Genomic DNA, 132,310 nt, shown 5'->3' with positions numbered 1-132,310 from the left:
CAATTTCAAATTAGGTTTTTGGACATAAAGATTAACCTTATCGAACAAAACACACATTTATTGTGTAACATGAAGTCCTGTGAGTGCCATCTGATGAAGATCAAAGGTTAGGGATTAATTTAATTGCTATTTCTGACCTAACATAATCGTTTGGTGTGCTTTCGCTGTAAAGCCTATTTGAAATCGGACACTGTGGCTGGATTTACAAGAAGTTTATTTTTTAAATGGTGTAAAATACTTGTATGTTTGAGGAATTTTAATTATGGGATTTCTGTTGTTTTGAATTTGGCGCCCTGCAATTTCACTGGCTGTTGTCGAGGTGGGACGCTACCGTCCCACATATCCCAGAGAGGTTAAACCACTCGAGTGTTGCTTTAGCAATATGCTTAGGGTCATTGTCCTGCTAGAAGGTGAACCTCTGTCCCAGTCTCAAATCTCTGGAAGACTGAAACAGGTTTCCCTCAAGAATTTCCCAGTATTTAGCGCCATCATTCCTTCAATTCTGACCAGTTTCCCAGTCCCTGCCAATGGAAAAACATCCCCACAGCGTGATGATGCCACCACCATGCTTCACTGTGGGGATGATGTTCTCGGGGTGATGAGAGGTGTAGGGTTTGCGCCAGACATAGCGTTTTCCTTGTTGGCCAAAAAGCTACATTTTAGTCTCATCTGACCAGAGTACCTCCCACACGCCTTTTGGCGAATGCCAAATGTGTTTCCTTATTTTTTTTCTTTAAGCAATGGCTTTTTTTCTGGCCTCTCTTCCGTAAAGCCCAGCTCTGTGTAGTGTACGGCTTAAAGTGGTCCTATGAACAGATACTCCAATCTCTGCTGTGGAGCTTTGCAGCTCCTTCAGGGTTATCTTTGGTCTCTTTGTTGCGTCTCTGATTAATGCCCTCCTTGCCTGGTCTGTGAGTTTTGGTGGGCGGCCCTCTCTTGGCAGTTTTGTTGTGGTGCGATTTTCTTTCCATTTTTTAATAATGGATTTAATGGTGCGCCGTGGAATGTTCAAAGTTTCKGATATTTTTTTAGAACCCAACCCTGATCTGTACTTCTCCACAACTTTGTCCCTGACCTGTTTGGAGAGCTCCTTTGTGTTCATGGTGCCACTTGCTTGGTTGTGCCGCTTGCTTGGTGGTGTTGCAGAGTCTGGGGCCTTTCAGAACAGGTGTGTGTGTGTATGTATATATGTATATATACAGTGGGGAGAACAAGTATTTGATACACTGCCGATTTTGCAGGTTTTCCTACTTACAAAGCATGTAGAGGTCGTAATTTTTATCATAGGTACACTTCAACTGTGAGAGACGAATCTAAAACAAAAATCCAGAAAATCACATTGTATGATTTTAAGTAATTAATTTGCATTTTATTGCATGACATAAGTATTTGATACATCAGAAAAGCAGAACTTAATATTTGGTACAGAAACCTTTGTTTGCAATTACAGAGATCATACGTTTCCTGTAGTCTTGACCAGGTTTGCACACACTGCAGCAGGGATTTTGGCCCACTCCTCCATACAGACCTTCTCCAGATCCTTCAGGTTTCGGGGCTGTCGCTGGGGCAATATGGACTTTCAGCTCCCTCCAAAGATTTTCTATTGGGTTCAGTGTCTGGAGACTGGCTAGGCCACTCCAGGACCTTGAGATGCTTCTTACGGAGCCACTCCTTAGTTGCCCTGGCTGTGTGTTTCGGGTCGTTGTCATGCTGGAAGACCCAGCCACGACCCATCTTCAATGCTCTTACTGAGGGAAGGAGGTTGTTGGCCAAGATCTCGCGATACATGGCCCCATCCATCTTCCCCTCAATACGGTGCAGTCGTCCTGTCCCCTTTGCAGAAAAGCATCCCAAAAGAATGATGTTTCCACCTCCATGCTTCACGGTTGGATGGTGATCTTGGAGTTGTACTCATCCTTCTTCTTCCTCCAAACACGGCGAGTGAAGTTTAGACCAAAAAGCTCTATTTTTGTCTCAACAGACCACATGACCTCTCCCATTCCCCTCTGGATCATCCAGATGTCATTGGCAAACTTCAGACGGGCCTGGACATGCGCTGGCTTGAGCAGGGGGACCTTGCGTGCGCTGCAGGATTTTAATCCATGACGGCGTAGTGTGTTACTAATGGTTTTCTTTGAGACTGTGTCCCAGCTCTCTTCAGGTCATTGACCAGGTCCTGCCGTGTAGTTCTGGCTGATCCCTCACCTTCCTCATGATCATTGATGCCCCACGAGGTGAGAATCTTGCATGAGCCCCAGACCGAGGTGATTGACCATCATCTTGAACTTCTTCCATTTTCTAATAATTGCGCCAACAGTTGTTGCCTTCTCACCAAGCTGCTTGCCTATTGTCCTGTAGCCCATCCCAGCCTTGTGCAGGTTACAATTTTATCCCTGATGTCCTTACACAGCTCTCTGGTCTTGGCATTGTGAGAGGTTGGAGTCTGTTTGATTGAGGTTGTGGACAGGTGTCTTTTATACAGGTAACAAGTTCAAACAGGTGCAGTTAATACAGGTAATGAGTGGAGAACAGGAGGGCTTCTTAAAGAAAAACTAACAGGTCTGTAGAGCCGGAATTCTTACTGGTGGTAGGTGATCAAATACTTATGTCATGCCAATAAAATGCAAATTAATTACTTAAAAATCATACAATGTGATTTTCTGGATTTTGTTTTAGATTCCGTCTCTCACAGTTGAAGTGTACCTATTGATAAAAATTACAGACCTCTACATGCTTTGTAAGTAGGAAAACCTGCAAAATCGGCAGTGTATCAAATACTTGTTCTCCCCACTGTATATACTGAAATCATGTGACAGATCATGTGACACTTAGATTGCACACAGGTGGACTTAATTTAACTAATTGTGTGACTTCTGAAGGTAATTGGTTGCACCAGACCTTATTTAGGGGCTACATAGCAAAGGGGTGAATACATATGCACGCACCACTTTTCCATTTAATTTTGTAGAATTTCTTTAAACAAGTTATTTTTTTCATTTCACTTCACCAACTTGGAATATTAAAATGTATGTCCATGACATGAAATCCAAATAAAAATCCATTTAAATTACAGGTTGTAATGCAACAAAATAGGAAAACCGTGAAGGGGGATGAATACTTTTGCAAGGCACTGTATATGTTTTGATTAGGTTTGTATCACAACTAAAGTGGCCAAATAACTTCTTACAAATAAGCACATTAATCTACTTTATAACTGGTGTAGAGCCTTACTGGCATACAGTTTCAAGTTTGGGGAAGAACATGTTCACCATAAAAATGCTCAATGATAATAAAGCATTGCATGCATAATGGCATTTGCGGTCATTTTTGAGAACAGTGTTTTCCTGCTAATTGATTGCATTTTTCACACATTCTTGCTTATAATGTGAAGAAATAGCCTAATAGTTTAACCTTTTAAGCTAAATGTTCTGATCTGTTGCATCAGCCTCATTGCTTTWWWAAAAAAAAWTTATGGGAGTGGTTGTATTAATTTSGGATCTATCGCATCCCACAACTGTCCCAGAGTATGTTTGGAATATTTTTTTTTGCACAGAAGGACAAGTTGACCAATAGAATAGGTCAACTTTCGTACTATGGGGGATAGTAGCTTGACATGGCTAGTGCTTTTGCTGTTCGTTAGGCCTACTCATCTTGTTGGCTGACAAAGTAAATGTGKAAGTCTTCAATATGCACCTCAGAATTCGATACAAGGGACGCACACAGTTGCGTCCCTGATGTGTCTTTCTTCACGTGTAGCCTACTTAGCTGAGATACCTTTGAAAAGGACCCCATCACATGATGGGCGTTAGCTAATAAGAATTGAGATATCTGAGAGAGCAAGAGGTGCTTCGGAGCACGGCAGTTGGGAGAAGGGAATTCTAATTATTAAATTCAGCCCAAGGGCACAACGGCCAAAGGTTAGTTCCACTAGTAGCCTATCGACTTACTTGTTGGCAAGTGTCTTCTACATTTTSAACCTCCCTGTCTGAGTCTGTAATACCGTCATGTTTCAAGCAGACCACCATAGTCCCTGTGCCCAGGAACACTAAGGTAACCTGCCTAAATGACTACCGACCCGTAGCACTCACGTCTGTAGCCATGAAGTGCTTTGAAAGGCTAGTCATGGCTCACATCAACACCATTATCCCAGAAACCCTAGACCCACTCGGATTTGCATACCGCCCAAACAGATCGACAGATGATGCAATCTCTATTGCACTCCACACTGCCCTTTCCCACCTGGACAAAAGGAACACCTATGTGAGAATGCTATTCATTGACTACAGCTTAGAGTTCAACACCATAGTGCCCTCAAAGCTCATCAATAAGCTAAGGACCGTGGGACTAAATGCCTCCCTCTGCATTTGGATCCTGGACTTCCTGACGGGCCGCCCACAGGTGGTAAGGGTATTTAACAACACATCCGCCAAGCTGATCCTCAACACAGGGGCCCTTCAGGGGTGCGTGCTCAGTCCCCTCCTGTACTTCCTGTTCASTCATGACTGCACGGCCAGGCACGACTCCAACACCATCACTTTTGCTGATGACACAACAGCGACACCGACAACGATGAGACAGCCTATAGGGATGCAAGGAGGTGTGGTATAAGGACAACAACCTCTCCCTCATTGTGATCAAGACAAAGAAGATGATTGTGGACTACAGGAAAAGGAGGACCGAGCACGCCCCCATTCTCATCGACGGGCCTGTAGTGGAGCAGGTTGAGAGCTTCAAGTTCCTTGGTGTCCACATCACCAACAAACTAACATGGTCCAAGCACACCAAGACCGTGGTGAAGAGGGCACGACAAAACCTATTCCCCCTCAGGAGACTGAAAAGATTTGCCATGGGTCCTCAGATCCTCAAAAGGTTTTGCAGCTTACATCACTGCCTGGTATGGCAACTGCTTGGCCTCCGACCGCAAGGCACTACAGATGGTAGTGCGTACGGCCCAGTACATCACTGGGGCCAAGCTTCCTGCCATCCAGGACCTCTATACCAGGCAGTGTCAGAGGAAGGCCCTAAAAATTGTCAAAGATTGCAGCCACCCTAGTCATAGACTGTTCTCACTGCTACCGCACGGCAAGCGATACCGGAGCGCCAAGTCTAGGTCCAAGAGGCTCCCAAATAGCTTCTACCCCCCAAGCCATAAGACTCCTGAACAGCTAATCAAATGACTACCTAGACTATTTGCATTKCCCCCCATGTACCTACATGTACATATTACCTCGACACCGGTGCCCCTGCACATTGACTCTGTACCGGTACTTCCTTGTATATAGCCCCGCTATTGTTATTGAATGCTGCTCTTTAATTATTTGTTATTCTTATCTCTTACTTTTTTTGGTGGTATTATCTTAAAACTGAATTGTTGGTTAAGGGCTTGTAAGTAAGCATTTCACTGTAAGGTCTACAAAAATGTATTTGAGTTTACCATAGAGACAAGATAATCAAACTGACTTTATATTGCATTCAAAGACTTCCGTAACTGGCTTTATCGCTGGATGAGATAACCCTGTTGCCATGCTCGCCAGAGTGGTAGAATGCAATGGCAATGGGCTACGTTAGTGTACCTGGATAAATTGTGGTATATGTCAGCTAGTGTGCTTCCTGGGTTAATCAGAGTTGCCCTCTGTACCAAGCAGGGGAGAACTCAGTACATTTGCAGATTATCTACTGTATTCCAATATTATACTCATTATCCTTAACTACAGTATCTCTCTATAAGATTCATTAATTATATTTGTTGCTTTCCTAACTGTATGTAATGACATCAATATAATATATACACTTGTGTAGCCGCTTACCCAATCAAATATATTTTTGCCCTCCAGGTTCTCCATCCCACAGTGGAAGCAGAACGAGTGAAGCGGTTCTGTTAACAAAMTCACACAATTGCTGAATGGTTCCTTAATAGCTCCCCTTTATCTTAATTTGATTTATGTTTCATAGTGTAATTCATTATCAGGGACTGCCAGTCCTTGCATCTAGAGCTCTGTTTAAGAGTTTGGTTACATTTCCCCATCATTCAACTTTAGACCTTTGTCTCATGAAGGTTGTGAGACCGACACGTTTGTATACTGTAGCAAGTTACGCACCTCTTCTCTTTGTTGTTTGACCACAAAACCCCTCCCACATCACCAGAAATAATTAGTGGCCACCTATTCAATAGAGGCTCGTGACTATTCTTTTTACTGTCTTTTCACAAATGTAATTTTCATGATCAATTTACAATCTCAAACATATTATAGAAATATACTTGTCTGCAATTTTATTTTATTTTATTGACATTACAATTGGTAAAAAAATATAGGGGGAAAAGCTGTGGATTTTTGTCCATCCTTCCCCGTTTCAGAATATATAATTTTCATAGTCATGCCATGCTTTGTGTAAGAGCTATGGAAGATTGAAAGCAACAACAAAAAGTACAATGAAATGTCTCTAAAAAAAAGTTGTGGATTGTTGTCCATCCTCCCTTTATTCAGAATATCTTTATTGTCATGGCATGCTTGGTTCAATAGCTATTGTTGAGAGAACCGAATATCCACTACTTTTAACTTTGACTTTGTGGCTGTGTTAACTAGTGACGACCGGCTAACTAGCTGCACTGCGGTGTGCTACTAGCTGTTACTGCACCCGGATGTATTTTCGATATCATAGCTAGCTATGTCGCATAGTTTGGAGACCGCGTCTATCCTGCACTTCCCAATGAAATCTGATCTTTGTTTTTTCTGAAGATTTTTTCAGAGGAAAATAACAATAAGGTAGCTATTCAACTAACGTTAGCTAGCTAAAGTAGCCATCTGCCAAATCTGATCAGGCAGTGGAATTTCCAAATTTTCACGGGCCTGTGTGCATGCTAGCTAACGTTAGCTACTGATGTTACATACTAACTAGCTACACAACACATGGCTTCTTTAATCTAAATGTTTTTATCATTTGTATTTTTAAATTACTTTTGCGTTTGTCCTTTGGATGGTGTGTGTACCCGGTTTGTGGATGTGTCTTAATAGACGTAGCTACCCGGCTAGCTAATAACGTTAGCTACTTCCCTTCTCCCCAATCCCCAGCTAGACTATTGGTGTATAGCTAGTACAGTATGTCCAAGCTAACTAGCTATGTCACGAACAAAGACACACAGCTTTATCCAATGTGGAACTTATATAGCTTCAAGTATACAGTAACTTTAGCTAGATATGAACGCTTCTTATTCATAGACAATCACCGTTTTGTTGGTGATTGAAATCATTGAAAACGTTAGCTTGTGAACCAACAAATGATTTCAACAATCTAGCTACCACAGTTCTTTAATTTTGATTTCTGAATATAAATTTTGTYTCCATCCAGGACCGATGCTTTCATGGGACTACAGATGCCGATGCCTTTGATGGGATTGTATTGCATGAAGCATAATGAGGGTGTATTGAAAAACAGGACAGAACCTTAATGTTAACATTTGGAGGTGCTGAATCTGCATACTTTTGGGGGGAAGAAGATCTGCATAAAATGAAGATGGAGGAAACATGCGTTGTTAGAAAGAATATAGTCMATTTTTAACCTCAGGCCAAATCTTATTGGTCTTAAATTGTGTATTGGGAAACAGATATCATATATCAAGATGACTTCAGAAGGATACCAGTACAGAGCACTGTATGACTATAAAAAGGAGAGGGAGGAGGACATTGATTTGCATGTAGGCGATATACTTGTGGTGAGCAAGGGTGCTCTGCTGGCCCTAGGCTGCCCTAATTGGGCTGAAGAAAAACCAGATGAGATTGGGTGGCTGCCAGGATTCAATGAGACAACTCATGAAAAAGGTGACTTCCCCGGGACTTACGTTGAGTTTGTGGGAAGAAAAACAATTTCACCACCAACACCAAAACCAAGGCCACCTAGGCCTCTTCCTTCCACATCAGATCTAGCCAGGACAGATTCAGAATCAGAGGGTGAGTAGTTGTACATCAGGTTACATTGCTGATGTTTTTATCTTGTCGATTTTAAAGTACTGTACTACCAATTTTGATTTTAAATTACTGTGACCAATCTTTTTGCACTGTTTATTATGAATGTTATTGTGCATAGACATGAATTTCAGGCTGTAGTTTGTGTTTCAGCTCTTCCTTGGCTTACTGTTTCATCAGTTTGAGTTGGTTCCAACTAGTATTAAGCACTGAGCTGCAGATGTGCAGCAAGCCAAGGAAGAGCAGCTGTGCTGATTACGGATCTATGAAAACGCTGATGTGGAGGATTAGTGCATCATAAGCTTTTGCAAAGGAAGCTTAAGAGGCAAAACAGGAAATGCTTGTGTGTAACTGTGATCTGATACTAATAATTTAGGCAGGCCTATACCTACAATAGTGCCGTGACTCCGCAAGGAGAAATGAATATCTGTGCAGGCTTGTTAGTAGATGCGACACAACCATTGCTGTGTGTTAAAAATAAAATATCTTCATTTTAATTGAATGCCTATAAAGGAAAGGTGAGCAAGATGGGTGTTTGTTATCAGGTAACAATCAACTGTCCGGTAGCAGTTTAGAAAGTTTCAGGTACGTCATCTTTCTGTTGTGCAGGCTTCATGTTGCCAGATCTGCCAGAGCAGTTTGCTCCTCCAGAGACTGCATCACCCATCCTGGTCAAGCTTCTGGAGGCAATAGAAGGCAAAGGTAAGAAGAGACTGTGGCCTGGTGCATGGGAGTAGTTAACGATGGTGAATGTTTTGCTATTACATTGAAATGGTTAATCAAATCCACCTCCTAATCCTGTTTTCTGTCCTGCAGGTTTGGAATGTCCAACCCTTTATAGAACTTTCACAGCAGCTTGTGGGCTGGATATGAGACAGTTCACTGACTGTGGTGAGTGAGTGGCAGATTGTGCCTAATGTGGTTAATTTCTTTACTATCAAATGAGGAGAGACAAACTTATCAGAGTTAGAGTTATACTTAAACAAAGTCTTTAATCACTTATTAATAAGGGAGCAGGTCAATACAACGCACACATATACATTGAATTGATTGAGGTCTCTACGATAATGATGGCTGGTCATGGCTGGTTGACAATTTACGCTCAGATGATTCGTTGAGAGCCCCGAGACAAAAGTACAAAGGTATTTTATAGCCAAGATTCACCCCTTCCAACCTACATGACGAACAACAGATGTATAGAATGGGTCACAAGGTCAAGATTTGTATAAAAGATACCTATAATACATAGCAGACAGTATCTGCTGTGTCAACAGTTTTCATTGTATAGAGACCAGTGTCTGGCCCCGTATAGAACAGAAGCATTAACTCATGCTCTGGAATGCTCTTTAGGTTTTATCACCCAAAAGACATTGTAAATCTCCTGTCAGTGTTATCTCCCAGAGGCCCATCCTCAGTAGAACACACACACAATAGTTAACAGAATACTCTATTCTGTTGCATAAAACAGCCATTTGATGCAATAAAAGTATTATAACATAATCTTGCAATTTTTCCACCATACTACTTCTCACATTTTTAATAGTTCTTGAGAAATATGATTTTTTCTTAACCAAGTGATTGTTGTAACTGTCATATTTGTTGCGTTCATCTCTACCATCTACTAAGTTTATTGATGCATTTACAGATTTGGAGCCTTTGGACCTACAGTCGCTATGTGATGGCCTTTGGAGATACCTGCAGGATTTGCCTAATCCAGTTGTTCCCACCTCTCTCCAAAGTGAGATGATTCATGCAGCACAGGGTAAGACCTGATGGCTATAAAACTAATAGAATCCCTCAAACCAAACGTATACTCAAGAAGCGGCCCACGGACCAAATCCGGCCCGCAGGCCGGTTTTATGTGGCTCACCATACAAATAAAGTTATAGTATTTTTGTGGCAAGTTTTCCAGGGCAATGTTGTGCAGTACATTTTAACAGTGGTTGTCATTGATTTAATCTTTACCTTGTGTGACTGTTTCCTMTTTTCATGCTCACAGAGGTAAAGGATCCAAAGGACTGTGCCCAGTTGTTGCGCAGAATAGCCAGCTCACCTACCCATCCGCCCCAATACTGCCTCACGTTCTACTGCCTCATCAAACATTTCTGCCGAATTTCTCAGAACACCAGCAAAAACCAACTCTGTGTCAGAGACTTGGCGGAAATCTTTAGCCCTGTGCTTTTCAGGCTTCAACCAGCAAGGTCAGTATACAATTACAATTGAAATACTTTATTTATCCCACAAGGTGCAATTATGCTGACAGGAATGCTTTATGCTAACACTCACAGTAACTGTAGAATGTGAACAGATAATTTTCTGTGTTTAAATACACATACCACATTTATTTAACCTTTATTTGATCAAGGAGTCATACTGATTCCAAGGTCTCTTTTACAGATGAGCCCTGAATTACATAAATTACATAAAATAGACATCAAAATGCAAGCAGAAAGAAAAAACACGGTCATAAACAACAAACATATTCATCCGTAATAAGATCCTCAATCATCTTTCTGAATTGCCCTAGAGGCACGAGAACATCATATTTAAGAACATTTTGAAGAWTGTTCCACAAATAAGGTGCAAGAAAACCAAAGGAATTTCCAGAGTGTGGTTACTTGTATGTCTGAAGTTTAGTAATGATGTTAGGTACAGTGGGACTTTTTGTAAATGGGCTTTATAAATGAAAACAAAGTAATGTATCAACTTACGTGACATCAAAGAGGGCCAACCAACTTTCTGGTAGAGAATGCAGTGATGAGTACAACAATTGTTGCCCGTAATAAAGCGCATGATAAACTGCATCTAACGGCTTTAATGAAGTGGCAGCTGCATTCATTTAGATGTCTCCATAGTCTAGAACTGATTGGAACGTCGACTGAATAATCTGCTTTCTACAATTTAGTGAGAGGCAGGACCTATTTCTATAGATGAAGCCCATTTTTAAACTAACTCATCAAGATGCTTTTTAAGACAGATTTTCATCTATCCAGATGCCCAGATATCTGTAAACGGGCACGATCAATATGGACACCATCTAAAGTACACATGCTTTAATCATCAAACGTATTTTTATGCGCTCTRGAAAACAACATATACTTAGTTTTACCTGCTTTCAGAACTAATTTCAGGTCAATAAAGTTTTTCTGTAATACARTGAAGGAAGACTGTAGTTCAGATAGTGCCTGGTCAACCGTGGGGGCAATGGCATATACAACACTATAATCGGTATACAAGTACAGGTTACAACTTTTTACAGACAAGTCAATATTGTTAATGTAAACTGTAAAAACTACAGAACCCAGAATCGACCCCTGCGGCACACCTTTCGTAATATCCAGGAAGCCGGATTTAACACCATCAGTAGATATACATTGAGTTCTATCTGTCAAGTAATTTTTTTACTATTTACATGCATCCTGGYCTAGACCAATTGAGGAAAGCCTCTGAATTAGCAGTGAGTGATCAACAGTATCGAAAGCGTTTGACAGGTCAATGAACTAAGGAKGCAGCAGATAATAAATGTAACCATTTCCTATCTCTCAGCTGTGAGGCCAGCCTGGATTCCCTTATCAAGATTATAGAGATCTTGGTCAACAGTGAATTGAGTGAAACCCAGGCTGCTCCAGGTAATACAAGTCATATTTTTTTATGTTTCAAATTTGGAGTTGAATGTGATTTTCATGTCTGCTGAACTAATTGCTGACTATAGATCTCGAAGATGGACACCTCTTACATGGGCCATAGCTGGTTACTTTTTCATTTAGTAATTACTAAATAGTATCAGTATATGTTCTAGTGCTGGATTAAACTATCAAGTACACAAACTGTTTTCTGAGATGCTCATGTGTATTAGTGTAATGTATGGATCTTTTTTTTGTGAGAATTTAAGGTTGAATGATTGTTCCGTGTTTGCGAGAGAGGGAGAGCGAATACTGTAACCATACAGTATTGTAGGTATTTGGTAAAGATGTAGTCTATTTTAAGCTCAATATAATAGTCTGTCACCCCAGGCTACAAGAGCATGGCTCACTGATGATAGTGACTGATGACTGTTTATTGTTATATAGAAGCATCTTGGTACTGAGAASGATTCAGTTACCGGAGTTCACTTTGTAAACTGGAGTGAGCCGACAACTGAAGTGTTGCTGGTATCAGAATCTCTGATGCAATCTACTGCCTTTGTGCCCTTGAGCTAGGCACTTAACCTGCTCAAGTGGAGCTTCTCTGCGGCTGACCCTGTGCTACTTCCAGCCTCTCAGGTGTGCATTTAATGTCCGGGGGTTGTGGATTTGGAAGAACATGCAGAAAAAGACACATTTACGTTTCGATGCACAATTTAAGTTCATGGACTGCTATTCCCGAGGTGTATAACATACCAACCAGAGGTGGGACCAAGGCACTATTATTCAAGTAACAAGCAAATCTCAATTCACAAGGTCTGAGTCTCAAGTTGAGTGCTTCAAGTCCAAGTTGTGCATTCTAAGAGCAAGTCGAGTCACAAGTTTTTCAAAAAATAGAAAATATGTAAATACACTACCGGTCAAAAGTTTTAGAACATATACTCATTCAAGGGTTTTTCTTTATTTTTACTATTTTCTATTGTGATTGTGGAGGCCAGGTTATCTGATGCAGCACTCCATCACTCTCCTTCTTGATCAAATAGCCCTTACACAGCCTGGAGGTATGTTGGGTCATTGTCCTGTTGAAAAATCAATGATAGACAGACTAAGCCCAAACCAGATGGGATGGCGTATCTGGTTTGCACCCCAACACCATAACCATAACACCACCACCTCCATGCTTTAYGGTGGGAAATACACATGCGGAGATCTTCTGTTCACCCATACCGCGTCTCATAAATACACGGTGGTTGGGGAACCAAAAATCTAAAATTTGGACTCCAAACCAAAGGACTTATTTCCACTTGTCTAATGTCCATTGCTCGTGTTTCTTGGCCCAAGCAAGTCTCTTCTTATTGGTGTYCTTTAGTAGTAATTCAACCGTGAAGGCCTGATTCATGCAGTCTCCTCTGAACAGTTGATGTTGAGATGTCTGTTACTTGAACTCTGTGAACCTTTAATTTGGCTGCAATTTGAGGCTGGTAACTCCAATGAACTTATCCTCTGCAGCAGAGGATAAGTTCATTTGAATCTTCCATTCCTGTGGCGGTCCTCATGAGAGCCAGTTTCATCATAGCGCTTGATGGTTTTTGCAACTTGACTTGAAGAAACTTTCAAAGTTCTTGAAATGTTCTGTGTTGACTGACCTTCATGTCTTAAAATAATGATGGACTGTCGTCTCTCTTTGCTTATTTTTGCTGTTCTTACCATAATAAGGCTATTTTCTGTATACCACCCCTACCATGTCACAACACAACTGATTGGCTCAAACGCATTAAGGAAAGAAATTCCACAAATTTACTTTTAGCAAGGCACACCTGTTAATTTACATTTATTCCAGGTGACTACCACATGAAGCTGGTTGAGATAATGCCAAGAGTGTGCAAAGCTGTCATCAAGGCAAAGGGTGGCTATTTGAAGAATCTCACATATAAAATATATTTTGATTTGTTTAACACTTTTTTGGTTACTACATGATTCCACGTGTGTTATTTCATAGTTTTGATGTCTTCACTATTATTCTACACTGTAGAAAATAGTAAAAATAAAGAAACCCTTGAATGAGTAGGTGTTCCAAAACTTTTTTACGGTAATGTATGTGTATATAATATATATATATCTCATGTAGTAACCCCAAATAAAAAAATAATCAAATAGCTACCAGCTTCATGAGGTAGTCACCTGGAATGCATTTCAATTAACAGGTGTGCCTTGTTTAAAATTTAATTTTGGGAATTTCTTTCCTTAATGCGTTTGAGCCAATCAGTTGTGTTGTGACAAGGTAGGGGTGGTATGCAGAAAATAGCCTTATTATGGCAAGAACAGCAAAAATAAGCAAAGAGAAACGACAGTCCATCATTATTTTAAGACATGAAGGTCAGGATCTTGAATACAARACATGCGTCGGTGTATTGCACAAGATTTTCCCAACTCAGGAGCTCATGCTTTCTGAGGATGTAACAGTGATGATGGCTATTGGGCTTCCTATCAAGCACTTTGAGAGCCTGTTTGTAGACAGACTGAATGGGTTTTAATGTTGTGCAGCAAGCTTGGGCCCAACTAGTCAAGCAGTATGTTAAGTGGTGGAGTATCATAGATTTGAAGTACAGTTTTGCTACCTCTGTAGTCAAACATTTTCATGTAAATCGGAAATTAGCTAGGTTGAATTTGGTTATTTGAATTACCTTTTTCACCTGCTTTTTAAAAGAGAGGTTGGAATCAAGTATGATGCCAAGGTACTTAAAATCAGATACCACCTGGAGCTTCTCCCCTGACACATAGACATCTGGCTCAGTAGCATCTGTTGCCCTCTTTGTGAAGAACATGCAGACAGTTTTTTTCACATTGAAATGYAAACACGAGTCACTGAGCCACTTGGTAACCTGGACCATTACAGTAGTGCAGCTTGTTGTTTGCTCTTTGCATGCACATATATCACTATCATCGGCATACATTTGAATTTCAGACCCAGTACAGACAGAAGGCAGATCATTAATGTACAGGCTGAACAGGAGGGGCCCCAGTATTGACCCTTGGGGCACGCCCACATCATAGCTAAGAGTGGGCGACAGCTCAATGCTCACTCTGACACACTGAGTTCTGCCTTCACGGTATGATTTCATCCATCTCAAGGCATCGGGGGAAAAATTGAACTTGGACAATTTTGTGATGAGAATCTCATGGTTAACAGTATCAAACGCCTTCCTTAGGTCCAGAAACACAGCCCCAACAACGCCCCCTTTGTCCAGCTTGGACTTCACATTTTCCAGAAGAAAGCAGTTGGCTGTTTCTGTGCAGTGTTTCGCTCTGAAGCCAAACTGCATGGAGTGTAATGTGAAGGGGCTGTTGTTGAGGTGGGCAATCAGTTGTTCTGCTACACACTTAAAAAATATATGTTTTTATTCTAATGGGCCTGTAGTTACTCACGTCAGCAGGGTCACCCGATTTAAAGATGGCCRTTATTATGGCTGACTTCCATACCCTTGGAAACACCCCCAGACCAATAGATGTGTTGGTGACCTTAGTAATGGGGCCAATGAGTGACTCTTTGTAGTTAAGAAAGGTAGAGTCCAGCCCAAACACATCTTTGGCTTTTGAGTTCTTTAGTGAGCTAATCACCTTGTTCACCTTTGACTCAGAAACCTCCCTTATGATGAAGACAGGTTGAGCGTCATTTACTAGCACTGAGCCCAAGAAACCAGTGGAGGGTTCTGTCAGTACCCTGACAGAGTCAATAAAGTAGGAATTGAAGGCTATTGCTATTTCGATTGCATCCTGTGTTAGATTGTTATTCACCATGATTTCTAGTCTTTTTGCAGTGTTACTATTGTCTTTCCCTGTTAACGTTTTTAGATTCTCCCAGATCAATTTAGAATTTCCCTTTGCTTCGCCAATTATGTTAATAAAAAAGTTTGCCTTGGCCTGTGATTTCTTTCATCACCTTATTTCTCAACATGGTAAACCTACGTCTGTCATGCTCTAATTTGGATTTTAGGGCTGTTTTTAGAGCATAATCTCATTCTTCCATCTATTTCCAGATTTCTCCATTTAGCCAAGGAAGAGTGCTCTTTTGGCCAGGTTTGGATTTGATTTTTTTAGGAAACCATTTATTGTAGTCAGTCTGGATTGTGTATAGGTTTTTCTATCAGCTTCCACATCTGTATAGGACAGATCATTCCAGTTAATTCCCTTAATTGCGTTTTCAAAGTAATTTAATTCACTCTTAGGTATTCTTAGTTGATCCGGCTTTCTAACAATAGAGAAGTTAAACCTGTTCTTAGAAAGCTTTCTGGCTGTAAGTGTCAGATTATGATCAGATAGCCCAAATCAATCTGTGTTTTAGAGCAACAAGTCAGCCTGGTTGGCCCTTTAACTAGCTGTGTAAGGTCAAAGGTATTAGTGATCCGTTTGAGGGTTTTCCWACAAGACTTGTCTTGATAATTMATGTTAAAATCTCCCATTAAGATGACCTCTTTCCCAAAATCACATTCCCTAAGCATGTTATTAAACTTATCGAAAAAACACACTTTTGGTGGAAGGGGGTCTATACATTCCAATAAGGGTAAAAGACATTTGGGGTGACAGTGTAACGTTCAGGCCAATACATTCTAGTTCATTATCACATGACCACTCAATTTGTTTACATCAGATATGTTCTTTAATGTAAATCATCAGACCCCCTCTTCCTTCAATCCTGTCTCCTGAAAACATTGYAGCCAGGCACAATCAAAGCAGCATATGGAGAGTTTTTATGGAGCCATGTCTCTGAAAGGCAGAGGAAGTCAAGGTCGGAGTCTGTGAGAAGATGTTGAATTTGATCACTTTTTGGAATGACACTACGAATGTTTAAGTGCCCCCCTAGTAGTCCCTTGGGCTTAGCTCGTGGGTCCCAGATGACTCGAGAGTGACACATTGAAAAAGTAACATTTTCTGTGTTTTCTGACGGCTGGGTTTAGGCCGTTTTTGTTTAGTTTTCATTAGGGGAAGTTCGGCAGCGCAATTAACTATCCCTCCCGCTTGCACTGGATGCGGGGAACTAATTAAAACAGCTTGCGTACCAGAAGCAGAGTCAGGGATTGCATATAGCGACTTGGGTATGTTTGAAGAGTTAAATTCCATCCTGGAGCYGGGTGAGTCGAGTGAAACCATGGGACCATAGCACTCACCCAATTCCTTAGCGGCATCGATCAGTGGACAAGGCCATCCACTGCTATCCACTCCGTTGAGTATCGCTGGCTCGGTGATGTTAGGCCCAGGATTGAGGTGCACATCCCCGGAGAGCAGGAGGGTAGTTTCTGATAAATGTTGGACTTGTGTTTGTTATGCCTAAGCGGTTCAGTGGAATAGGGAGTGCGGTAGACTTGGCCATTATTCAGAACATAATGGTATGCTGTGTACTGTGCTCCCATGGAACATTGAACCAATGTGTTTGGTGTTGATATTCTCTGCCAGTAGATTGATTGTGTCATCCYAGCAAGGACGCACTSAGATTATCAGTAGAGCAGCTACATAACTGACACTCATGGCAATGTACTGGAGATAAAACACATAATTGTGCTTTAAATCTTTGCATGAGTTACTTAGCTGGGGTCGGCGTACACCTGATGTTTTAGATAAAATAACAGCATTCGTAGGAGAAGCGGCACCACCCTCCCTTCCGTCTGCCATTTTAGAACACCAGTAATCCACGAAGACTGTGCCACAATGAGTGACAACTTTACAAAACCTGACCAGATCATTTCAAGTCATCAGTCGAGTCCCGAGTTGAGGCTCCAAGTCAACCACTGTTSTGTCATCGGCAAACTTAATGGTGGTGTTGGAGTCGTGCCTTGCCAGGCAGTCATGAGTGAACAGGGAGTACAGGAGGGGACTGAGCACGCACTCCTGAGGGGCCCTCGTGTTGAGGATCAGTGTGGCGGAGGTGTTACCTACCCTTACCACCTGGGGGCGGCCCGTCAGGAAGTCCAGGATCCAGTTGCAAAGGAAGGTGTTTAGTCCCAGGGTCCTTAGCTTAATGCCCTCAAAGCTCATCAGTATGGTGTTGAACTCTGAGCTGTAGTCAATGAACAGCATTCTCACATAGGTGTTCCTTTTGTCCAGGTGTGAAAGGGCAGTGTGGAGTGCAATAGAGATTGCATCATCTGTGGATCTGTTGGGGCGGTATGCAAATTGGAGTGGGTCTAGGGTTTCTGGGATAATGGTGTTGATGTGAGCCATGACCAGCCTTCAAAGCACTTCATGGCTACAGACATGGGTGCTACGAGTCGGTGGTCATTTAGTCAGGTTACCTTAGTGTTCTTGGGTACAGGCAATATGGTGGTCTGCTTGAAACATGTTGGTATTACAGACTCAGACAGGGAGGTTGAAAATGTCAGTGAAGACACTTGCCAGTTGGTCAGCGCATGCTCGGAGTACACATCCTGGTTATCCGTCTGGCCCTGCGGCCTTGTGAATGTTGACCTGTCCCTTCCACGGGACGGTTGAGCTAACGTAGGCTAATGCGATTAGCATGCGGTTGTAAGTAGCAAGAATATCTGATATTGGCACAAAGCTTAAATTCTTGTTAATCTAACTGCACTGTCCAATTTACAGTAGCTGTTACAGTGAAATAATACCATGCTATTGTTTGAGGAGAGTGCACAGTTTGATCATAAAGTTATTAATAAACAAATTAGGCACATTTGGGCAGTCTTGAAACAACATTTTGAACCGAAATGCAATGGTTCATTGGATCAGTCTAAAACTTTGCACATACACTGCTGCCATCTAGTGGCCAACATCTAAATTGCAGCTCGGCTGGAATAATACATTATGGCATTTCAAAGGTGATGGTACAAAAAAATACAAAAGAACGGTTTGTTTTTTCTTTGTATTATCTTTTACCAGATCTATTGTGTTATATTCTCCTACATTCCTTTCACATTTCCACAAACTTCAGTGTTTGCTTTGAAATGGTACCAAGAATATGCATATCCTTGCTTCAGGTCCTGAGCTACAGGCAGTTCGATTTGGGTATGTCATTTTAGGCGAAAATTGAAAAACAATGGGGCGGATCCTTAAGAGTTTTGAAGGTCTTACTCACATTTGCTACGGAGAGCGTAATCCCACAGCCGTCCGGAACAGCTGATGCTCTCATGCATGTTTCAGTGTTACTTGCTTCGAAGTGAGCATAGAAGTAATTTAGCTTGTCTGGTAGGCTCGTGTCACTGGGCAGTTTGCAGCTGTGCTTCATTTTGTAGTCTGTAATAGTTTGCCAGCCCTGCCACATCCGACGAGCATCGAAGCTAGTGTTGTACAATTCGATCTTAGTCTTGTATTGATGCTTTGCTTGTTTGATGGTTCGACAGAGGGCATAGCGGGATTTCTTATAAGCTTACGGGTTAGAGTCCCGCTCATTGAAAGCGGCAGCTCTACCCTTTAGCTCAGTGTGGATGTTACCTGTAATCCATGGCTTCTGGTTGGGGTATGTACGTACGGTCACTGTGGGGACAACGTCATTGATGCACTTATTGATGAAGCCGGTGACTGATCTGGTGTTTTCCTCAATGCCATCGGAAGAATCCCGGAACATATTCCAGTCTGTGCTTGCAAAACAGTCCTGTAGCTTAGCATCTGCTTCATCTGACCACTTTTTTTATTGACCGAGTCATTGGTGCTTCCTGCTTTCATTTTTGCTTGTAAGCAGGAATCAGGAGGATGGAATTATGGTCAGTTTTGCCAAATGGAGGGCGAGGGAGAGCTTTGTACGCATTTGTGTGTGGAGTAAAGGTCTTCTAGAGTTAGTTTCTTCCCCCCTCTGGTTGCACGTTGGTAGAAATGAGGTAAAACGGATTTAAGTTTCCCTGCATTAAAATCCCCGGCCACTAGGAGCGCCGCCTCTGGAAGAGCGTTTTCCTGTTTGCTTATGGCCATATACAGCTCATTGAGTGCGGTCTTAGTGCCAGCATCGGTTTGGGGTGGTAAATAGACAGCTGCGAAGAATATAGATAACTCTCTAGGTAGGTATTGTGGTCTACAGCTTATCATGAGGTACTCTACCTCAGGCAGGCAAAACCTTGAGACTTCCTTAAATATCGTGCACCAGCTGTTGTTTACAAATATACAAAGACCGCCACCCCTTGTCTTACCAGAGGCTGCTGTTCTATCCTGCAAATACAGTATATAACCCGCCAGCTGTATGTTATTCATGTCGTCGTTCAGCCACGACTTGGTGAAGCCTAAGATATTATTGTTTTTAATGTCCCGGATATGGGTGCTTGTAGTTCGTCCACTTTATTATCCAACGATTGTACGTTGGCCAATAGTACCGATGGTAAAGGCAGATTAGCCGCTCGCCGCCGTATCCTCACAAGGCACCCCGGCCTCCTTCCGCGATATGTCTCTTTCTCCTGCGAATGACGGTGATGAGGGCCTTGTCTGGAGTAAATCCCTCTCATCCAACTCGTTAAAGAAACATTCTTTGTCCAGTTCAAGGTGAGTAATCACAGTTCTGATGTCCAGAAGCTCTTTTCGGTCATAAGAGATGGTATCAGCAACATTATGTACAAAATAATTTACAAACAATGCGAAAAATAAATAACGAATAGCACGGTTGGTTAAGAGCCCATAAAACGGGAGCCATCCCCTCCAGCGCAACATCTGTTCGCCATCTGTGGTTTGCGTGTGTTTCTTTGGCATCCTCCTACATCATTTTTTTGTGAGATGTTACCATTAGGCTGTATAACGTAATTTCATTGTGGGTATTTCTACATGGATGTGCATTGTGTTGATTAGGCTATGTTACATTGACAGCTTGGCAGAGCAGATGAACTGCAGCGAAGTACTACTATTACACACAGGAGTAGTTATGGTGTACAGAGGCGTATTTCTTTTTGGATTTAATGTCTTTGCATTCAGGCCTCATTTTCTCCTTTTTTTTATTTATTTAGTCTGTCATCATAATATTTTGATATTGTTACATTAAAACGTGGCCAAATAACACATTTCCTCTTTTTTTTCCTGGTCATTATGTTAATGCAGAAAAGTGTAGCTACTTAACTGGTAATGCAGTAGTTGACACAAATAAACCAAACAATAGCCTACATGTAGGTATTAGTTTTGAGCCATTACACTCATATTGTTATGAACCGTTGCACTTTTTTGAGGAATTTTAAGCCTGTTTCTGGTAGCTGATAACTATCCTCCTCACTCACCTAATCAAGTCAACTTCAATTTCACAAGTTCAGAAAAGGTAAGTTATGCACTGTGAGACTGCAAATTGACAGCTTCATTCTCTCTTCTTGCCGCAGCTTTGCCCCCGAAACCACCAAAGGCCACTACTCCAGTTCCAAACAACGGGTTCAACAACAACATGGCCTTGCAAGACGGGGAGTGGTACTGGGGAGACATCTCAAGGCAAGCCCTTATGATCTTAATGATAATTCAATTAATAATGAATTAATGGTCAGTGTCTTGTGATGAAAATCTCTTGGTTTCCAGTTTGATAATGAGTCCTATTGGATTTGTGAAGAAACTGTAGCATAACCCTTCATTTTTTTTGTAGGGAGGAGGTGAATGAGAAGCTGAGAGACACAGCTGATGGTACGTTTCTGGTCCGAGATGCATCCACCAAAATGCATGGAGACTACACACTGACTCTGAGGTACGTTGTGAATCGCATGGCTGCTAAATTAATATGGAACTCTTAATATCCTGCTCTGTCTAATGCAGGGTTTCTGTTAGTCGGTAATAGCCGATTTTTGAATAAAATAATTGAAAATAAAATAAAAAATCCCTTAGCAAAATKATGCTTTTTAGCCTATTAATTGATGGAAATACCAGTCGATGGAAATACATTTTACCAGTCATGCTTATCGGTCATGCAAGTCATCGTGTCACACCACTTTGCAATGAGCTTGGAGCAGTATGCATTTTAAAAACAAACTTAATTGATTTAAACATGATTGTTTTGCTTCATATTATGAGGCATGTCTTACCTTTCTTTGAAGTAGCCTAGCCAAAATCTGGCCATAGAAACAATAATTTTATAAAGACTTCCATATGCCATTGAAACCAATGGCCTATTTTTTTTGTCATGTTCAAATGGTTTTCAAATAAACTTTTTCATTGTCCAGTAGCCAAAGGCACAATCCTAGTCATATTAGAAGCCTAGTTGTTGCATCATTAGATCTTCCCTCTTTCTTCATTTCTAACGGATATTTTGATCTCTGCCGCTCTTATATGCGGTGCGCTTTTGGCTAATTTTGGCTAATCCGGCTAATTGAATTATGGAACGAGCATTCATGAGCTTATAATGCGAAGAAATAGTAGTTTATCAACATTTTAAGCTAAATGTTCACATCTGTTGCATCAGCCTGATTTGCTTTCTAACGTTTTTTTTATGTAGCTAAACTGGTTGTATAAATTAGGGATCCCACAACTGTCTTAGTYTGTTTGGAATAGGCTAGAACTGCAAACTGACCAAGAGAATAGGTCAACTTTTCTACTATGGAGAATAGTAGATTGACATAGGCTAGTGATTTTGCTGTTCGTCTTGTTGGCTGAGGAAAAGTGGCAGTTATTCTAACGTCTTCAAAGTGCGCATCAGAATTCGGTTAGGAGGACACACCGTTGCATCCTAGAGTTGCATGTTCTGTTAAGATGAATTACCCTAATCTAAATGTGATTTCTGTCATTCTGTGCACCGTTGGTGGACGCCCTAATCACACAATGCATATGGGCCCCGTATATTTCTCAAATGTCCGGTATATTTAAAATTAAACCCTGGTCTAAAGACACATGGACATTTTCAAAGTTGCCTTTTTGATCTCGCTCATAGGAAAGGAGGAAATAACAAACTGATCAAAATATTCCATCGGGATGGGAAATACGGCTTCTCAGACCCACTGACATTCAACTCGGTGGTTGAGCTCATCAATCACTACAGACACGAGTCCTTAGCCCAGTACAACCCAAAGCTGGACGTGAGACTGCTGTACCCAGTGTCAAGGCTCCAGCAGGTAAGAGTGCCTCCACAATTCAAACACAAATGGAAGCTACACATATTCAAAGATAAGAGATCCCTTGGTCAGATTATTCTATGAGCACAGTCAGTGCTTCATTTTCATATCCGGCATTTGAGTGTCACCCAGAACTTTTTTTGCCAGATGACTGAGTGAGATTTGTTCCTCTAACTGCTTTGTTGTCTCCTGCAGGACCAGGTTGTTAAAGAGGACAACATTGAAGCTGTCGGTAAAAGGCTGCAGGAGTACCACCTGCAGTTCCAGGAGAAGAACCGAGAGTACGATCGTCTGTACGAGGAGTATACAAGAACATCACAGGTGAATTGCTATTGTCATTCAATTGTGATTGAATCGTTTCTGATTGTACTGTATCCAACCTCCGGTTCTTTGTTTTCCTCAGGAAATTCAAATGAAGAGAACGGCCATTGAGGCATTCAATGAAACCATTAAGATCTTTGAGGAGCAGTGCCAAACCCAAGAGCGCTATAGCAAGGAGTACATTGAAAAGTTCAGGAGAGAGGGTAACGATAAAGAAATCCAGAGGTAATAATGAACATTATAAATCTATCTTTTCAACCAAAGATGTAGCTAACACTAATCTCAGTTCTATGATAGTGGTTAATATCTGTTATGCTCACCGATACATCGTGCATCCTATCAGAATCGGCCTACGTTAGCTAAAAATGCCAGCATCGGCCCGATGTCTAGTTTAACGCCGATGTGCAAAACCGATGTCAAAGCTGACGTGCATACCTATATATAACGTAAGTAGATGATGTAATGACGCCACGAAAAATACAGCGCTACACAGAACAAAAGCAGAAAAATACTAAGCGCACACTTCCAACAAGTTCAATTTGAGCAGTCATTTGAAAGAGTAAGAACATTTCAGCGAGACAACTCAAAGGCGAAATGCATTAGATGATGGAATTCATTGCCCTTGACAATCAACTGTTCTCTGTCGTGGGTGATGTTGGCTTTCGCGACTGGTCGAGCACCGGCACACACTACCAAGTGCGCTATTTTTCAGATGTTGCCCTACCGGAGTTACACAGTAATAACGTCATTGCTATTAGCTTCACAACATACTATGGAACGCCWTTTGGGTCTTTTGCGTGTCAAATAACACTATTTGACAATAACACTATTTGATGCGTTAAATAAGCTTTTAATTTTACATGTCAAATAACAGTTATATTATAGAATGTTGTGTGTTCTGAATTTGCACGTGCAAGCCAAGCGCCACCACTACTATCAGTAGCACTGTCAAAGCTGTACAAACACTGCGTTGGTAATAAAGCATTATTTGTTCGACCGCAACTTCTGGGGTAGTTTGCTAGCTTTAGCTTGGTACCTAGCTAGCACCAATACAACCAGCCTGAAAACAGTGACCAGTCGAAACTTCAGTAATTTTCATTATTCTTAGCAATGATTTAGGAATCCTGGTAAGTATTAGCTAGGTAGCCACTTGTTGTTCGCCTATTGAAATTGAACCTCAGTTCATGAAAATAAATAGCCAGCCAGCTACTTAACCCTGTTGCCCAAAGTTAACGTTATAAGCAGCCAGATAGCTTCATCTGGCTAGTCTCGACGGGACCGGGTTATGTGTTGTTAAGCTAGGCACAATAGTGGAATTTGCAGTTTGCCTTCAAAATAAAAGTACCTCCTTTGAAAGTGATGCAGAAGGTTACAATTGGTGTAATCATTCCACATTTAGACTAGATAATGTTAAACAAGGTTGGAATGTGAAGCAATGAAATGGGGTATCAGTCTACTCGGTGACACACACAGAACACAACTGAAGAGTTTACGCAAATATTTGCGTTGTAGCTCTTATCGCAGGACTGTGACTGTGTGAAATCACCTCCCCAGTCAGCCTATTGTGTGTATTGACATTCATATTGTACAGCGTTATGTAAGGATTGGGGATCAATGAAATGGGGTATTACTCAATACCCAAGCTATTTTTTCCCAACATCCTCAGAGTTATCGGACTCCAAAATATCCACACAGTATGGTTTTTCCTTGGGAATAGTGTTCAATACACATAGGTTGACAATACATGTGGCTCAATTCACAGTTGTTTCAGAGTCCCGCAATAAGAGCTACGACACTAATGTTCTCTGGGTGTCACGGAGTAGACTGATACCCCATGTCATTGATCCACAATCCATAGGTAATACTGTACAGTGAAATAAGTATGCCCCTCCCCCCAATGCAATTCTAAAGTAAAATACATTGTGTGATTTCAACAGATTTTTGTCAAATTAACAAATTGTCTTTTGTTGGTTTTATATAACATTCCATCCTTGTTTAGCATGATTTATTCAATTATGGAATAATTCTACTATTTGTATTMATTTGCATCACTGTCAATGACATACTTTTATTTTGAAGGCTAACTGCAAAGTCCACTATTGTGGCTAATCCTTATTGTGGCTAGATGGGTCCGACCACCATTAATCAAATAAGAACTGTCTTATAAATTAGGGTTATTTTAAATGGTGACACCTAGCTATATAGTTAGCCAGCCAACTATAGCTACTGAAACCGATTGTCTTTTTTGCTATGTTTTGGGGGAAGAACATTGTGTGCATCCATGAGCTAGCTAGCTTTTTTTTTTATGACCAGCAATGTAGGTGCGCGAGACAACTTTACAAGCATCGTAGCATATATATCGATGAATCGTTGTGACATATTAAATACGAGTGATAGTATAATCACTACGTAAAAAAATGAAACGTGTTAAATTATTATGTGACGTGCAGTCATATTCAGGTCCTGATTGGTCAACAAGCTTATTTGACACGCAAAGGCCCTAATGGTGTTCCATAGAAATCCTGGTTGAGAATGAAACGGTTGAACAAATGAACAACGAAACAGCGCAGCAAGTAAGTGAAAGAATTAGCTTTTTATTATGTTTTACTGGTAATGGGGACATACGTAAATGCCAACAAAATAACTTGTTGGTCAGTGTGGTGTGTGTAACCTTTATTTAACTAGGCAAGTCAGTTAATAATAAATTCTTATTTACAATGATGGCCTACCCCGGCCAAACCCGGACGACGCTGGGCCAATTGTGCGCAGCCCTATGGGACTCCAATCACGGCCGGATGTGATACAGCCTGGATTCAAACCAGGGACTGTAGTGACTCCTCTTGCCCTGAGATGCAGTGCCTTAGACCACTGTGTGTGTGTGTGTTAACTATTTAACTGTACTAGAATGCTTAAAAGGCCGCAAAATTTTTAAATATCGGTATTGTTTTTTTGGCAAGGAATATATCGGTATCGGCCAAAAATGTCATATCGGTGCATCACTAATGGTAGAAGTTTGTATACCCACAGAATCACTGGGGTTTTGTTGATGCCACAACTACTCAGATTGCTTCACTGTTGGAGAAGCCAAATGTGCCATTCTTATAGAAGTACAACAGCTGTCTCATATATTGACAATGGGTGATATATTTTTGACAACAAGAATTGTTTCTCCTAGAATCATGGGAAACTACGACAAACTGAAATCGAGAATAAGTGAGATTGTGGACAGCAAACGGCACCTGGAGGACGATCTGAAAAAGCAAGCAGCGGATTACAGGGAGATCGATAAGAAGATGAACAGCATCAAACCTGATCTGATTCAGCTCCGCAAGACCAGAGACCAATACCTAATGTAAGTATAGCACCAGTCTTTGCTGTTATCAAATATCTTGTCTATTATGTCCCGTTACTAAATGACTGACATTAAACCTTTTTTATTTTCTCATGGTAGGTGGCTGACACAAAAGGGAGTGAGGCAGAAGAAGCTGAATGAATGGTTGGGTATCAAGAATGAAAACCCAGAGGAGTAAGTATCCATTTCCCACGCTTTTACTTTGGATTGTTTTTTAAAGATTCACTTCAAAGTTTTGACTCCTTTTGAATGTTTCTTTTTAAAGGAGTAATTCAAACACAAGTTAGTGTTGTATAAAACTAATGTGATTATTGTATTGCAGTGAGTACTCAATGGTTGAAGACGACGAGGACCTCCCACATCATGATGAACGTTCGTGGAGGCTAGGCAACATCAACCGGCTGCAGGCAGAAGCTCTGCTCCGGGGGAAGAAGGACGGAACATTCCTGGTCCGGGACAGTAGCAAAGCTGGCTGCTACGCCTGCAGTGTTGTGTATGTATCTAATAATACAAGTTTGCGGGGTGCTTATATTTGTCCTGTTAATGGAAATGTGTTTTTTTGCATATCCCAACTCCCCCCTGAGACACCCGCAAGGAGTGGGGCCAGGGTCACTATTGTATAGCACCGCTGTTGCAATTAGGGTTAAGTGCCTTGCYCAAGGRCATAGCGACAGATTTTTAGGCTACCTAATCACCCTGAAAAAAATTCCACATGAAGACGCATGATTTGAGTTTAGCGTCATGATAATTTAAGACCTAAACACTCACGTTTCATAGAGTTAATTCATCTTATTTAATGAGATCTGATTATTCAGTCTTAACGTGTTGACAGATTTTATKATGTTAATTTGCAGCATTAGTATTGAGTGTATATTGGCAACTTGATTAGCATATTGATTAGAATTGTCATGCTAGATCATATTCATAATAAACAAACTGATTAWCCTCATGCTACATATTGAGAGAGACTGAAGGAAAAGTTGACCATGGTGTGTTTCTAAATGATCAAATTGACAACATGTAACAAAACCAGGCCATTCTTTATTTTCGGAACCATGTAAAATAGTCCATACATGGAATTTGGATGTATTCTGAACTTGATGTATTCTCATTTAAAATGTCTTTCTTTGCAGTGTGGAGGGTGAGGTGAAGCATTGTGTTATCAACAAGAGTCATACGGGCTATGGATTTGCAGAGCCGTATAACCTGTATGGCTCCCTAAAAGAACTAGTCCTGCACTACCACCACACGTCCCTCGTACAGCACAATGATTCTTTAAATGTCACGCTTGCCTACCCAGTTTACACACAGAAGAGGCGGTGATGAAGTCATGGTGAGGACTTGGACTTCATGATGGACAATCAAGATGACTTCTTTGGAAATGCAAATGCCTAGGATGGTATCAATTMAATTAGGGAACCATTGGTACAGGTATTTGACATTTTGGAAATTTCAAAAATCAGGAGATGGTCCTCGTTTAAACTTTTTTTTTTTTAATATATAGCTTTTTCCTTTGGATAGCCATGATTACGTATGTGTGAGTGAACATGGTATGTGCAGTCAAGCCTACTAATTGAAAAAAGGAGGAGAGACTTGAAGCAGCAGGTTTTTCAGACACAGATTAAGCCTGGTCCTGGGCTAAAATGCATGGTCAATGGAAAGTCTCCATTGAAATGGCTTTTTAGTCCCGGACTAGGCTTAATCTGTGTCTGGGAAACTGCATTTTCAGTGTTTGCATTTAACTGAAATGTTTGGCTTTCAATACCAAAATCTTCATTCAACATCCTGACACTGTCAAGTGTAAGTTTTTGTTGTGCTATGCAATGCTGTCTGCGTCCTCAGAATTAATATGTACCCTAAATATATTTGTATTTTTTTTTTGTCATGATTATTGGCCATCAATGTAGGCTACCTATTAGCTAGACATGGTGTGGGACATTTTTCATTCTCTACTTCTACACACAAGACTTATTTGGTTTAGACTTTGTCTGTAAAATGTTAAAAGCATTCACATTAGAGTAATTTTAAATGTATTAGAAATATATATATATATATAGACACACACACAGTACCAGTCAAAAATCTGGACACCTACTCATTCTTTATTTTTTTACTATTTTCTGTAGAATAATAGGGAAGACATCAAAATTATGAAATAACACATGGAATCTTGTAATAACCAAAAAAGTGTTTGAAGAATCTAAAATATATTTTAGATTCTTCAAAGTAGCCACCCTTTGCMTTGATGACAGCTTTGCACACTCTTGGCATTCTCTCAGCCAGCTTCACTTGGAATGCCTTCCAACATTCTTGAAGGAGTTCCCACATATGCTGAGCACTTGGCTGCTTTTCCTTCATTCTGCGGTCCAACTCATCCCAAACCATCTCAATTGGGTTGAGGTTGGGTGATTGTGGAGGCCRGGTCATCTAATGCAGCACTCCATCACCCTCCTTTTTAGGGGTGGCAGGTAGCCTAGTGGTTAGAGTGTTGGGCCCGTAACCGGAAGGTTGCTGGATCGAATCCCTGAGCTGACATGGTAAAAATCTGTCGTTCTGCCCCTGAGCGAGACGTGGATGTCGATTTAAGGCAGCCCCCTGCGCCWCTCTGATTCAGAGGGGGTGGGTTAAATGTGGAAGACACATTTCAGTTGAATACATTCAGTTGGACAACTGACTAGGTATCTCCCTTTCCTTCTTGATCACATAGCCCTTACACAGCCACGCGGTGTGTTGGGTCGTTGTCCTGTTGAAAAACAAATGATAGTCCCACTTAGCACAAACCAGATGGGATGGCGTATCGCTGCAGAATGCTGTGGTGTGCCTTGAATTCTAAATAAATCACTGACAGTGTCAMCAGCAAAGCACCATCACACCTCCTCCCCCATGCTTCATGATGGGAACCACACATGCAGAGATCCGTTCACCTACTCTGTGTCAAACAAAGACACGGCGGTTGGAACCAAAAATCTCAAATTCGGACTCATCAGACCAAAGAACAGATTTCCACCGGTCTAATGTAATTGCTTGTATTTCTTGGCCCAAGCAAGTCTCATCTTCTTATTGATGTCCTTTGGTAGTGGTTTCTTTGCAGCAATTTGACCATGAAGGCCTGATTCACACAGTTTCCTCTGAACAGTTGATGTTGAGATGTGTCTGTTACTTGAACTCTTTCAAGCATTAATTTGGGCTGCAATCTGACTAMTGAATTTACCCTCTGCAGCAGAGGTAACTGTGGGTCTTCCTTTCCTGTGGTGGTCCTCATGAGAAACAGTTTCATCATAGCACTTGATGGTTTTTGCGACTGCACTTGAAGAAATGTTCCGCATTGACTGACCATGTCTTAAAATAATGATGGACTGTCGTTTCTCTTTGTTTATTTGAGCTGTTCTTGCCAAAGTATGGACTTGGGTCTTTTACCAAATAGGGCTGTCTTCTGTATACGACCCCTACCTTGTCACAACACAACTGATTGGCTCAAACGCGTTAAGATGGAAAGAAATTCCACAAATTAACTTAACAAGGCACAGCTGTTCATTGTAATGCATTCCAGGTGACTACCTCATGAAGCTCGTTAAGAGAATGCCAAGAGTGTGCAAAGCTGTCATCGAGGCAAAGGGTGGCTACTTTGAAGAATCCCAAATATAAAATATTTGGAGGTGTTTAACACTTTTTCTGCTTACTACATGATTCCATGTGTTATTTCATAGTTTGTCTAAGCTATTGTTCTACAATGCAGAAAATAGTTCAAATAAAAACCCTTGAATGAGTAGCTTTGTCCAAACTTTTGACTGGTATGCATATATATATATATTTGGTTTTATTTATTTCCTTTTGACTCAGAAACCTTGTGCAAAGATGATTTGTTTCTCTAATTTTATGTCGTGTTATTGTGTTACTAATATTCCCTATTGTGAATGCATATAAACCACCCGATTTCCTCATAGAAAGGCCAGTGAAGTATTGTGTCCCTGAGAGAAAATGTCATTCCTTGATTCTGTATTTTCTGTATCAGAAAATCTTTACTTTGAATTCTTTAGTTGCAACTGTTAAATCTTTTTTCTTCTTGTGTAATTCATGCCATGCCTGACTTGATATGACATAGTGAACATTAAAGCACCAAATTCATGAAATATCATTTAAATKAGTTATGTTTTTACTTTGTATGTATTTGCCAATTGGGACAATTTTATGCTTCAACAGTGCAAATACGACCTACGCAGATTRATCAATATGGCAGACACAAGTATAGGGACAAAGTGGAGGAGCGGGTTGGACACGAGGGCTTCTAACAATCTCGGATTTTCAAAAATAAAGCTGCCCTACCCGATGAGCTAAACACCTTTTTGTCACACTTCGAGCATAGCTAGTCTGAGAAACCGAGGAGAGCCTCTGAGGACGAGGGCTACATGCTTACGGTCTCCATGGAGGACGTATGTATGTACATCGCATTCGGAAAGTATTCAGACCCCTTGACTTTTTCCACATTTTGTTACGTTACAGCCTTATTCTAAAATATATTATTTTTTTAAATCCTCAATCTACACACTCTATCCCATAATGCAAAGTGAAAACAGGTTTTAAGAAAATGTTGGTAATTTATAAAAAATAAAAAAAACATCACGTTTACGTAAGTATTCAGACACTACTCAGTACTTTGTTTTAGCACCTTTGGCAGCGATTAAAGCCTCAAGTCTTCTTGGGTAGGAGGCTACAAGCTTGGCACACCTGTATTTGGGGAGTGTCTCCCATTCTTCTCTGCAGATCCTCTCAAGCTCTGTCAGATTGGATGGGGAGTGTCGCTGCACAGCTATTTTCAGGTCTCTTCATAGATGTTTGATCGGGTTCAAGTCTGGGCTCTGTCTGAGCCACTCAAGGACATTCAAAGACTTGTCCCGAAGCCACTCTTGCATTGTCTTGGCTGTGTGCTTAGGGTCGTCGTCCTGTTATACTCGGGTGAAGGTTCACCTTCCGAAGTCCTGAGCGCTCTGGAGCAGGTTTTCATCAAAGATCTTTCTGTACTTTGCGCTGTTCATCTTTCCCTCRAACCTGACTAGTCTAGCAGTCCCTGCCGCTGAAAAACATCCACAAATCACGATGCTCCCACCACCATGCTTCAGGGATGGTGCCAGGTTTCCTCCAGAGTGACCATCGGGTTCTTGGTTAGGGAGGTGACTAATGCCCTTCTCCCCCGATTGATCAGTTTGGTCGGGTGGCCAGCTCTAGGAAGAGTCTTGGTGGTTCCAAACTTCTTCCATTTAAGAATGATTGAGGCTCCTGTGTTCTTGGGGACCTTCAATGCTGCTGACATTTTYCGATACCCTTCCACAGATATGTGCCTTGACACAATCCTGTCTCAGAGCTCTACGGACAATTCCGTCGACCTCATGGCTTGGTTTTGCTCTGACATGCACTGTCAACTGTGGGACCTTATATATTTTGCCTTGTCATTATTATTATTTAGAATAAGGCTGTAACAAAATGTGGAAAAATTCAAGGGGTCTGAATACTTTCCGAAGGCATTGTAAATTGTGAATCTTTATTTGTGTTGTTGTGTGGCCGGGAATGTGCATGGTGCTGAATTTCGCATGGTTCTTGTTATACGCTTCATCTTTATGAATGAACATTTGCGTGCCTGAGGTCACTTGGGTTCACTGACTTTTTTTTATGCCCGAGGTATGGGACATTTACTGAGGAACCTAAGTTATTATTATTTTGTGACTAATATTGATTGTATGATAATTTATGTTGGTAATTGTAACGGAGTAGTGGAGTAGGTGGAAAGTTTTAAGTTCCTCGGTGTACACATCACGGACAAACTGAATTGGTCCACCCACACAGACAGCGTTGTGAAGAAGGCGCAGCAGCGCCTCTTCAACCTCAGAGGCTGAAGAAATTCGGCTTGTCACAAAAGCACTCACAAACTTCTACAGATGCACAATCGAGAGCATCCTGTCGGGCTGTATCACCGCCTGGTACGGCAACTGCTCCGCCCACAACCGTAAGGCTCTCCAGAGGGTAGTGAGGTCTGCACAACGTATCACCGGGGGCAAACTACCTGCCCTCCAGGACACCTACACCACCCGATGTCACAGGAAGGCCATAAAGATCATCAAGGACAACAACCACCCAAGCCACTGCCCTGTCACCCCGCTATCATCCACAAGGCGAGGTCAGTACAGGTGCATCAAAGCAGGGACCGAGAGACTGAAAAACAGCTTCTATCTCAAGGCCATCAGACTGTTAAACAGCCACCACTAACATTTAGCGCCGCTGCCAACATACTGACTCAACTCCAGCCACTTTAATAATGGGAATTGATGGAATATGTAAAAATGTACCACTAGCCACTTTAAACAATGCCACTTAATATAATGTTTACATACCCTACATTACTCATCTCATATGTATATGTATATACTGTACTCTATATCATCTACTGCATTCTGCCATCTTTATGTAATACATGTATCACTAGCCACTTTAAACTATGCCACTTTATGTTTACATACCCTACATTACTCATCTCATATGTATATACTTACTCTATACCATCTACTGCATCTTGCCTATGCCGTTCTGTACCATCACTCATTCATATATCTTTATGTACATATTCTTTATCCCTTTATCCCTTTACACTTGTGTGTATAAGGTAGTTACTTGTGGGAATTGTTAGGTTAGATTACTTGTTGGTTATTACTGCATTGTCGGAACTAGAAGCACAAGCATTTCGCTACACTCGCATTAACATCTGCTAACCATGTGTATGTGACAAATAAAATTGGATTTGATTTGATACTGAGTTGAGTTTGGTAAAGAACTGGGCCCTGCGGAGGTGTTCAATGGCACCAATGGGAGATTGTACCGAATATTTGTGGTGATTTCGTTGAGTCCTCTGTAGACAGTGCAGGGATAACCCTCCATCATTCGAAGAAGAAAAAAACAGCCGGCGCAGGGGAAGTGGACATGCGGATGAAACCTTGGAGTGCCTCTGGGATGTAATCCTCCGTGGCCTGGGTCTCAGCCACCGACAGAGGGTAGATGCGTCTGCGCGGAGGTGCTGAACCTGCAAGCAGGTCGATGGCACAGTCCCAGCGCCGATGAGGAAGAAGACAGGTGGCACGAGTCTTGAAGAATACATCCCGTAGGAGAGGAGAGCGGATATGAGATGATGCTAAGGGAGGCAAGGGTCTGGTCAAATGTTCCCCGCGGCAACGGAATCCACTAAAGCTGTAGACAAAGTACATGAGGGACAGTCAGCTGGTGTGATGGACACTTTAAAAGAGCCTAGCAAACAGTGATGAAGATGGATTACTCACTCCTGACCCAGAGGGTGGAAGATCATGTGACCGTCCCTCTGCTCTTGTGGATCCCAGATTCAGACATGCCGGACACCTCTGGAGCTTGTGCCCTCTTTGTCCACAGTACAGACAGAGCCCCAGCTGTATCCATCTGCGGCACTCCACTGCGGGGAGGTGTGTGACCCCTACCTCCATGGGTTCAGGCTCTGATCCCGAGTATTCACTGAGGAAAGGAGAGAAGCAATGAGAGTACCGGCTCTCCCGAAGTAGGTTATCCGGACGGCCATCGCAATGAGTGTGTCCAGGGTGAGGTTGTCGTCTCGACAGGCCAGTTCCATCTGGACTTCTTTGAGCAAACCTCTTCTGAATAGCGTACGAAGCGCCAGCTCATTCCATCCACTGGATGCTGCTACTGTCCGGAAGGTGAACGCGTACTCAGAAGCTGTCATGTCCCCCTGTCGTAATTGCAGTAGAGCATCACCCTCTGGGGGATGGTCAAAAATACATTTGAAACAGAGCCATGAACGCCTCACAGGAATCCTGTCTCCCAGATATCCTCCGCTGGTTGAAGGCAACGCCTCCTGGGTGTGTTCGAGACGTTTCAAACTGCAAAGAACCTCCTCCATAGCCGTACCCAGTTGTCCCAGCTGGTCATGGTGTTAACGTACAAGGTAACCCTGTTCGTCGACCGTCAGAGATATTCAATGTTCCTGCTGATTCCATAGTTGGAGTCGGTATTCTGTAAAGTAGACGCTGTGAGTCGAGAAGCAGGTTCAACATTTAATAAAACARCAAACATGAACCGAGACACCACAACAGTGGCGATAATGCATGTACACAGGAACAATACCGACTGAGGAAGGAACCCAAGGGAGTGACAGATAAAGGGGAGGTAATCAGAAAGGAAATGGAGTCCAGGTGAGTATCATAGTGATCTGCAGGTGTGCATAATGATGGATGCCAGGAGTGCGTAATGATGGATCCCAGGACTGGTGGTTAGTATACCAGCGACGTCGAACGCCGGAGGAGTGGGAGTATTCAAAATATATATATTTAACTAGGCAAGTCAGTTAAGAACAAATTCTTATTTGCAATGACGGCCTACACCGGCCAAACCTGGACAAATTGTACACCGCCCTATAGGACTTCCAATCACGGMCGGTTGTGTTACAGCCTGGAATTGAAYYAGGGTGTTTGTAGTGACGCCTCAAGCACTGAGATGCAGGGCCTTAGACCGCTGCACCACTCGGGAGTAGACGTTACAGTAATACAACCAAATGCAAAAAAAACATTGTTTTGAAGTTATTTCCTTCTATGTTTTAAGGGTTTACAGTTCAAGTCGGAAGTCATTAAAACTCATTTTTCAACCACTCCACAAATTTCTTGTTAACAAACTATAGTTTTGGCAAGTCAGTTAGGACATCTACTTTGTGCATGACAAGTACATTTCCAACAATTGTTTACAGACAGATTATTCCATTTATAATTCACTGCATCATAATTCCAGTGGGTCAGAAGTTTACATACACTAAGTTGACTGTGCCTTTAAACAGCTTGGAAAATCCAAGAAAATTATGTCATGGCTTTAGAAGCTTCTGATTAGCAAATTGATGTCATTTGAGCAATTGGAGGTGTACCTGTGGATGTATTTCAAGGCCTAACTTCAATCTCAGTGCCTCTTTGCTTGACATCATGGGAAAATCAAAAGAAATCAGCCAAGACCTCCAAAAAAATGGTGGACCTCCACAAGTCTGGTTCATCCTTGGGAGCAATTTCCAAACGCTTGAAGGTACCACGTTCGTCTGTTTACAAACAATAGTACGCAAGTATAAACACCATGGGACCACGCAGCCATCATACCGCTCAGGAAGGAGACGCATTTTTGTCTCCTAGAGATGAATGTACTTTGGTGCGAAAAGTGCAAATCAATCCCAGAACAATAGCAAAGGACCTTGGAGATGCTGGAGGAAACAGGTACAAAAGTATCTATACCCACAGTAAAACGAGTCCTATATCGACATAACCTGAAAGGCCACTCAGCAAGGAAGAAGCCACTGCTCCAAAACCACCATAAAAAAGCCAGACTACGGTTTTGTCACGAGAATTTSTAGTTCCAATGATATTAACTCAACTCACAATAAGCTTTGACCAATTCCCCAGAGGTTGTAARGCCCTGGTTAATAGAAGAATTAGACAAAGTCCCAGAATACTGCAAAAGGTTAGTTCTTTATTCACGAGAGCTCAGAAAATTATACACTGCACATAGCCTTTTATACCTCACATTTGGTCATATAAATGCCCCTCCTCCTCTCTAACACTGTCAATGTTGTTTACAAGTTTTCTACAACACATACATTGCTTATCATATCCTACAACATCTTATATAATCTACTGCAAGCCTAATGGTTTCTCCCCTCCCTGGGTGGGGAGACCTCCTTCCTGTTATCAGTTTCACAGTGGTCACAAGTTGTCTGTCATAAGCTGTCTGTTAACAGTTCCTCTTTTCCTTAAATGTCTCACTTACATTGCTAAATAGTAAAGTCTTAACTTGTCCTATGCACACATATTATAGAATTACAGTCTTATAATTCKAATTCTTTACACAGTTATGCGTTTCAGGTCGGAATCATTTAGTCATTACCTTAAASATATACATTCTTTTATCAGGTTTGCAACTGCACATGGGGACAAAGATTTTACTTTTTGGAGAAATGTCCTCTGGTCTGATGAAACAAAAATATAACTATTTGGCCATAATGACCATCGTCATGTTTGGAGTAAAAAGGGGATGCTTGCAAGCCGATGAACACCATCCCAACCATGAAGCACGGCATGGCAGCATCATGTTGTGGCAGTCCTTTGCTGCAGGAGGGACTGRTGCACTTCACAAAATAGATGGTATCATGAGGCAGGAAAATTATGTAGATATATTGAAGCAACAGCTCAAGACATCAGTCAGGAAGTTACAGTTTTTYTCAATTGCTAAAACACTAAAACCCATTGGCTGAACAAAGTTCGCAGTTGCCTGGACTCATTTAGCTAATTATGCAGTCTGTTGTCAATACCTTAAACCATTTCACATGGTAAAACACAATTTGCAGATCTCACTTAGACTTTTCAGCAAAACTCTAAACACATTCTCATTCTCAAAACACATTCTGCACTCTAATGCACATGTCATCCATACTGGTAAACGCAAGTGGCAACAATCAAATACAAATAGAGAACACATGTCATTGATTGAACACAACCACTCAAAATTGATTTAACCTGTTTCAAATGAAGCGACACAACCAATATAAGCCAGTTCAGAGAGCAAACAGGTTGTTGAAGGTGGGAAGGAGAAAGTCTGAGAATGGATAGAAGAAACAATGTGAGAGGACGAGTGCGTATGCGAGGTGGGTGACGAGGAGGAGGGCAAGAAAGAGGAAGAGGAGGACGAAGAGGAAGAGGAAGACTAAGAGTGGAAATATCTGATGAAATTCGAGCAACAGTTATAGACCATGTTCTTGTCCATGGACTGACAATGAGGGAAGCAGGACTTAGAGTGCAACCCAATTTGAGCTGATGTTCTGTGTCCACCATAGTAAGGACATTCAGAGAAGAGAATAGGTACAGTATACTACTGTATTTTTGTAATTGCAAATTTACTGTACTACACTATATGCAGCTGTTTCAATAGACATTTGTAAAGTTAATCACTGTATGTATTGTACTGCATGAATATGTTTTGTAACTGCACAACTACTTTTTGTAGAATTGCAAGGCTGCCACATGCAGGTGGAAGGACAGCTATATTCACTCGGGAGCAAGAGGCCGTTATAGTTGGCATGGTCCTTCAAGATAATGCAATACGACTCAGAGAAATCCAGGAACGAGTGATACAAGACAACACACACTTCCAGGGAATYGACAGTGTGAGCATTTCCACAATTGACCGTGTYCTCCWTCGTWACAGGATGCGAATGAAACAAGTATACAGAGTACCTTTTGAGCGCAACTCACCAAGGGTGAAAGAACTGCGAGCTCAGTATGTGCAAGTAAGTGTACATTCATAAACATTTACTGTAATCCAGATTGTCTACAGTACTAACACATACTATGTGAATGACATTACTCTTCAGTACATACAATGTATGTGAATCAGAAGCCTAATTGTACTCTACAGTATAGCACTGTCTCTGTACGACTTACAAWATCCTAYATACAGTATATTGTATTTCTACACAGACAATATTTGACTTGGAATCCTTGGACAGACCCCATGAGTTCATCTTTGTCGATGAAGCAGGCTTCAATCTAACAAAGAGGAGAAGGAGAGGCCGAAACATGATTGGACAGYGGGCCATTGTTGAAGTCCCTGGTCAACGAGGTGGCAATGTCACAATCTGTGCTGCTATCAGCAACCATGGTGTTCTACATCACCATGTTACACTCGGGCCATATAACACCCAGCACCTTCTAAGATTTATTGCCAATTTAAGAGATATTTTATTTGAGCAGCAGGTTCAAGAGCAGCAGGGTCAAGAGCTAAATGAGAATCCCATTCCCAYCTATGTGATAGTGTGGGACAATGTCAGTTTCCACCGAGCTGCTCAGGTAAGGGAATGGTTTATAATTTGAGAGCAGTGTTTGATTTTGAACACAGGTAAAACTGTTTTGAGGCGAATGTTTCATTTTGCGAGAGGAGTCAGAGGTTATGTAAATAGTGCTTGAAGATGAGGTTTTGTGTTTAATGTTTTCAGGAAATGGAGCAAGGTTTCAGAAATTGTGTTTTAGCAATTGATAAAAACTGTAAAGCTTGGTCGCAAGTAATTGAACAACAATTAGTCTGAGCCTTTGCACTACAAATAGACCTCAGGTAAGCGCACCTCTTTTGTGATGAGAGAGAGAGAGAGAATTATTGTCCATTTGGGACCAAGCTTTAACAATCTATATTGTGACATGCACCCCCACAATATGATGCTACCAGCTCTGTGCTTCATGGTTGGGATTCATTTAAATTGACAGATTTTATCATATGAACTGTAACTCAGTAAGATCTTTGAAATTGTTGCATTTATATTTTTATTCAGTATATATCCTTTTCCCACCCCCCAACCTACTTCTTGCTATGAATTCTATCTGATGGCATATGCATGTTTAGGCCAGTGCTTGACTTGGACTGAAATAGGTGCCGGTACTCATTTTGGGTGCCGGTAGAGTTTTTATTTAGGTGCAGGAACTCCTCAATAYTTTTGAGCTAATATTCTATAGGAGGTGGAGGAAGTCAAGCAGAAGACAATTTGAGGTGCCGGTACTCAATTCCAGTGAGCTCCTGCCCAAGTCAAGTACTGTGTTTTGGTAAAAAGATAAATAATGTCCGATTTGGAACACTGATTGAGTGGGCCTGGGTCCTGGTTGTATATTGATGTACACTATCAGTCAAAAGTTTCARAAAACCTACTCATTCAAGGGTTTTTCTTTATTTTTACTATTTTCTACATTGAAGAATAATAGTGAAGACATCAAAACTATGAAATAACACAAATGGAATCATGTAGTAAACAAAAAAGTGTTAAACAAATCTAAATATGTTTTATATTTAAGATTCATCAAATAGCCACCCTTTACCTTGATGACAGCTTTGCAAACTCTTGGCATTCTCTCAACCAGCTTCATGAGGTAGTCAGCTGGAATACATTTCAATTAACAGGTGTGCTTTGTTTAAAGTTAATTTGTGTAATTTCTTTCCTTCTTAATGCATTTGAGCCAATCAGTTGTGCTGTGACAAGGTGGGGGTGGTATACAGAAGATAGCCCTATTTGGTAAAAGACCAAGTCCATATTATGGCAAGAACAGCTCAAATAAGCAAAGAGAAACGACAGTCCATCATATCTTTAAGACATGAAGGTCAGTCAATACGGAACATTTCAAGAACTTTAAAAGTTTCTTCAAGTGCAGTCGCATAAACCATCAAGCACTATAATGAAACTGGCTCTCATGAGGATTACCACAGGAATGAAAGACCCAGAGTTACCTCTGCTGCAAAGGATGAGTTCATTAGAGTTACCAACCTCAGAAATTGCAGCCCAAATAAATGCTTCACAGAGTTCAAATTACAGACACATCTCAACATCAACTGTTCAGAGGAGACTGTGAATCAAGCCTTCATGGTCGAATTGCTGCAAAGAAACCACTACTAAAGGACACCAGTAAGAAGATGAGACTTGCTTGGGCCAAGAAACACGAGCAATGGACATTAGACCGGTGGAAATTAGTCCTTTGGTCTGGAGTCTAAATTGGAGATTTTTGATTCCACCCGCCGTGTCTTTGAGAGACGTGGTGTGAGTGAAAGGGATGATCTCCGCRTGTGTATTTCCCACCGTAAAGCATGGAGGAGGAGGTGTTATGGTGTGGGGGTGCTTTGCTGGGGACACTGTCTGTGATTTATTTGGAATTCAAGGCACACTTAACCAGCATGGCCAACACAGCATTCTGCAGCTATACGCCATCCCATCTGGTTTGGGCTTAGTGGGACTATAATTTGTTTTTCAACAGGACAATGAGGACAATGACCCAACACACCTCCAAGGATGTGTAAGAAGGAGAGTGATGGAGTGCTGCATCAGATGACCTAGCCTCCACAATCCCCCGACCTCAACCAAATTGAGATGGTTTGTGATGAGTCGAACCACAGAGTGAAGGAAAAGCAGTCAACAAGTGCTCAGCATTTGTGGGAACTCCTTCGAGACTGTTGGAAAAGCATTCCAGGTGAAGCTAGTTGAGAGAATGCCWAAAACTTTTGACCGGTAGTGTATAAATAAAATTGTACTTTGAGTGGTGATGTTTAAGGTTTAAATTATTTAATAGAGGTCAGACTCTCTAACTGTTACGGCTTACTTTAAACTGAGACTCGGCGATATGATGTGATAAGTTGGCCACATATAGCTGTTTACTTTGTGCATCGCTGACTTTGCCTTTAATACTATACCTATTTTGCTATAATGAGTTGTGATTTTTTTTTTTGTCAATGTGGGTCTAGACTTTGACTCTCATACTAAGATACACAGGGTGAGAACCTGGGCTATTGCTGAGTGGCAGTGAATCATGCTCATGACAACATCTTTCAGCATTGGCACCAGGAATCAATATTTTAAGTATGATACAGTGACATACCATCTGTAGTTTGACAGGGCAGTAAACACATTTTGCCACTGCTGTCAGTCATATATTTGCCTACCAGAGAGAGGACACATGACATGATAATGAATGCCCTTCAGACCACCTGTTGGGTGCAAACGTCTGCATGTCAGAAGCGTTTGGGGAGTCTTGTGCCCTCTAGTTGTGCTGTATTTACTTAATTTCAATGATCTTCTTGTGTTATATACCTTTTATGTTGACCATTCTGTAATTTAAAATGTTTGTACATGACAAATTGTTGATTTTCCATATTGTGATGTTGGATGGTGGACAACTAGCATTGGTCTTGAAAAATAATACCAGCATGTAAAATTGGCTAGGACTACTCTATAGACTGACAAGTGGTCGGTACAGTAATAGCTAACAGCTGAGATATTCCAACATTTTAGGCTATTCATTGTGTGAATATGTCACAGTAGTAGTGCTCTGACAACTACACTGAACAAAAATATAAATGCAACACTCAACAATTTCAAAGATTTTACAGAGTTACAGTTCATATAAAGAGATCAGAACATTTTAATAAATTCATTAGGCCCTACTTGGGAGCTAGGCCCAGCCAATCGGAATGAGTTTTTCCACACAGAAGTGCTTTATTACAGACGATCCCGCAGGTGAAGAAGCTGGATGTGGAGGTCCTGGGCTGGCGTGGTTACACGTGGTCTGTGGTTGTGAGGCCGGTTGGACGTACTTCTCTAAAACAATTTTGGAGGCGGCTTGTGGTAGGGAAATGAACATTAAATTCTCTGGCAACAGCTCTGGTGGACATTCCTGCAGTCAGCATGCCAATTGCACGCTCCCTCAAAACTTGAGACATCTGTAGCACTGTGTTGTGTGACAAAACTGCATATTTTAGAGTGGCTAATATGTCTACCAAAACAAGTGGCTGACAATTTCATTGGAATAGAGGTAGATCTATTTCTAATTACCAGTTAATATGTAGAACACATATACACAGTAAATACATTTGAAAAACATGACAAGGATATCACAAAAGTCAGAGACGTATTTCCATTGTGGTCCCTATAACTTGCAAAGCAAAAAATAAACAGGCACAACAATTTATTTAAAAAAAAAATGGAAAGCAAATGGTGTCTCTAGCCAACTTCACATAGAAGTAGAGGCAGTTCGGAAAGGCAGGATTGAGTGAAGAGAAGGGTATTGATAGTTACAGTAGCCAGGGTCCGGGAGGAAGTCAGTCTGACAGACAGGCCAGGAGCTCTTCTTCAAGGCACCTTGCCATCTCCAACATTCATTCCCCCATACTTCCTCTGAATGTCTTAGTGCACCACCGACAACAGTGTAGCACCCGCCTGGGTGATGCTTCGGCTGCTCCTGAGGAGGTATCACAAATATATCAGCAGGTCTTAGGTCTTAGAATTAAAAAATATCTACTCATAGCCACTAGCCTATAGTTTATAAAGTGATAAATACTTACACGCCTTCACCGACTGCTTAGGATACTGAGTATTTTCCAACAGAAATAAATCAACTCACAAAATCATTTGGCGTATTTACCAACGTAATCTGTTCCAAACTAACATTTACTTTGATATTTTTATACATGATCTCAGTAAAACGTCCTATATTCATACCAATAGTGTCATTGTTCCATGTAGAAATGGCACAATTTATATAGTTGACTTCTGTAGTCCTTTTACAGTGATACCAGAATACRCTTGAGAAAACTGAACTCCTAGGGTCAGTTTCCAACACTCTTCAACCTGTTTTAACTGCAAGTGTGTACGCTTCGTTCACTTAAGCCCACTTAAGCCTATGCGTAAGCCTTAAACCTAAGTATAGATAATGCTGGACTAAAAAGTATGCTCAATACTGAATCTTTCCTCAGTGTGAGACAAAACAGGAGTGACCATGATAAAACATGTTTTTTTATTGATATCAGAAAAAATACATCACTCTTCACGAGAACAGAGGGGACAAATGCAACACTCCATTATGTGTCATCTGCCTGTTCGGCAAGTTTGCTCTTCCTCAGAAGTTCATCATTTAATTTCTTCAGATGTTTTGTTCGACTCTCAAGCCTTCGGTGCCATTCGTCTCGCAGCCTATGTAAAGACAAAGTATTATAATTTTTTTTTTTAAGTCAGACACATTCCATAAGCCATACGTTTCCAATATTGCTTGAGGCTACTTAATTGTATGTGTATTGTTAGGACAATTTATTTTTTCTAGCCTGGTTACAGATCTGTTTGTGCTTTTACCTACTCCATTAGCAAGAGAGCAGAAACAGACGGGCACCCGGGCTAAATTTCTTCGACAATTCCTCTAGGAGTTCCAATGGGTTTATTATTTGTGACACCGTGCTCTTGTGCCCAGTATTGTGAGGCTCTGCCACCTTCCTCACATCTACTTGGCTTATTGCATTTGTTCCTGCTGTGACTGCTGTGTCTGATAATCCTCTAACCTTAAAGCAGCACAGGTTATTGTAGGACAGCTAAGCATGGAATATGGCATCCCCTAATATCACTCAACACTCTCTGATTATCATATCGGATTCCCTAAAGTTTTTCCAGTCCTTCTCAGATCAGGGATATACACATGATTACATGGACTAGCCACGGACTAGCCACGGGGTTAGGAGATATTAGAGTGCGGTTTTGCTTTTGTGATTAAAGATTCTTATGGCCAAGTACTTTAATATGATTGTCAGTGTAAGTTGTCCTGAGATGCCCTCAGCGTTAACATTTTGCTCGTAACAAAATCAGGGTCTGTTACATGTAGCGTATGCGTCGAAAGTGATATCGCCTAAATTGTGGACGTTTTATCACTCATAGCAGGATGTATTCCTAATCCAAATACGAAGAAGAAAAGTTCTGCAAAAACATAAATAAATAGACCTTTGTTTCCCTTGAGTAACCTTTCCTCATATCCTGGCAGTATTCTTATAGCACAAAAGTGTATCCCTTCAGAATGTCCAACAATACTTACTTGGTGAGAGCACTATTTTTCTTCCTCATGTCTTCAGTTTCTGTCCTTTGGTCGTGTTTAGCAATTTTTTGTTCCCAGAGATCTTTTATAAAAAGCTTATCATGAATAAGAGCCACATTCATTTCCTAGAAGAAAATACACATCTAATTAGTTAACATGGACTCAATTAAATTCTGCTAGATTTGATTCTGGTTTGAAAAAGCTACGCAATGTCTCACATTTCTCAATGGCTCATAAAATCAATGTCAATTATGTTTATTCTTGACAGTAATACATTTCTCATCTTGAACATGTATTTGTATAGTAGTAGATAGTAGCTACAGTATATGTAGTCAGATATTAGTGATGAGACAACGAGTTCCAACCAGCTGGAATAATAGGAGGAACAGCATGCATAGATCATTAAAAACAAACCTTCTGTGGGTATGAATCTTCTTCTCCCAAAGAGCCTCAATGTSACAGGATGTACTGTATAGTCCTGTCGTGGTGGATGTGGTGCCGATGAAAGACTCCCCTCTCCCACGCACCCTGCTGAGCTTTATTTAAGAGCGGACAACATAAGACCTTCGTGTCATCTGGCCTTTTTGAGAAGAGTTTGGAAGGGAGGGGGAAACATAACGTTAATTCCCTTTGTTACGTCTGATGACATTATGTTTAGAGGGGACCTATAGCAGGGCTGTAGTAGTGCTCAGCTCAGCATTAGGGGCCTCCCACACTGGCCCTATTCTAACCGCCCCCACTACTCCAATGACACCAGCACCAAAAGAAGGATTGGCTTGTTCTGTTCATTCTGGCTAGATCGCATCAGTCATTTGATATCATCCCTTTTTATTCAATTTGAATGGCTCGCACCACATTTTAAGACGGTGGCCCCTGAGAGGAGAGAGCAGCAAGGCTAGRCTGGGTAGCTGTGGATCGTGTTACTTGAAAAACTGATGAATGTATCAGGTTCTAATTTATGACCAGAACATCCTTGACATCTTCTTGACAACTCCTTAACTGCTTTTGACAACCTCAATGATTGGATGGCATTGAGGTAAAGWGTGGTAAAGGAGGGCAGTCCAAATGATTAGCCAAGCAAGGGAAGTTTGYAACGTAAGCCCCTCAGCCCTCGTGTTAAGTCGGCTTTGCAAGTGTACAATTACGTTCACTCCGGGGCCTGAAACTCCCCATAATTCAATTCGCGACAATAGTACATCCTCAAAGAAAAGTCTGTGAAAACTTAAAAACAACAACATACAAATGTAAGTAAAAACAAATSCCAATAAGTTAGAAATTGTGCTACTAATGCACATGACGACACAAACACGTCTTGTAAATATGTTTTTGTTTGGTTATCTTTTGGAAATTGTAGAAATAAAAMAWWTTCCTTCTTCAGAAGTTCCAGCTAGGCAGGCAAATGTTAGTTAGCTAATTAATTTGCTAGCTTTCATACAGTAGGCTTATATTAATTATATATTTAATATAAGTAGACACGCACTCATAATTGACTGTAGTGCATATAAAGCACCCACAAGCAACCGGTGGCTGAAAACACAATCATCGCGGGATGAACGAGTGACGGATTTCCGGCCAAGGGTGGACCATTTAAAAATCATTCCTTCATCCCTCGCCCCTTGCCCTGCAAGTTCATTCTCGTCAGACGTCATAACACGTCATCAGAAGTGTCCACTTAATTTGAGGGCTGAGGGGACAGGGTGTGTCTTTTTAGTGTTTGGACCGCAGCCAGTGTCTTTATATTGCAAGTGCAACAGTTCACTTTACCTCACATGCTGAATGAGGTCTAAAATGAAGACATTTGGTAACCCACTCCCATTCCCAAAGTATTGCACCAGACATGTCCAAGGCAGAACGAAGACAACATTTACTTCGGCCAATCAGTGAAAGGGGCACAGAGAACATTGTGTGGACAGAGAAAGTGATCTATGTTGGCCATGAGGCAATTAACACTGGTGGTCAGTGTAGCGAATACTTTTTTGAGAGGGTAGCTGTGATGATAAATGTGATAACACATGTCTGACATTTAATTTCCTCTGGGTGTGACACACTGCACGCCAACGGTATTAAAAATAGGTAACAAGGGTTGTCATGTGGTCTATTTTGGGTACAGCCAGAGCCTTTGCTAACATACTATAATTACACTAGCATTCCAATATACTGATTCATTTGTCTTTGGATACATTTTGGAAGAGTAATCAATCAATAATTACCTCGCTAAGTACAGTTATAATAATATAGGCATCTGAATCAATATTGAAWATATCCAGCTATGCGAATGATATGCCAACTCTCAAGGAATTAGTTGGGACTGAGAGTGAAGAGAGCATACACTCATTTAGAACAAAAGCACAAGAGACAAAGGCTAGAACATTTATTGTTGATGAAAAAACATGATTTGAAATAATTCCAAATGATAATAGTGCTGCATTAGAATGAACTCGTATTTCATTGCTCCTTTTTTCTATACAGATAAAACTGGTATACAGTGAATTCGGAAAGTATTCAGACCCCTTGACTTCTTCCACATTTTGTTACAGCCTTATTCTAAAATGGATTAAATAAAACATTTTCCTCAGCAATCTACACACAATACCCCATAACGATAAAGCGAAAACATGTTTCTTGAAATGTTTGCAAATGTATTAAAAAAACAAAACAGAAATACCTTATTTACATAAGTATTCAGACCCTTTGCTATGAGACTCGAAATTGAGCTCAGGTGCATCCTGTTTCCATTGATCATCCTTGATGTAACGCTCGTYGTTATGTGGAAGAGAGGAGGACCAAATCGCAGCGTGGTACGTTTCCATATTTATTGGAACACTTATCAACATGAACAAAACAATAAACAGAATGAAACCAACGACGCTACAGACCTGAACATGTGAACCTAGTAAAACAAAGAACGCAATGAACAGGAACAATCACCCACAAACAAACAGTGAACACAGCCTACCTAAATATGGTTCCCAATCAGAGACAACGTAAAACACCTGCCTCTGATTGAGAACCATATCAGGCCAAACAGACACACCTAAACCAATGAGACACAACACATAGAATATACCCACCCAGTTCACRTCCTGACCAACTAAACAAAGATTAAACAAAGKAAATAAGGTCAGGAACGTGACACTTGAGATGTTTCTACAACTTGATTGGAGTCCACCTGTGGTAAATTGAATTGATTGGTCATGATTTGGAAAGGCACACACCTGTCTATATAAGTCCCACAGTTGACAGTGCATGTCAGAGCAAAAACCAAGCCATGAGGTCGAAGGAATTGTCCGTAGAGCTCCGAGACAGGATTGGATCGAGGCACAGATCTGTGAAAGGGTACCAAACAATGTCTGCAGCATTGAAGGTCCCCAAGAACACAGTGGCCTCCATCATTCTTAAATAGAAGAAGTTTGGAACGACCAAAACTCTTCCTACAGCTGGCCTACCGGCTAAACTGAGCAATCGGGGGAAAAGGGCCTTGTTCAGGGAGGTGACCAAGAACCCGATGGTTACTCTGACAGAGCTCTAGAGTTCCTCTGTGGAGATGGGAGAACCTTCCAGAAGGACAACCATCTCTGCAGCACTCCACCAAGCAGGCCTTTATGGCAGAGTGGCAAGACAGAAGCCACTCCTCAGTAAAAGGCACCTAAAGACTCTCAGATGAAACCAAGATAGAACTCTTTGGCCTGAATGCCAAGCGTCACGTCTGGAGGAAACCTGGCACCATACCTATGGTGAAACATGGTGGTGGCAGTGTCATGCTGTGGGGATGTTTTTCAGCGGCAGGAACTGGGAGACTAGTCAGGATCGAGGGAAAGATGAATGGAGCGAAGTACAGAGAGATCCTTGATGAAWACCTGCTCCAGATCGCTCAGGACCTCAGACTTGGGCATAGGTTCACTTTCCAACAGGGCAATGACCCTAAGCACACAGCCAAGACAACGCAGGAGTGGCTTCGGGACAAGTCTCTGAATGTCCTTGAGTGGCCCAGCCAGAGCCCGGACTTGAACCCGACCGATGCTCCCCATCTAACCTGACAAAGCTTGAGATGATCTGCAGAGAAGAACTCAAACTCCCCAAATACAGGTGTTCCAATCTTGTAGCATCCTACCCAAGAAGACTCAAGGCTGTAATCACTGCCAAAGGTGCTTCAACAAAGTACTGAGTAAAGGGTACGCACACTACCTCATAATGACAAAGCAAAAACTGTTTTTTATAAATTAGCCAAATTGTATAAAAACCTGTTTTTGCTTTGTCATTATGAGGTATTGTGTGTAGATTGATGAGGAAAAAAACGACTAAAACAATTTTAGAATAAGGCTGTAACGTAACAAATTGTAGAAAAAGTCAAGGGTTCTGAATACTTTCCGAATGCACTGTATTTATCTTTGAAATAAAAGGTGCTAAATAGAATCATTCAGGGCATGTTTTTTTTGCCTGTTTTGCATGTTATTTTGTCATCAGTGTCACGCCCTGACCATAGAGAGCACTTGGTTCTCTATGGTGTTGTAGATCAGGGTGTGACTAGGGGGTGTTCTAGTCTTTTCATTTCTATGTTGGTGCTCTTGGTATGGTTCCCAATTAGAGGCAGCTGATGTTCGTTGTCTCTAATTGGGGATCATACTTATGTTCTCCATTGTTCCTACCTGGGTTGTGGGATATTGTTTGTGCTTGTGCAGGTAGCACTACGTTACGTTACGTTACGTTACGTTACGTTACGTTACGTTACGTTACGTTACATTACATTACGTTACTTTACTTTACGTTTCGTTACTTGTTTATTGCTTTTGTTTGAAAGTTTCACTTAAATAAAAGATGTGAAACTCAACACACGCTGCGCCTTGGTCCGTCCATTCAAACGAACGTGACAATCAGCTTGCAAACAATGTAAAAAAAAGAATAATCATTGAGCTAATAAAACCACATACAAACATAGTCTCTTTTTTGCTTTCTTGACTAAGTCAGCTCCAAAATGCAGGTGTTTCAGCCTAGCTCAGTGCTTTCTGTGGTGGTGGCAGCCAGTGGAAAATACAGAGCGTAGGGGTTGGTAATGTTCTYTWGTTGCTCCTTGATTGGCTCAGTGTTCTCTCACTCATGGGGACACTACTTCACCGCAAGATCTATGGGGAGAGATTGAAAATTCAAGCCCCTGGGTGCTGCCATAGAGTTACATTAGAAGTGCCCATCCAAGAAGGCTGAAGGTCATTGGCCACAGATATAATGCTGTCAAATTGCATTATAACTACCGTAGCTTTGATTGGACTGATCATGTCAACATCATACTTTCAAAGTCTTAGCTAGCAGTCATCATCATGAATCAAGTCGACAATCTACTGGCAAATCCTTTTCAATCCTTGTCACATAAAGAGAAATTATAGATAAAGTGTATCAGTACTCATTGGCCATTGGACATTAACATTACACAACAAGTTGGATGTCAAATTCAACAATGAATGGTTTGGAAGAAATCAGTGGCTAACTGCAAGCATKGCAAAACAATCACTTGCCTGCTATTCCTGCTATTAAGGGTCTCTTTTCCAAGCTTAAATGACAAAAATTCAACATTGGCCATGTTGTCAATCYAGCATGACTTCTGCCACGTTCAAATCAACTGGAATCYCGGAATTGGGGAAACTCAGACTTCAGTGATTTCAAGACAACTGGRAACTCTGAAAAAAAACGATCTCCGTTTTGAACGGTCATCCAACTCGGAATTCCAAGTCAGAATCTGACCTGAAGATCACRGACATCATGATTCTACCTTGTTTTTTTCCGAATTCCCAGTTGTCTTGAAAGCACCATAAATCCAGAGAATGCCAGACTTTCATGGCAAAGTTTGATGAGAAAATTTGCCCACAATGGACCGCTGCGCCATCTTCCTGTTCAAGTGAGCACAGTACAACAAGTCCAAATATGTCTTGTATGCTGCTGCATAAATTATGTAATATGCCAGTGAGATATGTACTGTATACTGTAGCTAAGGAAGTAACACTAAGTGTATGTTGTGTAGTAAGCTGTTAGTAGCCCATGTGCTTCACCCTGAAAATGTGGTCCCTTTTATCCTCATAACTTAGCCTACTGTTCTGACTTGGTGGTGCACATGTAGCCTATAGCCTGTTTTAGAGAAATGTCATCATCGAATATTGTAAGAGCTTTCATTGTCTGCTTATATGCCCTCTTTATTTATCCAACAGTTCTGACTTTGTGTACAGGGAGAATACTGTAAGAATGCCCATGATCTGAAAACAAAGTTATATTGACTATGTCAGTCCTAGCCCGTTCATTAATGTCTTAATCTAAATTATGAATTGCCTCTTATCCGCTCGTCGTCCCCTTATGCCATAGTTTGTACATCTCAATTGTCATTAGAAACCTCATTTGTTTAAGCAAGTCAGCCATATCAGCTATGTTTTTTAAAAGGCAGTAAATGAGGCTGAATTAAGTGTTTCGCTGCCAGACAAGGCTCCGCTGATAGCCAGGCGTAGCAGAGGTAAGGTRTTGGGACTGCTGTTGGAATAGCTTTATGTACAGTTGAAGTCGGAAGTTTACATTCACTTAGGTTGCAGTCAATGAAACTCGTTTTTCAACCACTCCACAAATTTCTTGTTAACAAACTATAGTTTTGGTAAGTAGGTAAGGACATCTACGCGTTCTGTCTCCTAAAGATGAACGTACTTTGGTGCGAAAAGTGCAAATCAATCCAAGAACAACAACAAGGGACCTTGTGAAGATGCTGGAGGAAACAGGTACAAAAGTATCTATATCCACAGTAAAACAAGTCCTATATTGACATAAACTGAAAGGCCGCTCAGCAAGGAAGAAGCCACTGCTCAAAAACCGCCATAAAAAAGCCAGACTACGGTTTGCAACTGCACATTAGGGGGACAAATATTGTACTTTTTGGAGAAATGTCCTCTGGTCTCAAGAAACAAAAATAGAACTGTTTGGCCATAATGACCATCGTTATGTTTGGAGGAAAAAGGGGGAGGCTTGCAAGCCGAATAACACCATCCCAACCGTGAAGCATGGGTGGGCAGCATCATGTGTGGGGGTGCATTGCTGCAGGAGTGTCACGATCGTTATAATAAGTGGACCAAAGCGCAGCGTGATCTGGGTTCCACATATTTTATTTCTATGTGAAACTCACAGTAAAACAAAAAAACAATACATCTCAAAACGAAATGTGAAGCTAACAATAGTGTTAATAGACAACTATCCATAGTCAAGATCCCACAAAAGGGGAAATGGCTGCCTAAATATGATCCCCAATCAGAGACAACGACAAACAGCTGCCTCTGATTGGGAACCATACCTGGCCAACATAGACACATAATCACCTAGATGACCGACCATAGTCACACCCCGACCTAACCAACATAGAGAATAAAATGCTCTCTAAGGTCAGGGCTGACAAGGAGGGACTGGTGCACTTCACAAAATAGATAGCATCATGAGGCAGGAAAATTATTTGGATATTTCGAAACAACATCTCAAGACATCAATCAGGAAGTTAAAGCTTGTCGCAAATGGGTCTTCCAAATGGACAATGACCCCAAGCATACTTCCAGAGTTGTTGCAAAATGGCTTAAGACAACAAAGTCAAGGTATTGGAGTGGCCATCACAAAGCCCTAACCTCAATCCTATAGAAAATTTGTGGTCAGAACTGAAAAAGCGTGTGCGATCAAGGAGGCCTACAAACCTGACTCAGTTACACCAGCTCTGTCAGGAGGAATAGCCAAAAATTCACCCAACTTATTGTGGGAAGCTTGTGGATGGCTACCCAAAACATTTGACCCAAGTTAAACAATTTAAAGGCAATGCTACCAAATACTAATTGAATGTATGTAAACTTCTGACTCACTGGGAATGTGATGAAAGAAATAAAGGCTGAAATCACTCTACTATTATTCTGACATTTCACATTCTTAAAATAAAGTGGTGATCCTAACTGACCTAAAACAGGGAATTTTTACTAGGATTAAATGTCAGGAATTGTGAAAAACTGAGTTTAAATGTATTTGGCTACGGTGTATGTAAACTTCCGACTTCAACTGTATGTCCTAACAGTTTGTAAGGAACTGTTTGTCACCGTTATAGTGCAAATGATGTATTGTTTAGTGTTGTGTTGATTAATGGCTTTGCTGGCATGCATCAAAACATGTTTTGGGGAGTTTTCCCCATCAAGATGTACATGCTAAAATCGCCATTGGATGGAATAAATGATGATGAACTTCACAGTGTGGTGAAAGTGCACAGTGATGAGCTTGATGCTGCTTTCCAATAAATATTGAGGGTCTTATTCTGGTGACATGATGATTGATGCTTGAGAAATACAAATATTCTCGCTCTTATCCATAATAATCTCATCATGTAGACTAGCCAACCCGCACAGCATACCCGCGCTGTATCTGCAAGCTGTTGGCTAGAGCGCAGGTGCCAAGACCAGAGTAGGCACATTTGCTATTTGACAGTTTTTGTGACTAAACTATCAGGCAAAGTTGAAAATGCGATGGAAACACATTGAACTTCAGAATTTTATTCGGTACATGAAAACTTAAGTGAARAAGTACATTTTGTGTGCACTACCTCATCATGCACTGATTTTCTTTCGCAAAAAGTCCGTTTGGAGGAAAATGCTCACATTCACTTTATGTGGATTCCAGAATATTCACATGAAAATCWATTGGATGAAAACCTAGCTACTGATGTTATTTTCTATACATAAGATCATACATAATTATTGCCTGATGATCTTCTGAACTTCCCAATACCTTTCTGATGCATTTCAGTCACTTCAAACCATACTTCCTTCAGATTGAAATACTGTCAAAAGTACTGTCAGACTGATTTGTWATAGACTGTCATAGCCTCAATTAAAAGAGTAAACATTGGCCATTGATTACATCACTTTTTTACATAGAGGTGTCACACATTTTTTAAATATCAAAATGGGGTCACTCCGGGTGTAGCATAAGATTGGTAACACATTTTATGGGGTCCTTATTACAGTGTAATTAGGGGTTCACAGTAAACTGTTATTCAAAAATAAATAATTGACCTTGTCAATTAACTCAAGCATAGATGGTGGTATTTTTGTTTTGGCACACTAGAGGACATGAGTAACTTGGTCAAAAATAATGGCACCGATTGGCCTATAGGTGGTGCCGTTATAAGCAGTCTCACCCCAAATGCACTATGCTTTTGAAATTGTAACCTTTGATTTATAATATTTAATTAATGTGCAACTTTTACAAGTTTTCAACCACAGTGTTCATATTCATAAAAGTATCCACATAATGACGTTGAAACTTTTTTGTTTCTTGGGTCACAGAATGCCTTTTCTGAATGTCTTTTCTTTTTTGGTGGGTGGCCTTTGGACTATAACTCTAAATATATTTTTTAAACACATAATAAACAGTTATGGTTAAAATTGAGAGATAGTCATTCAGTGCTTGYCAAATTGTGAGCCTATTAGGCTTGGTGGAATAATGGTTTATAAATGCACTTTAAATGGTCATAAGACAACCTCTTTTTCCATCATGTAACCTTGCAAGGGTTTCACGGTTGAAGCCCTTTCTCATTTTTGGATGAGATGCATTGGTGCATTTATATGTCACAGGAATTAAGGTATCATGTCAAGACCTGCCCATCTGTGCAACGCGCTCTAAAAAAGGAAGACCTCAAACGTGCCCACAATTTGTGTTGACACTGACATGAAAGTGCGCAAAGAACCGAGATTGAGACAAAGGTTGTGTGCAAAATCCAGACATAAGAGATTGCTGTGAAAGAACCAAGTGTTTGAGCAGGAAAAAGGAAGATGGCGGAAGTGGATGCCAGGGTTGCAGTAGCGGTACGTGGGTAAAATCMCTGGGGAAGCCAAGCCAGTAAAAAAAGCTATATTGCAATCTATGTTATGATAATTGCTTTGTTTGCTCTATAACCCATTCGTTCCTACACCAACTTGATATTGCCTACAATAAGGCGGAGACAACAAAAATCCCCCCCCCCCGCGCTTAGCCCTCAGAACAGCCTCAATTCGTCAGGGCATGGACAAGGTGTGGAAAGCGTTCCACAGGGATGCTGGCMCAAGTTGGCTGGATGTCCTCTGGGTGTTGGACCATTTTTGATACACACGGGAAACTGTTAAGCATGAAAAACTCAGCAGCATTGCAGTTCTTGACACAAACCGGTGCACCTGGCACCTACTACTACCATACCCCGGTCAAAAGCAAAAAAAAAGAATCACCCTCTGAATGTTACACATACACAATCCATGTCTCAATTGTCTCAAGGCTTAAAAATCTTTCTTTACCTTGTTTCCTCCCCTTCATCTACACTAATTTGAAGTGGATTTAAGTGACATCAATAAGGGATCATAGCTTTCACCTGGATTAACCTGGTCAGTCTACACTGTGTACACAAAAGTATGTTGGCACCGCTTCAAATTAGTGGATTCGGCTATTTCAGCTACACCCGGTGCTGAAAGGTGTATAAAAATCGAGCACACAGCCATACAATTTCCATAGACAAACATTGGCAGTAAAATGGCCTTACTAAAGAGCTCAGAGACTTTCAACGTGGCACCGGCATAGGATGCCACCTTTCCAACAAGTCAGCGCGTCAAATTTCTGCCCTGCAAGAGCTGCCAACTGTACGTGCTGTTATTGAAGTGGAAACGTCTAGGAGCAACAACGGCTCAGCCGCGAAGTGGTAGGCCACACAARCTCACAGAACAGGACCGATGTGTGCTGACGCGCGTAGCACGTAAAATTAGTCTGTTCTTGGTTGAAACACTCACTACTGAGTTCCAAACTGACTCTGGAAGCAGTGTCAGCACAATAACTGTTCGTCGGGAGCTTCATGAAAGGTTGTTTCCATGGCCAAGCAGCCGCTCAGAAGCCTAAGATCACCATGTGCAATGCCAAGCGACGGATGGAGTGGTGGAAAGCTGGCCGCCATTGGACTCTGGAACAGTGGAAACATGCTCTATGGAGTCATAAATCACGCTTCACCATCTGGCAGTCCGACTCGGTTTGGCAGATGCCAGGAGAATGCTACTTGCCCGAATTGCATAGTGCCAATTGTAAAGTTTGGTGGAGGAGGAATACTGGTCTGGGGCTGTTTTTCATGGTTCGGGCTAGGCCCCTTAAGTTTCAGTGAAGGGAAATCTTAACTTACCTGAATGGAATAAAATAAGAACATTTGTTGGTCCTGTTCTATTTTTTATGAAGAGCACCTACCTATGCATGTGAAGCTTGTTTATGTACAATTAGCTGTGAAAGCTTTCGTCCCCAAACCACTGAGTGTAAAAAATAAGGATTTGGCCATGTTTCAAATGTGTGCAGATGAACAGAGTATACTGACGAACAGTGTGTAGAAGGACACCGGTGTTGCAATAGTGGTGGGGATCATGATCCCGAGTTCCAGGAGTACCCTGTAAGGAGATTCAGGTGGCAAATGTTTGGGAGGTCAATCTAATCTCCTATGCGGAGGCGATTAAAAGAGTTGAGAAAACAAGTGACTCTGCTGATAACATGGTAGCCTTTAGGCCAAGTAAATGTTTGCTGCCAGTCAAAAGATACCATGTGCGTTAAGGTGGATTTTGTGGCGTTCATGCCACAGTTATAAACTGTACRGCTTAAGTGTCAAAGAAACTAGACATTATTGTGGCTGCGRCAGAAATKTCTTTGGGACTTAGGAGTTTACATTGGAGACTTTCAAGGGGTACTGGCGCCAATATACCATAGAGGAAGAAGTGTTGTAGACGAGACAAAATCGTCCATACAGGAGAGAGAACGTAGGTTTTCGATGCAATTTGTTTAACTTTTTGGATACAGTAATTGTGCTGGATGATTTAGCACAGGTAGCTAGCTAGCCAGCTAACATTATCTATGCTAAATCGTCCAGCAGAACACCAAAAACTAGCTTGCTACGTTAGCTACCRTTTTTGGTAGGCCTACCAACTAGGCTAGACAGTTGGCCAACTAACTTAGTTAACATCTACACAGAATATACTTTCCATGCTAGCTAGTTTTCTAACCTTGACAGCTAACATTAGTTACCTAGCTAACTACCTAAAGCTGGCAAATAGCTAGCTAGCTGGGCTCTATGGTCAAGATCTTCCCTGAACCTTGTTCTCAGGGTATCTGTACCCAAGAGTATTACGTGAGGCACATTCAGCATGTTAACCTTRGGTAGCTAGCTAATTGTGTCAACACACCTATATATGCAGTCGTGTCCAAAAGTTTTGAGAATGACACAAATATACATTTTCACAAAGTCTGCTGCCTCAGTTTGAATGATGGCAATTTTCATATACTCCAGAATGTTATGAATAGTGATCAGATTAATTGCAATTAATTGCAAAGTCCCTCTTTGCCATGCAAATGAACTAAATCCCCCAAAAACATTTCCACTGCATTTCAGCCCTGCCACAAAAGGACCAGCTGACATCATGTCAGTGATTCTCTCGTTAACACAGGTGTGAGTGTTGACGAGGACAAGGCTGGAGATCACTCTGTCATGCTGATTGAGTTCAAATAACAGACTGGAAGCTTCAAAAGGAGGGTGGTGCTTGGAATTATTGCTCTTCCTCTGTCAACCATGGTTACCTGCAAGGAAACACATGCCGTCATATTGCTTGCACAAAAGGGGCTTCACAGGCAAGGATATTGCTGCCAGTAAGATTGCACCTAAATCAACCATTTATCGGATCATCAAGAACTTCAAGGAGAGCGGTTCAATTGTTGTAAAGAAGGCTTCAGGGCACCCAAGAAAGTTTGATTCAGCTGCAGGATCGGGGCACCACCAGTACAGAGCTTGCTCAGGAATGGCAGCAAGCAGGTGTGAGTGCATCTGCATTCACAGTGAGGCGAAGACTTTTGGAGGATGGCCTGGTGTCAAGAAGGGCAGCAAAGAAGCCACTTCTCTCCAGGAAAAACATCAGGGACAGACTGATATTCTGCAAAAGGTACAGGGATTGGACTGCTGAGGACTGGGGTAAAGTCATTTTCTCTGATGAATCCCCTTTCCGATTGTTTGGGGCATCGAAAACAAAAGCTTGTCCGGAGAAGACAAGGTGAGCGCTACCATCAGTCCTGTGTCATGCCAACAGTAAAAGCATCCTGAGACCATTCATGTGTGGGGTTACTTCTCAGCCAAAGGAGTGGGCTCATCACAATTTTGCCTAAGAACACAGCCATGAATAAAGAATGGTACCAACACATCCTCTGGCTCGGGGAACAAAACATTGATATTTTGGGTCCATGGCCAGGAMACTCCCCAGACCTTAATCCCATTGAGAACTTGTGGTCAAGCCTCAAGAGGCGGGTGGACAAATAAAACCCCACAAATTCTGACAAACTCCAAGCATTGATTATGCAAGAATGGGCTGCCATCAGTCAGGATCTGGCCCAGAAGTTAATTGACAGCATGCCAGGGCGGATTGCAGAGGTCTTGAAAAAGAAGGGTCAACACTGCAAATCTTGACTCTTTGCATCAACTTCATGTACTTGTCAATAAAATCCTTTGACACTTATGAAATGCTTGTAATTATACTTCAGTATTCCATAGTAACATCTGACAAAAACATCTAAAGACACTGAGGCAGCAGACTTTGTGAAAATTAATATTTGTGTCATTCTCAAAACTTTTGGCCACGACTGTACACTCCTTGGGTATCTTTACTATTTATGTTTTTTGACAACTTTTACTTTTATTTYGCTACATTCCTAAAGAAAATTTGGTGCTTTTTACTCCATACATTTTCTTTGACACCCAAAAGTACTTGGGCTATCCGTAAATTTAAAAAAAGACAATTTGTGTCTTGTTTGTTTAATATAAAGAGTTTGAAATTATTTATACTTTCACTTTTGATACTTAAGTATATTTAAAACCAAATACTTTTGGACTTTTACTCAAGTAGGATTTTACTGGGTGACTTTCACTTTTACTTGAGTCATTTTCTATTAAGATATCTTTACTTTTACTCAAGTATGACAATTGGGTACTTTTTACACCACTGAGGCTAGGTCCTTTTCAATGTAAACACTACTTAGCTTATTAAGCACCATTATTAGTATAATACTAGTTGAATAACACAACTAGGTATCTAGGCATAGCTACGGACTAAACCTTAAATGATAGAAATCATGATAATGATGATTACAGAGGAAGGTTTCTAGCTATACTGTCTCYGAGCCTGATGATAGCTAGCTAGTWGGCTAATTGTCTTTGCTAACGTTGCATTATTTTTCTCAAATTTTACCACAGATTTCCACAAGTTCTCAGACTCCAGGATAGGAAAAATGTTTACAAGAAAGAAACAGATGAAGACAGATGTTTCCATTGTTATTTCTATTGATGCTTGTAAATGGGGGAAWACATTTCTGTTTTTTCTGAATTACCTAGCTACCTAGGCTACTCACCATACAATAGGCTGCAGATTTGAATCACCACTAAAATAGTTATTTTTTGCAATTGAGTAAGCCCATATCTTTGTTTAATCTAGTTAATCAAATGATTAATCCAATAATACAAATCCTTATTATTTTGTAAGAAATGTAAGGTTGTTTTACATGTTGCAATAAAGTAAACTAGAAGCTCATCTTTTGTTTGTTGGTATTTTTACTTGGTAATGATTAGTAAGTAGGTACTGTATATGGTAATTGCTCATTGGTAACCTATATATGTAGGTAATGTACAATGTAGGTACACAATAATTACACATAAGTACCCCTCAATGTATACTTCATTTTAACTAGCTACATTCTGTGTAACACCAGTAATTACGTTGTACTTAGGCAGATAYTACATTGTACTTTGGCAGCAGCAAACCACCCTGCATCCCACTGCTGGCTTGTTTCTGAAGCTAAGCAGGGTTAGCCCCTGGATGAGAGACCAGTTGYTGCTGGAAGTGGTGTTGRAGGGCCAGTAGGAGGCACCCTTTCCTCTGGTCTAATAATAATAATAATATCCCAATGCCCCGGGGCAGTGATTGGGRACATTTCCCTGTGCAGGGTGCTGTCTTTCAGATGGGATGTTAAATGGGCGTCCTGACTCTCTGTGGTCACTAAAGATCCCATGGCACTTATTGTAAGAGTAGGGGTGTTAACCCTGGTGTCCTGGCTACATTCTCAATCTGGCCTTCATACMATCATGGTCACCGAATCATCACCAGATTACAATTGGCTTATTCATTCCCCCTCCTCTCCCTTGTAACTATTCCCCAGGTCATTACTGTAAATGGGAATGTGTTCTCAGTCAACTTACCTGGTAAAATAAGGGTAAGACGAGAGTCAGGATGGGTAACGTACTATGTAAGTACACATTTATTACAACTGTGTACCCCTCAAGAATACCACTTTCATTTTAACTAGCTAAATCCTGTGTAACAACTAGTAATTACACTGTACTTATACAAATATTACATGTTCTCTATTGAGTTTAGTGCATTTACTCTCCCACTTGGATGGCGCTTCCAGAAATGTAAATTAGGCCAGGTTGTCAGGATGGGTAATGTACTGTATAAGTACACATTAGTTACAAGTAAGTACCCTGTAAGATACACAGGATTTACTAGTTAAAATGAAGTGTAACAACTAGTAATTACATTGTACTTTGCTTTAAAATAGTGTTTATTCCTCATCTGGGATGACACTGGTATTAGATCTGTTTTCTTAAAGGATCCCAACCTTAGTCACAGATGTTAATGGATCGATGCAGCTGAGAAGAAGCAAAACAATAAGAAAAAGTCAAGGTGTCTGAATACTTTCCGAATGCGCTGTATATGATGATCATATACGTTCTGCCCCTGAACAGGCAGTTAACCCACTGTTCCTAGGCCGTCATTGAAAATAAGAATTTGTTCTTAACTGACTTGCCTAGTTAAATAAAGGTAAAATAAAAAAATAAAAAAAATTAAATATGTGGATGTGTGTGTGTGTGTAGAGTAAATATAAAGTGTGTGCATATTAGTTTCTTAGCCTCACTGTCGAGTTGGATCACGTGGCTGGTGAAGAAACGCACATCCGTGTTGTCTCGTACTGATGTACTGTTTGTTGCTATCTGCAAAATGATTTTGCTTTTTAAAAACTATTTAATCAAACTCTGTATTTAACAAGTTTACCAAGGTCTTAGTTTTGTCCTCACACAACCATTTTAAGATACTTTTTCACCCCGGACGCTTAATCTGGACATAGGTCAGCAGACCTACTCTTGCCGAAAAAAAGCTAAGTAACATTATGCCTTCTTATTGCAGTCACGTACTCTTAATATAAAGGAGAACTATCACCTTATGGTGAGGATAGTCAAGTTGCAAGCTCGCATCAGAGCAAATCGTTAGGCAAGGTCAATTTAAGTGGTGTCTGTGCCACCAGTAAATACAGGTAGTAGTGTTTTAACCCCCTGAAAACTCCACGTAGCCGGCTTCAGAGTTCAAGTGAAAAACTATCTCAACATCAACTGTTCAGAGGAGACTGCGTGAATCAGGCCTTCATGGTCGAATTTCTGTAAAGAAACCACTACTAAAGGACACCAATAAGAAAAAGAGACTTGCTTGGGCCAAGAAAGACGAGCAATTGACATTAGACCAGTAGAAAAGTGTCCTTTGGTCTGATGAGTCCAAGTTTGAGATATTGGTCCAACCGCCGTGTCTTTTGTAGACACAGAGTAGGTGAACGGATGATCTCGACATGTGTGGTTCCCACTGTGAAGCATGGAGGAGGAGGGTGTTGCATTGATGCTGTCGCTTCTGGTGACACGGTCTGTGATTATTTAGAATTCAAGGCACACTTAACCAGCATGGCTACCAAAGCATTCTGCAGCGATACGCCATCCCATCTGGTTTGCGCTTAGTGAGACTATCATTTGTTTTTCAACAGGACTATGACCCAAAACACACTTCAAGGCTGTGTAAGGGCTATTTGACCAAGAAGGAGAGTGATGGAGTGCTGCATCAGATGACCTGGCCTCCACAATTACCCGACCTCAACCCAATTGAGATGGTTTGGGATGAGTTGGACCGCAGTGTGAAGGAGAAGCAGCCAACAAGTGCTCAGCATATGTGGAAACTCCTTCAACAGTGTTGGGAAAGCATTCCTCATGAAGCTGGTTGAGAGAATGCCAAGAGTGTGCAAAGCTTTCATCAAGGCAAAGGGTGGCTACTTTGAAGAATCTCAAATATAAAATACATTTTGATTTGTTGAACACTTTGTTGGTTACTACATGATTCCATATGTATTATTTCATAGTTTTGATGTCTTCACTATTATTCTACAATGTGGAAAATAGTTAAAAAAATAAAGAAAAACCATTGAATGAGTAGGTGTGTCTAAACTTGACTGACCTGACTAGTTTCCCAGTCCATGCCGATGAAAAACATCTCCAGAGCATGATGCTGCCACCACCATGCGCCACTGTGGGGATGGTATTCTCGGGGTGATGAGAGGTATTGTAAGGGGTGAGTAACTGGTGGCAGGGAAGTCAGATGCAGGAGAGCAGAACTAGGTAATAGCCAGAGCAGTTTAATTGCAAAAACCAACGGCATAAAGAATAACAAACATGGGTACAAAACCCGTCGCACACCAGTAAACATGTGCACAAGCACTTACAACAAACAATTCCACACAAAGACATGGGGGGAACAGAGGGTTAAATACACAACACTTAATGAGGGAAATGAGAACCAGGTGTGTAGGAAAACAAGACAAAACAAATGGAAAATGAAAAGTGGATCGACGGTGGCTAGAAGACCGGTGRCGCGGACCGCCGAACAAGGAGAGGAACCGACGTCGGTGGAAGTCGTGACAGCTATTGGGTTTGCGCCAGACATAGCGTTTTCCTTGATGGCCAAAAAGCTCAATTTTAGTCTCATCTGACCAGAGTACCTTCTTCCATATGTTTGGAGAGTCTCCCACATGCCTTTTGGTGAACACCAAACGTGTTTGATTATTTTGTTATTTAATTAATGGCTTTTTTCTGGCCACTCTTCCATAAAGCCCAGCTCTGTGGAGTGCACGGCTTAAAATATTCCTATGTACAGATACTCCAATCTCCGCTGTGGAGTTTTGCAGCTCCTTCAGGGTTATCTTTGGTCTCTTTGTTGCCTCTCTGATTAATGCCCTACTTGCCTGGTCCATGAGTTTTRGTGAGCGGCCCTYTCTTGGCGSGTTTGTTGTGGTGCCATATTCTTTGCATTTTTAATAATGGATTTAATGGTGCTCCGTAGGATGTTCAAAGTTTCGAATATTTTTTTATAACCCAACCCTGATCTGTACTTCTCCACAACTTTGTCCCGGACCTGTTTGGAGAGCTCCTTGGCCTTCATGGTACCGCTTGCTTTGTGGTGCCCCTTGCTTAGTGTTTTTTTGTACATAATGTTGCTGCTACCGTTTCTTACGACCAAAAATAACTTCCGGACATCTGAACAGCGATTTCTCACCTCAAACTGGAAGAAGCTTTTTCTTTAACGAGTCCGACGAGAAGGATATACTGCTTTCCTGGGAACAGGCACAAATCCGTGTCATTTGCATGACGAAAAGACGGAGGAAAAGGGGGCACAGGTCGGACTGCCTTCTGTGAATCTGTAGGCGAGCGAGTAAACTCCCACTGCCATCCGTTCTACTGGCTAACGTGCAATCATTGGAAAATAAAATTGATGACCTACGATTACGATTATCCTACCAACGGGACATTAAAAATTGTAATATCTTATGTTTCACCGAGTCGTGGCTGAACGATGACACGGATAATAAAGAGCTGACGGGATTTTCCTTGCACCGGCAGAACAGAGAAGAAGCTACGTCTGGTAAAACGAAGGGTGGGGGTGTGTGTCTATTTGTCAATAATAGCTGGTGCGCGATGTCTAATATTAAAGAAGTCTCRAGGTATTGCTTGCMTGAGGTAGAGTACCTTATGATAAGCTGTAGACCACACTACCTACACAGAGATTTCTCWTCTATTTTATTTGTAGCCATCTATTTACCACCACAGACCGATGCTGGCAMTAAGACCGCACTCAACCAACGCTATRAGGCCATAAGCAAACCAGAAAATGCTCATCCAGAAGTGGCACTCCTAGTGGCCGGGGACTTTAATGCAGGCAAACTTTAATCAGTTTTACCAGCATGTCACATGTGCAACCAGAGGGAAAAAAACTCTAGACCACCTTTACTCCACACACARAGACGCATACAAAGCTCTCCCTCGCCCTACATTTGGCAAATCTGACCATAATTCTATCCTCCTGATTCCTGCTTACAAGCAAAAACTAAAGCAGGAAGTACCAGTGACTCGCTCAATTGCGGAAGTGGTCAGATGACGTGGATGCTACGCTACAGGACTGTTTTGCTAGCACAGACTGGAATATGTTCCGGGATTCATCCAATGGCAATGAGGAGTATACCACCTCATCAGTAAGTGCATCGATGACATCGTCCCCACAGTGACCGTAMGTACATATCCCAACCAGAAGCCATGGATTACAGGCAACATCTGCATTGAGCTAATGCTCGTCAGATGTGGCAGGGCTATGACTACAAAGGGAAACCCAGACGCGAGCTGCCCAGTGACGCGAGCCTACCAGACGAGCTAAATGCCTTTTATGCTCGCTTCGAGGCAAGCAACACTGAAGCATAGACGAGAGCACCAGTTGTTCTGGGTGACCGTGTGATAACACTCTATAGTGTGGTAACCGTGAAGTGCTTTGAAAGGCTGGTCATGGCTCACATCAACAGCATCCTCCCGGATACCCTAGATCCACTCCATTCGCATACCGCCCCAACAGATCCACAGATGACGCAATCTTAATCGCACTCCACACTGCCCTTTCTCACCTGGAAATAAGGAACACCTTTGTGAGAATGCTATTCATTGACTCTAGCTCAGCGTTCAACACCATAGTGCCCACGAAGCTCATCACTAAGCTAAGGACCCTGGGACTAAACACCTCCCTCTGCAAYTGGATCCTGGACTTCCTGACGGGCCGCCCACAGGTGGTAATGGTAGGCAACAACACGTCTGCCATGCTGWTCCTCAACACTGGGGTCCCTCAGAGGTGTGTACTTAGTCCCCTCCTGTACTCCCTGTTCACCCACGACTGCATGGCCAAACAAGACTCCAACACCATCATTAAGTTTGCTGACGACACAACAGTGGTAGGCGTCATCACCGACAACGATGAGACAGGCTATAGGGAGGAGGTCAGATAACTGGGAGTGTGGTGCAAGGACAACAACCTCTCCCTCAATGTGAGCAAGACAAAGGAGCTGATTGTGGACTACAGGAAAATGAGGGATGAACAGGCCCCCATTAACATCAACAGGGCTGTAGTGGAGCGGGTCGAGAGTCGAGAACGAACTATCATGGTCCAAACACACCAAGCAGTTGTGAAGAGGGCACGACAAAACCTATTTCACCTCAGAAGACTAAGATTTAGTATGGGTCCAAGATCCTCAAAAATGTTATACAGCTGCACCATCGAGAGCATCCTGACCGTTTGCATCACCGCCTGGTATGACAACTGCTCGGCATCTAACCTAAGGCGCAACAGAGGGTAGTGCGTACGGCCAGTACATCACTGGTGCCAAGCTTCCTGCCATCCAGGAAGTAATAGCGGGTGTCAGAGGAAAGCCCATAAAATTGTCAGAGACTCCAGTCACCAAAGTCATAGACTGTTTTCTCTGCTACCGCACGGCAAGCGGTACCGGAGCGCCAAGTCTAGGACCAAAGGGCTCCTTAACAGCTTCTACCCTCAAGCCATAAGACTGCTGAACAATTAATCAATGGCCACCGTACTATTACATTGCCCCCCTCCATTTGTTTTGTACATGCTGCTACTTGCTGTTCATTATCTATGAGAGAATACCAAGAGTGTGCTAAGCTGTCATCAAGGCAAAGGGTGGCTTCTTTGAAGAATCTCAAATATATAATATATTTTGATTTGTTTAACACTTTTTTGGTTACTGGATGATTCTATATGTGTTATTTCATAGTTTTGATGTCTTCACTATTATTCACTATTAAAAACCCTTGAATGAGTAGCTGTGTCCAAACTTTTGACTGGTACTGTAGGTCAGAGAAGGTAGGACAGAGGTCACAACATCCAATGTGAAATACCATTCATGCAAGCACACACACACATTTGCACGCACGCATATGCCTATGTAAGTTTAACATTACAACTGTTTTCTTTACTGATGTAGAATGTATAGTTAAGCAATAAGGCACAAGAGGGCCAATATACCATATATAAATGGCCAATATACCATGGCTAAGGGCTGTTCTTATGCGCAACGAAACGCGGGGTGCCTGGATACAGCCCTTRGGCTTGGTATATTGGCCATATACCACAAACCCCCGAGGTACCTTATTTCTATTATAAACTGGTTACCAACGTAATTAGATCAGTAAAAATACATGTTTTGTCATACCCGGTCTATACGGTCTGATATACCACGGCTGTCAGCCAATCAGCATTCAGGGCTCGAACCACCCATTTTATAACTTGCAATGTATCACTTCTAATCACTAGTAACCACTGCAATATGAGAGCTTTTTAGATTCTTAACCACTGAAACTTGAGAGCAGTTTAGTAGAACAGTTTCCATAAGAGATTCCATAAGGTGACAGACGGTAGGGCTCATGCTGTAATGTTGGTACTCATGAGAGTGCCTCCATGTGACCCATGGAATCATATCTCCAGTGTAAAAATAGCACCTTGGTCACAGAGAGGCAGACAGTTGTTAGTCATCTGTATTTTAGCCGAACAACTTTGTAAACAACTAAACAAGCAGTTGAAGTCACACAGAAGCGGTCAATTTACACAGGTAAGAAAATGTATTTGTTGTACGCATTGTCTTATCACTAATCGTACCTATGGATGTCTTCATTGTTTTCATACAGGATTTATAGCTTAGGGGAAAATCGAGTTATTTTCACACAATAATAAATGTGTGTTGTGAAATTCAAGGTACAGACAAACTACAGCAAACAACTGTTTTGGATCTAAAAGTATAGAGAAACCAATATGTTTCCAAGTGAGATTGATAAAGGACCATTCAGACTCTTGAGCTGAAAGTAATATATATGAAGACATACATTTATGAAAACATTCAATCCTGTTCAAGTGCTTGCTACCATGACTTCAGTTTTTAAATCAATAGTCAGTCACAGCAGTCTGTTCCTAAGTCTAAATATAAAGTAGAATTTTACAAAAATAGCACCTAATGGCATAACTCCACCATTACTAATGTTATTCTAATTTACATACTTATATCAATTTCTGACTTTTAAAGTGGATGTTCACGATTCTTCGGTTCCACACCCTCCTGTAGTCTATGGACCAGGAGAAACTATCACCAATGGTTTGTTTTTCTTTAAAACCATCTAAACCATCTAACATCAAGTTGTACAATCCTGAACATCCCCATTAATGATTATTCAGTTTAGACTATTCAACAGGGTTAAAGTCACGTCACATGTTTTCTAGGTTTCAGTGTGGTATGACTGTGATCAGAGACCAAATGTGTCAGTGTGGTCAGAGGCATTAGAGAGCGAGGTGAGCTTAGCAAAGCCGACTGCTGTGACTGTTCTCATCAAAATGCTGTGGTGATGATTGATGTGCTCCACATATAGGGCATGGTTACCTTTAGCGTATATAATATATATACAGTTTGAGTCAAAAGTTTGGACACACCTACTCATTCAATGTTTTATTTTTKTGTGTGACTATTTTCTACATGGAATGGAATCATGTAGTAACCAACAAAGTGTTAAACAAATCAAAATATATTTTAGATTTCAGATTCTTCAAAGTAGCCACCCTTTGCCTAGATGACAGCTTTGTACACTCTTGACATTCTCTCAACCAGCTTCACCTGGAATGCTTTTCCAACCGTTTTGAAGGAGTTCCCACATATGCTGAGCACTTGTTGGCTGCTTTTCCTTCATTCTGTGGTCCAATTCATCCCAAACCATTTCAATTGGGTTGAGGACGGGTGATTGTGGAGGCCAGGTCATCTGATGTACCACTCCATCACTCTCCTTCTTCGTCAAATAGCCCTTACACAACCTGGAGGTGTGTTTTGGGTCATAGTCCTGTTGAAAAAGTGCTAAGTGCTAATCAGATGGGATGGCGTATCGCTGCAGAATGCTGTGGTAGCCATGCTGGTTAAGTGTGCCTTGAATTCTAAATAAAGCACTGACAGTGTCACCAGCAAAGCACCCCCACACCATCACACCTCCTCCTCCATGCTCTGCGTCTTACAAAGACACGGCGGTTGGAACCAAAAATCTCATATTTGGACTCATCAGACCAAAGGACAGATTTCCACCGGTCTAATGTCCATTCCTCATGTTTCTTGGCCCTAGCAAGTCTCTTATTTTTTATTATTGGTGTCCTTTAGTAGTGCTTTCTTTGCAACAATTCAACCATGAAGGCCTGATTCACGCAGTCTCCTCTGAACAGTTGATATTGAGATGTGTCTGTTAAACTCTGTGAAGCATTTATTTGGGCTGCAATTTCTGAGGCTGGTAACTCTAATGAACTTATCCTCTGCAGCAGAGGTAACTCTTGGTTTTCATTTCCTGTGGTGGTCCTCATAAGAGCCAGTTTCATCATAGCACTTGATGGCTTTTGTGACTGCACTTGAAGAAACTTTAAAAGTTCTTGAAATGTTCCACATTGACTGACCTTCATGTGTCAAAGTAATGATGGACTGTCATTTCTCTTTGCTTATTTGAGCTGTTCTTGCCATAATATGGACTTGGTCTTTTACCAAATATGACTATCTTCTGTGTACCACCCCTACCTTGTCACAGCACAACTGATTGGCTCAGATGCATTAAGAAGGAAATAAATTCCACAAATTAACTTTTAAGAAGGCACACCTGTTAATTGAAATGCATTACAGTTAACTACCTCTTGAAGCTGGTTGAGAGAAAGCCAAGAGTGTGCTAAGCTATCATCAAGGCAAAGGGTGGCTCCTTGGAAGAATCTCAAATATAAAATATATTTTGATTTGTTTAAAACTTTTCTGGTTACTATATGATTCCATATGTGTTATTTTATAGTTTTGATGTCTTCATTATTATTCTACAATGTAGAAAACAGTAAAAAAAAATATATAATAAATGAAGCACTTACTGTATATAACATGATCCTTTTTTTAATCAATATCATCTGTATCATATGTTTTTTACAGGAGAAATAGAGACTTTTCCTATTCAGCGCACTGAAAAGTAAGCATGGCAAAGCATGTTTGTGCTTGTCCAATCTCGCTTGGGGAAGCCTGTGCTTCTGATGCTAATACTTGTCTAAACAACTGTAGAGTAAATTATTTGTGTATGATTTTCTCCCAAAGCTCTAGAAAATGCAAGTCAAGTCGCTCTGGATAAAAGTTCCTACTAATTGACTAAAATCTAATGTACACATGAAAGACAAAGGGCACAAAACCAAYATTTGTTTTCAAAGGCACTTCCTGCACTATGGTATTAATACATTTTTATTTAACTAGGAAAGTCAGWTCAGAACAAATTATTTTTTACAATGGCGGCCTACCCTAATGGCCAAACCCTAACCCGGACGACGCTGGGCCAATTGTGCGCCGCCCTATTGGACTCCCAATCAAGGCCGGTTGTGATACAGCCTGGAATCGAACTAGGTTCTGTAGTGATGCCTCTAGCACTGAGATGCAGTGCCTTAGACCGCTGCTCCACTCGGGAGCCCAAAAAAGGAGTGTCAATTGGTAACAATTTCAATATGGAATCAAAGATCTACAACTCTACATCTGAACTTGTACAGTGTCATTCATATTGGCAGACACATTTAAAACACATAACATGGAATCAACAATCAACTGTGAGATTCAACCTAACAGTTCCAGAGGTAAGATCGTGGGTCAAACGGTTAGATACAGTTTTTGGATTGCCCTTGTTTTATGGTAGATTGTCATCTGATTTCTAACAAGATATTACATTTTACCCCCTTGATGCTGCTTAACTGTTAGCTAAACCCAATCCTTTTTTAAATATAATTTTATAAACAGATTTTCTCAAAAGGATAGAGGCTTGAGGTGAAATACCTTTTTGTTTGTGGGTATAATGTCATGTTTTTTACTTACCCTAAATTTCTGTATTTTTCCACAGGGGAAATCAACATGAGGGTGGACAGGAGGGTTGATATACCAGTTTATGACATCTCACTGCTCAGGAACATTTGGGAAGGCAGAGAGAAAAAATACAAAAACAAGCAGAAGAAGGAACACGAGCGAGTACAGAAAAGCGCTCTGACCAAGTATGTTTATTAATCAAAACTCAGAGGTTTGACAACCATATTCTAGATATATTTTCATATTATTTTTAACTTAAAGGAAAATTAAACCCCAAAACTATATTTAAGGTATTTGTTTCAGTAGTCCATTGTTAATATAGTCCCATTGTTTTTTGCATGACAGCAATCAAGTTTTTAAGATACATAACTTTCAAAATAGAAAAGTACAGCTGGTATGATGCATTGTGGAGAAAATATGGCGCCGACAGAGAGGGCTGCCTCGCTTCTAGTCCTGAGTAACTTAGCWGTATTTTGTAATTTTATGTATTATTTCTTACATTGTTAGSCCASAAATTCTTAAGTGTTATTACATACAGCCGGGAAGAACTATGGATATCAAAGCAACGTCAACTTACCAGCACCAYGACCAGGAATACGACTTTCCCGAAGCGGATCCTTTGTCCAAACCACCCAGGGCATTTGAACTGATTCCAGAGGCTGACCCAAAACAACGCCGCCGGAGAAGAGGCAGACGGAGCGGTCTTCTGGTCAGACTTCGGAGGCGTGCACACCACCCACCACTTCCAGGTATATTACTCGCTAATGTTCAGTCTCTAGATAACAAGGTAGACGAAATTAAGGCAAGAGTTGCTTTCCAGAGAGACATCAGGGATAGTAACATACTCTGTTTCACGGAAACATGACTCTCTCGGGATATGCTGTTGGAGTCGGTACAGCCAAATGGATTCTTTGTGCGTCATAACGACAGGAATAAACATCTCTCCGGGATGAAGAAGGGCGGGGGTGTATGTTTCATGATTAACGTCTCATAGTGTAATTGTAACAACATACAGGAACTCAAATCCTTTTGTTCACCTGACCTAGAATTCCTCACAATCAAATGCCGACCATATTATCGCCCAAGGGAATTCTCCTCGGTTATTGTCACAACCATGTATATCCCTCATCAAGCCGATACCACGACGGCCCTCAAGGAACTTCACTGGACTTTATGCAAACTGGAAACCACATATCCTGAGGCTGCATTTATTGTAGCTGGGGATTTTCACAAAGCAAATTTGAGAACAAGGCTACCTAAATTCAATCAGCATATTGACTGTACTCACGCTGATAAAACACTGGATCACTGCTACTCTAACTTCAGCGATGCATACAAGGCCCTCCCCCGCCCTCCTTTTGGCAAATTTGACCATGACTCCATTTTGCGCCGCCCTTCATATAGGCAGAAACTCAAACAGGATGTACCCGTGCTAAGGGCTATTCAACGCTAGTCTGACCAATCGGAATCCACACTTCAACATTGTTTTGATCACGCGGACTGGGACATGTTCCGGGTAGTCTCAGAGAATAATATCGACGTATACGCTGATTCAATGAGTGAGTTTGTAAGGAAGTGTATTGGAAATGCTGTACCTACTGTGGCTATTAAAACCTACCCTAACCAGAAAACGTGGATAGATGGCGGCATTCGCACAAAACTGAAAGCGCGAACCACCGCATTTAAACATGGAATGGTGACTGCCAATAYGGCTGAATACAAACAGTGTAGTTATTCCCTCCGCAAGGCAAACAAACAAGCAAAACGTCAGTATAGAGACAAAGTGGAGTTGCAATTCAACGGCTCAGCCACGACACGTATGTGGCAGAATCTACAGACAATCACAGACTACAAAAGGAAAACCAGCCACATCACAGACACCGACGTCTTGCTTCCAGACAAACTAAACACCTTCTTTGCCCACTTTGAGGATAATACAGTGTCACCGACACGGCCCACGGCCCACTACCAAGGACTGTGGGCTCTCCTTCTCTGTGGCCGACGTGAGTAAGACGTTTAAACGTGTTTACCCTCACAAGGCTGCCGGCCCAGGCGACATCCCTAGCGGCGTCCTCAGAGCATGYGCAGACCAGCTGGCTGGTGTGTTTACAAACATATTCAATCTCTCCCTATCCCAGTCTGCTGTCCCCACATGCTTCAAGATGGCCACCATTGTTCCTGTACCCAAGTAGGAAAAGGTAACTGAACTAAATGACTAACGCCCCGTAGCACTCMCTTCTGTCATCATGAAGTGCTTTGAGAGACTAGTCAAGGATCAGTCATATCACCTCCACCTTACCTATCACCCTAGACCCACTTCAATTTGCTTACCGCACCAATATGTCCAGACGATGCTATCGCCATCACAATGCACACTGCCCTATCCCATCTGGACAAGAGGAATACCTATGTAAGAATGCTGTTCATTGACTGTAGCTCAGCATTAAACACCATAGTACCCTCCAAGCGCATCATTAAGCTTGAGGCCCTGGGTCTCAACCCCACCCTGTGCAATTGGGTCCTGGACTTCCTGACGGGTCGCCCCCAGGTGGTGAAGGTAGGAAACATCACCACCACTTCACTGATCCTCAACACTGGGGCCCCACAAGGGTACGTGCTCAGCCCCCTCCTGTACTCCCTGTTCACCCATGACTGCGTGGCCATGCACGTCTCCAACTCAATCATCAAGTTTGCAGATGACACAACATTAGTGGGCTTGATTAGCAACAACGACGAGACAGCCTACAGGGAGGAGGTGAGGGCACTCGGAGTGKGGTGTCAGGAAAACAACCTCTCACTCAACGTCAACAAAGCAAAGTAGATGATCGTAGACTTCAGGAAACAGGAGAGGGAGCACCCCCCTATCCACATCGATGGGACAGCAGTGGAGAATGTGGAAAGTTTTAAGTTCCTCGGCGTATACATCATGGACAAACTGAAGTGGTCCACYCACATAGACAGTGTGGTGAAGAAGGCRCAACATCGCCTCTTCAAACTCAGGATGTTGAAGAAATTAGGCTTGTCACCTAAAACCCTCACAAACTTTCACAGATGCACAATTGAGAGCATCCTGTTGGGCTGTATCACCGCCTGGTATGACAACTGCACCGCCACAACCGCAAGGCTCTCCAGAGGGTGGTGCGGTCTGCACAACGCATCACTGGGGGRAAATTACCTGACCTCCAGGACACCTACAGCATCCAATGTCACAGGAATGCCAAAAAGATCATCAAGGACAACAACCACCCGAGCCACTGCCTGTTCACCCCACTACCATCCAGAAGGTGAGGTCAGTACAGGTGCATCAAAGCTGGGAMCGAGAACCTGAAAAACAGCTTCTATTTCAAGGCCATCAGACTGTTAAACAGCCATAACTAACACAGAGAGGCTGCTGCCTACATACAGACTTGAAATCATTGTCCATTTTAATAAATGGATCATTAGTCACTTTAATAATGCCACTTGAATAATGTTAACATATTTCATCACTCATCTCATATGTATGTACTGTATTTTATTCTATGCGATCTATTGCATCTTGCCCATGCCGCTCCGTCATTGCTCATCCATATATTTATACAGTTGAAGTCGGAAGTGTACATACACTTAGGTTGGAGTCATTAAAACCCGTTTTTCAACCACTCCACACATTTCTTGTTAATKAACAAACTATAGTTTTGGCAAGTCAGTTAGGACATCTCCTTTGCACATGACACAAGTAATTTTTCCAACAATTGTTTACAGACAGATTATTTCACTTATAATTCACTATGATCAAATGTCCAGTGGGTCGACGTTTACATACACTAGTTGACTGTGCCTTTTGAACAGCTTGGAAAATTCCTGAAAATTTGTCATGGCTTTATAAGCTTCTGATAGGCGAATTGACATAATTTGAGTCAATTGGAGGTATACCTGTGGATGTATTTCAAGGCCTACCTTGTAACTCAGTGCCTCTTTGCTTGACATCATGGGAAAATCAACAGAAAATCAGCCAAGACCTCAGAAATAAATTGTAGACTCCACAAGTCTGTTCATTTCTTGGGAGCAATTGTCAAAATGCCTGAAGGTACCAATTCATCTGTACAAGCAATAGTACGCAAGTATAAACACCATGGGACACGCAGCCGTCATACCGCTTCGGTCTCCTGGAGATGAACGTACTTTGGTGCGAAAAGTGCAAATCAATCCCAGAACAGCAAAGGACCTTGTGAGATGCTGGAGGAAACAGGTAAAAAAGTATCTATATCCACAGTAAAACAAGTCCTATATTGACATAAACTGAAAGGCCGCTCAGCAAGGAAGAAGTCACTGCTCCAAAACCGCCATAAAAAAGCCAGACTACGGTTTGCAACTGCATCATGGGGACAAAGATCGTACTTTTTGGAGAAATGTCCTCTGGTCTGATGAAACAAAAAGATAACTGTTTGGCCATAATGACCTTCGTTATGTTTGAAGGAAAAAGGGGGAGGCTTGCAAGCCGAATAACACCATCCCAACCGTGAAGCACGGGGGTGGCAGCATCATGTTGTGGGGGTGCTTTGCTGCAGGAGGGACTGGTGCACTTCACAAAATAGATGGCATCAGGAGGCAGGAAAATTATGTGGATTTTTCGAAGCAACACCTCAAGACATCAGTCAGGAAGTTAAAGCTTGGTCGCAAATGGGTCTCCCAAATGGACAATGACCCCAAGCATACTTCCAGAGTTGTGGCAAAATAGCTTAAGGACAACAAAGTCAAGGTATTGGAGTGGCCATCACAAAGCCCTAACCTCAATTCTATAGAACATTTTTGGGCAGAACTGAAAAAAGCGTGTGCGAGCAAGGAGGCCTACAAACCTGACTCAGTTACTCCAGCTCTGTCAGGAGGAATGGGCCAAAATTCACCCAACCTATTGTGGGAAGCTTGTGGAAGGCTACCCGAAACGTTTAACYCAAGTTAAACAATTTAAAGGCAATGCTACCAAATACTAATTGAGTGTAYGTAAACTCTCTGATCCACTGGGAATGTGATGAAAGAAATTAAAGCTGAAATAAATCATTCTTTCTTCTATTATTCTGACAATTGACATTCTTAAAATAAAGTGGTGATCCTAACTGACCTAAAACAGGGAATTTTTACTAGGATTAAATGTCAGGAATTGTGAAAAACTGAGTTTAAATGTATTTGGCTAMGGTGTATGTAAACTTCCGACTTCAACTGCGTGTTTATATTCTTATTCCATTCCTTTACTTAGATTTGTGTGTATTAGGTAATTGTTATGGAATTATTAGATTACATGTTAGATATTGATGCACTGTCAGAACTAGAAGCACAAGCATTTCGCTACACTCGCAATAACATGAATCAATCAAATTCATAAGCCCTTTTTACATCTGCTAACCATGTGTATGTGACCAATAAAATTTGATTTGAACGCAGCATTATTTGATGCAAAATGCATCATACCAGCTGTATTGCTGTATTTTGAAAGTTACATATCTTGAAAATGTGATTTCTGGCATGCAAAACATTTTGGGACTATACCAACAATATTCTAATGAAACAAATACCAAAAGATAGTTTTTGGGTGGAGTTTTCCTTTAAGTCACCTAGATTTCCAGTCTGCTTGTGCCATCATGCAACTCCTTGTTTGGAGCGGCAAAATATTTGGTATGACAAGACGACGAGTAGCATGATGGCACAAAAAAAGACTGGTACCCCAGTAAACTAGATTCACCTTAGCTATGTGATAATAATGACATCCAACAGCAGTGTCTTTCTCGTTGCTCTCATCCAGACAATGTATTTTCAACAATTGATGTTGCTGTGATCTGGTCCAATCTTGCCTTTTGTAAATAGGCTACTACACAAATGTAAACGTTTCCAGATAAACTTTTAATTGTTTTTCCCAAGGATCGATCAGCAATGGCAGTATCGCATAGCATGCAAGAAATTGAAATCCAACGAGGTGGAAGTGCTCCAACACTACCTGACGAGAACAGCTCTGAATGAAATTCAGCTCCACCAGGATATACCAAACACAGGCAAGCTCAGCAAAACAATTAAATCATTAGGACAGCAATCCAACATGTCCCGTGAAAATGTTGTAAATGTATAAAAATATAAAACAAATATACATTTACATAAGTATTCAGACCCTTTACTCAGTACTTTGTTGAAGCACCTTCGGCAGTGATTACAGCCTTGAGTCTTTTTGGGTATGACGCTACAAGCTTGGCACACCTGTATTTGGGGAGTTTCTCCAATTCTCTGCAGATCCGCTCAAGCTCTGTCAGGTTGGATGGGGAGCGTCGCTGCACAGCTATTTTCAGGTCGCTCCAGAGGTGTTCGATCGGGTTCAAGTCTGGGCTCTGGCTGGGCCACTCAAGGACATTCAGAGACTTGTTCTGAAGCCACTCCTGCATCGTCTTGGCTGTGTGCTTAGGGTCGTTGTCCTGTTGGAAGGTGAACCTTCGCCCCAGTCTGGCCACTACCATAAAAGGCCTGATTGGTGCAGTCCTGCAGAGATGGTTGTCCTTCTGGAAGATTCTCCCATCTCCACTCTGGAGCTCTATCAGAGTGACCATCGGGTTCTTGGTCAACTCCCTGACCAAGGCTCTTCTCCCYCGATTGCTCAGTTTGGCCGGCGGCCAGCTACAGGAAGATTCTTGGTGGTTCCAAACTTATTCCATTTAAGAATGATGGAGGCCACTGTGTTCTTCGGGACCTTCAATGCTGCAGACATTGTTTGGTACCCTTTCACAGATCTGTGCCTCGGCACAATCCTGTCTCTGAGCTCTACGGATAATTCATTCGACCTCATGGTTTGGCTTTTGCTCTGACATGCACTATCAACTGTGTCACCTTATATAGACAGGTGTGTGCCTTTCCAAATTATGACCAACCAATTSAATTTACCACAGGTGGACTCCAATCAAGTTGTAGAAACATCTCAAGGATGATCAATGGAAACAAGATGCACCTGAGCTCAATTTCGAGTCTCAAAGGGTCAGAATACTTACTGTATGTATTTCTGTTTTTTATTTGTTATAACGTGCAAAAAAACGGTTTTTGCTTCGTCCGTATGGGGTATTGTGTGTAGAGTACATGTTATAATTTAATCAATTTTAGAGTAAGGCTGTAATGTAACAAMATGTGAAAAAAGGGAAGAGGTCGGAATACTTTCCGAATGCACTTTATATTTATCTGAATAAGTACTTGTGCCATAGTTACTATGCTCACTCTCTTCTCACTCTCAATCACTGCCATGCTCCACTCTTTAACTGACTTTTTTATCCTACAGATGCAAATCCCATAATTGATGGCATCAAATACATTTTTGAACTGGATGGTGATAAATGGATGGTAAATTGGCTCATACCATCTCATTCTTTTTCATTATGATTGTTTTCAGATAAAATCACTACCATTGTATGTATCCACACTAWCGTTGTTTTCATGTTGTATTACTTTCAATGCAGGATCTTCCTGATAATCTTCTTGATATGACATACCTTCGAGAATGGCACATAAGAAGAACTAAAATCTGCAAATTACCAGAGTGGATTGTGCAGTTTCCGGACCTCTGCGTATTGGATATACCCCAAAACGGAATTGGCAAGCTGCCTGTTGAAATAGGTAATTATTATGTATCATGCATGTCCTCCTATTTGAAAATATGAACGCTGAAGTCTCTCCTATGACTTTGTCTTTATTTGTTACATTAGCTCATTAAACATCCTTAATTTGAATTGAATTTAAATGGGATTTAGAACATATCTGTTTCTACATTCCGTTACATGTCTTTCCTATGTTTTTTTGTAAGGTCAATTAACAAAGCTGAGGGTGCTGAAAGTTAATTACAATAGGCTGTCCAGTATTCCTCCAGAACTTGGTGAATGTGAGAATCTGGAGAGATTGGAGCTAACTGGAAATKATCTTGAACAGTTGCCTTTTGAGGTAAGGGGTATTTGTGTGAAATGGCTTGTGTGGTATGATATCTTCAAAAGCTCTGTTTATAGCTTGTTCTAACATGCATCCATTTTCCTGATTTCGTCCAGATTCTGATTGTGCCCAACATTTTTTGACATGGGTAGACAATCAAAATACACATTGTGATCAGATCTTCTTGCCCACCTCCGGAGTTAGTCAGACACACATTGGATCTGGATATCTTACAATTGTAGACAGATCTGGGCCTCGTTTCCCAGTTGTGACACAAATTAAGCATTACGATGATAGTACCAGATGCAGTGCTTCCCAAGTAATTTACTTTTAAGTGTTTCCCAAACAAGCACGTAGAGTGAATCTGTAAGTGTGACAGCTAAGAGCATCATTGGGGCCATGTTTGGTTTTTCACGTGATCCCATCCAGTTCCCTGGTACTGAAATCGCAAACACAACTAATAGCCCACATTTCATGTGAAATGTAAGCTATGCCAATACATTTCACAGATTAGTTTTTATGAATGAAAATAAATAACAAAAATAAATAACAAACAAACCATTGATTTCAAGATTTGAATCTGCCRTCTTCTTTTCTACAGTGCTTAAGCTCTAGTGCTGAGCTAATTGAATTTTGGTATAATTTTTTTCTGTGAGCTCAATATGCACATTGCGCAGTTTCTCTAGAGATCAATACAATCAAGCAGGCTATGGTGTGAAATAGGCTTCTAGAAGTGCCGTCTTTATTTTATTACTTATCATTAATGCCGTCTTTTGTGTGCTTATCAATACACGAGCACCTCTTTTCAAGTTTCAAGTTTTAATGTCACATGCAGTAGAGTGAAATGCCTTTCTTGCAAACCTCGAAAATCAACAATGCAATAATCAATAACAATGTATAACTAGAAGGGAAAAAAACAAGAAATATCAAGAACACAATAAGTAAGTAAGCATACTATATACAGGGTCAGTTCCAATACCACATTTACAATGTGCAGGGATACTGGAGTGATGGAGGTAGATGTGTATAGGGGTAAGGTGACTAGGCAACAGGATATAAGATACACAGAGTAGTAGCAGCTTGTTTGTGAGTGGGTGTGTGTAGAGTCAGTATAAATGTGTGTGCATATTATGTGTGAGTGAGAAGATGATGGAGTGAGTGTGTGTGTGAGTGTGTGTGTAGGGCCCTGTGAGAGTGCAATGCAAAAATAAAAATAAAAGGTCAATAAGGATACAAGGTTAACTCAGATAGCTATTTTGTTATCTATTTATCAAGTCGTATTGCTTGGGGATAGAAGCTGTTCAAGAGCCTGTTGGTGCAAGACTTGACGCATCGGTACCGCTTGCCGTGCAGAAGCAGAGAGAATAGTCCTATGGCTTGGGTGGYTGGAGTCTTAACAATTTTCCGGGCCTTCCTACTACACTGCCTGATAAAGATGTCCTGGATGTSAGGGAGCTCGGACACAGTGATGTACTGGGMTATCCGCACCAAGCTCTGTAGCTCCATGCGATCAAGGGCGATGCTATTGCCATACCWGGCAGTGATGCAGCCAGTCAAAATGCTCTCAATGGTACAGCTGTAGAACTTTTTGAAGATTTTAAAGCCCATGCCAAACTTTTTCAACCTCCAGAGGGGAAAAGAGGCGCTGTCGCGCCWTCTTCACAACTGTGCTCGTGTTTGRACCATTTTAAGTCTTTAGTGATTTGGAAACCGAGGAACTTGAAGCTCTCAACCTGCTCCACTGCAGCCCCGCCGAGGTGGGTGGGGGCGTGCTCGCCCCCCCGTTTCCTGTAGTCCATGATCAGCTCCTTGGTCTTACTGACATTAAGGGAGAAGTTGTTGTTCTGGCACCACACTGTCAGGTTACTGACCTCCTCCCTGTAAGCTGACTCATCGTCGCCGGTGATCAGGCCTACCACCGTCATGTCATCAGTAAACTTGATGATGGTATTGGAGTCGTGCGTGGCCACGCAGTTGTGGGTGRACAGGGAGAACAGGAAGGGACTAAGCACACACCACTGTGGCGCCCCTGTGTTGAGGGTYAGAGTGGCGGAGGTGACGTCGCCTACTCTCACCACCTGGGCTCGGGCCGTCAGGAAGTCCAGGATCCAGTTGCAGAGGGAGGTGTTCAGACCCAGAGTCTTAAGCTTGGTGGAGAGCTTGGAGGGGACAATGGTGTTGAATGCTAAGCAGTAGTCAATGAACAGCATTCTCACATACAGTATGTACTCCTCTTATCTAGGTGGGTGAGGGCAGTGTGAAGAGCAATTGAGAATGCGTCATCTATGGATCTGTTGGGGCGGTATGCAAATTGGAGTGGGTCTTGGGTGTCTTGGTGTCAGCCTCTATCCTATCGATAAAATAATTTGATTAAGTCATACAAAAAAAACTAATTTAAGGGTTTTTCTTTATTTGGACTATTTTCTACATTGTAGAATAATTGTGAAGACATCAAAACTATTAAATAACATATGGAATCATGTAGTAACCAAAAAAGTGTTAAACAAATAAAATACATTTTATATTTGAGATTCTACAAAGTAGCCACCCTTTGCCTTGATGACAGCTTTGCACACTCTTGGCATTCTCTCAACCAGCTTCATGAGGTAGTCACCTGTAATGCATATCAATTAACAGGTGTGTTTTGTTAAAAGTTAATTTGTGGAATTTATTTCCTTCTTATTGCGTTTGAGCCAATCAGTTGTGTTGTGACAAGGTAGGGGTGGTATATAGAAGATAGCCCTATTTGGTAAAAGACCAAGTCCATATTTATTTATTTTTTATTTCACCTTTTATTTAACCAGTCAGGCCAGTTGAGAACAAGTTCTCATTTACAACGGCGACCTGGACAAGATAAAGCAAAGCCGTGTGACAAAAATAACAACACAGAGTTACACATGGGATAAACAAACGTACAGTCAATAACACAATATAAAAATCTGTATACAGTGTGTGCAAATTAAGTAAGGAGGTAAGGCAATAAATAGGCCATAGTGGCGAAGTAATTACAATTTAGCAATTMACACTGGAGTGATAGATGTGCAGATGACGATGTGCAAGTAGAAATACTGGTGTGCAAAAGAGCAGAAAAACAAAAACAAATATGGGGAGAAGGTAGGTAGTTGGTAAGAACAGCTCAAATAAGGCAAGAACAATATAGCAAGAACAGCTCAAATAAGCAAAGAGAAATGACAGCCCATCATTACTTTAAGACATGAAGATCAGTCAATACAGAAAATTACAAGAACTTTGAAAGTTTCTTCAAGTGCAGTCACAAGAACCATCAAGCGCTATGATGAAACTGGCTGTCATGAGGACCTCTACAGAAAAGGAAGACCCAGAGKTACCTCTGCTGCAGARGATAAGTTCATTAGAGTTACCAGCCTCAGAAATTGTAGCCCAAATAAATGCTTCACGGAGTTCAAGTAACAGACACATCTCAACATCAACTGTTCAGAGGAGACAGGCATTCAAGGTCAAATTTMTATGAAGAAACCACTACTAAAGGACACCAATAATAAGAAGAGACTTGCTTGGGCCAAGAAACATGAGCAATGGACATTAGACCGGTGTAAATCTGTCTGACGAGTCCAAATGTGAGATTTTTGGTTCCAACCGCCGTATCTTTGTGAGACACAGAGTAGGTGAATGGATGATCTCCGCATGAGTGGTTCCCACCATGAAGCATGGAGGAGGAGGTGTGATGGTGCGGGTGTGCTTTGCTGGTGACACTGTCTGTGATGTATTTAGAATTCAAGGCACACTTAACCAGCATGGCTACCACAGCATTCTGCAGCGATACGCCATCCCATCTGGTTTGCGTTTAGTGAGTGATGGAGTGCTGCATCAGATGACCTAGCCTCCACAATCACCCGACCTCAACCCAATTGAGATGGTTTGGGAGGAGTTGGACCGCAGAGTGAAGGAAAAGTGGCCAACAAGTGCTCAGCATATGTGAGAACTCATTCAAGACTGTTGGAAAAGCATTCCAGGTGAAGCTGGTTGACAGAATGTCAAGAGTGTGCAAAGCTGTCATCACTTTGAAGAATCTAAAATATATTTTGATTTGTTTAACACTTTTTTGGTTACTACATGATTCCATATGTGTTATGTCATAGTTTTGATGCCTTCACTATTATTCTACAATGTAGAAAATAGTCCAAATAAAGAAAAACCCTTGAATGTGTAGGTGTCCAAACTTTTGACTGGTACTGTATGTATTTACACACAAAAACAGTTGAATAATAAAATATTTAATCAATTATCTTCCTCAATCAATATTTGCAAGAGGGAGGTATTCTGATTTCATTGGTCCTCTACTCGCAGCTCAAACACTTCATTCAGGATAAATGGAGTTAGCCCTGAGTTAGTCTGCCCCGGAGCAGGTTAGATCTGAAGGATTTGTTGCCATAAAAATTGACCTGACTAAAAKGTAAGCCATATTCATATGACTGGTTATCCCGAGTTGAACTCAGAGTTGACCAAAGTTACGTCACTCTGGTCTCATAGACTAGATGCAACATAGTAAATGAAAATCCAAAATTAACCCTTTAACCTAACTTCTAACCTTATCCTTAACCCCTAGTCTAGCTAACGTTAGCGTTAGCCACCTAGCTAACATTAGCCACAACAAATTGGAATTTGTAAAATATCATATGTATTGCATATTTTGAACTTATTGTACGAATTGCAATTTCTGACATATACGGATTGTAATTCGAAACATATCATACTAATTGTAATTTGAAACATATCATACAAAATGGATGATGGACCTCCACAAAGTCATACATACAAACGTAACATTTCATACTAATTAGAGTGTCCCGGATTTTTGTTTACTATGTTACATCTACCCCTAAGCCCAGGTTGCAGCACTCAGGCAAAGTTGCAGTGGGTTGGTCGGCTGATTGAGGGAGACACAAGGTCAAGCAGTCTGATTATCTCCTCTTGTGGGACCCTGTATTTTTTAAGGAAAGCCCCATCATTGTGAGTCTGCAACAGGCTCAGGTTGTTGTGAATATGCACATTTATATACACCAATCAACTGCGCGGCCGTTGCTGCAAGTTATGTTACAGAGCAACAATCCTCTGAATAGCAGCCATGCTATATTACTGAACAACAGTAACAACTGTTCCGCTGAACAACAGTAACAACTGTTCYGCCGACCTCTAGCTGGGTGTTTATAGTGTCCAAGGTCTTTCCAAAATTGTCTGGAACTCTATTGGAGGGAAGCGACACCATTCTTTCTCGAGAAATTCCATAATTTAGTGTTTTGTTTATGGTGGTGGAAAATGTTGTCTCAGGCGCCTCTCCAGAATCTCCCATAAGTGTTCAATTGGGTTGAGATCTGGGGACTGAGACTGCCATGGGATATGGTTTACATCATTTTCATGCTTATCAAACCTTTGTGACCACTCATGCCCTGTAGACGGGGGCATTGTCATCCTATGGGGGCATAGCCATGGTAGCCAAAATAATGGCCTATCCAGCATTTTTATATACGACTCTAAGCATGATGGGATGTTTATTGCTTAATTAACTCAGGAACCACACCTATATGGAAGCACCTGCTTTCAATATACTTTGTATCCCTCATTTACTCAAGTGTTTCCATTATTTTGGCAGTTAACTGTATTAGAACCAGGTATTTCCACTGAGTGTACAAAACATTAAGAACACTCTTTCCATGATATAGACTGACCAGGTGAATGCAGTTGAACGCTATTATCCGTTACTGATGTCACTTGTTAAATCCACTTCAATCAGTGCAGATGAAGGGGAGGAGACCGGTTTGAAGAAGGATTTTTAAGCCTTGAGACATGGATTGTTTTTGTGTGCCATTTAAAGGGTGAATGGGCAAGACAAAGGATTTAAGTGTCTTTGAATGGGGTATGGTAGTAGGTGCCAGGAACACTGGTTTGTGTCAAAAACTGCAACACTGCTGGGTTTTACAAGCTCAACAGTTTCCCGTGTGTATCATGAATGGTMCACCCAAAGGACATCCAGCCAACTTGACACAACTGTGGGAAACATTGTAGTCAACAATCCCTGTGAAACGCTTTCGACACCTTAAAGTCCGTGCCCCTATGAATTGAGGCTGTTCTAAGGGGGGTGCTACTCGATATTAGGAAGGTGTTCTTAATGTTTGTACACTCAGTGTGTATACTGTACAACAAGCAACAATGGCGAACCACAACCATGCAAAAACTTAACAAAAATGCAAAAGGTCTCATTCTGTGATGATAATGTTTTATAGGACCTTTATTGTAGGGATTTGTTTTCTTGCTACTGCTCTTCTATGTAAACACAGAATTAATCTGAGTCTTTGTTTCAGTTAAGCAATCTCAAGAAAGTCACACATCTGGATATAGCAGAAAACCAATTCGCCAGCATACCCATCTGTGCTCTTCGAATGACAAGCCTACAATTGTTGGATATGAGTATCAACATGTTGACGGATTTGCCTGAGGATATGGACAGGTATGTGAAGCATAGCCTTAATGCTATAACAGATGACCATTTCATCATTCATCACTCACACATTACCATCATTGATTATCATCATGATCATCTAATGATAAAAGTTTCATATTCATAAATGATATTAAAATGGTTATTATGAAGTACTACATGTTTCCACTCTGGGTGGGGGCAACCTTCTGCCTGGAGAGCTACTGAGTGTGCAGGTTTTTTCTCCAGCCCTGCTGAAAGCTCTGTTAATCAGCTGCTCATCAGRATCTTGATTAGCTGGGGTGTATTTGCTAGTGCACATCGTAGCAAAGTATTTGGCAAYGAAAAATGTTCTGCAAGGAAAAYGAGTTCATTTTTGTTCAAATTTAGKTAGGACCCTMCACGTTTTGTCACATTTGCTTTGGTTTAGTTCCTAGTAAGTACACCCTTGAATTAAATGTGTGTTGGGTTGAGGGAAAAGCCTGTACCTTGTAGCTCTCTAGGAGGAGGGTTGGCCATCGCTTCTTTAACTATTTCCAATATCTGTGTCCGATTCAGGTTGGAAGAATTGGAATCCTTGTTTGTTCATAAGAATAACATGTCATATTTGCCAAAGTGTTTGGTAAATATCACTACACTCAAGATGATTGTTGTTAGTGGAGACACATTGATCTGCTGGCCTTCAGGGCTTAAAGAAAATCCTGCCATCAAGTAAGTCTGACAAGATGACTGAGAGTGTATAGTATCATAATATCACTGTATAACTACGCCTGTTGGTCACATATACACTATATATACAAAAGTATGTGGACACCCGTTCAAATTAGTGGATTTGGCTATTTCAGCTACACCCATTGCTGACAAGTGTATAAAGTCGAGCATACAGCCATGCAATCTCCATAGACAAACATTGGCAGTAGAAGGGCCTTACTGAAGAGCTCAGTGACTTTCAACGTGGCACTGTCATAGGATAAAATTCTATTAAATTGTATTGGTCACATACACCTTCAGCAGATTTTACTGCGAATGTAGCGAAATGCTTGTGTTTGTAACTCCAACAGTGCAGAACTAACAAGTAATATCAAACAATTTCACAAGAATACACACAATACACACAAATCTAAGGAAAGGAATGGAATTAAGAATATATAAATATAAGGACGAGCAATGTCAGAGCGGCATAGACTAAGATACAATAGAATAGAATACAGCATATACAAATGAGATGACTAATGCAAAATATGTAAACATTATTAAAGTGATTAGTGTTTCATTTATTAAAGTGGCCAATGATTTCATGTCTATGTACACTACCGTTCAAAAGTTTGGGGTCACTTAGAAATGTCCTTGTTTTTGAAAGAAAAGCACATTTGTTGTCAATTTGTCACGCCCTGACCATAGAGAGCTTTTTATTCTCTATGTTGGTTAGGTCAGGGTGTGACTAGGGTGGGTCATCTAGGTGATTTAAATTTCTATGTTGGCCTGGTATGGTTCCCAATCAGAGGCAGCTGTTTATCGTTGTCTCTGATTGGGGATCATATTTAGGCAGCCATTTCCCCTTTGTGCTTTGTGGGATCTTGACTATGTATAGTTGCCTGTGAGCACTATAGCAGCTTAACGTTTYGTTTTACATTTATTGTTTTCTTTGAGTTTCACTTCATAATAAAGAGGATGGAACCATACCACACTGCATCTTGGTCCACTCATTATGACGATCGTGACAGAAGATCCCAACAACAACGGACCAAGAAGCGTGCGCAGGAGGAAAGCCAGGAGTGGAGGACATCCTGGACGTGGGACGAGATTATGGCAGGAGACAGAAGCCTGCCATGGAAGCAGGCGGCGAAAGTTGAGGGGAGTGAACCAGAGACTGTCAGTGAGTTGAGGGAGAATGTGGAGGAGAGAGAAATGAGAGTTATTGAATTGGTGGAGGATGCACGACATTTGCCCTAAGGGGCGTGTTATCGATTTAAAGCTACCTGAGTCAACTCTCCGTACTCATCCTGAGAAGTGTGTTAAAGTTCCGGTACAAGTGTTGCCGGCTATACGCACCAGGTCTCCAGTACACCTTCCCAGCCCAGTACGTCCTGTGCCAACTCCCCGTACTCGTCCTGAGAAGTGTGTTAAAGTTCCGGTACAATTGATGCCGGCTATACGCACCAGGTCTCCAGTGCGCCTTCACAGCCCAGTACGTCCTGTGCCAACTCCTCGTACTCACCGTGTGAAGAGTGTCATCGTTCCGGTACAATGTGTGCCGGTTCTAAGCACCGTGTCTCCAGTGCGCCTCCACAGCCCGGTACGTCCTGTTCCTGCTCCTCGCACTCTCCCTCAAGTGTGCCTTCCCAGTCAGGTACGTCCTGTACCTGCTCCTCGCACTCTCCTTGGAGTGTGTGTCCCCAGTCTAGTACGTCCTGTACCTGCTCCTCGCACTCGCCCTGAGGTGCGTGTCACCAGCCCGGTGCCACCTGTACCGGCCCCACGCATCAGGCCTCCAGTGCGCCTCCACAGTCCAGTATGTCCTGTGCCTCCTCCCCGCACTCGCCCTGAGGTGCGTGTCATCAGCCCGGTGCCACCTGTACCGGCCCCACGCATCAGGCCTAACATACACCCCACCCTTCTTCTTCCTGGAGAGATATTTATTTCTGGCTGCGCGATGAACTGAGAACCCAACTGGCTGTACGGACTCGGACCGTAAATCCCAAGAGAGCCATGTTTCTGTGAAACAGAGTATGTTACAATCCCTGATGTATATCTGGAAGGAAATCCTCAGCTCATTATCTTTATTATCCAGAGACTAAACATTAGTGAGTAATATACTCTGAAGCGGTTGGTGGTGTGCGTGCCTCCTGAGTCAGACTAGAAGTCCACTCCGAGTACCTCTTCTCCGCCGGTGATGTTTTGGGTCAGCCTCTGGAATCAGTTCAATTGCCCTGGGGGGTACAAACAAAGGATTTGATTCAGGAAAGTTGTGTTCCTGGTCATAATGCTGGTAATGCTGGTGAGTTACCGCCGCACTGATATCTAAAWGTTCTTCCCGGCTGTATGTAATAACACAAAAATAATTCTGGCCTAATAATGTAAGAAATAACACATAATCAAAACAAAATGTTGCAACGTTGCCTAGGGGCTAGAAGCACGGCTGCCCTCTATCGGCACCATATTTTTAATCGACCCTCTTAGTGCCAACAAGTCAGTTCATCACATTTCTGTACTGCTAGAGCCGTCCCAGTCAACCGTAAGTGCTGTTATTGTGAAGTGGAAACGTCTAGGAGTAGCAACGGCTCAGCCACGAAGTTGCAGGCCACAAAAGCTCACAGACGGGACCGCCGAGTGCTGAAACGAGTAGCTCATAAAAATCATCTGTCCTCGGTTGCAACACTCATTACCGAGTTCCAAACTGCCTCTGAAAGCAACGTCAGCACAATAACTGTTCATCGGGAGCTTCACGAAATGGCCGAGCAGCTGCACACAAGCCTAACATCACCAYGTGCAATGCCAAGCGTCGGCTGGAGTGGTGTAAAGCTCGACACCATTGTACTATGCAGCAATGGAAACGCGTTCTCTGGAGTGATGAATCATGCTTCAYCATCTGGCAGTCCAACGGACGAATCTAWGTTTGGCGGATGCCAGTAGAACGCTACCTGCCACAACGCATAGTGCCAACTGTAAAGTTTGATGGAGGAGGAATAATGGTCTGGGGCTGTTTTTCATGGTTCAGGCTAGATCCCTTAGTTCTAGTGAAGGGAAATCTTAATGCTAGATTATACAATGACATTCTAGACGATTCTGTGCTTCCAACTTTGTGGCAACAGTTTGAGGAAGGCCCTTTCCTGTTTCAGCATGAGAATGTCCCCGTGCACAAAGCGAGGTCCATCCAGAAATGGTTTGTCAAGATCGGTGCAGAAGAACTTGACTGGCCTGCACAGAGCCCTGACCTTAACCTCATCAAATACTTTTGTGATGAATTGRAACGCCGACTGCAAGCCAGGCCTAATCGCCCAACCTCACTAATGCTCTTGCGAATGGAAGCAAGTTCCCCGCAACAATGTTCCAACATCTAGTGGAAAGCTTTCCCAGATCAAAATGAATCAAATCTGTAACATATCACATCATATACTACAACAAAGATCATGTTATATRATCCCATGACATGTGTTCTAATGAAGGGGAACAGTCAAATGGGGGAACAAGATTGGGACAACACAGGATAATTTTTTCTGTATTAAAAAAACTGTGTCCAGATGATAAATATTAAATAAAAATTGAAAATATGTGATATGCCTTTTTCCTTTCAGATTCATTAAGCTATATGACAACATGGTTGATGAGATAATGGAGGGGGATGATGAGATATTGGAAACAAGACAAGACCATCACAAAGAATTTCTGCAGACATACATTGACACAGTGAAGGACAGAGGTAAGACATCGCTTTTCATATTTGTGAGTTGTTTCACTGTTGGACAAGTTAGCAATCACTTCGCAAGACATTAGATCCATCCACCACAGACTATTTCTTTACAACGCAAGGCACTCATATGTTTAATAATCTAGTATTGTGTAGACTATAAATGCAGAGTTCAACATGTAAATGTATAATTTCTCTCCAGAAACTGCGCCAACATACACCACCAAAGTGTCATTCTCATGCTGTCTGTAATGGAGATTCAGATGACCAGAAGAAAACGGACAACCATGCTGCTGTGCATGCATTGCATATCAATCCTCTGAACACTTGTAAACAGTGGCCGAGTTCCAGGCTGACTACATTGCAGATTCATGCCAAAACTCACATCACCTGGATAGATGTTTAACACAGGGGCGTAGGCATGTAATGCTCTTTACTTGTCAGTGTTCCAAACGGGATATTATTTACCTAAACATACAAACACCATCAGAWAGAATTCATAGCAAGCAGTGCATTGGGTTAGTCAGATTTGAGTAAATATAACAGAAGAGATGAACTGGAATGACATTCACTCTCATGGGATGGGTTGCCAAAAATAACTAACTGGAAACCACACTCCCAATAATTCACGAATATGACTGCAATGCAGCTTATATCCTTGTGCTTCTATGCCACTGCCTATTTCATTTGTTCATTTAGCAAACAAGACAGCTCATATTCCAGTGCCTTTTATCAAAGTCAACCACCTAAATTTGATTTTTAATTAGCTATAAAATTGCAGGAAATTAGCTTTAAAACAGTAACATTTTCTCTCAGCCTCATGGCAAAACATATAGAATAGCATGAGATTAGCTATAAAACAGCTAAATTTTCTCTTTGCCCCATGATAAAAAAAGAAAAAAAATATACAAAATTGGCCAACGGCACTGTTTTAACATATAAACTAACTCCATAGGATTTTGCAATCTGATGCTGACGCAGTCGATGACATATCACGCAACCATTGGTTGATGCAATGCAATGAAGTCGACCTGGAACTCTCCCAGTAATTGCACCCGGTAATGTACTACTTTAACAGTTCAAGTTAGTTTTTTCAAGATTATGGATGGGTTAATATTGTGCCATGATTACTAGTCTCTGCTGGAGTGCAATATCATTTAAAAATGTTGCAATATAGTATGCTGTGTGATTTCTACTTCATATATCAAATGCCTTTTGGGGACCTTGCATTTTGCCAAGGAAAGCATGGTCCCCCGCTTTTTAATCCATGATCAATAAGGCTTGTAAATGACATGACCATATCGATATACATTTGTTTAGTGTAAAATTTGTGCAGATTGGGCTAGCACTAGCTTCAATATTTACAARATGGTCTCTCACATGTTATGAAATATGGTATATCTGTTCTGATGTGACCAAACACTTGTTGCAGTGCAATAGTGAAAGGCCTGAATGTAGGTAGGATTATATTTTTCTAACTTTTTTCTCAAAGACAATGATTGTCAATCAAGTTTACTGAATGGGTGTCTGGGGTGCCGAGTGTTTTGCAAGTGAGCAGTTTGTATTATTTGTTATAGACAATGCTGTATGATTAAACACTTTCGAAGTCTGCATGACACCAAGAAAAAATATGAGGAATCCTTTTCACATAATCAAATTTGATAGAATACCCACATAATGGTCAAAATGTGTGGATTATAAAATCAGTTAGTATAAATTATGTAATGCAGACATCCAACAATTGCTATACATTTCTTTATTATTGTAGATATTATCCAGAATTATGATTTAAGATCAAACAAAGCGATTACAAATGCACAACCCATGAAGAAATAATTCAAATCATTTAAAAAAAGACGTCAAAATACATTGAGCAAAAATATTAAACGCAACATGTAAAGTGTTGGTCCCATGTTTCATGAGTTKAAATAAAAAATCCCAGAAATGTTCCATACCCACAGTGTATTTCTCTCAAATTTTGTGCACAAATTTGTTTACATCCCTATTAGTGAGCATTTCTCCTTTACCAAGATAATCCATCCACCTGACAGGTGTGGCATATCAAGAAGCTGATTAAACAGCATGATCATTACACAGGTGCAACTTGTGGTGGGGACAATAAAAGGCCACTTTATAATGTGCAGTTTTGTCACACAACACAATGTCACAGATGTCTCAAGTTTGTTGGGAGCATGCTGACTGCAGGAATGTCCACCAGAGCTGTTGCCAGATAATTGAATGTCACTTTCTCTACCATAAGCTGCCTCCAACGTCATTTTAGAGAATTTGGCAGTGCGTCCAACCGGCCTCGAAACTGTAGGGGGTTAGAAACATTACAGTCTGTAATAAAACCATTCTGTGGAGAAAAAGTCATTCTGATTGCCTGGGCCTAGTTCCCTATTGGATGGGCCTATCCCCTCCAAGGCCCATCCATGGCTGCACCGCTGCCCAGTCATATGAAATCCATAGATTAGGGCCGAATGAATTCATTTCAATTGACTAATTTCCTTACATGAACTGTAACTCAGTAAAATCTTTGAAATTGTTGCAAGTTGCGCTTATATTTTTGTTCAGTATATTAACATGTATATATATTTTTAGGCACACATTCACTGAAATTAAGGTGCAGTACTCAGCAAATTAATGCATAATTTACACTGCAAGAGTTGAGTAAATGACTTGTTCATGTAGAAATAAGTATATTTTAACTGCATAATTGAATAGTTTTCTTTAGCAATAACAATGGCTAAATATATTAACCTTGTTCTTAAAAAGTGCTACATTACGAAAGTCCAAAAGACTTGGGTCTTACGTAAGTTATTGAACAGATTCATACGGTTTCATCAACATGTTTGTAGAGATATGTCATAAGTTAGATTCAAACCTGCTGGCAAAATGAATACAGTACACAACATGGAAAATGTAACACTAAATTCCACTTTTACAGGTTAGTTATGATTGTATGCAAAAATATAGGTTGTATTGTGTTTCTTTACACCAACTATCTTTGAGAAAGCAACATTTAAAAAAATCTTAAGATCTGACAGAGCAACATCTTGGTCTCAATTCAGTCTGGGGTCATAAGATACAGGCAACCTCTAAAATACAGGAAACACCCACAAAGTGTCTTAATAGGGCATTGGGTCACCACGAGCCGCCAGAACAGCTTCAGTGCACCTTGGCATACAAYAGATTCTACAACTGTCTGGAACTWTATGCGACACCATTCTTCCACGAGAAAATCCATAATTTGGTGCTTTGTTGGTGGTGGAAACCGTGGTCTCACGCGCCGCTCCAGAATCTCCCATAAGTGTTCAATTGGGTTGAGATCTGGTAACAGACGGCCATGGTATATGGTTTAAATCGTTTTTCATGCTCAGCAAACAATTCAGTGACCATTCGTGCCCTGTGGATGGGGGCATTGTCATCCTGGAAGAGACCACTTCCATCAGGACAGAAAGGATTCACCATAAGTTGGTGATCACTCAATGGCTGTGTATTCATTGGTGTTTACCTTGTCCTCTAAGGGGTKGAGTGGAACTAAACCATGCCAGGAAAATGCACCATAACAGAGCGGCCAGAACCCTCATTTACTCAAGTGTATCCTTTATTTTGAGTTACCTGTACCATACCACAAAAAAAGCACTTTCCAACTAGTTGCAATAGTTATGAGGCCAAACAACTGTACTCTGAAAATACATTTTTAAAGTACCACAATATGCCATTATCACAGTTTTAATTTCAATTCAGGATTGGCAGTTAAAATGTTAAAGTCTCAAGTTAAAAACTGAGGAGTACAACTGTACTGTGGGTCTCAAGTTAATCCATTAATACTTCACTGGTAGCCACAATCCCACCAGACCTTTATGCAACACAAGAACTAACACTCAGATGTAAAAAGTAACAGTTGCTGTAAAAGTGATGATTTCGTTTTTAAAGGTTATAAGAAGCTATACCAAATCAGGGGGCCTAGATTTGTCTTAAATTTACATTTTATGAWGAGGTAAACATTTGAGGTAGCTGACAATATACGCAGGTTGGGATTTGTAGGGTGGATAGGCATATTTGGAATGTCATGTTCAACTCCTTCAGCAACTATTTCTGTAACATTCAAGTCCAAGTCAAGTCTCACTCGGCTGATTCAACAATGCATGACAAAAAGGCAAAAATAAAAATAATATATGGCACAGCATTTATAATAAATTGCATCACCTTTAAGGTACATACACTATATATACACAAAAGCATGTGGACACCCCTTCAAATTAGTGGATTCGACTATTTCAGCCACACCCGTTGCTGATAGGTGTATAAAATCAAGCACACAGCATTGCAATCTCCATAGACAAACATTGGCTGTAGAATGTCCTTACTGAAGAGCTCAGTGACTTTCAACATGGCAGTCATAGGATGCCACCTTTCTAACAAATCAGTTTGTCAAATTTCTGCCCTGCTAGAGCTGCCCCGGTCAACTGTAAGTGCTGTTATTGGGAAGTGGAAACGTCTTGGAGCAACAACAACTCAACATGACAACGCCCCCGTGCACAAAGTGAGGTCCATACAGAAATGGTTTGTCGAGATCGGTGTGGAAGAACTTGACTGGCCTGCACAGAGCCCTGACCTCAGCCCCATCGAACACCTGCACTGTTGGAGCTAGAAACAAAAGCATTTCGCTACACCCGCAAATACGTGTATGTGACAAATAAAATTTGATTTGACACCTTTGGTATGAATCAGTRCCCTACCTCACTAATGCTCTTGTGGCTGAATGGAAGCAAGTCCCCGCAGCAATGTTCCAACATCTAGTAGAAAGCCTTCCCAGAAGAGTGGAGGTTGTTATAGCAGCAAAGGGGGGGACCAACTCCATATTAATGCCCATGATTTTGGAATGAGATGGTSTAAGAGCAGATGTCCACATACTTTGTCATGTAGTGTATTTACCTAACTATACACCAATCCTTTTACAATCTAGATTGCACAGTAACTTTGATGAGATACAGGTCAATATTTTATTAACATAAAGCTGGAGTGGGCATTGATTGGCCTTTTAAACCCATTAATAGGAGGGGGGTTCTTTAAGCATGAGAAACCAGCAGAGCTTACGGTCATCTCTTCAACTCAGCATTGTTTCTGTCCTTGTCGCAATGTAAAATCACAGTAAACGATAAAACCATCTCGCTGGACAAAAGACCGTTCCCTAATCGTAGAAACAGAACTGTGTGTTCAATGTGGTTGAAGGATATACCCTGAATGGCTCCATGTCAGCTGCTGCTGGTTGAGGTTGTAGTTTGGGGACCATTAGGGGGGCTCATGTTGGAGTCCCTTTCAGACAATCACATGCTGCTGTCCTGCAGGAGAGGCTCTATGTCCTCTTCACTGGCAGGCAGGGGGTTTAAACTCTGGAGGTTGTTGCTGGTGCTGATTTTGCGCGTGTTCGTGTAGGTCTTCACTGCCATAYTTCTGTGGTCAGGGATGAAGATGGCCACAAGGAGAGCCAGCACCACTAAACAGGCTCCGAACAGGAAGGGCGGACCGGGAATGGTCGGTTTCTGAAAGAAAATTCACAATAAATGTTACCAAAACGATCCGCTTGCATGTACAGTGCATTCGTTAAGTATTCAGACCCCTTGACCTTTTCCACATTGTGTTACATTACCATGTTATTCTAAAGTGGATTGAATTGTCCCCCCCCCTCATCAATCTACACACAATACCCCATAATGACAAAGCAAAAACAGGATTCTATTTTTTGCAAATGTATCAAATAAAACGTAGACAATTTTACATAAGTATTCAGACCCTTTACTCAGTACTTTGTTGAAGCACCTTTGGCAGCGATTACAGCTTCGAGTCTTCTTGGGTATGACGCAACAAGCTTGGCACACTGGTATTTGGGGACTTTCTCCCATTCTTCTCTGCAGATCCTCCTCTCAAGCTCTGTCAGGTTGGATGGGGAGCGTCGCTGCATAGATATTTTCAGGTMTCTCAAGAGATGTTCGATCGGGTTCAAGTTCGGGCWCTGGCTGTGCCACCCAAGGACATTCAGAGACTTGTCCTCTAGCCACTCCTGCGTTGTCTTGACTGTGTGCTTAGGAGCGTTGTCCTGTTGGAAGGTGAACCTTCACGCCAGTCTGAGGTCCTGAGCTCTCTGCAGCAGGTTTTCAAGGTTCTCTCTGTACTTTGCATCAATCCTGACTAGTCTCCCAGCGCATGCCGCTGAAAAACATCTCCACCGCATGATGCTGCCACCACCATGCTTCACCGTAGGGATGGTGCCATGTTTCCTCCAGACGTGACGCTTGGCATGGTTTTCATCAGACCAGAGAATCTTGTTTCTCATGTTCTGAGAGTCCTTTAGGTGTCTTTTGGCAAACTCCAAGCGGGCTGTCATGCATCTTTTACTGAGGAGTGGCTGTGCACTGTATGTATTGATGATAGGTTTTACTTTGATAATGATTATTTTAACCATYATCAAAAAGTAGAAGAAGCTTCTCTTAATGGGATAACTTTTTGTTTTACTAATCCAACGCCATAAAATAAAACTACTGTTTCTTAGCCAACAGAAGGGGTTTTTGTGCTCTTTGGGCCTAAAGCAAACTGACATCACATTCACCATCACACRAACACAGCTGTACTCATATGATCTCAGAGTTACACAGCCATGAAATTAAAGATGTAAGCGGGCTCTGTACCTCGCTGGGTTCCTGAGGTGTGCTTTTGTTTCTTCCTGTCATAGGGTCAAGCTCGTTCAGCTCCACGTTGAACAGGAAGAATATGAAGCCGTACAGAGCTGGACCCAGCCCATTGCATAGGCCTCTGATACCCGTAATCATTCCCTGGACACATCCTGTAAACGTAACAAAGACAGATTTTACTCTGACGGCACAGATAAACTCACAATTCACCTCCTTTCAGACACCTCAGGTAGAAAGGGTATAAAAAGCATAATGCCTGTTATGGTGAAAGGGAGAGCAAGGTAGAGATTACATAGACCAAGGCTTGAATCAGTTGTCACATGTCAGCTGTTGCTCTTTAGTTGGTCAGTGGCAGTGACCTCTGCAGCTCTGTGTAAGGGCAATGTGTAGAGGGGAAAAGGTAGAGCCACAGAGAGGAGACTGGTGTTGTCTTACCTTGCTGATCAGAGGCTGCTATCCGGGACACCAAAGCACTGACTGCAGGGAAGGTGATACTGGACATGGCTGCGACTGTACCCGCAGCCCACATCATCCTGAAAGGCAGGAGGTCCCACAGTGGGGTTAGAGCTATTTCACACGGACAATGGACAAATCCCCTCCACACTCACGCGGTGCCAACACTTAGACAGCTGGACAACACTGAAGACTAAAAGACCAACCCTATGTATGAGATATCATTTTGGCTGTGGATCAAACACAAACTTACCATGGTTCTGATCCAAAGCCATACCAGGCTAGCTGGAACAGCTGAAACCCCAGTCCAAGCAACACTGTGTTTTTATTCCCGATAGTTCTCATAAAATAGGTTAAGAGCAATGTCTGTTAAAAGAAAAAGGGGGRAGAGAAATTACAGTAAATCCAAAATATTGTATTCTTCATTATCTTTTAATAGTTTGAGGTAAATATTGACGTGGAACATCGTAAATAGTGACACTTTTCACAGTTGATGAATAGCAAAAATACTAATATAGCAACACAATACCTGAGCGATAATAGAGAGGATCCCGACCATTGCTATAAAAGCAGCAATTGCTGCAGGTGAGAATTCAATAACCTGAAAAGGAACACAAAGCACAGTGCATCTCATATTACACAGTGTGGATAAAAGTTAAGTATACACGTCACCCTCAACATATCCAATTAATTTAGACAAGGCAGATGCAATGTTGCCAATTGAGTGACTTTGTTGCTAATACTATGCAAGTTCAGACCCCTCCAGCGACTTTTAATGGCTCTAGTGACAAATTCAGCTACTTTTCAGTGTGCCTTTGTGAAGTTTTGACACGAGGGCTTTTCCCACTAAATTCTGCCGCAAACGAGAGTGGGATTCACAGCAACGACACACACACAGGCTGAGAAGCACACGGGGAGGGGATGAGCGGCGAGAGAGGGGGCGAAAACACTACATCAGGGACTGCAGCTATGCCGCAGCAAGCCAAATTTGGGCTGTGACATCGTCGCAGCAATGCCAAAACATCTAGAGAGTTCTAGCGACAAATCAAGGAGCCAAAAGCGAAATTCACCGCAAAATTGTTGGCAACACTGGTCAGATAACATTACATAATGATTGATAACAATGCTAGAATGACTTAAGACGTCCCATGATGCTTATAACTGACTTATAACCAGTCGCACCTGTCGCAGGTAGAGGAAGAAACTGGAGTATTGGCCTGCCTCTGGCAAGTAGGACAGGAACACTGTGACACATATAAGCAGCACTGTCGGGTCCTTTCCCACTCGCCTAAGAGACTGTGGACAAATGACATGTGAGGAAGAAAAAAACCAAGTGGTCAACATTCAGTATCACAGTGAAATTCTAAACATATCGAACAGCTGTAAGACTTGAGGCTAATTTGTACACAACCAACATACGCAAGAATGCAAAATGACGATCCAAAATACGCAGACATATGCAGCCCTTCAATTTTTTTACTCCGCAAAATCGCCATGTTACGGAGCTAATTGCCTTCTTGCATTGCATATGTACATAAGGTATAACAGTTTATTCAATTTGGGTAAGGTTATGTCAATGTCACTCACAGCAAAGGGGTCAGCTTGCTCCCAAGAGATAGGCGACCCCCAGGACGTCAGTCTCATTTTGTCTGGGAGAGATTCTGGCACGACCAAAAGGACAAAGGCGATATCCACCACTGCGATGATAGTGGCCACTAGCACCACCAAACTGTCGCCGTAATTTGCAGAAAGGTAGGCACCGATGGCGGGACTCGTGACCAAACTGGCGGCAAACGTTGCTGACACCTGAAGCAGAAGGGGAAGGTGGAACATTCTCAACATTTGTGTGTTAATTTATTCTATCCTCTTTAACATATAAGTGGTGGGGGTTAAGGCGTTAAGACAGACAAGAGCCATTACCAGTCCATATGCTGTGCTTCTTTCATGTTCTTCAGTGATGTCTGCAACATATGCAAATATTACAGAGAAAGTCACAGCGAAGACGCCCGAGACTGATATCATGGCAAAATACCACCTGTAGAGAAACATTCAAAAGTAAAAATCTTACTCAAAACAGAGGAAATGTCACATATATTCAACACTGATAGAAATGTATATTGAAAACAAAGTTATTTAAATTCAGCAGCGAAGATACATTTCTCTCAGTGAGAGAAGGTAAGCATCAGCAGAAAACACATAGGGAGAATCTCAATTGCCTACTCCTCGCTTCCTCTCTTCTTGCCTCCTTCTCAAAACCCATTGGAGGAGAAGATCAGAGGGGAGGGACCTATGGCTTTCTCATCCAATAGGTTTTGAGAAGGAGGCAAAGAGAGAGGACACGAGGAGTATGCAATTGAGATTTTCCCATTGCCCACATACGACCCTTGTTCCCAGCAGGTTCGCAGTCAGAAGCCACGGAGAGCGCTGTAGAGATCACTCACATGAGAAGCATGTGACTGAGCACAAAGGGTGCTATGTCTACCGGTGCCTCTTACCATGGGCTTATCCTCATTAGGGGGATTGGGGCACAGGTGAAGAACACTGTAACCAGCAGGAAGGACTTCCTGCCCCAAACATCTGATAAGGCACCTATCAGAGGGGCACTCAGGAAAGACAGCAACCCCTACACACGACACAGGGGGGTGGGTAAAATGTAATCACAATGCTACGYCAAAAATGCATCAAGCACGAGACCTATATGGGCAGGCGTTTCACACAACTCAATGTAGGTGTGAAAGAGCTACATAACCAATGTTAAAATTGCTCACCTAAGCACATAAAGAGTGTGACATAGCTAACTGAAGTATAGTAACATGGGGTCTTGCTGTGGGTAGTAAATGCAGCACAAAGACGATCATGACCAAACCTTAGGCAGACCTGGGTTACCAGGCAAGCTCAACCCTCTGTGATTCTGACTGACAACCATCTATGTCATACATGACAATATTTTATATTACAATGCTGTAATACTCAGCTCTTTTCACCAGTGACTAATGCTGATCTGAACAAACCAGATAGACGAAAAGACAGTGCCTAGTAGAAACTTGACAAACAGTTTCCCCCCTGCACCTCTCACCTACACCAAAAAGCTAGATCACCTAAAAATAATCCAGAAACATTAACTAAAAGAACAAGGCTGTCTGAAATTAGAAAGTGAGCATAGTGACCAAAAATCCTCTTATCGCAACTGAGATAAAAGTTACTATTTTTTTTTAAACAAAAAAAAACATTGAATCTTAAAAGCAACCCAAATGGAAATGCCTCTTACCTTAACACCTTGAATCAGACCATTCATGAGAAATGTGTGCTGTGGGAACGTTTCATGAAGAACCTGGAGGACAGAGGAAGGAGACAATACAAATACCCTTGTTAGGTAATTTGCAAAGTCTAAACAGATAATGCTGTCATTCATTCATGACCTTTGGGGCACTGAGGAGGGCGCACGTCTTGCCGCTTCCTGCTCGACTATTTTTGCATTAATTATGACTTTGTTTGTTCAGAATGTTTGTGTAATAATTTCCTACGAGCGACAAACACTTCTGGATCATGAATCAGAAGCTACAGACTTATCGCTSAGCCTCCCAGTTCTGGAATAATTCATTTCTCGCACAGCTGGCTTACCTGTTTCTCCTGGCCGAGACGACAGAAGGCAATGCCGGTGACGACGAAGAAGAACGAAAAAGGGGACTCCAAGCCAAGCTGAAAAGACAGGCTACATGTCCTCCTCTTTCTAGCATCCCGATGGCTAATGTCCAATCGCTGGAAAATTAACTTTGTGAACTCAGAGCAGCAAGGCTTCAAATCGTAGAGGGACATCAGGGAATGCTGAGTCTTGGTTTTTACAGAGACATGGCGTATGGACAACTCATTTGACTCTGCTATTCAACCAGACGACTTTTCAATTTTCCGTATTGATTGAACRCCGGCTTCTGGTAAGAGTAGGGGGAGGCATATGCTTCCTCGTCAACAGTTCATGGTGTACCGAAGTTAAAAACATCAAGCTCCTGTTCACCCTACATTGAGTTTTGGGTTTTTGGACCCCACGATATGCCGAGGGAATTCACGTGCGTTATTACCACGGCTGCGTACAAACAGCTACAAGCAAACATCAAAGCGGCACTCAGCGAACTGTACAAGAAAATTGGCCAGCAAGAATCCTCTCACCCGGACGAAGTCTTTATGGACGGGGGAGATTTTAACAAAGCAAGTTCATTTTTTATTATTCCAAAGTATCACCAAAATGTATCCTGGACCACGAGAGGAAACAACGTGCTGGACCATGTGTACACAAAACATCTGTGACGCATACAAAGCCGTCCCCCGCCTCCACAACGGCCAATCAGATCACGTCTCTCTGTTCCTACTCCCTGCCTAGAAGCAGCAGCTCAAGAGGGAGCCACCAACACAAAGAATAGTGAAGTACTGGACAGAGGCAGACTCAATACTGTAGGACTGTTTAAGAATATTAATTGGAATATGTTCAAAGATTCATCCACCCAGGACTCATCCATCAATATTAAGGAATATACATTGTCAGTCACAGGCTTCATTATGAAATGTGTTGATGATGTACTTGCAAAAACAATCCAGACATACCCTAACCAAAACCCTGGAAGAACAGAGAAATCCGTACCATGCCGAGAGCCCATACTGCAGCATTCAATGTCAGCAGCGCAAACCCCAACAAGTCGGTGGCGTGCGACGCGTACAAGGCAAGCAGGAACGAGCTCTACAAATCCTTTAGGGATGCAAAAAGACACTACAAACTCAAAATTTAAATCGATGTTTGACAACTCAGTCTCGCAACGCATGTGGCAAGGAATACAGGCTATCACGGACTACAAAGGCAAATCCAGCTGTGTGATGCCCTCCCTCTCAGACAAGATTAACACAATCTATGCACTCTTCGAGGCAGACAATACTGAGCAATCCAGGAAGGCTCTCGCTGCTCCAGAACCAGATGTTTTCGCTCTCCGAGTCTGACGTGAGGAACTCTCATGAGTGAATACACATAGCCGCCGGCCCAGATGCCATCCCTGGCCGCGTCCTCAGAGTGTGCGCTGACCAGCTGGTGGGAGTCTTCTCTGCCATCTTCAACCTGTCCCTGTCCCATGCTGTAGTTCCCCCACTTGCTTCAAGGAGACCACCATCATCCCAGTGCACAAGAAAAACAAGCTGACATGCGCAAATGACTACCGCCCAGTCGCACTCACCGGTCATCATGAAGTGCTTCGAGAGGCTGGTCATGGCCCACATCAAGGCCAGCATGCCAGGCACACTGGACTCACTCCAATTTGCCTACCGCTCCAACAGATCCACGGAAGATGCCATTACAACCATTATTCATACGGCCCCTAACACATCTGAACAAGAGGAACACCTATGTGAGAATGCTGTTCATTGACTACAGTTCAGCATTCAACACTATTGTTCCCTCGAAGCGCAGAGCCCCAACTCTGGACACTACCCTCTAAAACTGGACGCTGGACATCCTGACGGGCAGACCACAGGTTGTGAGGAATGGCAACAGAACCTACTCCATTCAGACTCTTAACACGTGGGCCAGCATCCACATCAAAGAGGACTTGACATGGACCAACACCACCACTCGTCAAGAGGGTGCAACAGCACCGTTGCTTCCTAAGGCAGGCTGAAGAAATGTGGCATGCCACCCCAGGTCCTCTCCAAATACTACCGCTGCACCATCGASAGCATCCTTACCAGTTGCATCGCAGCCTGGTACCGGAATTGCTCCGCTAACGACCGCCAGCGGGTGGTGAACACTAGCCTTGGGTCGTATACCGAGGTATTTTGAAATAGCCACGGGATGGTTTTTCAATACCGGTGAAACTATTTATTACAAGTTTTTCTATACATTTTAATATTTGTAGCTACTTTTTAAGTAAATACCTGCAGTCAACTTGTGCAATATGTTAGAAGATAAAGCAGATTGAATTCTCCATTTCACCTGTCATTATTTTACATTATGAAGCATACCGTAGTTCCCCAGAACATTTGAGCCAGTCACGTGTTTGTTTGTAAATAGCACAACTGGAGAAAGCGGAAGCAGATGAGTACCGCTGTTTATTGACACCAGTTGCGTTTTATATTGAAAGTCAGTTGTTTTTTTTGCTTCAATAGAGTGTTCAGGGACGTGCAACTATAGTTTTCCATTACAGAAAATACTTTAGTGCAACAATTGGCAGAAAATAGTCATTTTCATCAGATGACAACAGAAGTACAACGCTATTTGGCTGGAAGTAGGCTAAATGAGCCTACAATGAAAAAGCAAGGTATTTTTTTTGCTAAATCAATGCACGGCCATCATATTTCAGTTGATCACAGAAAGAATGTAGCCAGCTTGCACTTTACCAGAGAAAAGTTGGCTGGCCACACCACGAAAAGTACCAGAGAAAAGTAGCTACACATCAGTCAGAGCGCTGTCTGCTGATAGAATGCCCGTTTTTGAATTCTCATCCCAGTGGAGAAGTGCAACAAAAGCACAAAGTTGTCTGATGCCGAGAAGAAAGATATTTATGCGTATTATCTTTTTTTCCAAGTGTGAAAAACAAAGAATTCTACGTTAAAGCAAGCCCTAAGTTTAACTTGCTAGTTATCTAAGTAAGTAAGTGGCTGAATTAATAAGGTGACGGGGCATCATATTGTGTTGGCTTTGCCGTGTTTGAGAAGTCAAAGCCCTTTGGATGAATTATCTGTACAGCTGCCACTGTCTTTTGATTTCCTTGCATTTTTTCTCCTCTCCGTTCTCGGCCTGTCTGCTCTTTCGCCATCTTCTCCAGGCAGGCCCATTGCTCTACCAACTCCAGACTCCACACAGACACAGCATGTACACATGCTACTCCATAGCCAGTACTGTTCATTTGCACAATGTCTCTCGTTCACATGTAAATGTCCAAACTCACCAATAATGACATTCTGTAGCACCTACCTATTTACAGTGCATTCGGAAAGTATTCAGACCCCTTGACTTTTTCCACATTTTGTTTCATTACAGCCTTATTCTAAAAATATATTTTTTAATTATCAATCTACACACAATACCCCATAATGTCAAAGCAAAACAGTTTGTTAGACATTTTTAAAACTGAACTATCACATGTACATATGTATTCAGACCCTTTGTCAGTACTTTGTTGAAACAACTTTGGCAGTGATTACAGCCTTGAGTCTTCTTGGGTATGACATTAAAAGCTTGGCACACCTGTATTTGGGGAGTTTCTCCCATTGTTTTCTGCAGATACTCTCAAGCTCTGTCAGGTTGGATGGGGAGTGTCACTACACAGCTATTTTCAGGTCACTCCAGAGATGTTCATTCGGGTTCAAGTCCGGGCTCTGGCTGGGCCACTCAAGGACATTCAGAGACTTGCCCAGAAGCCACTCCTGTGTTGTCTTGGCTGTGTGTTTAGGGTCGTTGTTCTGTTGGAAGGTGAACCTCTTCCCCAGTCTGAGGTCCTGAGCAGGCTTTCATCAAGGATCTCTCTGTACTTTGCTACATTCATCTTTCCCTCGATGCTGACAAGTCATCAGACTAGAGAATCTTGTTTYTCATGGTCTGAGAGTCCTTTAGGTAACTTTTGGCAAACTCCAAGTGGGCTGTCATAGGGAGTGGCTTCCGTCTGGACACTCTACCATAAAGGCATGATTGGGGGAGTGATGCAGAGATGGTTGTCCTTCTGGAAGGTTCTCCCATCTCCACAAAGGAACTCTGGAGCTCTGTCAGTGACCATCGGGTTCTTGGTCACCTCCTTGGCCAAGGCCCTTCTCCCCCGATTGCTCAGTTTGGCTGGGCGGCCAGCTCTAAAAAGACTCTTGGTGGTTCCAAACTTCTTTCATTTAAGAATGATGGAGGCCACTGTGTTCTTGGGGACCTTCAATGCTGCAGAAATGTTTTGGTACCCTTCCACAGATCTGTGCCTTGACAAACCTGTTTCGGAGCTATAGGGAAAATTCCTTTGACCTCATGGCTTGATTTTGGCTGACATGCATTTCCAAATCATGTCCAATCAATTGAATTTACCACAGGTAGAAACATCTCAAGGATGAGTAAAGGATGAGTCTCCTGTGTTAAAATGACTAATAAAATATAAAAAAATATTTTAAAAAACTTAGGTGTCTGGTGTGTTTACTTACAGTCAGCATTGGTGTTGTAAGCAGCCCCCAAGCAAAGAACTCTAGAAAGATGACCACAACTGCATGGGACACCTTGGCACGGCCGGTGGTGTGCTGCAATGGGAAGATAGTGACAGAGGCTGTTTAGGACAGTCCACGGTGCAAAATAGCAGTGTCTTATCTGTAATAACAACATTGAGCAAGAACTTGCTACAACCTTCCTTGTTTTAAAAGTGAAAATGTCAACGTGGGGAGATGCTACAGTAGGGGGACTACTGCCGCGTTCAGGTCATGTCGGAAACTCGGGACCTCAGAATTAAATTTAATGTAAGTTAGTTACGTAGACTCTTAAAGCTTCCTATTGGTTGATTCTGATGAATATTGGTTGATTCTGATGAATAGTAATGGAGGAGTTTCCTGCCGAAACTCAATTGGAAATGCAAATGGAAAAATGATAAATCAATATCAAGATTGCAATTCCTTTTCCTCAATAGGTATGCATTTTGTGACAATTCATATTGAAATGCAAAATAAATTGCATTATAATTTTCATGATTGAGTACACGTCTGCCAATTTGAAAAAGATAAATGTCTGACATTTAATTCCCATGGTACTAACCAGTACAACACTGACACATTTAAAAATCTAACGTAAATGCATAAATGACAAATAATTTCTCATGTTTGCCATTTAATTGCATTGTTGTGATAACATGAATTGTGACAAATCTAATAAATTCTCAACTGGCAATTGACAACGCTTTTCCATACTCTGTGTGGTTTAAGACAGTCAAAATTCAAATGATCAAACTCAAAAAATCAATCGCAATTCTTAATTTTGCTATTTAGTTTAGGTTATCGTTTTCGACTTGTTGGCGGGGTTTTGGTAACATGAGGCGGAAGAGATTGCCTATGCTTGTTGGGAACAGTCACTTTTGGTCATAGCTGTATCGATGTGGCGTGTTTTTAGGTTGTCCCGGCAACAACAACCAGTGTGAAACCCTACAGATGAAAAAAAACAGACAATGTGCGCAAGGAGTTTGCAAGAGGGGACTATAAATCTCAGTGGAGGGGACACAGGGAGCTAGTAGCTAGCTAATATGKCTAATTGGCTATTAGATGTACAATGCGGAGAAAGTTTGTGAACACCTTAGGATTTTCACATAAAATGTTAGATCTTAATCTATGTCCTAATAATAGACAAAGATAACCTGATTAAACAAATGACACAAAAACATTACTTTTTCAACATTTATTTATCCACAAATGATTCAACATGCAATATCCGTGTGAAAAAGTATGTGAACCCCTGGTTTTATCAGGTCAATTAAGGGGAAAAATAGAATTGGGTGTTTAAATAATTTCATGGATGCTCGTCACCACATTAGCTCTTTGAGATACATTGGCATCGAACATGTTAAAGACTCCTAGGAGGGGGGGAAGATACTGATAATCTATTATTGGAGAAGAGAATTGTAATGGATTGGAATCACCGTTTGTGTACCATGTCTCCTAGAGGTCTGAAACAAGAGTTTGATATCTGACAATTTTTTACATGAATATGTCACTTTGATTTGTCTTGACTTCCAGGTCACCTACTTGGACATTTTGTAATTATCTGGAACTACTACATGTACCCATCTCATTGTTATCAAGTTATTAGAGATACACAAATAGTTTTTGCACCCACCATACGTCATGTCCACAATGGTCATGTGAGGTGAAATGTGTATATTTTGGGATGTGAGCACCCAGTTTGTGTGTTTGGCCTGACGAAGATTCGTTACGGATCGGAACTTTGTCAATAAGCGGTGAATTGGGAGCTTTAACAGTGTGGGGGAATTATTGTTTACTAGAATTCTTTATAAGCCCAGCACCTACAGTACCAGTCAAAAGTTTGGACACACCTACTCATCTAGGGTTTTTCTTTATCTGTACTATTTTCTACATTGGTCTAATAATAGTAGTGAAGACATCAAAACTATGAAATAACACATATGGAATCATGTAGAAACCAAAAAAAATAAAATAAAATATCTAAATACATTTTATATGAGATTCTTCAAAGTAGCCACCCTTTGCCTTGATGACAGCTTTGCACACTCTTGGCATTCTGTGTTGTCATGTGTTGTTGCCTTGCTCTGTTGTCGTCTTAGGGTCTCTATGTAGGGTTGTCTCTTGTCATAATGTGCATTTTGGCATATATTTATATCTTTTTTAAATTTTGAATCCCAGCCCCCGTCCCCACAGGAGGCCTTTTTCCTTTTGTTAGGCCGTCATTGTAAATAAGAACTTGTTCTTAACTGACTTGCCTAGTTAAATAAAAGGTTAAACACAAAATAAAAACTCTCAACCAGCTTCATGAGGTAGTCACCTGGAATGCATTTCAATTAACAGGTGTGCCTTGTTAAAAGTGAATTTCTTTCCTTCTTAAAGCATTTGAGCCAATCAGTGTTGTGACAAGGCAGGGGTGGTATACACAAGATAGCCCTATTTAGACCAAGGCCATATTATGACTAAAACAGCTCAAATAAGCAAAGAGAAACGACCGTCCATCATATCTTTAAGAAATGAAGGTCAGTCAATCCGGAACAATTAAAGAACTTTGAAAGTTTCTTCAAGTGCTGTGGCAAAAACCATCAAGTGCTAAGATGAAACTGTCTCTCATGAGGACCACCACAGGAAAGGAAGACCCAGAGTTACCTCTGCTGCAGAGTATAAGTTCATTAGAGTTACCAGCCTCAGAAATTTCAGCCCAAATAAATGCTTCACAGAGTTCAAGTAACAGACACATCGCAACATCAGCTGTTCAGAGGAGACTGCGTGAATAAGTCCTTCAAGGTCAAATTGCTGCAAAGAAAACACTACTAAAGGACACCAATAATAAGAAGTTACTTGCTAGGGCCAAGAAACACGACCAATGGACATTAGACCGGTGGAAATGTCTCCTTTGGTCTAATGAGTCCAAATTTAAGATGTTTGGTTCTAACCACTGTGTCTKCTTAGTAAGACACAGAGTAGGTGAACGGATGATATCCGCATGTGTGGTTCCCACCGTGAAGCATGGAGGAGGTGGTGTGATGGTGCTTCGCTTGTGACACTGTCAGTGACTTATTTAGAATTTAAGGCACACTTAACCAGCATGGCTACCACAGCATTATGCAGCAGTATGCCATCCCATCTGGTTTGCGCTTAGTGGGACTATCTGTTTTCAACAGGACACTGACCCAACACACCTCCAGGCTGCGTAAGGGCTATTTGACCAAGAAGGAGAGTGATGGAGTGCTGCATCAGATGACATGGCCTCCACAATCACCCAACTTCAACCCAATTGAGATGGTTTGGATGAGTTGAACTGCAGAGTGAAGGAAAAGCATATGTGGAAACTCCTTCAAGACTGTTGGAAAAGCATTCTAGGTGAAGCTGGTTGAGAGAAAGCCAAGAGTGTGCAAAGCTGTCAAGGCAAAGGATCTCAAATATAAAATATATTTAGATTTGTTTAAGACTTTTTTGGGGTAACTATATGATTCCATCTGTGTTATTTCATAGTTTTGATCTCTTCACTATGATTCTACAATGTAAAGAAAAATCCTTGAATGAGTAGCTTTCAAGTCTTTCCACGAAAATGCCATTTTTTGTTAATGTAACTACAACCATGCATAATTCACATTCACTAAAAATGACAAACTTCTTGTAGCAGGCATTAGGCTATTGAAAATTAACACAGGTCTCGTCAAATCTCTCAAACCCACCTGCTAGTRATTAGCCAGCTAATCTTTATATTTCAAGTTCAGCCAATTTGGATCTATTTGCTAGCCAACAAGGTTGAACAGTTGAATTGTTAAACACACCCTTCTGTGGCATGTTAGCCTTTCCACTTTGTTCAGATGTTGAAATCAAGTGGCCTTGCAAATTATGACTTGACTTAATAAACTAAGTAGATTGTCACAAGAGAAAAGATCATTTGCCCTTAACCTCGCCAGAATTTTCCATCAATGGATTTCGATTTAACTTGTTTGACTGCTATGATTAAGCAATAAGGCACAAACAAGCCGACTGGATACAGCCGTTAGCCATGGTACTGTATATTGGCCATATACCACAGGGTGCCTTATTGCTATTATAAACTATTTACCAACGTAAAAGTAATTTTTTCATTCCCATGGTATATGGTCTGATATGCCAACCAAACAGCATTCAGGGCTCGAACCCGGTTTATAATTGTAAGGAAATCCCTTTTGCGCATGAGCATAACTATAGATAAATCTGACAGGGGASTTTGAGTGATAAAAGATGGACAAAGGATCTCAATCTCTGAGCAAGAAACACTTCGATGAACTACATTTTTTTATTTTTTATGTTAGCCTATTTTCGGGCCATTGTGCCGTTATTATGTGCCAGCTATTAAGACTACAAACAGTTATAAATGGGCCCATTTGCGAGACTGACTTGTCATTTCAATAGGCATAGGCTACAAACTAAAATCTGGGTTTACGATTGTACTTAGATGCAAGTAGCCTATAGCCCCTGATAGGCTTCTGTAGACTGAAGATGTAAGTCAAACGTAGGCAAGATGTCATCTGAACGATTTAGCAGCTTGCTTAGTTCAAAGTTAGAGATTAATTTATTTGAACATGAATAGTTTGGCGATTTCGAGGTAAGAAGTGCTTGTGTTTCCCAATAGCCTGCTGGAATAGGCTACTGAGGATGGGGTCATAATTTCAATCACTGAATTAAATATGAATGATATGTTTATGAACTGAATATGCTTGTCAACAACAGCCAGTGTTTATTATTATTATTAATATTATTTCTTTTCTTTTTTTTATACCTGGGGCCTAAATCTGACTGACTGTTACCGTCAATCTAATGCGTTCTAACCACTGACCGGCAATTGCGATACAGCTTTGATAACTTCCAATTTGATCAACTAAATGTAGCCATTAATAATTGCATAATAACACAAGGCTACAACAAGAATACACTGAAGTTATAGGCTATTCGTTCAATCTGTTTGCCAGCTCCAGGTAGGCTACTTGATGGCCAACAGATGAAAATGTATTCATTGAGGACTTTTCCCCATAACAGAAGCAAGCAAGGGAGTTCCATAACTTCCATTTCAAGTTTCCACTTGCGCATAATGACAAGTTAAATAGTCTACCTACAACTGGTAAAAAGTTGACGAGCACGTGTGCTGCTTTGTCTACTCTCACTCACATGACTCAGCCAATAGTGGTCTAAGCTGCATGCTCTCTCAACACACACACAAATGGCGACCGCAGTGCAACTTAGAAGTAGCCCAAAAACCTGCAACCAATACATTTAACGTATCCCAATTTGGCAGGAAAAATGTGAACATGGCAACCCTGGTCAAAGAGGAAGATGTGAACTCTCAACTTTGTAAGCGTGAGAGGCAGGGGAAGAGGCTTGGTGTGTGGGCTTATTTTGGACCTAAGCTTGACGCCTGCCTTCCCGCATTTGGGAAAACGATTCCCATTGTTAGGGCGGAGATGTGCCTTTCGTCATTATATACAGATCTCTGATGTAAATGGGAAGGTGCACACAGTAGTTTTTATTTTATCTTTATTTAACTAGGCAAGTCAGTTAAGAACAAATTCTAATTTTCAATGACAGCCTAGGAACAGTGGGTTAACTGCCTTGTTCAGGAGCAGAACGACAGATTTTTACCTTGTCAGCTCGGGGAGTCGGTCTTGCAACCTTTCGGTTACTAGTCCAACGCTCTAACCACTAGGCTACCTGCCGCCCCAGTGAGTGAAGGAGACGAGACCAAAAATACAACATTAGAACAAGTGGACGTAAACGCTGATAAAAAAAAAAAGAAAAACAAAACTACAGGCATTTGGAATATCGCTCAAAAACTAATTTGAATTACATCAAAGTAATGCGATATACAGTATCGCCCAGCCCGAATGGAAGTGGGTGAGAACCACGAGCCTCCTAGGTTTTGTATTGAAGTCAATATACCCAGAGGAGGATGGAAACTATCTGTCCTCTGGCTACAACATGGTGTTACCCTACAGAGTGCTGTTAAGGCTACTGTAGACCTTCATTGCAAAACAGTGCGTTTTAATAAATTATTTGGTGACGTGAATATATTTAGCATAGTTACCTAAAAATGTTTCATTATGTTTATGAAATTCACCGAGGAAGGTCCTCCCCTGGTCTATACACAATATCCCATAATGACGACGCAAAAACAGAGAAATTTTTGCAAATTTATTGCAAATAAAAACATTTACATAAGTATTCAGACCCTTTACTCAGTACTTTGTTGAAGCACCTTTGGCAGCGATTACAGCATCAATTCTTCGTCGGTATGGCGCTACAAGCTTGGCACATCTGTATTTGGGGAGATTCTTCCATTCTTCTCTGCAGATTCTCAAGTTGGATGGAGAGCGTCGCTGCACAGCTATTTTCAGGTCACTCCAGAGATGTTCTGTCTGGGCCATTCAAGGACATGGAAGGTGAACCTTCAACCCAGTCTGAGGTCCTGAGCAGGTTTTCACCAAGGATCTCTGTACTTTGCACCGTTCATCTTTTCCTCGATCCTGACTAGTCTCCCAGTCTCTGCTGCTGAAAAACATCCCCACAGCATGATGCTGCCACCACGCTTTACCGTAGGTATGGTGCCAGGTTTCCTTCAGACGAGGAATTCTGGAGCTCTGTTAGTGACCATCAGGTTTCTTGGCCACCTGCCTGACCAAGGCCCTTCTCCCCCTGACACCTCAGTTTGGCCGGAAGGCCAGCTCTAGGAAGAGCCTTGGTGGTTCCAAACTTCTTCCATTTAAGAATGATGGAGGCCACTGTGTTCTTGGGAACCTTCAATGCTRCAGAAATGTTTTGGTACCCTTCCACAGATCTGTGCCTCGACACAATCCTGTCTCTGAGCTCTACGGACAATTCCTTCGAATTGTCAACTGTGGGACCATATCCAATCAATTGAATTTAGCCCAGGTGGACTCCAATCAAGTTGTGGAAACATCTCAAAGATGATCAATGGAAACAGGTTGCACCTGAGCACAATTTCGAGGCTCATAGCAAAACGTCTGAAAACAAGGTATTTCTGTTTAGTTTTTTTTTTATACATTTGCAAAAACCAGTTTTTGCTTTTTCATTATGGGGTATTGTGAGTAGATTTAATAAGGGGAAAATTATATTTAAGCAATTTTAAAATAAGGCATAACAAAATGTGTAAAAGGGGAAGGGGTCTGAAAACTWTCCGAATGCACAACTCCAGTGTATATTTGGCCTTGTGTTTTAGGTTATTGTCCTGCTAAAAGGTGAATTCATCTCCCAGTGTCTGTTGGAAAGCAGACTCCACAAGGTTTTCCTCTGGGATTTTGCCTGTGCTTAGCTCTATTCCGTTTCTTTATTATCTTGAAAAACGCCACAGTTCTTATCGATTACAACCATACCCATAACATTCTGCAGCCACCACCATGCTYGAAAATATGGAGAGTGGTACTCAGTAATGTACTGTATTGGATTCATCCCAAACGTAACACTTTGTATTCAGAACAAAAAGTTWAATTGCTTTGCCAATTTTCTTTGCTGTATTAATTTAGTGCCGTTTAGCTGCAAACAGGATGCATGTTTTGGCATATTTTTATTCTGTACAGGCTTCCTTCTTTTCACTCTGTCAGTTAGGTTAGTGTTGTGGATACCGGGAACAATTAATAATTTTCCAGAGAGTCCCGGGAAATACAGCAAAAATCGGAAGTGCCCATTTAAAGCGTTTAAAACCAAGATACGGTCACTTTGACAGGGATCTCCCAAAATTACATTGTCGGCTACACCACTATGTTAAGATTTCACAGCAAGTGAAACTGATATTTAGTAATGATAGAGTAACTTTGATCGACAATTGTGAAACAGGCTGTTCATAAATTCCAAAGTGTTATCATGTTCCTCAATTAATTCAGCGCAATTAAGCAGTAGGCCTATGCTATCTCCACACAGAGCGTGCTCAGGATCCACAGAACGCACCCAGAGTAGGCTATAGCGTTTCTGAATCATACAAACATTGTAACGACAGTCAAACAAAAGTCAAATTACCAACGTTGCAACAAATGACAGAATATCCCCTATTTGGCAAAATTGAGTTGTTGATTAAACAGATCAGCTCATGAATAAAACAGGGAGATGAAGAGAGGAAATAGTTTAAATAGCAAGGTATCTTAACAGGGACCAACTCCGTAAACAAACTATCCATACCTACTCTCATTCAGTCTGTTGATCACACATTCTCTACCGAAGCTCTCATATGGGCCGCAACAGGAGACAGCGCAGAGAAGCGGGGTAAATGTTATCACGGTATTTGACATGACTAGGTGAGACGTGCTTTGATAATGAAACCTATGGATTACAAAATAAAGTTATGAATTTWYRYGMKWYTSKGKKTYWMAAWMWMAMMMMAMWYTWTWTKYSMCASWYKCGGAATACAACAAGTGTAGACATCACCGTGAAATGCTTACTTACAAGCCCTTAACCAACAGTGCAGATCAAGAAGAAGAAAATATTTACCAAGTAGGCTAAAATAAAAAGTTATAATAAAAAGTAACACAATAACGAAGCTATATACAGGGGGCACCAGTACCGAGTCAGTGTGCGGGGGTACAGGCTAGTTGAGGTAACCTGTACATGTAGGTGGGGGTGAAGTGACTACCATAGGTAGCAAACAAACAGCGAGTAGCAGCAATATACAAAAGGGAGAGGGGTCAATGTAAATTGTCCGGTGGAGATTTTTATGAATTATTCAGCAGTCTAATGGCTTGGGGATAGAAGCTGTTGAGGAGCCTTTTGGTCCTAGACTTGGCGCTCCGGTACCGCTTGCCATGTGGTAGCAGAGAAAACAGTCTATAACTTGGGTGACTGGAGTCTGACAATTTTATGGGCTTTCCTCTGACACCGCCTATTATATAGTAGGTCCTGGATGGCAGGAAGCTTGGCCCCAGTGATGTACTGGGCCGTTCACACTACCCTCTRTAGCGCCTTACGGTCAGATGCCGAACAGTTGCCATACCAGGCGGTGATGCAACCGGTCAGAATGCTCTCGATGGTGCAGCTGTAGAACCTATTGAGGCTCTGGGGACCCATGCCAAATCTTTTCAGTCTCCTGTCGTGCCCTCTTCACAACTGTCTTGGTATGTTTGGACCATGATAGTTTGCTGGTGATGTGGACACCAAGGAACTTGAAACTCTCGACCCGCTCCACTAAAGCCCCAGTCGATGTTAATGGGGGCCTGTTCGGCCCGCCTTTTCCTGTAGTCCACGATCAGCTCCTTTGTCTTGCTCACATTGAGGGAGAGGTTGTTGTCCTGGCACCACACTGACAGTTCTCTGACCACCTCCCTATGGGCCGTCTTATCATTGTCGGTGATCAGGCCTACCACTGTTGTGTCGTCAGCAAACTTAATGATGGTGTTGGGGTAGTGTTTGGCCACGCAGTCGTGGGTGAACAGGGAATACAGGAGGGGACAAAGTACACACCCCTGAGGGGACCCAGTGTTAAGGATCAGCGTGGCAGATGTGTTGTTGCCTACTCTTTCACTGGGATTCAGTGGGAAAATAGCCTAAGCTTTATATAAGGCTAATACATGAGTCAATAGAWAAATAATACACTTGATTTACATTATGCTAAATCTTTCTGATCAGTAGATAGATGAGTAGACGAATAAATAAGCTACCACTTCCACTTGTCCAGCCAGAGATGAAGTAACCAAAGGCTTTTGGTCGGGAGTAGGACAGGCTACTACGCGAGTGAAGACCAAGCAGACTTGTATAACGTGCTAGCAAACGTTTCTGCTCTACTAATATATGAGCAAGCATTAGCACTCATCTCAATTTTGTTTCCTCGTCTCCTCACTCCGCTGCTGCCTGCCTCCGCCGCAATGTTTTCAACACATTTAAATCAAAATAGCCTGCTGTCTTCTAGAAATCTGTCTTTTTCGGGTTAATTCCTGTTATGTCGGACTGGGGCTCGGGCTTCAATTTACCGGGCTTGGGTCAGACCGTGATCTAAATGTCAGTTCTGATGAGAACTCTAAACTGCATTCGGTTCGCGTGTGCAGTCCGACAGTGTCAATTATGCATTCGCTTTGAAATTATTACATCTTCATGTGAAGGAAATACGCTAGGCTAAAGGCTTCCATGCAACAACCTGTTTGGATAATGTGCCATTTTACTTTTGGCCAATCTGCTGCTGCGCATGTTGTGTATTTTTTGGAATTGCATTTGTGCGACATTGGGGGGAAATGTTGTAATTTCCGGGATCTTGTCATTACATTTTTTCAGGACATGTGAAGAGTGGTCCCGGGATCCCGGTGTTAATCACTATTGTGGAGTAACTACAATGTTGTTGAGCCATCCTCAGTTCTCTCCCATTACAGCCATTAAACTCTAACGGTTTTAAAGTCGCCATTGGCTTCATGTCCTCTCCGGCAACTGCGTTAGGAAGGATGCCTGTATCTTTGTAGTGACTGGGTGTATTGATATTGATACACCATCCAATGTGTAATTATTAACTTTACCATGCCCAAAGGGATATTCAATGTAACTTTTTATTAATTTGTAACATTTTCGAAAAACATCATCCCACTTTGACATTATGGGGTATTATGTGTAGGCCAGTGCCCCTATGCAGAAATCGCGTCGCCATTTCCTGGTTGATAAAGTTCGAATAGTTCGCCTATTTATTTTTTATGTGACAAAACAAGCAAGTATAGTGTAGAGAATCACTGTAACACCTAAACACCTGTGAAATATATTTTCCTTAACCAAAATGTTTGTATTTTCAGCTGTTCTAACAGTTTTGAAAAAATTTATAAAGCCAAGTAATGTGATTTGCTAGTTCGCTACATGCATAGCTCCAGACCAAACATTTTACTTTACTACAATGTCATGTTGGATAAAGACATTTTAGGGCACCCAGCTGTATGTTATTGTAGTAGCTATAGCCACTTACTGTCATGTGCACCCTGTTCATATGACCCCGACCCCGACCCTCGCCTAGCTAATCATATCAGATTGGAATTCAAGAGCACGGACAGCAAACTTTATTGCTAACGAGTTCGCAAAATGTAGCGACAAAGCTATCTAACGTGTATGTATCCGAATCATGTGAAAATACGTAATTATCTATATGGACACAATAACCTCGTGAAAATGAGATTGTCAAAATGGCAGAGATATTAGCTAGCGAAAACAGAAGAGATAGCTAACGTTAGCTAGAAAGCTAACGTACTAGCTAGTAGCTACTTAATAACATGCTAACTTCGACTGACTGGTAGCAACAAGATGGACTAAATAACGTTATTGACACTTCCGGCATAGCCGTACCTAACGCGTTACTAGCTAACTACAGAAGCTAACTAAATATTTTGAAGGATGTACAAACGTGGGTAACGTTAATTTCACTTACAGGGGTCCCATCTCTCATGTTTCGGACCAACATGATGTCGTTGGTCTCAGTCGGTATTTTCTCCTGGGTCATTTCACATCTTGCTGTAACGATATTTAGATAAAGTCCATGCTGTGTAATATTCTTAGATACATCCGTCTCTTCCAGGTTGTCTTGATGATTATGACTAACTATGACTATTACCCGGCCTGAGTAAACTGTTGTGAGTTTTTCTGTCAGATTCAGATTTTACGTCAAGACGTTCTTCTTCTTTGGTATTATGTGGCGTTCGCACATTTTGTTTGCGCATGAGGCCACCTACTGTGCGGTCGTGTGTGGTCGATCACGTTACATTTTGTGATACAAAAATAAAAAAGAGGGAAAAGGAAGAAAAATAATGCACTACCAACTAACCCTACACCTACTATATATACCAATACTACAAAAAAAACGTATCACCCCATTTCACTACCTTGACCTTAACTGGTTCTACACCAGGCCTACTGCCTGGGAGGACAGGCCTCTTTCGTTCAACACACCTTGTAACCCTTCTGCAGTAAAACCCCATACACATAAGTACTTCTCTGCAGCTGCCACTAAAACATCTATTTTCTCTGATTTACATTMAATTTCTGCGGTACAGTTGGCAATGAATGTTAAGAAGCCAACCTTACTGAAGCACACATTCCTATCACTCTGTATTGGCCTAGGGCTACTACTCACCCTTGATCCATCATCCTCTACTCTCTTCACTTTCTCAGCATACGACACCTTCTGTTCTATTTTGACCCTGGCAACCTCAACCTGTCTCTCTCGCACCAGGCACTTCTGATCCCCAGCAACATGGCCACCACCACAATTGACACAGTTTTTTCCACCAAAACTACACATTCCTTTGTCCCATGCCCTACTGCACACTTCTCACGTCTCAGAATCTCCCTCCTACACACTGATGCAACCTGACCATAAGCTTGGCATCTGAAACACCTTAGTGGGTTCGGCACAAAAGCTTAGGGAGTGGGATGTCTCCCTTCCTCTTCCGTCCCTGATTTGGCTGTGTGAAGCAGTTTCCATCAGCTAGCACAGCTACAAAGTAAAAATTGGATATACCGTAAAAATTCATGAAAACAAAAATTATTTTTGGTCTTAATTTAAGGTTAGGGTTAGGCATTAGGTTAGCAGTGTAGTTAAGGTTTTAAAAATATAAATTGTAGAAATATGTGGGGTTTATGACTTAGTGGCTGTGTTATCTAGTGACGACCTTGAGAAGCAGGCAAGAATAACTAAGCACTTCTGGGTCAAAGATTTTTGGAATCCTTCAGAATAACGGACAGACGTTTGAGTGGTAAGGCGAAAGTAGCCGACGGTAGACAGAAGTCAATGAGTAAAGTGGAGGGAGGTACATCTGCCCGATAGCAAGTCAGACAACTTCTGCTGTTTCTAGGACAGACGAAAATGGTACACATTGGCATTTGTCTTTGTTATTGCCGATGAAGTTGATGGTATCGAAATTTCACCTTTCCTAAACAAAGCAGAACATGATCAACATGTTCCAAGGAATGAATATCCTGATGATAAGGAAATTAAATACCAGTCCAAGCTCTTTCTAACATTCACGAGACTTGTTTTGTATTTTTGTGATGGTTTCTCAAAATATAACMTGGTAGTTAGTACATAGGCTTCTAGAACGAGAACATATAGGTGTTTTGCAACCTATGGGCTATGCTCTGTTGTTTGCCATTACTTCATGCCCTTGTACCTTCCTCATTATTATTTGTGATTGTGCAACATGGAATTGTAACAGATGTGATTAAATGCAGTTCACAAAGATTCTTACTGTATGGTAATTGATTGCATGTCAGCATCACTACAACCGGCAGTGTATTTCTTTCATTCTCAACCTGTGTTGCTTTTGTCAGTAAGCATGTAAAGAACATAATTTGATTCAATCACATGAAGGACAAAACACTCACTGTGCAGAAAAGTATTAGACAATACATGTACATCAGTTCACATAAGTTACTGGGTAAACAATATTCCAAGCAATATGCTAAGCAGTCAAAAACGCTTGGTATTGACACCACGACTGGTGTCTGGGGTACTTGCTCATTAAGGGACGGTTCCCCAGACACAGATTCATTCTCCAAAATTGCAAGTGTAGAAATCCCCAGTGTAGAAATCCACTACAATAACACGTGTAGCCTACAATATGTATTACATTTTATTCACATTTAATAAACAATCAACAAATTTGAATTTGTTTGGGGAACAATATTACAGACAAGACAAAGTGTAGGCTATAACATGGGACAAAACATTACAGTAGCATCTAGATAAATACATTAGCTATGTTGTTGCAAACTGGATATTGTATTTATTTATGTTAGAAATTTGCATCATATGTAGGCCAATGTAATTAAATCGTAAGGATAAATATGTATTTAAGCTCTAAATAGTCATAGACCCAAAACAGTAAACATGCATTGGTAATAACCAATGATAGGTGGTGAAATCAACAATTTATGAGCTTGAAGTGCCTTTTGCGTTTAAAAAAAAAAAACATAAGAAGGTTGTCTCCCACAATGCTTTGGTTCCGACTTCAAGTTGCAGTTGGTGTGGGAGCAACTGCAGAAATTTCCAGTCAACTGCAGTCGAAAGTTCATGACCTTTCATCACATGCTTGTTATAAAGGTCATACGGTCAACATTGGATGCAGTCCAAACTCAAAGTAGACAGCCCTCGGTCCTAAACCCTCAGCCCTTGAATGACGTTTTACATCGTCACATCCAAGTGTACCTTAAATGTCTCTTKCCCATGCGAGGGAGAGTGATGATCGGAGAGGCAACATTCTTTGTAGAAATCTTGAAGTTGAGCTTAAAAACAACCAACCTGTCACGTCCTGACCATAGTGCTTATGTGTTTTGCTTGTTTTAGTGTTGGTCAGGACGTGAGCTGGGTGGGCATTCTATGTTGTGTGTCTAGTTTGTCTGTTTCTGTGTTCAGCCTAATATGGTTCTCAATCAGAGGCAGCTATCAATCGTTGTCCCTGATTGAGAATCATATATAGGTGGCTTGTTTTGTGTTGGGATTTTGTGGGTGGTTGTTTCCTGTGTCAGTGTTTGTGCCACACRGGACTGTGACGGTTGGTTCGTTTGTTGTTTTTGTATTTTGTCTAGTTTTCGTGTTATTAAATCATGGAAACTTACCACGCTGTACATTGGTCCTCCGATCCTTCTCGCCTCTCCWCGTCCGATGAGGAGGACGACTTAGACTGCCGTTACACAACCTAAAGCTATTAATGTACTTTGCAAGCTAATGTAGCTAGCTAGCACTCCTGTCAGGTAACTAGCTACAGTTACCCATAGCTGACTAGCTAGTTTTACAGTTTGGTCATTTATTCCAATACATTTCAGAATTCCCCAAAATATGTTCATGAAGCGAGCTACATTTTACAGGCTCTTCACTACGAGACTAAGCCACTTTGCCAATGCTAAAATCAATGTCATTTACATGTAAAATATATATATTTTACCACGCTAGCATCATAATTTTGTCTGACATGCYGAAAATGCAGCCGTGTTGATTAAATTTCACACTTCGCGGTCACCAGAGCTTAACATGTGACTACAATTGGCATTGAAGTGTGGGTCATATCAACCCCACGAGTGATCAAAGTTCTTAACTCGCTCCCTCGACCTAAATCGAGGGACCGAGGGAGCAACATTTGTGAATTGGACCTCCACTTAAGATGGCAATCAAACTGCATCCGGTTTCAACAGGGATTCCCCCGAGGGAATGTAGCCGCAAGTCAGACAATTTTTAWACCCATAATGCAACACACTTTGAAAGGCAGTGATCAACATTGGTCAACAATCTGCTCGAATGTACCCACTCTTTTCAAGCCATTTCACCCGGTGGGCGGTGCTATACGTCAATGATTCCCAACCAGGGGTACTCGGACCCCTGTGGGTACTTGGCCTATCCACAGGAGGTACTTGAGAAGACTCATGAGACCATAGGCCTCCTGGTACAATGTACATGAGGAGGTACTTCAGGGGTACTACTGGCAGAGAAAAATGTGTCTTTCCGATGCATGTACATAGCTTTCCCGCTCCATAGCAAGCCGCTCTATCCATTGGTGAAGYAATTTAATGTCGAGCTAAATGTTTAAAAAGGAACGATATAAACCGTAATATTTTTATGGTTCAAACCGGTTCAGAACTTAATTTCTTCTAGTCGAAACAGTGGAACGTAACAAAAAATGTATGGTTCTGTTCAGAACTAAACGACTGGAAAATAACCTCTGATATACAGTGTATTCGGAAAGTTTTCAGACCCCTTGACTTTTTCCACATTTTGTTACGTTACAGCCTTATTCTAAAATTAATTCAATATTTAAATATCAATCTACACAAAATGCCCCATAATGGCAAAGTCAAAACAGTTTAAAAAAAATGTTTGCAAATGTATATATATATTAAAAAAACATGAATACCTTATTTACAACAGGGCGTGAGGTGTCAAAACCCCCACACCAGTTTCCTCCTCCCCTCTGTGGGTGAGAGGGGGTCTGGTGGAAGTTTATTCATTGCAGAACTGATTTGACCATTTGGATCACACCAGGACAGTCATGACACACCTTTGGCAGTGATCACAGCCTCGAGWCTTCTTGGGTATGATGCTACAAGCTTMGGACACCAGTATTTGGGGAGTTTCTCCCATTCTTCTCTGCAGACCCTCTCAAGCTCTGTCAGGTTGGATGGGGAGCGTCACGGCACAGCTATTTTYAGGTCTCTCCAGAGATGTTCGATCGGGTTCAAGTCTGGACTCTGGCTGGGCCACTCCAGGACATTCAGAGACTTGTCCCGAAGCCACTCCTGCATTGCCTTGGCTGTGTGCTTAGGGTCGTTGTCTTGTTGGAAGGTGAACGTTCGCCCCAGTCTGATGTCCTGAGTGCTCTGGAGTAGGTTTTCATCAAAGATCTCTCTGTACAATGCTCCATTCATCTTTCCCTCAATACTGACTAGTCTTCCAGTAACTGCCACAAAAAAATGGATGGTGCCAGGTTTCCTCAAGATGTGATGCTTGGCATTCAGGCAAAATAGTTCAATATTGATTTCATCAGACCAGAGAATCTTGTTTCTCATTGTCTGAGAGTCTTTAGGTGCCTTTTGGCAAACTCCAAGAGGGCTGTCATGTGCCTTTTACTGAGGAGTAGCTTCCGTCTGGCCACTCTACCATAAAGGCCTGATTGGTGGAGTGCAGCAGAGATGGTTGTCCTTCTGGAAGGTTATCCCATCTCCACAGAGGAACTCTGAGGAACACCTCCCTCTCCACAGAGGAACACCTCCCTGACCAAGGCTCTTCTCCCCCAATTGTTCAGTTTGGCCGGGTGGCCAGATCTAGGAAGAGTCTTGGTGGTTCCAAACTTCTTCCATTTAAGAATGATGGAGGCCACTGTGTTCTTGGGAACCTTCAATGCTGCAGACATTTTTTGGTACCCTTCCTCAGATCTGTGCCTCGACACAATCCTGTCTCTGAGCTCTACGGACAATTCTTTTGACCTCATGGCTTGGGTTTTGCTCTGTCATGCAATGTCAACTGTGGGACCTTATATAGACAGGTGTGTGCCTTTCCAAATCATATCCAATCAATTGAATTTACCACAGGTGAACTCCAATAAAGTTGTAGGAACATCTCAAGGATGATCAATGGAAAAAGGATGAACCTGAGCTCAATTTTCGAGTCTCATAGCAAAGGGTCTGAATACTTATGTAAATTAAGGTTGAAAAAGACTCTCAACAGTAAAAAGACAGGTTGAAAAAGAAATAAAACAACAGTAAAAAGACAGGCTATATACAGTAGCGAGGCTATAAAAGTAGCGAGGCTACATACAAACACCGGTTAGTCAGGCTGATTGAGGTAGTATGTACATGTAGATATGGTTAAAGTGACTATGCATATATGATGAACAGAGAGTAGCAGCAGCGTAAAAGAGGGGTTGGGGGGGCACACAATGCAAATAGTCCGGTAGCCATTTGATACCTGTTCAGGAGTCTTATGGCTTGGGGGTAAAACTGTCGAGAAGCCTTTTTGTCCTAGACTTGGCACTCTGGTACCGCTTACCATGCGATAGTAGAGAGAACAGTCTATGACTGGGGTGGCTGGGTACTATATGGGGCTTTGGTGACAAAAGGATGGCACTGTGATAGACTGCATCCAAGTTGAGTAGAGTGTGGAGGGTATTTTGTAAATGACATCGCTGAAGTCGAGGATCGGTGTGATGGTCAGTTTTACGAGGTATGTTTGGCAGCATGAGTGAAGGATGCTTTGTTGCGAAATAGGAAGCCGATTCTACATTTAATTTGGGGGGAGATGTTTAATGTGAGTCTGGAAGGAGAGTTTACAGTCTAACCAGACACCTAGGTATTTGTAGTTGTCCACATATTCTAAGTCAGAACCGTCCAGAGCAGTGATGCTGACGGGCGGCAGTCTGCAGGCAGCGATCGGTTGAAGAGCATGCATTTAGTTTTACTTGCATTTAAGAGCAGTTTGAGGCCACGGAAGGAGAGTTGTATGGCATTGAAGCTAATCTGGAGGTTAGTTAACACAGTGTCCAAAAAGGGCCAGAGGTATGCAGAATGGTGTCATCTGCGTAGAGGTGGATCAAAGAATCACCAGCAGCAAGAGCGACATCATTGATGTATACAGAGAAGAGAGTCGGCCCGAGAATTGAACCCTGTGGCACCCCCATAGAGACTGCCAGAGGTCCGGACAACAGGCCCTCCGATTTCACATACTGAACTCTATCAGAGAAGTAGTTGGTGAACCAGGTGAGGCAGTCATTTGAGAAACCAAGGCTGTTGAGTCTGCCAATAAGAATGTTGTGATTGACAGAGTCGAAAGCCATAGCCAGGTTGATGAAGACGGCTGCACAGTAATGTCTCTTATCGATGGTGGTTATGATATCGTTTAGGACCTTGAGCGTGGCTGAGGTGCACCCATGACCAGCTCTGAAACCAGATTGCATAGCGGAGAAGGTACGGTGTGATTTGAAATGGTCAGTAATCTGTTTGTTAACTTGGCTTTCGAAGACCTTAGAAAGGCAGGGTAGAATAGATATAGGTCTGTAGCAGTTTGGGTCTAGAGTGTCTCCCCTTTGAAGAGGGGGATGACCGCGGCAGCTTTCCATTCTATGGGAATCTCAGACGATACATAAAAGAGGTTGAACAGGCTAGTAATAGGGGTTGCAACAATTTTGGCAGATCATTTTAGAAACAGATGGTCCAGATTGTCTAGCCCGGCTGATTTGTAGGGGTCCAGATTTTGCAGCTCTTTCAGAACATTAGCTATCTGGATTTGGGTGAAGGTTACAGTAATGGATGTTACTGTTTAATCAGGGAGCCACAAAGATTAAGTAAACAAAGCTGAATTCACGTTACGTTTCATGCAACCACAGAATAGAAAGAAGTGATTGAGTTTGTATTCAAATTTTGCATTGTTTAAAGTTGATAGATATCATTCATGCAAAGCAATGAGACTGGGGGTGTAAGTATGTCTCCAGAATGATATGATCGAGTTGGCATGCATATGCCCTCAAACAAATAAATAAGGACATCCAAAATCCATCATAATAACAGTTCTTAAAGAAGCCAGAAACGCTGATACCAAATTCATTTTTAAGAATAAAAATAAATTATCACATTGGAAGAGAGATCACTTCATACATTTTGGGATTGCATAGAACACCAGTAAATTAAAATATGCTAACAGTAACTAGAGCTTGGTTTGTTTRTTTGTTAGGTGTTCAGCAGCGAAGCTAGTGAAACCCTATTGTATTTCTTCCAGTTCATTATTGTTATGTTCCTTTTTCTCCCATTTTGGTGGAAAAATCAAAATGTCCGAGAGATGAAAAGGCTCAGAACTGTGTAACTTAGCAACATGGTAAAAGCCCAGGAGCCACACCTTCCTATGCAATACCATGCCAATTGACCACATGGTGGCGCAATAACAAGCGATTGAAAATGAAAACTTTGAAAGGTCAGACCCCACACCCCATGTGACCTAGACTCATTAAATTTAGTTCCTAGGTCCCTCTCCTCACAAGGAACAAATTTAGTTCCTAGGTCCCTCTCCTCACAAGGAACAAMATTTCTCAAGAACCCATAAAGTCCACCATGATGGATTTTCTGCCATTCAGAATTTTGTGAAAAACACTTAAGACGCTACTCATCTAGCACCGTTTGACCGATCTGCGTGGCTGCTATTGACCAATGAACATTCACATGGGCGTGGTCTTGCACATAAATGCATACAAATCAGACAGATCTTCGTGTTGTGCCAAAAATTGGTACACATGTTCCAAACACTGTCAAGGCTCAACATATCAAAGCACATTTGGACCGACCACACAGTGGTGCTATAACAGCACATTTTTGTATCTGTTGATCTGTTTGACTCAGAGTGATGAAATTTGGCACACATGCTCGAGGATATGAGGCTAGCTAACCTGTAAGCTCATTGGCTCATAGCGGCCCTATTGTTTCAGCTAGAGACTTGTAAAATAGTGCATTTGAAGATGTGCATTCATAGATGCTATATACCTAATTTGGTTCCGATCGGTCTAGCGGTCCTGGAAAAGAAGACATTTAAAGAAGTCAACATCATTGAAAATGGTCMAAAATATACTGAACAAAAATATGAACGCAACATACAGTTCATATAAGGAAATCAGTCAATTTAAATTAATTAATTATGCCCTTATCTATGGATTTCACATGACTGGGCATTATTTATTTATTTAAATTGACTGATTTCCTGATATGAACTTTTGCAGTTTTCGGTTCTGTTCCCTGAACCGGTTCCAGACCCTGGTTCTCTCCCATCACAGTCATTGAACTATTTAGCTGATTTAAAATCACCAATGGCCTCATAGTAACATCCTTGAGCAGTTTCATTCCTGTCCTGCAGCTCAGTTCAGAAGGACGACTGTATCTTTGAGGTGTCTGAGTGGTTTAATACATAATGCACAGCATAATTATTAACTAGACGATGCTTAAAGAGATATTCAATGTCTGATTTGTTATTGTTACCCATCTATCAATCACTGCCCTTTTTATGAAGCTTTTGAAAAGCTCCCTGGTGCGAGCAGAGCGCTGATTGGCCAGCTCATCATTCTCTATGAGGAAATAGCAAGCTTTTTTTAAATGGTCTGATTCAAGTTTGAGGTGCGTTTAAAAAAAATGTTTTTTTCTCTCAAATCTATGCTTTGGCCACATGCGAGTATAAGATGAGTCAACAACATTATTTGGGTATGAGTTAACAGATTATTAACTTCTAAAAGTGAGATTTCGCTGGACTACCACTGTCGCCTATTAATTTAAACCAGGAAGCCTGCTTCCTCTGACCTGCAAGAAATACAACAATTATCACAAGACCACTTCTGGTACCCTCACCGATTCCACTGCACCCAACTCTGTTTTACACCCACCTGCAGATAGCCGTTAGCCAATGTGCGGGGGCAACTGGTTGTTCGGGCTAATTGAGGTAGTATGTACATGAATGTATACGTTTAAAGTGACTATGCATATATGATAAACAGAGAGTAGCAGCAGCGTAAAGAGGGGTTGGGGGGGCACACAATGCAAATAGCCCGGGTAGCATTTTGATTACATGTTCAGTGAGTCTTATGGCTGGGGATAAAACTGTTGAGAAGCCTTTTTGTCCTAGACTTGGCACTCCTGTACCGCTTGCCATGCGGTAGTAGAGAGAACGGTCTATTGACTGGAGTGGCTGGGTTCTTTGACAATTTTTAGGGATTTCCTCTGACACCACCTGGTGTAGAGGTCCTGGATGGCAGGCAGCTTAGCCCCAGTGGCCACCACTTGGCTACCTGCCGCCCCAAAGTTATAAACAGATCTGAAGCTCTGAACTGTCTTAGTCAGACCCCAGTCTGACCTACTACAGGATATGGAAAATTTGCTCTATTAGTTTTTTCTCCTGAAGGAGAAATGCTTCCACTCCTATGTCAAAGATAATAAAACAAAACAATATAGTAAATACTACAGTAAAGTCTGCAAAAACACTTGCAATAATAATAGTGTACTTCAAGCGCAAAAACACATTTAATTACTATAGTGTATACTACAGTTATTTTACTACAGTCTTTATACAAAGTTAACTGTACATACTACAGTATACTACAGTAAATACTACACAAAGTATTACAGTATTCACTGTAGTGTTTTTGCACTACTACGTGATTACAACAGTAAAATCAGCAAAAACACTAAAGTGAATACTATAGTATTTAACAATAGTATACGTAGTATACCTTCCCCAAAATGACAGTGTATAATGTAGCGAACTGAGTACACAACAACAACCTAGTTGGACTGTTGGACTGACAGTCGCAAGGGCTGAGTTAAGAGTTATGTTCTGGCTACTCTGCTATATCTTTTAAAATCAACAAAGATTTTCTAAATATAATATTGTAGGCCTCTCATTTCCACTACAAGACATAGATGGCGTATGCACATTTTGAAATAAATTATTTGAACCAATGAGGAAGATAAAGAAACCTGCTGTAAAAGTAGCTGCTGTTCTAAAGTCGTTTTTTAAATTTTATTTAGTTATTATGCTAGCAAGTGTCATCTTTGGAAAATCTAATTTACTGTGCGTTCATGATGGAAGCGGGGGCAAGAGGAAGAAGAATGTCATACGTCTGAGAGGCCAGCAAGAATAAGCAAGACCAATCAAGAATAAGGCCGTGACCTCAACGATTTCTCTTCAAAATAAAAGTCCCACAAAGAAGATAGTAAAAAAATAATACAAATGTTCGAAATTCGTAACATTTTATTAGGAAATGTTAGAAGACTAGAATGTTGTTTACAATTAAAAAAATGAAAAAAATGAATATAGCATTGACAATATTTTTTACAGAATTAAAAGTAATGATTACTAGATCGTTATTATGGTAGCAACAGTCATCCAAATAACAAAACATTATTTATAATGCAACTGTTAATAATATAGTAATATCAATATTAATAATTATATTAATATTATAATAATCAACTTTAGAAAACACATTTAAATCCTATTGTTATTTAGTTCATTAGTATTGCATGATGTTCAGTATCCTTTTCATATTGCACCGTACATAATTGCCTGTACATTGTGTCGCAGTAAAAGGGGGTCGATTCTACTCAGGAGCACTTTTACTTTCCAAAAGGGCCAGTGTTGCTGTTCATTTTGCGGCCCTTAAAGTAACAGTCCGCGAAATCTCACTTTTAGAAGTTAAATATCTGTTAACTCATACCAAATAATGTTGTTGACTCATCTTATACTCGCATGTGGCCAAAGCTTTAACTAGGCAAGTCAGTAAGAACAAATTATTATTTACAATGACAAGCTAGGAACAGTGGGTTAACTGCCTTGTTCAGGGGCAGAACGACATATTTTTACCTTGTCAGCTCAGGGATTCGATCCAGCAACCTTTCGGTTACTGGCCCAACGCGCTAACCAAATCAAATCAAATCAAAGTTTATTTGTCACGTGCGCTGAATACAACAGGTGTAGTAGATCTTAACAATGAAATGCTTACTTATAGACTCTAACCAACAGTGCAATTTCTTTAAAAAAAAAAAGGTATTAGGTGAACAATAGGTAAGTAAGAAATAAAACAACATAAAAAAGACAGTGAAAAATAACATATAGCGAGGCTATATACAGTAGCGAGGCTAAACAGTGGCGAGGCTATATACAGGCACCGGTTAGTCGGGCTGATTTAGGTAGTATGTACATGTAGATATGGTTAAAGTGACTATGCATATATGATAAACAGAGAGTAGCAGTAGGCGTAAAAGAGGGGTTAGCGGGGGTGGGTGGCGGGTGGCGGCATTACACACTGTCGCCATTTATTTAACCAGGAACGCCTGCTTCCTCTGACCTGCAGAAATACAAACAATTATCACAAGACCACTTCTGGTAACCCTCACCGATTCCACTGCACCCAACTCTGTTTTCACCACCCTGCAGATAGCCCGTTAGCCCATGTGCGGGGCACTGGTTGTTCGGGCCTAATTGAGGTAGTATGTACATGAATATAGTTAAAGTGACTATGCATATATGATAAACAGAGAGTAGCAGCAGCGTAAAAGAGGGGTTGGGGGGGCACACAATGCAAATAGCCCGGGTAGCAATTTGATTACATGTTCAGGAGTCTATGACTGGTGGTTGGATAAAACTGTTGAGAAGCCTTTTTGTCCTAGACTTGGCTCCTGTACCGCTTGCCATGCGGTAGTAGAGAGAACGGTCTATGACTGGAGTGGCTGGGTTCTTTGACAATTTTTAGGGACTTCCTCTGACACCACTGGTGTAGGAGGTCCTGGATGGCAGGCAGCTAGCCCCAGTGGCCACCACTTGGCTACCTGCCGCCCAAAGTTATAGAACAGATCTGAAGCTCTGAACTGTCTAGTCAGACCCAGTCTGACCTACCTACAGGATATGAAAATTTGCTCTATTAGTTTTTCTCCTGAAGGAGAATGCTTCCACTCCTATGTCAAAGATAATAAAACAAAAACAATATAGTAAATACTACAGTAAAGTCTGCAAAAACACTGCAATAAATAATAGTGTACTTCAAGCCGCAAAAACACATTTAATTACTATAGTGTATACTACAGTTATTTTACTACAGTCTTTATACTAAAGTTAACTGTACATACTACAGTATACTACAGTAAATACTACACAAGTATTACAGTATTCACTGTAGTGTTTTTGCACTACAGTGATTACAACAGTAAAATCAGCAAAAACACTAAAGTGAATACTATAGTATTTATACAATAGTATACGTAGTATACCTTCCCCAAAATGACAGTGTATAATGTAGCGAACTGAGTACAACACAACACACCTAGTTGGACTGTTGGACTGACAGTCGCAAGGGCTGAGTTAAGAGTTATGTTCTGGCTACTCTGCTATATCTTTTCAAAATCAACAAAGATTTTCTAAATATAATATTGTAGGCCTCTCATTTCCACTACAAGACATTAGATGGCGTATGCACATTTTGAAATCAATTATTTGAACCAATGAGGAAGATAAAGAAACCTGCTGTAAAAGTAGCTGCTGTTCTAAGTCAGTTTTTTTAATTTTATTTAGTTATTATGCTAGCAAGTGTCATCTTTTGGAAAATCTAATTTACTGTGCGTTCATGATGGAAGCGGGGGCAAGAGGAAGAAGAATGTCATACGTGAGAGGCCAGCAAGAATAAGCAAGACAATCAAGAATAAGGCCGTGACCTCAACGATTTCTCTTCAAAATAAAAGTCCCACAAAGAAGATAGTAAAAAATAATACAAATGTTCGAATTCGTAACATTTTATTAGGAAATGTTAGAAGACTTAGAATGTTGTTTAACAATATAAAAAAATGAAAAAATGAATATAGCATTGACAATTTTTTTACAGAATTAAAAGTAATGATTACTAGATCGTTATTATGGTAGCAACAGTCATCCAAATAACAAAACATTATTTATAATGCAACTGTTAATAATAATAGTAATATCAATATTAATAATTATATTAATATTATAATAATCAACTTTAGAAAACACATTTAAATCCTATTGTTATTTAGTTCATTAGTATTGCATGATGTTCAGTATCCTTTTCATATTGCACCGTACATAATTGCTGTACATTGTGTCGCAGTAAAAGGGGGTCGATTCTACTCAGGAGCACTTTTACTTTCCAAAAGGGCCAGTGTTGCTGTTCATTTTGCGGCCTTAAAGTAACAGTCCAGCGAAATCTCACTTTTAGAAGTTATAATCTGTTAACTCATACCCAAATAATGTTGTTGACTCATCTTATACTCGCATGTGGCCAAAGCTTTAACTAGGCAAGTCAGTTAAGAACAAATTATTATTTACAATGACAAGCTAGGAACAGTGGGTTAACTGCCTTGTTCAGGGGCAGAACGACATATTTTTACCTTGTCAGCTCAGGGATTCGATCCAGCAACCTTTCGGTTACTGGCCCAACGCGCTAACCAAATCAAATTCAAATCAAAGTTTATTTGTCACGTGCGCTGAATACAAACAGGTGTAGTAGATCTTACAATGAAATGCTTACTTATAGACTCTAACAACAGTGCAATTTCTTTAAAAAAAAAAAAAGGTATTAGGTGAACAATAGGTAAGTAAAGAAATAAAAACAACATAAAAAAGACAGTGAAAAATAACAATAGCGAGGCTATATACAGTAGCGAGGCTATACAAGTGGCGAGGCTATATACAGGCACCGGTTAGTCGGGCTGATTTAGGTAGTATGTACATGTAGATATGGTTAAAGTGACTATGCATATATGATAAACAGAGAGTAGCAGTAGCGTAAAAGAGGGGTTAGCGGGGTGGGTGGCGGGTGGCGGCATTACACACTGTCGCCATTTTATTTAACCAGGAACGCCTGCTTCCTCTGACCTGCAGAAATACAACAATTATCACAAGACCACTTCTGGTAACCTCTCACCGATTCCACTGCACCCAACTCTGTTTTCACCCACCCTGCAGATAGCCCCGTTAGCCATGTGCGGGGGCACTGGTTGTTCGGGCTATTATTGAGGTAGTATGGTACATGAATGTATAGTTAAAGTGACTATGCATATATGATAACAGAGAGTAGCAGCAGCGTAAAAGAGGGGTTGGGGGGCACACAATGCAAATAGCCCGGGTAGCAATTTGATTACATGTTCAGGAGTCTTATGGCTTGGGGATAAAACTGTTGAGAAGCCTTTTTTGTCCTAGACTTGGCACTCCTGTACCGCTTGCATGGCGGTAGATAGAGAGAAAACGGTCTATGACTGGAGTGGCTGGGTTCTTTGACAATTTTTAAGGGACTTCCTCTGACACCACTGGTGTAGAGGTCCTGGATGGCAGGCAGCTTAGCCCCAGTGGCCACCACTTGGCTACCTGCCGCCCCAAAGTTATAGAACAGATCTGAAGCTCTGAACTGTCTAGCTCAGCAGACCCAGTCTGACCTACCTAAGGATATGGAAAATTTGGCTCTATTAGTTTTTCTCCTGAAGGAGAATGCTTCCACTCCTATCGTCAAAGATAATAAAACAAAAACATATAGTAATACTACAGTAAAGTCTGCAAAAACATCGCAATAAATAATAGTGTACTTCAAGCCGCAAAAACACATTTAATTACTATAGTGTATACTACAGTTTTTTACTACAGTCTTTATACTAAAGTTAACTGTACACTACTACAGTATACTACAGTAAATATACTACACAAAGTATTACAGTATTCACTGTAGTGTTTTTGCACTACAGTGATTACAACAGTAAAATCAGCAAAACACTAAAGTGAATACTATAGTATTTTATACAATGTAGTATAACCGTAGTATACTTCCCCAAAATGACAGTGTATAATGTAGCGAACTGAGTAAAAAACACAACAACCTAGTTGGACTGTTGGACTGGACAGGTCGCCAAGGGCTGAGTTTAAGGAGTTAGTTCGCCTAGGGGGCTACTTGTATTCTTTGGTGATCTGGGGCGGTGAAGTTCTATATGTCTTGTTCAGAGACGAATGTGGAAGATAATCCGATAGTTTTCTAAATATAGTATATTTGGTAGAGGAAGGGTGAGGCACTCGTTCCCTTACAGTCGCGTATCTAATTTTTACTCGGAAGAGTACTGGGGCTAAGCAGTTTAGATATCAGTTGGAGACGTAGAAAATTGCAGGAGCTCATCATGGCAGCATACTGAATATGTGTGGCGCTGAATGCGTGGTAACGAGCGGCCCCAGGACTTACAGTAAGGTGAAAAATTAGCGTTGAGGCTCTGGTGACGTTTAGTATAGGATTGCCACTGGCAGTGGTTCGGGTGAAGTGAGCGTCACGTTTCGTGTGATCATCAGAATTTGCTGTGTATAGAACCGTGATTTCGCGTGCTTGTGGGATAGACGTGAAGGGAGGAATGTAAAGGGTAAGCCTATCTAGTACTCGAATAGTGCCGCTCGGGCCTGATGGGGTCGGAGGGTTTGTGATGCTGAGCGATAGAATGCCAGGGCGTCCGGCGTTTGGTAGCGGTCTCTGAGTATCTGCGTACGTAGGAATGTTGCAATGTGCACTGGGGTTGTTGGAGCAGGGTCGATGCAAGCAGAAGTACCGGTTGTTCTAAGGCTGAGCCGCAGGAGTTGGATAGTGGAGATCACCGTGGCTGAGGGGTTGGATGGGACGTCCGGGCATGGGGTATGATCGATAATAGGGAACGGTAACGTGGGCGAGGGGTCCGTGGGCTGGGGCAAGGATGTGGCGGGATGCGCTAAATAATGTAATGCGACTTGGACCCGCTTTGTTGATCTCCATATATAAGAGCGAGGAGGCTCACTCGTAACACAATCCGGTGAGTGGGCCTTCACAACACAGAAGGTCTCTTCCAAAGATGGTTGCACAGGCATATCGGATAGTGATTTGGTGGTTTGTGTCTCACGGTGTGAGAGTGCCCTAAATCATACCTGGCTCGGTTTGCATTTGGTTTACCGGTAGCTGATATAGCCCGGCGAGAACAATCCCGAGGTCGGATCCTACATGTGTTGGGTCGGTTCTTAAAACTTGATATTTCGATGGGCGGGGACTAGTGAGAAGGCGAGGACTCTGAATAGAGCAGATAACATGTACGAATCGGGGTATTCGTAGCGATTCTGTGTTCATCGACGTTCTAGATCTGGATAATATTATGTGGATTTGGCTATGCACTGCGTTTACCGGAAAGTGCTCTTGCGATTCTGATAGCGGGAAAGTAGCGTACAACGGAGTTGTTCTTATGAGCAATAAATGGTCTACAGGGCAAGAACTGGATCGAGGAGACGGCCGAGAAAATTTGGGCGGGTCGGGAGTGTGGTGAATTAGACACCAGCCCTTAAGTAGGTGCGGTGAGTAGACGCGTAAAGATCTGTGTGGATACGTTACTTACCGGGGAGAGTTGAAGGGCGAGTTATTATTATAGCTGTGATGAGTAACGGTAGGTGCCGGCGGCTATGCCGGGGAAACGTTGGGGGTTGTTATTGAACTAGGCGTCGGGTTTTTTTTAGTAGCCTGCATTCTTTTGTCCTGGCGTCGACCCACCGTTACATAGAAACTGTGTAAGATTGATTGACGAATAGAGTTACTCGGTACCTAGTTGAGGGTCCATTCATCAGATCTGCACAGTGACTAGCGTTCATAATTACATCACAGGCTATGAGGTAGGAGCCTGGGGGGGAGCAATACGACTTGTACCTAGCATGGCGGATCTCGTTCTTACGTTTTGTAGTAACTTGCGGAGGACAATACGGGCTTCCTATGGAGTTTGCCGGCTGCATTTATCACTCAGCAGTCCATCGAGCTGTAGATCAACAGATGGATTCGGCAGTGTTAAGCCGTCGTGTGCAACCTGGCCAGCGCACCTTGACTTCCGGTAGTTGACGTGCAAAAGGACTAGCGCCCGTCGTCTGGTTACAGTTGGCGGCGACGCGGCCCGGAACTGACCAAGATGGTGGTCGATACGCATGAATGACGGAGAGGCGGATGTGATAATCGAGGCCGTTTAATAGGTCCGGCCAGGCTTTTTAGGTTGACACAGGGTACCGCGATGGGTCGTGATTAGGATGACGGAGGACGACAGGGGATGTATGGAGGGATGCGGCAAAGACTCAGCACGTCGAGGCCCTCTATACGGGGGTCTCTTGAGGTGAGTTGTGAAAGAAGTGCGGTAGTGAGAGAAGCGTAGAAGCGTTTTGGTCATCACAGGCACGTTGTCGCTCCGGAAAGTGGTCATGATTGTGAGAGTCTGGGTGTTACGTATAGGGAGGTATCCGACTTCGAGTCGTGATAGTTCAATCTTACCAAGTATTCCTAAAGTGGAGGACCAAGGTGCCTGAGTAGCTTCTGCCGGGATGTACAGCTGGACTCGTATATATCCGTGTGTCCTGGGACTGACCACCGAGTGGGAGTCAGCGCGAGAACGACG

General features: G+C 41.6%; 4 protein-coding genes across 6 annotated transcripts; 2 read left to right on the top strand and 2 right to left on the bottom strand.

The window, feature by feature from the left end:
• The first annotated feature begins 7,521 nt into the window (after nucleotides 1–7,521).
• LOC111974525 (phosphatidylinositol 3-kinase regulatory subunit alpha) lies at nucleotides 7,522–28,084 on the top strand. Its single transcript, XM_024002274.2, has 15 exons — nucleotides 7,522–7,946; nucleotides 8,571–8,663; nucleotides 8,778–8,852; nucleotides 9,607–9,723; nucleotides 9,961–10,162; nucleotides 11,508–11,590; nucleotides 20,872–20,977; nucleotides 21,126–21,224; nucleotides 22,401–22,581; nucleotides 22,777–22,902; nucleotides 22,985–23,127; nucleotides 26,078–26,254; nucleotides 26,354–26,428; nucleotides 26,577–26,747; nucleotides 27,388–28,084. Exons 1-15 carry the CDS (start codon nucleotides 7,619–7,621, stop codon nucleotides 27,575–27,577), a joined length of 2,166 nt encoding a protein of 721 aa, XP_023858042.1. The 5' UTR covers nucleotides 7,522–7,618; the 3' UTR covers nucleotides 27,578–28,084.
• Nucleotides 28,085–42,612: 14,528 nt separating this feature from the next.
• On the bottom strand, nucleotides 42,613–44,267 carry LOC111974928 (protein FAM240B). The gene is made up of 3 exons (XM_024003008.2): nucleotides 44,101–44,267; nucleotides 43,687–43,811; nucleotides 42,613–42,803 (listed from the first exon to the last, which is right to left on the bottom strand). Exons 2-3 carry the CDS (start codon nucleotides 43,806–43,808, stop codon nucleotides 42,692–42,694), a joined length of 234 nt encoding a protein of 77 aa, XP_023858776.1. The 5' UTR covers nucleotides 43,809–43,811; nucleotides 44,101–44,267; the 3' UTR covers nucleotides 42,613–42,691.
• Nucleotides 44,268–65,415: 21,148 nt separating this feature from the next.
• Nucleotides 65,416–89,535, top strand: lrrc2 (leucine rich repeat containing 2). 2 transcript variants are annotated; one of them, XM_024001099.3, is made up of 11 exons: nucleotides 65,416–65,511; nucleotides 67,888–67,924; nucleotides 68,831–68,978; nucleotides 74,689–74,819; nucleotides 76,079–76,140; nucleotides 76,257–76,413; nucleotides 76,601–76,734; nucleotides 83,058–83,203; nucleotides 83,732–83,884; nucleotides 87,469–87,593; nucleotides 87,784–89,535. In XM_024001099.3, exons 3-11 carry the CDS (start codon nucleotides 68,842–68,844, stop codon nucleotides 87,831–87,833), a joined length of 1,095 nt encoding a protein of 364 aa, XP_023856867.1. In that variant the 5' UTR covers nucleotides 65,416–65,511; nucleotides 67,888–67,924; nucleotides 68,831–68,841; the 3' UTR covers nucleotides 87,834–89,535. The 2 variants fall into 2 exon arrangements, with proteins under 2 accessions (XP_023856867.1, XP_070303266.1); XM_070447165.1 differs by lacking the exon at nucleotides 67,888–67,924.
• On the bottom strand, nucleotides 89,320–114,547 carry mfsd14bb (major facilitator superfamily domain containing 14Bb). 2 transcript variants are annotated; one of them, XM_024002970.2, is made up of 12 exons: nucleotides 114,300–114,546; nucleotides 102,881–102,973; nucleotides 97,998–98,060; nucleotides 97,225–97,352; nucleotides 96,650–96,764; nucleotides 96,317–96,535; nucleotides 95,912–96,025; nucleotides 95,259–95,330; nucleotides 94,983–95,095; nucleotides 94,712–94,809; nucleotides 94,274–94,428; nucleotides 89,320–93,130 (listed from the first exon to the last, which is right to left on the bottom strand). In XM_024002970.2, exons 1-12 carry the CDS (start codon nucleotides 114,369–114,371, stop codon nucleotides 92,915–92,917), a joined length of 1,458 nt encoding a protein of 485 aa, XP_023858738.1. In that variant the 5' UTR covers nucleotides 114,372–114,546; the 3' UTR covers nucleotides 89,320–92,914. The 2 variants fall into 2 exon arrangements, with proteins under 2 accessions (XP_023858738.1, XP_023858739.1); XM_024002971.2 differs by lacking the exon at nucleotides 102,881–102,973 and having other exon boundaries at nucleotides 114,300–114,547.
• Nucleotides 114,548–132,310: the final 17,763 nt, after the last annotated feature.

Source organism: Salvelinus sp. IW2-2015, linkage group LG15 (genome assembly GCF_002910315.2).
Source record: "Salvelinus sp. IW2-2015 linkage group LG15, ASM291031v2, whole genome shotgun sequence".
NCBI lineage: Eukaryota > Metazoa > Chordata > Actinopteri > Salmoniformes > Salmonidae > Salvelinus > Salvelinus sp. IW2-2015.
The sequence above is the reverse complement of the archived record's forward strand: the minus strand, read 5'-3'. Positions and strand labels throughout refer to the sequence as shown.

Excerpts from the sequence above, each read along its gene's own strand:
- LOC111974525 (XM_024002274.2), top strand. The coding sequence starts at position 7,619 with ATGACTTCAGAAGGATACCAGTACAGAGCACTGTATGACTATAAAAAG. Across the intron at positions 9,724-9,960 it reads GATGATTCATGCAGCACAGG|AGGTAAAGGATCCAAAGGAC; the intron begins GTAAGACCTGAT and ends TCATGCTCACAG. Across the intron at positions 22,903-22,984 it reads AGTATACAAGAACATCACAG|GAAATTCAAATGAAGAGAAC; the intron begins GTGAATTGCTAT and ends TGTTTTCCTCAG.
- LOC111974928 (XM_024003008.2), bottom strand. The coding sequence starts at position 43,808 with ATGAATGTGGCTCTTATTCATGATAAGCTTTTTATAAAAGATCTCTGG. Across the intron at positions 42,804-43,686 it reads AAAAATAGTGCTCTCACCAA|GCTGCGAGACGAATGGCACC; the intron begins GTAAGTATTGTT and ends GTCTTTACATAG.